Source organism: Phaseolus vulgaris, chromosome 10 (assembly GCF_051622355.1).
Source record: "Phaseolus vulgaris cultivar YP4 chromosome 10, ASM5162235v1, whole genome shotgun sequence".
NCBI classification, from domain to species: domain Eukaryota; kingdom Viridiplantae; phylum Streptophyta; class Magnoliopsida; order Fabales; family Fabaceae; genus Phaseolus; species Phaseolus vulgaris.
In genome coordinates, this window is record NC_143507.1 from 44,820,759 (window position 1) to 44,946,941 (window position 126,183).

Sequence of the window (126,183 nt, forward strand, 5' to 3'; positions counted from 1 at the left end):
TCTAATTAGATTGTAATTTGGAGATAAAAACATTTATTCCTCTCGTACAAGACTTTAGTGCTGATCAAATTCAGCAATTGACAAAGTCTATTTACTCACTCAACAATAACGGTAAAAGTGACACATTTGTTAGCTTTGCAGTCTGCTTGCCCATAACTCCTATTCTAATTCTACTTTTACGAAACCATGGATTTTGGATACTGGAGCAACCGATTACATTGCATCTGATTCACAATTTTTCATCATTTATTCTAAATGTTAATATACCCACCGATTTAACTGCGTCCATCTTATCTACGGGACACAATTAAATTCAATGACAAAACCACTCTTAAAGATGTCCTTTCTCTTAATTTAAATTTCATGTCTGTTAGTAAGATACCTAGTTAACTAAATTCTTGTGTCTTTTTACTCCACATAGTTGTGTTTTGCAGGATTTGGCTACAGGGAGGATGATTGGCTCGGGTAAAGAACACGCAGGTTTATACTACATGTCCCTCTTCCAAACTAAGCCCAAACATCTCAAATATCGAGATATATTTTCAATTTCATAATAAAACAAGTGGATAAGAGAAAGAGGAGAGAGACTAACTTCTTGCCAAATTCAATAGGTTTGGCAGAATCGGAAGCTTTCACATCTTATTCTTCGTAATCGAGGAGCTCTCGGTGTCCATCTTATTCCGTCGTTAGGGTTAGCTTTTCATATTCAGTTCGAGAGATTGAGACGTAAAAAATGGATAACTGACATCTTATTAACAACATAAAAAAAATGAAAGTTTATTTAAAAATTAGAAGTGTGGTGTGTAATTTAGAATGATTATAAAGAAGTTAATATTATCTTCTCTTTTTAGGATTAAATATAATTTCTATACATGTATTATTATAATATAAAATTGGTTTTTATTTTTAATTCAAACTTTAAATTTTATAGATAAAACAGTAACGCAATAGTAATAATTCGACATCAAATATTATAAATTTCATTAGTTTTTTTTTATAAAAGTATTTATGAGATCTAAAGTATGAACTATATACGAAAATCAATTTTAAATGAAAGTATATAAAAAAACATATTTAACAATATTAAAGAAATAATAATTATCAAATTATATGTAATTATTGTATGCAATATTGTACGATATTGTACCCAATTATATGCAATTAATTTTAATTTAATAATGATAGAAGTATCATATTTAATGATAGAATCCGGGCTCAAATCTCAGCCAAAACTCAACAAACGTCTCGTAAAAATTTCAGACCAAAATACTTAAGGAGTAAGGCGTGGTAAGTCCCAGACCGGGAGTGAAGAAAACTGGTTTTCCGAAAACAAAACGTCCTGGCTTTCCTTCCCGTATCTTCTTTTTGTGATTTGTTTGTGGACGTGACTTCTTACCTGGATGCAAACAACATATGAAAGTACTTGTGTGAATTTTTTAGCGCAATACGAACCCAAAATAAAATTGCAGGAAGTAGGGCAAAATTTCACAAGTTTTGGTAAAGGATAGTCTTGGTTAGCACAAAAATTCTTAAAAATTTTCCCGAAATAGTTTTTTCCTGAAAATCCACCTAAGAATCTCCACTGAATTTGGGACAAAACGCGACAAATTTCAGGTCAAACGGATGAGTGTTCACCCACGAAAAAATCAAACAGTTTCCCACACAAACAAACCTTTCTTTCAGCCTGGCAGTGATGAATAAAAAATTTATTGCCAATCCTGTGGGACGAATTCGGGGCTCAAATCTCAGCCAAAACTCAACAGACACAGTGACAAACGTCTGGTAAAATTTTCAGACCAAAATACCCAAGGAGTAAGGTGTGGTAAGTCCCAGACCGGAAGTGAAGAAAACTGGTTTTCCGAAAACAAAACATCCTGGCTTTCCTTCCCCGTATCTTCTTTTTGTTATTTGTTTGTGGACGTGACTCCTTACCTGGGTGCAAACAACATATGGAAGTACTTGTGTGAATTTTTTCAGCGCAATACGAACCCAGAATAAAATTGCAGGAAGTAGGGCGAAATTTCATAAGTTTTGGTAGAATTTAGGGTTTAGGGTTTAGGGTTTAGGGTTTAGGGCCTTGGTTAGCACAAAAATTCTTAAAAATTCTCCCAAAATAGTTTTTTCCTGAAAATCCACCTAAGAATCTCCACTAAATTTGGGACAAAACGCGACAAATTTCAGGTCAAACGGATGAGTATTCACCCACGAAAAAAATCAAACAGTTTCGCACACAAACGAACCTTCCTTTCAGCCCCTGGCAGTGATGAATAAAAAATTTATTGCCAATCCTGTGGGACGAATCCGGGGCTCAAATCTCACAAGACAAAATAACTCATCATTTACTACCCTTTTGATTGATGTGGATGATATTCTTTTCACAGGAAATGATTTGACAGAAATTCAACGTGTTAAAGATTGTCTATTACAACAATTTCGTATTAAAGATCTTAGATACCTAAAATATTTTCTAGGGATTGAATTTTTCCGTTCCAAAGCTGGTATTTACATCTCCCAAAGAAAATATGTTGATATTTGCAGGATAGGAAACTCATAGGTGCTTGTCCGGACAAATTTTTAATGGAACAATACCTAAAACTCTCACACATAAAGAGTTATTAAAGGATCCAGTCAAATACAGGCGACTCGTGGGACGATCGATATACCTCAGGTTACTCGGCTTGACATAACATTTTCGGTTCGGATCCTAAGTCAATACATACAGATTCACGGAAACCTCATTGGGATGCCGCAATTCAAGTTCTAATGTACATGATCACCAGGACAAAGATTGTTATTGCCATCTGAAAACAATCTGACATTGACAGCTTCTTGCGACTCATGCAGGGGAGGTTGTCAAACCGGAGATCAGTATCTAGGTATTGCATTTTTCTTGGTTCTTCTATTATCTCATGATCGTCAGCGGAAGCAGAATACCGCGCGATGACCAATACTTGTTTGGAGAGTTGCGATATGTGTTGTAGGATTTAAATGTGTCATGTAACTTGTCAGCTCAACTTTCTGTGGCAATCAATCGACATTACATATAGCAGCAAACTCAGTATTTCATGAACGCACAAAACAAAACACATTGAGATAGATTGTCACTAGAAAAATTACAAGCTGGGATAATCCGTCCTTCATATGTACCGACACAGTATCAGCTCGCAGATAATTTTAGGAAGACACGGGACAAGGAACGGTTTTTGACGCTACGACAGAAACTCCCTATATATTTCCTATACATGAAGTGATGTAATCATACACATAAGAAATATCTCTTCTTACCAATTTTTATCATTTTCTTATAATCAATTTTATTACTAATTATCTTAGTCTCGTGCCACTAGTTTTTCCATTTTAAAAAAAATATAGTCAAAAGTTTTGTTACATGTATTCAAAAATAATAAATATATATTATTTTTGAAGTAATTTTACTAAAGTAATCTTACTTTTTAATAAATATAATTGTTGATTTGCTATTATTGTTTTGAAACTCGTCTTTAGTTGGTTTAATCCACCTTTTAGTAGTTCTTCCTTTATTTTGGTTAACTTTTTCCTTTTTCTTTTGACATATTGATATTATTTTGGTTACTTTATTTTTAGTACTAACATTTTGGATTTTGTTTAAACAAATTATCTTTAATTATTATATATATTGTGATTATTTCATTGCGCAGAAACTAAAAGTTACACATTCCTTTTATTGGTTATTTAAGAAATCATTTTTTTAAATAACAAAAATGGTATACAGTAATTGTTTTTTTTTCTTTTAAAAAATACCTGAATCATTTTTTTTAAAAATAAGATTTTTTTAGTTATTTTTCAAGAAAGACCAGAACAAACAGAAAAGGTAACCTTTGTTCTTTCTCCATCAATGTGTGCATGGGATGTCTAAATGGAGAACAACGAGAAAATCAACTAAATATTTTTTATCAATCTTTCTTTTTGCATTAATTTATGAATTTAAAAATTGAATACTAATTAATATTTTTTCCCTAAACCAAATTTTTCATCTCTTAATATTGATTATTTGTGTTTTAAGATATATAAATAATCATTATATGTCCCTATAATTATAATTGATAAAACTTATTACTGTCCTATAAACCTATAACTAACATTGTTATTTTTAAGAAAAATATTTATAATATAATTTATTCTTTCTTTAAATATATATTTTATTAATAACTTGATATGTTAGTATTGATGTAATTAACATTTTAAAACGTGTCATTACAAATATGAATACATGCATAAAATTTGATACATGCGTATTTATTGCTATACATGCGTCTCCAAATAACTATAATTTTGTTTTTTCACACAAAATAACAATAATATGTTATTTATGTAAACAATTTTACTATTTCTTTCAAAACAAGCAAAGTATAATTTATTAGAGGATAAAATATTAAAACTGATAATTCATTAAAACTTAAGAATTTCAGTAAAGTTAGAATCTTTCTATTCAATTTAAAAATTTTAATCTTTGTATTTAGTCTCTCCTTTGAATGAGATGTGTCCCTTGAAAATATGTCCCATCTTTTACTACAATTGGATGAGAGGTTGGCAAATTCTTCATGCACCCCATGGCCTCTTGAAAATATCGTTCTACCCTTAATGAAAAAGAAAAGCATTCCCTTTTCATCTTCTTTATTCGCACCCCCCTTCGTAGTAACCACACCCATGCACGAAGATCGATCTATTTCATTTTTGTATTGTTGTCTTCGGATTGGAAGTTTTGGAAATTTTTCAAATTTTACAATCTAAATGTCTTTAAAATACACTTTGAATAGTACAATTCATAACTTATTTTCATATTTGAAAGTAACTTCTGAATCGTGCAATCCAAAGTGTGAAAGTAACTTATTAATCGTGCAATCCAAGATGTATTATAAATAAATAACATGTTTTGTATTGTGCAATCAAAAAGGATGCATGATTCAAAATTGTAGTTCACCCATATATAGTTCATTATACAAAGGAAGATCAACTGATTATACTACCACGTCGTCACACTCGTAATCCACAAGATGGAGACACAAACCCCACATTACTGCAAAATCATGCATGTCCGATAAGTTATTATATAATATATGTATAATTTATTATTTACGATAAGTTTTATTTTAACATAGTCATTAACAATGTCATTTCAATGAATGCATGGTATACATAGGAGGATCACCAACATCTTGTAGATAATGATTGATTTATGGAGTGATGGATAAAGGAGTTGTTTATGTTATAATGAAATGCAAGTACTTTAGCCAACATGAAAATCCCTCATTCCATAAAATGGAATCATGTGCCACACAGTAAACAATATTGCAAGGATAAATGAGGAGCAAAATAAGCAAATTATAGAAGGCAGAATTTGGGAATACTATAAAATACAAGTGCTAAAAATTGTGACACAAGAATTTTAAAATAGTCCTTGCAAAGTGCAGATATCCAACACAGTATTTGGTTGCTTGCCCATATCCACTTAGAAGATGCTACACTGAACACAGGACTCAGACCAGTCATTGAAGTATGACTGCCTCTGGACTTCTCATTCAAAACTCTGTAGGAGGCTTTAACCTTATCAGTCTTTTGATTCTATCCTTTTCTGTATTTTCCAAATATCCCTTCAAAACATACACACAGAAAATTGTCAAGAAAAGCATCAAGTAGAAAATTGCTCTTTGAAACAATTGAACAAGACAGTTAGATACATTTGGGTTAGTGTTTAGGGACAAAGGATCCAAGTGCCTACTGTGGTCAGTTTTTCCCTAATCAAGTTTATTAAGAAGTGGATTTTAAGCCTAACTCGACCTCATAAAACGGGCTTATAAAGTGAGGTTTGCACTCACTTATATACTATGAAATGCTATAATATCTAGTCGACATGAGATCTCCAACAAAGTTCAAATAAATTCTTATACTTTAATAAGACAGTATTATCAGGGCATCCATAACATGCACTGTAGAAGATAATATCTAACTAATGGGCCTAACAGAAAACAGATGACTCCATCATACAGATAATAAATAGATGAGCAATGCCTATGATTACATATGTCACATGGAATTTCTTAATAGATGAGTTCCAAAGACAGGCAGATAGAGTAAACTGACAAAATCTAAAAGCTCTGGTTTTGGTTATTTTGTACAAATGAAAGTCTGAAACTGTTCTGCATGCCTCCTTACCTTCCATACAATTTCATCCAAACAAAGGCAAATTCTTCCATACTTGTCAAGGAAGAGGCGCTCACTTGGGGGCTTCCCACATACATCCTTCACAGCTGAGGTTATCACAAAGATAACTTCTGACACTGAACAGAAAAAAACCGTAAATAGAAGCAGAGATGTGAATTGCAAAGTATTCCACAGCTCTTAAAATTTACATTTCCAGCTCCAGTGAAATTAAGCATAACGCTAAAAAGGCAGATGTCATCATGTCATTAATCATTTTCTTGATAAGCTAACCAAAACCATTTACTAAATGTAGAATCCAAGATCTGTCCTTTATCGGCAGTTTACCAACAACAATTCTAGAAAAATAATGTTTATCAGCAATAGTTATTATTTGCATTATCAAAATAAGAAAGTGAAGGGGAAGTTTTTCATCTTTACTTTTTGTCCCAAAAAACTACGATCTCTTCTTGTCTTGATGTCTGTTAGACAAATTAATATAGATTACAGGGTTTTATAGAAAAATATATAATTAAAATCCAGCTTTCAAAAATGACATCTAAATGATCTGATTCTTTCTGTCCACAATTCCTATTCTACTTACTCTTTTTTCTATTACTGAACTCTTAACTCCACTGTCTCACTTTTGATTGCAAAAATCTATTATATCTTTATCTTTGTATGCACATTTGTCTACGTACATCCTGCTTACTAGTAGCAACCTAAATAAAGATGCTCAGTCTCTAGTAGTGTAATCGGTTAAGTATATTTTCGCAAGACTCAAGACAAAAAAATATCTAGTAGCTCTATTCACATTTTTCAAATTTCTCAGTCAGCACTGCAATCTAAAACAAGTAAGCCTATAGCTGGAATGACTAATTTCCATGATTTTATATTACAACCAACAAATATAAAATATAGATTCCACGAATACATACAGGCAAGTTCGTCATACTGGTCCTTGCCCACAACATAGATGCTGACATCCCCAAGCACCGTGTATACTATATAAACTGACCTGATGCAATGAAAATGTATAAGTACTATAGCATCATAAAATAATAAGAAGCAATTTTCCACAAAAAAGAATATGAATGCACAAGAGTTGATGGTGAAAGATAATCTTGTTTCATGTCAAACTTCACATCGTGATAAATGATGATTCAAGTTTTCAAAAGCTGCTAAACATCATTGACCAAGTATGCATGCATGTTTTAGTCACGTAGAACACATGTACTGTTCTACAAATACAACTCTTTTCTGATATTCCTGATACCAACTACACCATCCGAAGATACTGTTTTGCCCAATACCAGGTCCATTCTTTTTAGCAACTAAAATTATTTAGTTTGTAATCTTTCTGCTCTTACACGAGGCAACTCATATAAGCACACACAGATACATGAAACGAAATTCAAGGTATAATATGAGAGAAAAGTATGCTATACTGACTTGTGGCAAGCAACAAGGAGCTCTTCGTTTTTGACACCCTTAAGATTATCAGCTCCTAGTTTGACTAAGAAAGAACGCCAATGTAGGCGCTCCTCAGCAGGTACTCCATGAAAACTGCAAAATTGAAAATCATTATGTATCAACAAAGGGGTTATGTTATTACAGTTAACAAAATGTAGTCCAAATGCTAAATAATATGCAAAGCAAGACTCCAATACAAGGTTACATAATTAATTAAGCTTAATCTTACAAGCACTTATGAAAGTTCGATGTTCAACATGTTTCAGAAAACAACTATGGCAACTAATACTCCACCCCATCAAAATCCAAGCCAAACCCATTTCAGATCCAATCTAAATAGCATGATTCGATCCGCAAAATCTAAAATTTAGATGCAGCATGAGAAAATTGAAGCGAATTGGAGAAGTTGAGGTAAAACTGAGAAGCAGAGCAAAAATAAGAATTGGGAATGGGAAGACAAGATGGATCTGAACGCACCGTTCGATGAGGATATTGCCCTCAGCGTTGGCAAAGAGCACTGCAAGGATCATATTCTCTCAACTCTCTCTTCTTCTTCTTCTTCTTGATTCAGCTCTCTTCCAATTCCCAATTCAAGCATCAAGGGTTCTTGTGCTTAATGACTTAAATACCCTTTCATGTTATAAACTTTATGCTTGTAGTTTAGGACTTCTCCAAATAAAAAAGTAAATGTTCATACACATACTCATTCTTCTGAATGCTGAGATTAGATTAAGAATTTTCATTTTCTTAAGAATTAACTTTAATATACAACTCAAATAAAAAATATATAACAAAATATTAATATAAATAAATTTGATCCTTTTATAAAATGTATTTAAATAAATTGTATGATAAAATATATGCTTTAGAAAAATATTTTTTTGAAAATAATTTCAATTTCATAAGTCTGAATAATGAAAAGTATAGACATATAAAATCAAATTATAAATAATTATTGAATAATTAATATTTATTTGAACCATAGTTTTATTTTAATAAATTATTATTTTAAATCAATTAAATAAAATGGCGGAGAGTGTTTGATATTTTCACACTCATATTATTTTTTAAGTGGTCAATTTCACTTATGGTATATATATATGATTCAATACAATAAGTATTGACATATTTTCATGAAAAAATTATGATCTTAGGACAACAACTTTAATTTTATTAGGTTTATTTAAGTCTATTTATTAATATAATACAAACTTAATCTTTAATAATATGCGCGTTTATTAAATGAGAAACTAATCTTAATATGTAACTAATTTAGAAGAAATCACTAAAGATTTTAAATTTATAAACAAAAAATAAAAATAAAAACCAAATACTATTCAGATACCTAAATTGTTAATGAAATTCAAACAAAATTAAAAAAAAAATCACTAACACTGTAATTTCTTTTCTTATTACACTTAGAAACAAAATATATCAATACACTAAAATATTTATTATTAAAATATTTATATTCATTATTAAGGTTATTTATATAGGATTTAAAATCCTAAAACTAAACAGATTTTGCCAGTGTCACCTCACGAATGTTTTTGCCGCCTTTAATCCAAACTAGGAATATTAATTAATGTAAAAACCAATTTATTAAAATCGTGTAAGTATTGAAGTGTTCACGATAGTATTATTTTTTTAAAAAGTCAATAAACAAAAGTTTTAAAAGAAATACAACTCAAATTTCAAAAAAATATAAAATAATTTTAATCATAAAATGCCTAGAATTTTATTAAATAAACAAAATTAAGTTAAGTAATTTACTCAAACAATCATATGCTACGAATGTTCCAAGGATGATCCTACGTGGAAATATTTATACGAGATTGTGATCAGTTTTGTTAATTTTTTTTTTAAAAATAAACTGTTTTTCATAGTTTGTGGGAATATCTACAAGTTTCTAACCTTTTTTTTTAATAAAAACAAAACACGAATATGTTTCACCCAATAGTTTTAATTTATATTTCTTTTAAGAGGAAAAAAATGAACCAAATTACTTTTCTAGAAGTCATCAATAAACTATTGAAAGTTATATGTATCCTTCTTTTCTCTATTTTTCTCTTGTCGGTATATAAATGATTAATTTATAACCATAAGTTATCTCCTTAACTGTTAAAAAAAATCCCAGTCTCAAATTTGTCAACAACTAAAATATATAATTTTTTAATTATAAAAAATAAAAGATAAACATAGAAATTAAAGAATAAAACTTAATTGAATTATGATCTAACCTACTTTATAACTAGTTAGCAAACAAATATTAATTAACATAACTAATTAACTAACATCCTTATCTTATTTATATTTGTATATATGAGTGATAATTTCTTTAGTTATATAAGTATTGTAGTTTTTTTAGTTGGGTTGGTGATACTCCAATAAAAAAATATTTTTACAAAGATGTTTAATTTGGGAATTTTTTTTTAATCATCTACAAAATTGTGAAATCTGAATTTATTTTTGTATGGGTTGAATCTTGTTCTTTTAGTTTTTTTTTTCAATTTCCGAGTTGAGTATTAAGATATATCTACAAAGGATTTTTTGACACTTAAATCAGTTTTCGCTACGTGGGTCGATGATGAAAAATGTTATTAAATATGTACCTTGATTTGAGGTTGATCAACTTATTTATAGAGTTGAGTTGAGTATGAAGTAATGGACTCAATTGACACGTATATCACTGTTAAGTTCTAATATTAATCTGACATGTTGATTAATTAAGTAAGTTAAACTTCATGATTAACTAGATGATTTTTTAATAAATCGAGATATAATTGTTCATATGATGGAAGTAGGTAAAATCGGACACATTTCATTTCATACAATACATAATTATCTTTTAGTGAATATTTTACTTATAAAATTATCTATATCATCTTATATTAGGAGGCTTCTAAATTAATCATATGATTATTGTTTGACACAATATAAAAAATGAAATAAAAGAATGAGGATCGGCAATATTTGATATGTTGGACCACCCCATTGAGCCCTAGGCTCTCTTAAATTGTGTACTTTGTGGCCATAAAGTATTAAGCTTAAAAATAAATGAGTAAGGTCTTGAGCATTGTGATATGGTAACAGCTCACACAATGAGACAAAGCAATTAGAAGGTGCATGATCTATATCTACCCTAGCTAGCCCTCACTTTGAGGTCAATTTAATCTTCAATGTTCTTGTTAGAGACACAAATGCCGTTACCTAAAGAACCTATAGATCAATACCACATGCCCTTGTTACGCCATAACTCATTAATTTCCATTCAATGATGGAATATGATGTTTCATTATCACACCTTTATAGAAAATCCATCAACTACTTTTCCTTTTTTCTTTCTCATATCTCCACATTTTCCCATAAATTCATAAGTAAAATCACTTTAACTAGCTCCACAAATCTGCATCCCATTCTTGCCACCTGTCTAAACAGAATCACCTCACTTTTCTTACTTAAACTATGTTTAACAAGTGACTTTTCTTATGTTTAACAAGTGACTTTTCTTACTTAAACTATGTTATTACTTAAACTATGTTTAACAAGTGATGGTAGGGTTTAGGGTTTAGAATTTAGGTAGCGCAGATACTGATACGATATGAAGACATAGATACGTATAATTTTCAAAATGTAGGACATAAGACATAAATTTATATATTTATATAATTGTGAATTATATAAATTAATAATAAAGATTTATGTGTACAAGTATGTTTTAATATTTTGTTAACAAAACGATGTTTCTCTTGGCTGGTTTAAAATGATTAATTTCTTACTTTTATAATCATAATAAAAATTTAATAAGTATGAGTTTTTAAAAAATTAATGTATTTTTCATTTTTAAAATTGTATTAGAAATATGCTAGAATGGTTAAAAATCCAACAAATATTTTTTTAAATTAGACACTTCATCAATATATGTTTTACAAATCTCAATTCCAACACAGACACACCACCATTTAAAAGGTGTGTCAGAGCGGCTGATAGTAAAACCAGACCTCCGACATTAACTTGTTCATGTTTTTATTTCCCGACAAAGTGTTTAAAATGCTTAAAAAAGAACGTTAATTATGGCTTGTGCACTAATTGTTAATTGATTATAATTGTCGGCAGGATTATATTGGTGAATGTTTGAGGTGTCGGTATCAAGTTAAATTGGTTGAATTATGTTGTAGAGAGAAGACAATGTCACAGTCTACGAAATTAGAATATGTGGTTTGCTATTTGTACTTTAATTAACAATGTTTCTATTATTATGACAAAGCATTTGCATAAATACCATCCCGTCCCTCAACCCCTCCTTTGATGTGATGGAAAGATATATATATATATATATATATATATATATATATATATTTATTTATTAAAAAAAGTTATAATGATTTATATATATATGGGCTGTGACCAGCATATACCCCAAAAATATACCAAAATAAATTATTTACTATTTTATGTACTTATTTCATACTTCTCAATGAAACACTAGAATTGAGAACACATATGTGTTATGCAGAAGGTTTAACGAAAGGCATGGTTAGTATAATTACTAGTTATTATCATACACTATATACAATAATAAGTTGTATTAACGGATAACAATATACATAAAACACATATATATATATATATATATATATATATATTAGTTTATTTTTTAAATTCAAAAACATTTATTTCATATGTCAATATCTATCTCTTCGAATGCAACGTAACACAATCATAACATGTTAAATAATCGACAAACTATGATCAATATATAATCGATTAAATGTATATTCATTCCACCATATATATTGAATAACAAGTAATCGAAACATCTTTCAAAAGACAATACTTTTATGCTTGAACTAAAAAAGTAACACATGTGGGTCATATTGTAATGAATCACTCTATTGATACCATTGATCAACCTGATTATGCTACCACAAGGTAAGACTACTTGACATGATAAAAACAAAAGGAAAGACGTGTTACACCACTCATTTGATGGTGAAGCTTGGAAGCACTTTGATTGAAAATATTTCATATTTTCTTTTGATCCCCGCAATGTACAACTTGATTTATGTTTAGATGGATTTAACATGTACATCCAGGCTTCATTTTCACCATATTCTTGTTGGCCTGTGATTGTTACTCCATACAATTTTCCTTTTAAAATGTATAGGTCAAGACTTAACCATATAATCCAAATGCATCTATTTATGCTTACTTAGATCCTTTAATTGATGATTTGAATAAGTTGTGGAATTATATTTGATGTATAATATTTCAAGAAAACACAATTTTATGAAGATGGTAGCTTTAATGTGGACTGTAAATAACTTCCCTGCTTATGGGATGTCATCTGGTTGGGGGACACATGGTAGATTAGCTTGTTCGCATTGTATGAAGCATAATAAGTCCTTCACATTAAATTATGGTCACAAAATTTGTTGGTTTGACTTGAATCACAAGTTCTTACCCAATGATCACTCGTTTATGAGAAACAATAAAGACTTTGGAAAAGAACAAATTGAAACAAATGGGCCACTTCCTATGCTGACACCATCACAAGTTTGAAGAAGAGTGAATGATTTCCTGAAAGTCACTAAATTTATGTAACAAAGATAGATGGATATGGAGAATGTCATAATTGGACAAAAAAATATTTTTTGGGGTCTTCCGTATTGGAAAAATAATTTGTTAAGCCATAATATTGATATGATGCATATAGAAAAAAAAAATCGACAACATGTTCAATAAGACAAAGGACAATGAGAAGGAAAGAAAAGATTTAACTTTGTATTGTAGGCAAAAAGACTTGGAGTTGAAGCCACAAGTTAATGGGAAAATGTTAAAGTGTAAAGCAAAGTACACTTTAACTACAGATGAAGCTAATTTAGTTTGAAGAAACTTAGGATGCGAGATGGTTATATTTTGAACTTGACCAAATGTTCTAATGTTGAAAAGGGAAAGATTCAAGGGATGAAAAGTCATGATTGTTATGTATTCATGGAGACATTACTTTCTTTTGCATTTGGCACATTACCTATGCATGATTTAGATTCTCTTATTGAAACCTATGCATGTTTTAAATCCTCTTGTTGAAATTAGTCATTTTTTTTAAATATTTGTGTTTTTCAACCTTACTTATCCAACTTCCATATGAAACATGACTTAGTGGACCAATGCAATATAGGTGGATGTATCCATTTGAAAAGTGACAAATGATTGTGTTATATTATCTAAATTTAATTTTTATTATACTTATATATGAATCATAATGTAGTTATATATTTGTATATATTTATGGGTGATCCAAAATGATAAGTGAAAACATAAAGTTAGTTGAAGGATCAATTAGTGCAACTTACTTACATCATGAGACTACATATTTTTGTTCCTATTATTTCAACAACTTCATGTTGACACCACATGATTCTAGGAATGAAATAGAATTTCAAAGTCAAACGCATGTGTCAATGTTACGAGTCTTTCAACAAGTTGGTCGTGGGGAGGGAGTTAAATAATTGGTTAATTGATGTTGAGTTTAACCATGTTCATGTTCATGTGTTAGTCAATTGCATTGAAGTTAAACTGTATATTGAGTAAGTTCTAATCACAATTGTTTATTGTTTAGAATTTTGTCTTGATTTCTTATAAAACTATTAAATTGACTGTTATAATAATGTATTTTAGATAGTTCATCCTTATGTCAGAGCAAATAGCTGAATCAAGTGCTTAAACTCATATACACTCATATTTTCCTACATGAATTAAGGAATATGTATGTATTTTACCATTAATTAAGGACATATATATTATCTAACATAATTCTTCATGCGACTTACATTTATAGGTTTATAACAAGCGATTTAGTGTGAAAAATCAAAACATAAGAGATTTGTTAAATTAGGTCATAAGATGCGTCAAAAAATTACATAAGTACTTTGTTAATGGTACAAGTTTTATACTAATAGACGAAACAAAAGAAGAAAGACTATAAATAACGTTTTTAATAGTCATATATTAAAATAAAAAGCTGATTATTTACACTTATGTTATAATATAATATTTGAAAGTAACAAATTCTTATAAAATGTGTAAAATATATGTGATTATCTATCCTTAAAAATATATTAGAAAAAGAATAAAATATATTAGAAAAAGAATAAGAAGTTATTTTTTTTTTTAAAAATGAAATATATAGACAATTGTTTTACAAGAATTAAAACTAAAACTCATATATTTTATAAGAAAAGATAATGATTTCAAACTAAAACTAGCTTTTCTTATCCTGACTAAAGCTATATTTAAAATTTATAAATTGTTTTTCTTTAAAAAAGTAAATATTAAATTCACGAGTTAGAATTTCTCTCTATATATATTATTTATTTATTTATTTATTTATCAAGATCTTTCATTTCATGGTTGAAGTAGAAAAAATAAACGAAAATTTACAGTTAATAGTTGCATTTTTTTAAAATACTCCCTCCTGTTTTTAACACGCGATATTTTTAACGTAATCACACATATATCACTAAAACTAGTTAATTCATTAGTTTTATTAAATTTTTTAAAGTTTCATTAACGAAAATTCAATAAAATTTATTTTAAAATCTTGTAAATAAAAATATCACATAAAAACAATATTTTATTTGTAAACAAATTTGTATAATTAATTATCTTTTTTTTCACGTTTTCAATTCCAAAATCAGTATGTAAAAGGTGAATTACATGTTTATAATGTGAAAAAAAAACACAAAACTTACACATTCTGACTTTTGCAACACCCTAAATCGATAAAGTTTTATTTAAAAAAAATTATGAATCCAAGTTCAATATCAGTGTAATTTATAAAAGACTTCATAAAAAATACTTTTAAATCACTAAGCATTCATATTTATGAACGGATAAAGATATTATATCTTAGATGATGATAGTTTAACATCCACCCATAAAAAACACCTCACACATACCTGAATAATAATATTCTAGCAATATTTACTTTATTTTTAATTTAAAATTTAAATTCTAATATATATTATTATATTATTAAAGTGGTTGTTAAATGAATGTAATTTTTTGAAATTGTGTAAAAGAAATACTTTTCTATATCTTAACACGTACAACACTAAACAAAATTATTAAATGGAAGAAAAATTATAATTAATTATTATATTAATTAAATTAAATATTTTTTTGAGATAAAAAAGTTAGTAATATTTAAATAACTATTAATAATAAAAATTATTTTAGATATGAATAATTTCTATAACTTTTAAAATAATATCTAATTTAATCCGTAACTAATTATTTATTATCTTTTAAATTATTTATTATTTTTAAAATTATTTTTTATTTAATAATTTTTTATAGTGTAGTAATCAGTAGGTAAATATTAAAATACATAAATAATGAAATATATATTTAATTATTACTTCATAAAACTTGTATTAGAATAATAAAATTAAAACGGTAAAAGGAATATGAAAACTAATATATTTTAATGTTCTTTATGCAGTATTTTCTTAACTATATAAATAAATACTTTTTATTTCTATAAAATTAGTTACTCTATATATTGATTAAGTGTAGTACATAAGGAACTTTAGGTTTCCTCCAAAAAAGTACTTTCTATTAAATGTATATTTTTTTATAAAAATATATTCAATTTTTAATATATATACACACTTTTCCTTAGTCATCAATGGTAGCAAATGAAATAAGAGTCCATTTATGGAAAATTATCAAATTACTTTCTTCAAGAGGCAATGAGGTAAAATTATTGTTTTTTTTTGGAGTTATTGTTCAAAACAGTGGGAATTCAAATAATCAAATGAGTTAGGCAACGACAATTTTAAGACACTTTACAAATTTTAGCTCTCCATTTTCTGTTTCTGTGATGTTTTTACTTTTATTTTTTGAAATATAATAACTTTTATTTCTTGTAAATATTTGTGTACCGATTGGAGTCGAATCAGCCAAGTCATTCGACATCTAGCATCCATGAATCCAGTAACCATGCGATAAATTAAGTAATACCGTTTTATTAAAGATATATATGAAATACGATCCATAAACGAAATAACTTACTACTAATACTACAAATAATCATTGTTACATAAGAGGAATATACACTTTTATTAGTTTTACATTGGATATTCTCAATACAAAATACTTACTTCAAATCTTTTGTAGGTTTACTCCAACCGAACGTTAAGGAGTTAAAAAATTGAAGACTTGAAATATTAAGAGAACTGAAAAACTGAAGAAAAAAGAGAAACAACCAAATAAAAGAAAGTGATTAAAAAAAAGGAGCGATCAATAATCTCAACTACTATCTGACTACAATTTACCTATAGACTTTGTAATAGTTGAACAATCAATTTAATTATTATTATTATTATTATTATATATATATATATATAGATAGATAGATAAATGGAGAGATGAGCTTGAATGTGTGTTTTATAAATATTTTAAACATCTGCTTTCACTTCAATATTTTTTTAATATAATGTAAACTGCCCCTCTTATTTTATTTAAAAATAATTTTATTGATTACAATATAATAAAGATTTATGGAACTGAAAATTTAAAATATAAAACGTAGAAAGAAAATATTTTTATAAATAAAATTAAATAATATAATTATGAAAGCATTTCATTAATTCACTCCTTGAAGTTTTTCTTTAAATCCCAGATTTTCTAGTTTTAAAATTATATTAATAAATTAAAATTTATATTCTTTATTTTATTTATATTTATAGTTTTATTTTTTTTACATCATATTTATATTGTATAATTAATTAATTATTTATATATTAACATATTTTTAATATATTTTTATATTTCTGTAAGATAATAATTAAATCATTCAATTTTTTTTATAATTTTTCTATATTAAAACTTCAGTTTTTAATTAATATATTGGTTTAAAATAAAACAAAGAAGTAAGTTTCACTTATTAAAACATAAGAAAAAAAATTCGTTAAGAAGATGAGAGTAATTAATGTATTTTAAAGATTAGAAGGATGTAAATGAGATTTTAAAGAAAATAATGTCTATTTTAAATAGAAAAGAAGTGTAGATGTGATTTAAGTTTGTGAAAGATAAAATATAGTTTTCTCTTGACTTTCAATGGAAACCAAATTTGTGTAGTCACAAATTTATAAGAGGAAAAATGGATTTTAAGTGTATCTTTTAAAAATATAAACTAAATTCATCAGTATTAAAATATGAGTATATTAACCAAGGAAATATAACATTGTTTTATGTAATATATATAGTTAAAATTACATTCATCTCACTGTGTATACTATCTAATATCACTACAAGAAAATCATTAATAGTAATTAAATTTAGAGATAAAAAATAATCAGTCACTATATTGACTAAATTAGATACTAATTTGAAGACTAAAAAATTATTAGTATCTAATGTGGTTTCTATTATTAATAAAATATTATAAAATAATTTCTAAATTATATCTAAATTAGTTACCAAAGTTTTAGCTACTAATATTTTAGATTATAAATTAGTCTCTAAAAAATTAATAGAGACAAATTTAGATCATAAGTAATTAATAGTTAAAACCTTAGTAACTAAGAGTTAGATACCAATTTAGAAACTACTTTATATACTAATAATTTAATAAAAAGCTAATTATTTTAGTTTGTAAAATTAGTTTTTATTTAATGATATTAATGTAGTTATTTCTCACAATTTTATACTAATAGTAGAAATAACATTTTTTATGTATAAAAAACATTTCAGTGATTCATATTAAGAGATATTATACAAAATATTTAAAGCAGGAAAATGATTTTTACAGGGGAAAGAAAATGAAGTTTAAACACAAGTAGGTAGTAGGTAGTTACACACACATCCCACATCGGAAACATTCACAGCGACAGACATTAAACTTAATATCCCCATTCCTCACAAAATTAATGTAGTACCACTCTCACTATCCTTTCCTATTTGGGACAAAGAAACTAATAAACTAAGGGAAAAAGGACCAGAGCAGTGACTTCAAATTCCTTGAATGCCCACTTCAACATAAAAGCGTGTTGGAATGAATGATGTTCATCCAACTCAATTCCTATTCAGAAGTTCCTCTATCATCTGCAGAGCCATTCTCTGCTCCTCATCTAAGCCATTTCCTTCCTCAGGCTTTATCTTCTCTGGGGCATGATGATCATGATGATCAACAACAACAACAGGAACTTCTGAGTCAGAAGAAGGACATTGATCTTGATCACCCTCGCTGTTCTTTTTTTCCAACTCAACCATCATGATCCAGTTTGAGTCAGAACGAGGGCCTGCTCTCTTCTGCCACACCCCTATGTGGGAATTCTCAGTGTCAAGCCTTAGGCAAGTGAGGGAAGGTGAAGGGGACTTGCAGCACTTCCTGAGCTTTGCACTCAGAACTTCAGACAATGTGGTGGTGGTGGATGAAGAAGAGGATGTTGAGTGATTCACCACTTGGTTTTCACCAACTGGGAAGTTTGTTTTAGCGTTTCTTCCACTCATCAAAATAGCTGCCTCATCATATGCTCTTGCTGCTTCCTCTGCTGTCTCAAATGTCCCAAGCCACACCCTCCTTTTCCTATTCAAACACCACAAATCTCAAAGTAAGACTCTCACATTCAATGCACATTGTTATGCATGGATAGTCATGCCACCCATTTTAATTAATTCAGATACTACAAAGCTTTTAAAATAGGTTTTGGAAATCTGTGCAGCCATGTAATGGCTACCGTTGAGACAATTTCTTGTATTAAGAAGTGGACTTTAAACTTAACTCAACCTCGTAAAATCGGCATGAGGTGAGGTTTACACCTATTTATATACTATGAAATGGTCGATGTGGATCTCAAACATCTTGCAATGTCAAGGATCTTGATGAAAACCATGATTGCAACATTGACTACAATTTAAAACCTCTCTCAACTCATTATCCATAAGGGGGCAAGGATCGAAGTAGTACAATACAAAGGATGATTAACAAAACAAAGAAGAGAAAAAGAAATGGTATACTTTTCTAAACTTTTTGCTGAGAAGTGGAAGAAATAAATAATTGAAAATCCTTAGTGAGATGAGTTTGATGAGAGTACAATAATGGGTGACGAATCTCAGAAACCCAGGAACCCCAATGGCGTTGCCTCACACCTCTGAATTTCCTTGATTGCACCATGTTGGCCAGAACTATCTAGTCTTACCAAAGGGGGGGAGAGAGAGAGTGAGAGAAGGATAAAGAAGGATATGGAATTTGTGACAAAGAATGTGAAAGTCATGGCGAGTTATAAAGCACAGGGTGATGATGCAGTAATTCAAGGCTACATCCACAAAAGGGACACGTGATTTTGGTTTGGTAGGATTTCCACACAGAAGGGATTAAACCAAAGGATCAAATTATTTTACCCCATTTTCATGCTGATGTTGGTAGTGTATGCAGTGTCCTTAATAGTGATAATACAACTTAGAGTAAGGGTTACAATTATAGGATATAAAAAGGTTAACAACACAAACTACTATCTTATTTGGTTAGCTCAAAAGTTAGCCATTTCAGTTTTCTTTACAATATAATATAATAAGATCAGACTGAACTTTCAGATGCTTCACTCCACTCTTATTACTCAAGTGGTCCGTGCAAGTAGATGCCATACGTTGGCGACTGTGACTGTTAGTGACCACTCACGACATATAATAACTTGAATACCATTAATTTTCAAACTATGAGATGCTTAGCTCATTGATTGTGATGTCACTACCAAATTATAACTTAAGCTTAACCTTCAAATCATATTATAGTACATGAAGTTGAGTATATAATATATATACACACACATGCATACATAAGCTAACATTGTAAAGTTTTTACGCTGGTCCAGTCATAATTTGTCACATAGGTTGTTAACTTTTACACTAACTTAAAAGCATAGCGTGCATGATTTTTATTGGTTGACATTATAATTTGTTTTACTATGTATGGTTGTCCTTCTGCAATGCTCTCAGTTCTGCAGCATATAATTTGGAAGTGACTCAGTTGCACGAAGGTGGCAGCCGTTTGTCCTTGCTCTGGAAGTTCCTTTATTCTATATACTACCAGGCTAGCAAAGGGACACTGAATAAATCTCATGAAAAATACAAAATCATTCAGTAATTTTGAATTCAAATAAGCAGCAGTTAGTTTATAAGTACAAATGGGAGCATTTCATCTTTTCAGGGTTAGAGAAAATTATTCTATGCTTAACGAAAAAGTTAGCATAATCATAAACCTTTTCAAGGATATGCATGATCTCCTAAAACACCATGGACAAAAGGGCACAAAATGATAATAAACATCCGAACTCATTGTCAATCTTTGACTACAAAATGTAAAAAACAGTGTTATCTGTTCACACGGTATATCTTTTAGTGCAATACTATATATTCTCATTCCACATCACTTTTGTGTATATGAAGATGTGTTCACAATTCAGGTATAAAAGTTTATGATTGTTCAACTAAGATTTATTTCGATCTAGTTAAATTTAGGTGGTTATAGATGTACAGGTATAATAAGTGTGTGGATTTTAAGCATGCTATCATTGCTATGCATATAGCACACTCCATCACTTTCTCATTTTTTTCAGATTTGTAATTTCATTTTCCATCTTCTGCCCAATATTAGATACCGTACATTATTGATTGATCCAATCTCACTTTTGCAGCTGTCAGAACAAAAGTTTCTTTTGAAGGAAAATGAAGTTGAGTCCAGAAAGCAAACAGAGGAGCAAAAGCATGCTTGTTTTTGTTGGGAAAAAGCTGCACAAATACAATAAACTAATAGACCATTAGAACAGCATATGAATATACCAAAAAAAAAAACTCTGATATACTGCTTATACAAATTTAAAACCAACCCTGCAGCTACAAGGAACAAGGTGCAGGAGTATGTAGAAGCTAGAGTTATAATTCCTTGAGCATTCTGCATTAATAATTTAAAAATTCATCAAACACAAAGAAATTCCTTCCAAATTAGGAAAGCTGCTGCTAAATGGAGTTAGCTAGCACTAACAATCACGTTTGAGGAATGCACGTGAGTTTATGTTGTATCCTAGCTCTAGAACTTATAATGCTGCATGCACATATGTTGACTTAAAATCACATAGAGCTACCAATAACATCTTTGTCAGACAAATAATCTTATTTTGAAGCACGTGATCAAAGATCAGTCTCAAGATTCTCTAACTATTTCAATAAACCAATCCTTAAGTTTGAGTCAGAAAGTACATTGGATTCATCTAAAGTTATTATACAAAGGGGTTGATATATTTCCATGAATGAAAAGGGTTGAACTGAAGTTGGGAGTATATGCAGATGAGTTAAATAGTTTGAGAAAGAAGTATGTGAGTGATCCTAAATTGCAGAAAATAGTGTAGTAAAAAGTTTTACACGTTCTATGGCTGTGATGAGTATTGTTACTTTTTGTCTTTTTATTATTATTCTGATTTTGCCTTATGAGAAGAGTGGTCCTCTTGCATAAAGTGGCATGTTGTATGAAGGGTGGTGTGACAAAAAGGGTAACTACCTAACTGGAAGGAGCACATAGCGTGCGTGTTTTCACTGTAATGGAAAAAGTTACAGCCCATGTGATGTAAACATCGAGTGACAGAGTACAAGTCCAATGCGTTGTAGTAGCATTATTTATGGCTTCATAAAGAAGCTAGCGGGGTTGAACCCCCCACGGTAACGTGCATGCTTCCTCATAGCTACCAAGGTATGTGCGTGCCCTTTATTACAAGTTGGGATTGCATCACCCATTTGCACATGCACACTCTTTGAGTTTAACCACTGTTTCTCTGCTAACAACTTTTCACATATACATGGTGTGCAAGTGCAAAGAGAGAACTACACTGTGATTTTACCTGCTAAACTCACCCCAGAGAGGAACTAACTACAGTGTTTAGGTCAATTGTTTAGGGTGATTGATTTGGTTGGACAATGTTGGCCTAACTCTTTGCCTTGTCAAAATTTGATGCATGACTCTGACAGCTATCCACTACCCACTTCTTAACGGAAAAATATCTTACCAAATTAACTATAGTGTTTGACAATTTGAAGAGTTAGCTTGTGTAACCTTGAGAAGTTAAGTTGAAGTTCTTATATAGGATCTCATACCTAATGCAGCTAACTTATAATTTCAACTCTTTCCTCTAATGCTTTTGCCTAGCTATGTAGCCCAACTCATGTCTTTTTCTATCAAACTGCATCAGATTTCCTCTTTTCAGTTTATTAAGCATGAGATAATCATGCCTTATAGCTTCCATCTAATAACATTCATTAATTAGTTATCATGATTCATAGACTACCATCGTATCATCATATCAGAACTAATTCTCCCTTATTGAAACTAATTCTCGATCATATCATCAGATCATAACTAATTCTTTCTTATTGGAACTAATTCTCTCTTATTGGTGTAGATACAAAATAAATACTTGTGAAGGTAATAGAGAATATAACAAAATAGAATAGTGATACCAAGAATTTTTAATATGAAGAAACCTTCTCAACTTGAGGAAATAAAAATTCACATGACCTAATTCAGAAAATGACTCCATAAAAATATGATTATAATTTTCAACTCAATTTACATAAATGAGTAGAATAGTTATCCAATTAACAAATCGCGATTGAAAAAAGACTTTAGAATGAAGAAGTTTAATTATGATTTTTATTATCTCACACACAAAAAAAAGTTGTGTTCATGCATGAGTTCTAATTTTGGTTTAAATTGTGGTGAAGTTGTACTGTCAACACATTTTTTTAGAAAGTTTTTAAAAATTTTTATAAAATTGTTCTTACTAGCATGTTTTTTAATTTTTTTAGTGAAGTATAGTTTGCTAGCTTGACTTCTAATTCTTTTTGTTATTGTTTATTTACTTTTTATATTTTTCATTTTTATAAATTTAGATAATGAAATTAATTATTTATTTATATGCAATGTATTTTGAATAATTTAAAATATTAATATAGTCAAAATATATTTAAAATAAGTTTTCTAAAAAATAGTTAAATATTTTGTTTATTTAATTAATTAATGAGATTAGTTATTTCAATTGAATTTTAAAACAATGATATTAAATTATATATTAGTGTTGAAATAAGATTAATTCAATGTCATACACATTCAAAATTAGATAATTGGTGATTTGATTTGTAGAGATTTTTACTTATTTCACTCTTTTTTTTCTCATATAATTATCGTTTTTTCTACTTGTCACTTGCGATTGTTAACATATATTGATTCAGTTTACACTCTAGATAATATCTACAAGACTCACGAAGTTTAATATCATCCGGTCTGAAGATCGATCTATATAAGTTTGAACTTCATTCATGATCCTCACATGCACTAAGAATACCAACAACTACTCAGATCTATAACAAAATGGATCAAACATATAAAAAAAATCCAAAAAAAATATTCTTGTTAAGGTTACAATAACAGAAATGGTGCATATAGAAAAATAATAAATAATTTCTTACAAATTTCTGCTAATTTCAATTAATCTTATTTCAATAATAACCTATATAATTTAGTGACACTGCTTTCATTCTTTTTGAAATTGCATTCAATTAAAATTGACTAAAAATTTAACTATATATATAACTTATTTTAAATATATTTGTCTACATTAATATTTTAAAGTATCCCTAAAATACATTCAATTAGCATATAAATAAATAAACACATTATCCAAATTTATAAAAATTAAAAGCATAGAAAACAAAATAAACAATAAAAAAAAATTAGAAGTAGCACTTTCACTAAAAAAATGTGCTTCCAAACAAGAACTAAAAAAAATACACAATTAAAAAAAAAATTATAAACATGTTTCATAGTACCACTTCATCACAATTAGAAAAAACATTATAAATCATGCATAAATGCACTACTTTATATCAGACAACAAAAACTCATAATAAAACTTTTTTATGTCTTCAATTTTTTCATTTTAAAATCATTTTTGAAACACCACCGACTAATTGTGTAATTTTTGTAAAATTGTACTGATGGATAATCTTTCCATTTAGCAAGGTTTAGTTTGAGATTTGATTTGATGTAACACAATGTTTAATTAAAAATTGTGTGCATTAATATTGAAAAAAAAAGATAATTAATATTGATTTGTACTGTGATACTTCAACTACAAACTGCCCCATAATCAATTAATTGAGAACTTTTTCTTGGAAAAGTAAATATTGTGAATTAAATTTGAATTTATTTTTTATTTTTTTTAATGAAAATATTGGTCTAATAATAAAAATAGGTATAAGATGTATGCATCCCAATGATGAGGGCCACTTTGTAGTCCCTTTAAAAATGTGTGGGGAAGGTTTAACATTTAAGTCTCTAAGTATTTATATATTGTACAATGTTCAAACCTGTTTCTTGTGCCACTTAACTCATTTTTTTTTATTGTTGTGTAATGTTATTTATGAATTAAATGTGAGAAAATATTTTTGTTAATATTATATATTTATCAATATAAATAGTTTAATATATAAAAAAAACATGGAAAATAACATTTTAAGAGATAGTATTTTTAAAATAATTCAATTCCATAACTCAACTCAATAATTGAGTTAAGTTAATTAAATTACTAACCACATAATTAATTTAATTGAGTTTGATTAAAACTTAAACTAAATTATAAGATTTACAATCCTATAAACTTACACAAGTGAGCCATTTTTAAAAGCTGCCTCAAAAAGCCATGAAAAATGTTTTCTATTAGGAATATTAAAATAAATAAACAATATATGTGATGTAAATAGCATTAAATCAGGTGGAAATAGCATTAAGTCAGGTGGAAATAGCATAGAGTGAAAGCCCAAAACCACAGTTGGGCTGTTTTTGCATTCAGGTACATAAAGTAGCAAAGAGTAATTTTATGTCTACACCTTCGAAGGTTAACTCGTTTGTTTTAGCTCACATGCCACACTATTTATTGGGCTCATCTTTTGGCATATCTATATTGATATTGATTTGTAACTAATTTTTTTTAAAAAAAATTAATTAATTAATTTTTAAATATTGTAATATGAATATTTTTATTTGAATTTCTACTAAAAAACTATGTTTTAATAAATATTTAAAGTATTTTTATTTTTGTCTAAGTATATGTTTTCTAATTTTCTCTTTAATTAATTAATGTTTTTCCTCTTCAATGACTTTTAACTTGTCAGTCAAAGTCAACTCATTCTAAGAGAAAAAACAAACAAATTATTTTGAGAAGGAAGAAACAAGTTCATTGAAATATAGAAGCAACTGTCACATCATATAGTTGACAATAAAAATAAATGACAATGTACCTATATAAAAATTGAAAATAATTTTCTTTATAAAAAATTCAATTTTTTAATATATTTGAAACATAATTAAGTTAATAATTTAATATGTGTTTAGAATAGATAATATAATATTGTAAATTATTTTTTAAGTCGTAAATGGATATTGATATAAATTATTTAAAATAAAAACATTAAACATGTTTAAAACAAGTAAATGAAAAAATAAAAATTATGTTGTTTAGATTAAATAAAAATAAAAGAAAGAAGGTGTTCTTAAATTAAAGAAAAAATATTAGAAAAAAAAAAACAAAAAGTAAATGCAAACTTCCTTTTACCTTTTCATTTGCTTTTTTTAAAACTTTCACTTTCTTTTTCTATCTTTTCATTTTTCACTAGTTCAATCAAACCCTTCAACCATATATAATCCAAAATTATGTTCAAATTTATCAAAATTAGAGTTTTAAAAAGTCCGAAACTCATGGCTTAAAGAAACAAAGGGCGTTGAAAAAATAGACAGAATTTATTTCTTTTCCTACCGACATCGATATAGTACCCTGGTTTCGTGCAATTAACCAAACACGGTTTTCGCCTTCAAACAAAAACCCAATTTTTAATTTTTTTTTAATGTTATTAATAAATAAAAAGTTCCATGTATACTCCTCTCACTAAAAAAAACTAATTATTCTGTGTTTAGATTAAGTTTTCGAAATGGTTGAAATTAAAAGAATAATTTTTTTTCTTCTTGATCGGAACCTCTTTTCTTACGTATTACTCTTTGTCTCCGTGAACTTCAAATTTAAATAGTATTTGCAAAAGGCGTTTTGACACTGAAGTGAGATTTTGGTGTTCAGCATTCAATGCTATTAGTACTGAATGATAATAATAACATATCTGATTCTTAGAACTTGTGTTTATTTATATAATTATCACGAATCTTTTACTATTTAACTGGATTAGGATTTTATATAATAATTAAGAATGTATGACTAATGTTTGATCACTAATTAGTCTGGTTGATCTTCTGCTTTAACATGATGCATTTAGTTGTATTGTTCAGTCTTTATCGAATATTACATTTTCAGTATTGTACGGACTCGATCGGGTACACTAATACACTAAGTATTTTAAAATTAACTTTCAACAAAATTATTTAAGAAATTAAATTATGATAAAGTATTAAAAAAATCTAATTTTTCAACTATAATACGCGTCACCTTAAAAAAAATGTATTCTTGCGGTTAACGATACACGGCATTGCACTTTTATAGTTGAGATCTGAAAGAACCAATTTACGTATTTAAAACGATATTGTCTACTTGGACACGTGTACGGTATAAAAAAATATTAAATACTAATCTCTCTTATACTTCAAATATTTAAAAATATCGAATTACTTTTAATATAACACATATTTAAATGCTTATTAGTTTAAATAATCACTACAAACGGTACTGTAGATTTACACTTCCAAAAATAAATAAATATGATTTTAAATTTAATCTTATGCTATAAATTATGAAGGAAGAAGTAACAGATTTAATTTATAAAGTGTGACCATATTAAGCATTTAAAATTTTGATTAATGCATTAATTAATCATTTAAAAATTATAATTTTTCCTCATTGCAATTTAAAAATTCTTCTTTGATAAATTAGTTCTTCATTATCTAGAGGAATTGTAATAGTTTCTTTTCCTTCATACTTGAAATACCTTTTATGATACCGTTTAAATATATGTAAAAGATTATTTTTCTTATGATTTTTTAACACAATTAAATAAATTTATTAGATAAAATTATTTCATTTTTTTATAAATAAGCTAAATTGGTATAATTAAATTAATTAGATTCTAAAGTTGATAGTTAAACCCTAAACCCTAATTATATATCAATCTAAAAACTATTTAATAATAATAAAAAATATTTTATATATTAATAATTAATAATTTTTTATTTTTAAAAATTGTTTTTATTTAATGATATATATTATTTATATTTATAAATAAGTTTAGGGTTTATAATTTATGATTTAGGGTTTAGGATAATATTTATATTTATATGTTTATATTGGTATTTGTGTTTGAATAAATGTGGTAGTAACTTTTATCTTTTACCAATGGATACTCATAACTTTACTAATTTAAGATTTACCATTTACAACTAAAATTTTGAATTTAACCATACTAGTTTTCTGCACTTAAATTTTTTCTTGTAAGCTAAGAACACAACAAGAGAAGAAGAAGATGATAAACACCAAAAGAATTCCTTCATTTCTTAAGTATCCTAACCCTAATAATTAATAACTCCAAAATCTAGTTCAAATCCAAGATCCTAATTATAGAGGAAGATGTAGAAGAATAACTTATTCAATTTGATGTTCCACATTCTCTTTTAGCTAGATTATAGATCAACTTTCACTAATGAAGAAGAAAAAAATTGAATGATGAAGGTAATAATGGTTGGACAAGGAGGAAGAATAGAGTCAAAACTTTCATATTAATGTTGCCACTTTTTTCATTCATGAATTGAAACCATATGTTTTCTTCATTGTTTTCAACCCAACATTAAAAGCTCAATTGGTTTATTATAATCACCACCCAATTTTTCTATTCCTATCCCTTGTTTTCAATACAATCACTACACTCCTAATAAATATAAAACTATATCATGTACATATCATACATACCTTAAAAAACATAAGTACATAAATTAAAATTTAGACATGATTTAAATTCAATTATAATTTTTCAATTTATTTCAACCAAATATAAAAGTAAGTCGTTACAAATTTATTATGTTTCATAAATATTATTGTAAGAATCGAAAGGTCTTGTCTTTAGTTTTCATTGTTATTCATACGTTTCAGATTTTTTGGTGTTAACTCCTAATGGATCTCAATTCTTGATTTTCGGTCAGAATGTGAAGGATAACTGCAAAAGGTCATCTGACACCCAAATCAATATGCAATATTCAGTGATTGAGAATAATAAATGTGTACTTTGACTTAACATTGATTAATTTATTTATAGAAATATACTAGGTCCTCATATTGATGAATCTATATTAACATGAATATCACAATTATTTCCTACATTAGTATGACATCACATAGGAATTCTCTTAAAAACCAAGTTTAGAAAATCTTTACTTTAAGATATCGATATGTTATTGACTATCAAAGTCGAGAAATTAATTAGTTGTATATCCTATAGTATTTCAGTTAAATATAGTATTAAATACTGTTTCAGCTATATTACAATTAAAAATTATTTGTTCAATTGAATTATTTAAAAAAAAAACTAAATTTGCACACATTTATAGTGTAATTTGTATTTTCACCAGTAATAAGTAACATCTTTTTTTCATTTTTTCTTACATTTTACTGACATTTACAAATAATCTGTAAACGAAAAATTGACTGATTTTTCAAATGAGATTCTAAAATCCAATTTTTATTAGGTCTGGTTATGGATATTTTTATACAAGGGCAATATAGTTTTCAAGAAAAGCAATGTTGTCTAAAACTATGAATTTACTACAAATATAATAATTGCTGCAGAATCATTTCAGAAAAGAAAAGGGGAAATATATATATTTTATTAGTATACTGTGAGATATTGAAAACAGTTTCTCATAAAGATTTTCCACTTTTCACACAAACCAACAAAAAAATAGAATGCATCAACAATGGTGGTCCAATATTTACCAGTTTTAGTTAATTTGATTCTTTATATTTGTCCTCTCCTCTTTAATATTTATAGTCATATAACATTTATTAATTTACTGATTATAATATTCACAGAAAACTCGATTATTTACATTTAACTATTATTATTATTATCATTTTCATATATAAAATTTTAATTCATTATTTTATTTTTCAATTGAACATGGAAAGAAAGACATAAATGATTGTAAATAGATTAGAAAGAAAAAAAAACAGAACACATCTAGAAGAAGTCAAGTGAAGAGACGATTGTGCTTTCCCACGAACACGACGCGATTAGAATGCAACATTGTGCAATAATATGAAAAGTTGAAAGATGCATGTTTCAACTTCATCCCTTGTTATAAGGGCACACTCACTCACTCATCTCCATTTTCACTTCTCCTTTCTCGGATCTCTCTCACACCCTTTCTCTCTTTTCTCCTTCTCATTCGCTTTCCCTTCACAAGGTACTGTTTTTCGCTCTTCCTACACTTTCCACACGCTCTGTTTCATTTTCTGCCATTTTTGTTCTGAAGCATTGTTTCCCATTTTTAAGCCGTTTTAATCCACCCCGGGATCTGATCTGGCTCTTTTATCTCTCAAATTAGTATCTTTTGTGTGTTATGCACTTCAGCTCCGCTAGATTTTACATGGGTGCTTTTGCAAGCGTGTTTTTCACGTTTGTGTGATCTAATGCCAAGTGGGGTTGTGTGGATTTCCATTGCAGGTGGGAGATGGCGCAAATTCTGCTTCATGGGACTCTCCACGCCACCATCTACGAGGTTGACAAGCTCCACGCTGGTGGGGGCGGCAATTTCTTCACCAAGGTGTGTGTTTTAGGCCTACTTGGATCTTGTTGAATCTGGTGGTTTACTTGTTGATTTTGGGTTGTAGTTTGTTGGATTTGAAATTGGAGCTGGTATCTGTTTCCGTTTTTGTTGAAAATTCTTAAATCGAAGCGGACCCTGCTTCCTTTGAAGGATCCGGGATTTGTTTGACTTTGATCATTTTAGAAAGTATCATGTACCAATAAATTCATAACGAAAGGAACGTTACCTGATATTGTATTGTTTGATTGTGTGAACCTCGGCTTGCAAATGATTAAATTTGTTATCTGGTTTCAACTTTTGTGACAATGATCTAGTAGTGCAAACTGTTTACAAACCTGTCTGTGTTTCTGTGACAATGATCTAGTTATGCTGGCATTTAAGAGTTTTTGTTGTTAAAGAATGAGAATGTTAATCCATGTTAGTGTTCGTAGTCAAGGTTTCTGGAAACGGATCTTAATTTAAATTTTGATATGACTGTTTGCTCAACGTGAATCAAATTGTTGACTTTAGCTAGAATTACCTCATTCATTCATCTGGTGTTTTACTTCAGTGGCCATTAATTTTATCTTATGTAACCTTCATTACACATATGTTTTATTTAATTTTAAAATTGACTATGCTAGAGCCTTAGTTTGGATTTTACACAGTGTAGTGACTTAACAGATTTTATACTTCCGAAAGCTGGATTGAGTCTTTTTAAGTGTGAACAAAAATATGTTGTGTTGTCTATTTAATTTTTGGCAAACCACATTGATTCAATTATGGACCTTTTCCCTTGCTCCTTCCCTTTCATTGCTTTATCACTGCAGGCATGTTATTATCATTTACTGTTCATGAGTATTTCAATTGATTTAGTTTTGCTCCTTTTATTTCCTAATCACTGTTATTGACTCTTTTAATGTTTATTCTGCTACAGCTCAAGCAAAACATTGAGGAGACTGTAGGTATTGGAAAGGGAGTTACTAAACTCTATGCAACCATTGATCTGGAGAAGGCAAGAGTAGGAAGGACTAGAATTATAGAAAATGAACATACTAATCCCAAATGGGAGGAGTCTTTTCACATTTATTGTGCCCATGTGGCTTCAGATATTATATTCACTGTGAAAGATGATAATCCCATCGGGGCAACTTTAATTGGAAGAGCATATGTTCCTGTTTCTGAGGTCTTGGATGGCCACGAAATAGATAGGTGGGTTGAAATCTTGGACACAGAGAAAAAGCCAATACAAGAGGGTTCAAAGATCCATGTGAAGCTGCAATATTTTGATGTCTCAAAAGACCGCAACTGGGCTCGAGGAATTAGAAGTCCAAAATACCCTGGAGTTCCCTATACTTTCTTCTCACAGAGGCAAGGATGTAAGGTATTTCTGTACCAAGATGCTCATGTACCTGATAACTTTGTACCTAAAATACCTCTTTCTGGAGGCAAGAATTATGAGGCTCATAGGTGTTGGGAGGATATATTTGATGCGATCACTAATGCAAAACACTTGATATACATTACTGGTTGGTCTGTTTATACGGAAATTTCCTTGGTAAGGGATTCTAGGAGGCCAAAGCCTGGGGGAGACCAAACACTCGGTGAGCTTCTCAAGAAAAAGGCAAGTGAAGGTGTTAAGGTATTGATGCTTGTTTGGGATGATAGAACATCAGTTGGTTTGTTGAAAAAGGATGGATTGATGGCTACTCATGATGAAGAAACCCAGCAGTTCTTCAGTGGCACTGATGTGCACTGTGTTTTATGCCCTCGCAATCCTGATGATGGTGGGAGCATTGTTCAAGATTTACAAATTTCTACCATGTTTACTCATCACCAGAAGATTGTGGTGGTTGACAGTGCATTGCCTGGAGGTGGAGGATCTGAGAAGCGAAGAATTGTGAGTTTTGTTGGGGGTATCGACCTCTGTGATGGAAGATATGACACTGCCTTTCACTCACTTTTCAGAACCCTAGACACAGCACACCATGATGATTTTCATCAGCCTAACTTTACTGGTGCTGCAATCACAAAAGGTGGTCCCAGGGAACCATGGCATGATATCCACTCCCGGGTCGAAGGACCCATTGCGTGGGATGTTTTGTTCAACTTTGAGCAGAGATGGAGAAAGCAAGGTGGGAAGGATTTACTTGCTCCTCTGAGAGAGCTTGAAGATGTCATTATTCCCCCATCCCCAGTAACGTTTCCTGAAGATCATGAGACCTGGAATGTTCAGCTATTTAGATCTATTGATGGTGGTGCTGCTTTTGGGTTCCCAGATACTCCTGAAGATGCTGCCAAAGCCGGACTCATTAGTGGGAAAGATAACATCATTGATCGTAGCATTCAAGATGCTTATATTCACGCTATTCGTCGTGCTAAGAATTTCATCTATATCGAAAATCAGTATTTCCTTGGAAGCTCATTTGCCTGGAGCAATACCGATATTAAGCGTGAAGACATTGGTGCATTGCATCTAATCCCAAAGGAACTTTCCCTTAAGATTGTTAGTAAGATTGAAGCTGGGGAAAGGTTCACCGTGTATGTCGTAGTCCCTATGTGGCCAGAGGGTGTCCCAGAAAGTGCATCAGTTCAGGCAATATTGGACTGGCAAAGGAGAACAATGGAGATGATGTACAAGGACATTATTCAGGCACTCAGAGCTAAGGGAAGCGAGGAAGATCCCCGAAACTACTTGACATTCTTCTGCCTTGGAAATCGAGAGGTGAAGAAGTCAGGAGAATTTGAGCCCTCCGAAAAACCAGATCCTGATTCAGATTATCAGAGAGCTCAAGAAGCCAGGCGTTTCATGATTTATGTTCATACCAAGATGATGATTGGTAAGTATGAATATCGTACTGTTATAGTTTGTGAAAAAAATCTTACAAAAGTTTCATGATATATTTTCATTCCAAGATGATGATTGGTAAGTATGAACATTGTACTGCTATAGTTTGTGAAAAAAATCTTACAAATAATGTACATTGTACATGCTTCTATCTTTTCTCACAATTATACATTTTGCCCTTTGCAGTTGATGATGAATACATAATCATTGGATCTGCCAACATCAACCAGAGGTCAATGGATGGATCCAGAGACTCTGAGATTGCCATGGGTGCTTATCAGCCATATCATTTGGCTACCCAACAGCCGGCACGTGGCCAAGTCCACGGTTTCCGCTTGTCATTGTGGTATGAGCACCTTGGCATGCTTCATGACTCCTTCCTCAAGCCAGAAAGTGAAGAATGCATTACTAAGGTGAACCAGGTTGCTGACAAATATTGGGATCTGTATTCTAGTGAGTCACTTGAGCGTGACCTTCCCGGTCACCTTCTCCGCTACCCCATTGGGGTGGCCAGTGAAGGAGATGTCACTCAGCTGCCAGGATTTGAGTTCTTCCCTGACACCAAGGCTCGCATTCTTGGTGCCAAAGCTGACTACCTCCCCCCTATCCTCACTACCTAGTCTGGTCTTGTAGTTTCTTACAAATTTGTGATTGCTTACATCCTAATGTGTGTTTTCATTACTACTTAGTAATAATCTTGTTAGTCTGTGATGTCTTGTGGAGATGTTTTTTCTCTGTTTTTCTGAAGATGTCAATGACAGATGTTAGTTATCTGGCTGGTATGGCTTTGACTGCTTTCTAATCAATGTTTCATTTCTCTCACAATGTCATTGTTGTTTTTGTACCTGCTTTTCTGGAACATTTTGTCAGTGAAAGCAAGCCATGCAAATTCAAACTACAAATATTTTAGAAGTCTTAGATACGCAATGAATCTGTTATTAGGTGGTAGTGGGAACATATTTCTCAAACTGTGGAAACAAGAAAAAAAATGTCTGGGGTAAGCCTGCCAAAGTAGGTCCAAAACTGTGTGGTCTATCATTACACCGTATCAATTCAAATTTACAAAACACAAACACACTGATGTGAAATGTCTGTTTACTCTTAATGATTTTAAAAATTTTGTCTTTCAAATATTCGTATCTGTAAGTCAAATTACAAAATTTTGAATATACAAGTTTGGAACTAATATGTCATTTTTGAATTTTGTCATCCGGAAGCTTATTTGGATAGTATAAATGACTTTCTGAGATGCCAAGATTTGTAAGGAAATATAAATGAGTTTCAGATCTCAATCCTTAACACCATTTACAACATATCATTCTGGATATGAAAATCCAAAACTCATAAATATGATCATATGGAAACTTAAATAAAATATGAAAATGACCTTTTAGATATCAAAATTTGACATATATAAAAAATCACTTTTAGATTTTTGTATTCGTAAGTAAAAATAAATCAAGACAATGTTGAATTTTAAATATTATGTTGATTGCATGTCTTAAATGATATGGTTAGGATGTCATGAGTGTCTCATCTTAGTAACCATGAGAATCTTCACTGCTGAATATCATGCATGCTTCAACAAGAGGATGGCTTGTATATTGTTTATCTACAAAATTATTTGGACATTTAAGAAAAACAGACAAGTTGTTACTAGGAAATTGTCTATGTCATGTGCCAGGTTATCATACTATTTTGGTTTAAATAAGCTATGCTATATACTTTGAATGAAAGTTTGAAAGGTGTTTGTTGTTTCTCTTTAACTTATAATATTGCCAACAACAAGCTTTCAGTAAGTGATTTTTATACACTTTGGTAAATAAAATAGTGTTTCGAAGACTATAATCATTAACTTTAGAATTTTTAGTTTTACTCAGTCTTCGTTTCATCTTTCAAAGTCTCAAGTTAATAATAAATTTAAATTAGTTGTTGAGCACGAAAAAATAGAAAAAAAATACTGTAAGAAGCTTCTTTACATTGATATGTATTAAATCATAAGTACCTTATAAGTTTTGTATTAAATTAATATTGTATACCACATTTTTTTAATCTTACCCTTTTCTCTATCTAAAAAACACATAATAATAATAATATATTTATAGGAAAAAAAAGAGAGTCTTTGTATCTCTCTATATGTTTTTAAAATAAATAAACAATAATTAATGGGTAGTGGTTAAATACTCAATATTAAAAGGTTTATGGTGTGTTTTGAAAAATGTAAGTGATTTAAAGAATGTAATTATTAAAATAGTATAATAAATTTTAATTGAAACATATTATTATTACTATTATATTCTTAAAGAAACTGATGTATGTCATTTCTGAAGTGAAATTTCCCACAGTGATATTTATGAAATAAACAGAGTAAATAATTGATTTATTTCTTAAAGTTGGAGTTCACTTTTGTATTAATCTTTGAAATTAAAAATATTAGAAGAATTTAAAAAAAATTAAAAAATAAAAATTATTTAAGTTTTTCCTAGTTTCACATTGATAAATTAATATAATTGTTAGATGCATCTTTTGTTGGTCAACTTGGTCAATTCTGTGGGGCTGTGGAAACGTTTCATTCAATTCAACAAAGACTGAGTAATATATAGGATTCATTGTTCTGAAATTACTTCAATAATTGTACGTTCAAAAATTATTGCATTCATTGTTAATAATAAATAACATCTCTGCTTCAAATTTTGTAGAAGAAAAAATATAATTAAAAAAAATAAATTTAGTGAAAAATTGAAAATCATAAATTTGATAAATTGAAAAGTTTGCAATAACCACAAGAATATTTCAGATTCATTTTCTTCTTCACAAAAACAACCTTTTTCCACAAAAACAGTTATGAAGCAGAGTGAACATTTATTCATTTTCAACACTAAATGTTATGTATAACTATGAAATGCATTACAGGTTAATTAAATGGTTTAAATCTATAACATATGATAAAAAAAATACACTGATTAAGCTTATTTATAAATATTCACAAATTTAATATATGCCACGTTTTATCAACAAATGATCTTTAATGAAATGGAAAACACTGAAGAAGAAAAAACAGAGAGAAAAGGAAAAATAATGAAAAAACTTGCCATGAAAAATGTCACCCCTGTTTCGACTTGAAATACAGAATCAGAATCTACATGAAGAAACACAGGGTGATTTCTTCAGTGACAGCACGCCATTCTCTGTCCCCGATCCCTCAAAATCCCATTATACAGAGCAACTCTGTTCGCTGGAATTTCACCGTTTCTCGGATTTTCTCTTTTGCATTCGCTTGCCGATACTCTGTTTTGCCTCCCCTGTTCTTCTCTGTTTTCTTCCTTACTATCTCTTTCCACTTCCTTCACCGTCACATTTTTAGCAAATTTCACTCTCTTCTTGTTCTTCTTCCTTTCCCTTTTCTTCTCCTCTGTCAAAACAAAAAACGAAGTAAATACCCCACCTCACAAAATTCCCTTGACACGTTTTTTGTTTTGAGCATTCAACATAAAGGGTCATCCAAAACTTGAAAATCAGAACAATGTTTGAAAAGAATAAGATTTTATTTACCTGAGTATATGCAAGAGCGTAGAATTTGTTTGTTGGAATCTGAGGGAATTTGAAATTGTGGGGAAGATTTGTGCTTGGAAAATGCAAGGTAGAGGAGAGTGGTGGAGAAGAGCATGGCTGAGGTGAAGACGAGACCTTGAGAAATGGAAGCCATGCTTGGGAACAGAGGAAAAGGTCAGAAGTTTGGTTGTCTTTTGAGGAGAACGAGGAGCAGAGGACTTGCGTTGACCATAAAAGGAAGAGACGTATAAAACACTAAGAAAATGGTGTCTCTATTCACGAAGCTTCATTGCTGGTGCTTAATGTTAAAATAAAGAAAAGGAAAAGAAAAAAAAATCAACATCAAAAGATTTAATATATTTTTAATAATAGCATTGGTTGAATTAATCATTATATTTGAGGTATTGTCTGTTTTAGATGTTTCTGATTCATAGTATTTTTATCTTTAAAAAACGTCTGAAAGTAAAGAAAATAAAACGTATTTAAGAGGTCTATGCTCCATCGTGTTTTTGTTCTTAAAAGACGTCTGAGAATAAAAAAAATAAGACGTATTTAAATTATCTTTAACTGCAAAATTTCGACTCTTAAATAACGTATGAAACTATATATTAACCAAAACGAAACACTTCATATATAATATAAAGATTAATTAAGTTAAAATAATTGGTTAAACGAATATAAATATGTTCTTAATTTTATTTAAATAATAAGATTGAAAATAAATGTGAAATTTATTATATATGATTATTATTAATTTTAATTTTTAATTCTGGGAAATTATGTGTATATAGAATATAGTTTTATTTACATAAATATCTACTTAATTACTTTACAATTTATTTATTAAATAATAAATGTTGTCAATTAATAAAAAGAGATGATAATTTTTAATAACTTCTCTCTTCACGTATAAGTTAATTACGTAGAAAAAAGATTAAATTATGACTCTCGTGGATAATTTGACAAAAATCGTATAAATTTTAACAAATAAGAATTTCACGTAATTTAGTAAAAATGGTCTGGTACTAAGGATACGATAGTATCATTAAATTTTTGCACAATAAAAATGAATTCCTTTATACAAATTTATATATTATTTTCAAATTATTATCACTGTTGTTATATAGTCAATTGGTTTAGATTAAACAAGATAATATACGTTTTAAAACTTAAGTGAAGATTTAATTACCATTTTTTAAAAATTCTTATAAAATTAGACTTAACTAAATTTTAAGCATCTTATCACTTTAAATAATTTTAATTAAACAAAATTCGATCATGTTTGTTGTATTGAGTGTCCATATTTTTTATAATTTTGAATTGAGATTAATAATAATTTGTTTTTGGTATTAGCTAATTAGCCATGACTCTTGAATGCTTAGATGTCTTGACGACATGAAAAAAAAAATTACATAATTAAATTTTAATATTTTAAATTAAATGTCTAAATATTTAATTTATGTTTGATTTTTAAAAAATTTTACCAAGTTATATTGTTTCATGATATTTGATTTCTGTGTATTTAATTTTAAAAAATTAAACAATGTCAGCTTTTAATAAAGATAATGAATGAAGATTTTAAAAAATTGTTCTTATTATTGTCCAAATTTTTAGTATTTTGTTTGAATCAAACTTTCACGTCAATTCACGACAAAATCAAACGACTTAACTAGTAATATAAACATTTTATATAATTGATAGGACAAATTTTTAAAATAAAAAATTAATTGAAAATATCCAAATTAAAACTTAATTATATGATTTATTTTTATTTTTTTTAGGTAGAGACACGTAAAACAATCACAATGCAAAATAACATTCATATAATTATGAGAGCAAAACTAAAGTTGTAAAAATTCAATTTAAAGATATGAAATTTTAGAATACTTTACAGGAATTTTTTAATAGAAATTAAATTAAAAGTATCCAAATTTATGATAGACACAAAATTTAATTAATCCTCAATTATATCTTCACACCTTTTTATTTATAATTAAAAACCATTATATTTATTAAAAAATAAACACATCTTATTAACGTCTTTTTAATTAATAAGTTTAATAACTTAAAAACAAAGAATACAGTATATACTATTTATAATTTATATTTCATCAATATTTTTCCTTAGTAGTAGATAGAATAAATAAATTAGCATTGGTTTATTTGTATATAATAATTATATTTATTAATAAATACTCACAATATAAGATATTAATAATATGTATTGTTTTTATACTGATTATATTAACTAATACGTATATATATATTAATAATTAATAATTTGTATATATTGTATTTTTTATTTTATATTATGTATATAATTATTAATCTTAATTTGTATATTAAAATAATTAATAATAAATATGCATTCGTTTATTAATAAGTATCAATTTTAAGTAAACTTGAATAATAGATTTGACATGCATGAAAATATTTAATCTATCTGAAAATTATGAATATAAATACTTCTTTTTGATATTGTATTTCTTAAAATAAAATTTCCAAGTTTTGGTAATATTTGTGAATAAAAAGTAAAAAGAAAAAGAAAAAAAAAATAGATGAGAAAAGTATAAATTAAGCACTTGAATTTCGTGTTTCAGTAATTGAATTCCACTAAAGTGAATAACAAAAAAGAAGAATTCTAAAAGGTTATTTTCATTGAAGCAATGAGAATAACGTTTCACCAATGAGGATCTCAATCAAAAGCCATACAATTCCAAAGCAACACAAAGTTAACGTGTTAAGTTTTCAATTGAGTTGTACTTTTCAATTGACAATGAGACCATAACTTAGTTTAAAGATGTGTTACCAAGTTAATAAGAAAACAAATATAATTTATGGTACAGTACAACGAACAAGGTTTTGGTTTTATCAATTATCTTTGTTGGTGTCGTTCGAACTTTGGTCCTCGATCTTGGATGATGTATTTGAAAAAGATACTTTATACTGAAGTAACTATTATGAAAATAGTAATTAAGTGTAATAAATATAATGGAATGTGTAATTTTACATTAATTAGTTCATATTTATAAGATCGTAGCAGACATTCGATGTTGAACCGATATTAGCATGAACTATTAGACTAATATCGATGCTAGAATAGTATTTCATATCATGATTAAGTTAATCATGTTGCATTAAGAAAATTATTTTATTTTCTTCCAATTTTACAGACCAATGTGAGAAAGGTCAATACAATGCAGACCAACCCACATTATCACTCCTAACCCCATTTATATTATCTATATAAAATATAATATATATATATATATCATGTTTCCAATATTAAAAATTATAACATATTTATGCAGAAGTTAAAATATGTGACATTATTTTCATAAATTATACAATTATTTATGATTATATGCATATAACTAAAAAAAAAATATCCTAGAGAATGAATGAGAATAATTAAAGTTGTCTCAATTTTACCGTATACTAACATTTTTATAATTTATAACATAAAAATAATTATTTGGTATATATTATGCTAGACAATTTTTGTGTTGTTGGGACTGGATTAGTCAAAGGTCAACTAAAATAGTTTCTTCTAGATGAAGTTTCAATGTTGGGGTGACAACTACGACTTCCACAGTTCATGCCCACACCGTTCTATGTATGTATATATATATATATATATATATATATATATATATATTATCATAGTAGTATATAGTATTATACATAAATTAGGTTTGAGGTAAGGGTTCAACTACTTTATTTTATTAATATCTTCCTAAGTTATACTCAAAACATATATTTTATACAAATTAAATAAAATATATTATACAATATTGTTACATGATCTTAGAAACAATAATTTTTTTTTCTTCTTCATCTTTTAAGCTCTCATTGATGTTTTAGGCTTTCGAGTATTGAATTGGGCTCAGTTATATGGCTTAGGCTGGTTATTGATTACTGGATGTGGTATATCGCTGAATTGCTTGGTCATGTTCAACTCTTGACTTTTAATTTTAGGATTATTTTTGAATGGAAGTATATACTTGGTGCTCCAATGATAAAATCAAGAACCGTTTGTTTATAGTGCTCTACTTACATATTAAGCAAATCATCAATTTACGGTGTTAAGTTATTGAACTTTGACTTTTTACTTTTCACACCTTACCATTACTAAATATACTTTAAACACAGTTTAAACCTATTAGACTGTACAATATTTATTTATTTATTTATTTTAATTTAACTTTTATCATACTGACAATCTCCCAACCATTCGACCTTGTCAGTACAAATACCATTTAGCAAAAAAGTATATAACACAATTTATTCATTTTACACATTAAAGGTTTAAAAATACTTATCATTTAAAACATACAAAATTGTTTCTTGTTTATTTTTAAAATATTTAAATCCTTATCAGACATTATATTATTTTTTCTTTACTTCTCATTTTTATTTTTTTTAATAATTATTTAACTTTTATTATTATTTTTTTAATTTGATATTTATACCATTATAATTTATTTCTTAATATTTGATTTTTTTTAATTTCTAATATATCGATTTTTTCAATTTTGTCATGTTTATATTCAAATACAAAGTAAGTAAATTTATAGATCAAAGTGCAGTATTTAGTAAGAAATATAAATTATTTACTCATCCACTTTTTTCTTATGCTACTTATTACATTATTTTTATAAACACAAAAAACTTTTATTTTGTGTTGGATGATTAATTACTATAAATAATTAACAATTAATTATTATAATTAGTGATATATTTTCATAGTTTATAATGATTGCATCCAAATCGAATATCATTTATTTACGTGAGCAAGTATAACATGTTATCGTAACGGGGATGCAAATACTCGTATTCAGAACATGTACGTAGAACAAGCACACTATACGTGATTATTATACTCCTGGAATTAGAACGTGAACACCTAAAATTGTTGTACAAATTAGAATAGTATTGTATACTAAACAGTTAAGTAAAAAACTAATATCTTAATAGTCAAACATAAAGACTATGATTCCTTTTTTTTTTTTTTTTTGGAAATATGGTCACGTTATCAAACATAAAAATTAATAATATTTTTAATTTATTATACTAAACATCAATTATTAAATACTTTTACAAAATAAAATTAATATTAAGTAAACATTTGGTGAAACTTATTTATATTATATTTAAGTAGGAAAGTTTCCTCAATTGAATATTTGATAATCTAATAAACACACAGTAAAAATACACAAAAAAAATAAAAAGTGTTATTTAAATGATTTTATTAAAGCTAAAAAATGTATTAAAAATGTTGTTACCTTGATAATGAGCTTCATAAAAACTAAATACAAATTAATTGTTTATAATAGTATATGAGTGCAGGGTAAGGATACCTAACACTTCTACCTAATATATTGAATGTTGTAATGTAGTCAATTAGATCACTAATTTAAATCACTAATCAGATTATTTAATTATAATTAGAGAGTTAGATAAGACTTTTAAGAAAAAGTAGATAAAGTTTACTATTTTTGAAACGTATCTTCTTCAATAGTCTCCTTGACCAAACAAACTATTAATTAATAAACATCTAACATCCATTAATTATTATTTCTCTTAATTATAATTATAATAATACCTAGGCAGTTATGTTACTTTGAGAGAAAATATATTTAATTTAATAAAAAATCAATTATATATATATATATAATTTTTTTTTTCTTTCTTTTATAGTTTGTCATTTTTATTTGTATAAATCCATTGTTGATGTAAATTTGACAAAAATCAATTTGCCCTTATTACAACCAGTTTTATATTTTGTAATAATATTATATATTTTTATTATATTTAATCACTTTATTATTGTAATCATTAAATTCACCAAAAATTGTTAATTCCCTACTTTTTTTCTGGGTCCAATCTCACCTAATGAAAATATCATCACTTTTTATTTAGCAATATAATAATATAAGATCTCATACTTACTAAATCGGTCTTAAAATTTATATTGAGAATTTATCACTTATGAAAATAAGGAATAATAATATAAAAGAGATAGTAGATTTTTTTTTTCTTAATGATTTATAATCTGTCAATAGAATATATATTTATATATAAGCATTAATAGTAAAAAAAAGCAAAAAAAAAAAAAATCTTGAAATTTGGTGAATACACAATATTGTAGTGTAGTTGAAAATGTAAAACTAATAATAATAATAATAATAAATAAATAATATAATGGAAGTTGCCTTGATTAAGAAATTGAATCATTAACCATTGATCTATTATGCTTAAAGAACCAGAAATGTATTTTTTTTTTTTACTTTTTAAACTACACTTAGAATTATAATTTTTTTAAAACTGGACTATTATAAAGGAAAATTAAATTATTAATTTTTTGTTGCTTAAAATATTCCATTCTTGTATATTAATCTTTTTGTTTATTCAATTGTGAGAGAAGAGAAGAGGACGAAGAAAAGAAGAAGAAGAAGAACAAGGAAGAAGAAGAATCCAAAAGCAATCCCATCTGAGTGTTTGCACATCAGAAGGGAGGGCTATCGAATTCAAAGGTTTATATTTTTCATTTCTTTTATGCATTTTCTTTCTCTTTCTTTATTTAATCTTCTTTGCTTTCTGATTGAATTCTTAGGATTGTTCTGGAATCGGTTTCGTCTTCTTCGTTTTTCTTCGAATTCCTCGTCACAGATCTAATCTAAAAAGGCTTGTGGGGTGTTTCAGACATTGCATGCATATGGGGTATGTTTTTTTGAATCCAACCATATCTGAAATAAAGTTGACTCCTTTTTCCCCTTTTCCCTGCAATCAACTTTATACTTGTATTAGGTATTAAATTTTTTTCCCCTATATTGATTCATAATCATGTGCTAGGATGATGGGGCTGAAAGTTATTTCTTTATCTCTCTTGATTTACAAGGTTGTCTAGAAAATTGATGAAAAAGTTTTAAGATAGGTAACAGATTTTAATGCCTGCATTTCTGTTTTGGTAGTAGAGGATGTATATGTATAGGAGTTGGATTTGTCAATAAATTACCTTTTAGGTTTTTTAATTTTCTGAATTGCAGTGTGTGTTGATAGATTTGCATTTTGTGACTACTCAAACAAGATTGGTTCTTGTGGAGGATACATGTAAATATTGCATATTTGTTGCCATTAAATTGAAGTGACTGAATTGTGATGGTTATCTCAGCCAATCATATGATTATAAAGTGGTGCATAACCGAAATTAATGTTATTGTAACAGAGCAGTGGTTGTGTTGGATGCTATAAAAGGCCTACACTGAGCTCTACAGTGGATGTGCCAGCAAAAGGAGTTGCAACAAAAGGTAGCTCGGTGAGGAAACTTAGTTCATCAGAGGATTTCTGGACCACCAGCACGCATGATATGGACAACAGTGCCGTCCAGTCACAGGGGAGCATCTCTTCAGCCAGTCTGACAAACCAAGCTGTGGTTCCTCATGCTAGTTCTTCCAAAAACAGCACCAACCCCACTGAATTTGTAAATCATGGTATGATATTTTTCGTTGCTTTTTTTGTGCAGATATTTTACTAAATTAGATTTCTTGTTTTGACATGGATTTTTTTTGGTAATTTAATTGAAATGAGAAAAAAAATTGGTATGGCCTTTCACAGTGCAAGCTGAAATCATCCCCTGCCTATTGGTGGGATGAACAATGTCAAACTCTATTTTAAACAAAGTGTAAAGCTGAGACACGGTGTGTGTTTATATCTGATGCATGTTGTTGCTCAATTAAGAAATGCAGTTTGACTAGCACTGTCCTCATACACCTTTCTCTTGGGCCTCACATTTATGAAAGACTATTAATTTACCTCTTTTCCTATTGATATGTTTTTTACCCGCTGAACCTTCCAATCTATAGTAGATTAATGAGATTTTGTTAGATATGAATCATGTTTTAATTTGCAAGTGAATTTATGAGTATACTTTTGGTTGCAGGTCTAATTCTTTGGAACCAGACTCGGCAACGCTGGGTTGGAAATAAAAAGTCTGAAAACCGAACACAGCAATTACGAGAACCTAAATTGAGGTATCTTACATTTTTTGATTAATCTATTAGCACATTTTTTTTATTTTCTTGCAAATTTGTTTGTGTTGGGTTTCTTGGAAATTCATTGATCTACAAGTTATTTTCATTGCTTCCTTTTTCTTCTTTGAGTTTCATATACAAGTTGCCTTGTGTTATACTGATAAACATTTGCTCTGGATGATAACATTGGAAGGAGTCTGCTTAGCCACTCTGCTACTGATGGGGAAAAAATAATTTACCCTATATTATCATAGCTAAATAATTGGAAAGCCTGTTGTAGCCTTGATGAAGAAATGTGTGAATGAGGCGTTTAAGTTGAATCCATGATGCATAGCCATTATGTCCTTGGTGCTACATTATAACAAGTGCATCATAAGGAGCTTAGCTTATATTTCAATTGTTGTCTTGATCAGTTCTGCGTGCTAATTTCTTTCATGTTGGTATGGTGCATAACAAAACTTTTTCTCATTGCTGATGAACTTCTTTTCTCTCGGTAATTATGAATTTCTTTCTCTTTTTTTCCCTATCTTGTCAGAACTTATTGTCTGTGCCTTGCCAAAATTTTTTGGCTTTGCAGTTGGAATGCAACCTATGAAAGTTTACTTGGGAGCAACAAGCCTTTCCGTCAGCCTATCCCTCTTGCAGTAAGCATCTACTTTCAAGTTTCAACACAACCATGATGCAGTAGTTTATGTAAAAAGTGATTATATAATGATCTTGTCATATGAATACTGATAGGAAATGGTAGATTTTCTTGTGGACATCTGGGAGCAGGATGGCCTATACGACTGAGTTGTTGAAGCTTTAGGAAGTGCCGCTGAAAATAATTATAGTTCTTGCTTGTAGGACTATTGAGCATATACTTCAGTTTGTATATCAGTTGTCACATGCCTATGAATATGATGAGGAAAATTTCTCTCTTGGGAACATGAGATAACTGTACCATACTTGATTTAATTGATTGCCTTGGCTGTCTCTACCATCTCATGAGCCAAGTTTTGGAGAACTCTTGGCAAACACCATGCTGCATGAGTAGTTGCTACTTCCATTCTCTGTCTTTCTGTCCAAGTTCACTGAAATTTTGCATAATGGTCAATTTATGGATAATGCAGTTTCTGATTTGGTTTCATACCAGTTAAACCTGAAGTTTTAAAGTCTCTGGTTCTTGTTGGAATTTGTACCTATATCTTAACAAAACTTAAAAAAGTGTTAGGTACAAGGTATAGTAGATTTGACTAAGGTAAAAGATATTTAATTAGTGTTTAATTAAAGTAATAGATAAAACTTGGATTAAAGTGTCTAATTGATAAAATAAAATTCTTGAACATTCAAAGCAAGAATCTGTTACATAAGGGTACTTAAAATACTTTTGTATAGTGAGTTAAGAATGGTCAATGATTTGATTTATGACTGCATATTTTGGTCAAAACATTGATTGTTTTTTCTAATGAAGTGGTTTGGTTCCACGTTCACGGGTTATTCTCAACTTCAAATAAAATTTTATCTAGATCACACTCATTGTCCATTTCTTCCATGGTTCTTCAATTTTCAATGTTGTATATTCTGAGATTTTCTTTAATTTTTCTGAAAATATATGTTTTCTAATGAATTCTCCTATAAATTATTCTTTTACTTTAGAGATAAAAATATTTAATAAAAAGGCAAATAAATATAATAATTCTTAAATATGTAAAACTTGGTAATGACAGGATAGACTTATTTTGGCACAAATTATTATAGTACCAATCAAATCCTTCCCTGGCACAAATTATTATTAGAACAATATGTTTTTCCTTTCTAATTTTTTGGCTTAATTACACATTTTACTACTAAAGTATTTTATAAATCTTATCTTTAAGTTTATTTTTTTTACATATTTTAGTTTTGAAAATTTTCTGGTCTATTAAATTCCTATTAGAATAATTATTTATCATGTCAAACATTGTAAAAAGAGACTGTAAGTAAAAATAAATAAATTCGTTTAAAAGATACTGATCAAATGATATTATTTTAGGTTCTTTTAATTATTTTTTAAAATATCTTATCATTGTAGTATGAATACTTTATTATTTAAATTAAAAAAGCTTATAAATAGAAAATTTTATCCATTCAAATTTCATTTCACAAAAATCATCATTTCTTTAAATTTTTTCTATCTTTTCTATAAAATTCTAAAATTCTGAAATATCTATTCATCTTTTTTATATCTAGTCATTTCTGTCCGATTATAAATTGTTTTTGAATAAATTTATCTTTATATTTTTCTTTTAGTTTTATGAAAATCTTTACATGTGCTTCTTTTCGGGTAAAGATGAATATATACTTATATCCTCCCCATATAAGTATATATATATATATATATATATATATATATATATATATATATATTATAATTTTACATAAGCAAGACAATTTATTTTACTTTTTTAAAGTATAGTGTAATTATTATCTAAACATTTATCTCTCTGTATTAATGTAATGGTTAGTGGGACGAGAACATGTACATGTAAACCTCAAAATTGAAAATTTTGAAAATAAGTATGAAAAAAATAAGTTTCAACGGTAAAATTTGTAAGAAAGATAATAATAGTTTAATAATAAAATGTGAGATTAAGTGTAAATTGTCATATGAATTTGGGCCGGACCAATCAGAGTAATATTTGTGGACTGTATCTTAATTCGTGAAGGCCCAATTTCTTCCTGCACCTCCATAGAATGTCTAAACACCCCCCGTGTACAGTTATTCTCTCTGGAACACTCTTGCGAATCTATGTAATGTCTGAGAAAGAACCAGAACTCTCCATTAATATCACTGTCTAAACATCCTTAACATCCTAGAATCTCATGGACACTTCTCTAAGCATCCAAAGCCAAAAAAAAGTAAATAACCAGCATCAACCTAGTGTTATATATTTATGTTGTCTCAGTTCCTTCAACTATCAGCAGAAACAAACACAACAGATAAAGATAAAAAAACAGCAGTTCAACATCAAGGTCATCATATGGCTTTGTCACGTTTGACTTTGAAAGATTTGCCACAAAGGTTGTTTGCTTCATCTTCCTTAACTGGCCATGGTTGTGGTGGTGTGCACAGGCAGAGGAGGAACAATGAATTGCTCAAAAGGTTTGCCACTGCAGCAGGGGATAAAGGGAAATCTGAAGCCTCTGAAGTTGCTGTTACTGAAGGGAAAAAGTCCAATAAGTTGTTCCCCAGGAGGAGGGGCAGAAGATGGACTTGGAGAAACCATGATCGTGATTTCTCTCCTGCTCTCTATGGTACTCTCTCTTCCTCTACATTTTTCATGCTCTCTAACACAAAAAAATCTTTACTTTTGTAGCTGCACATTCAAAATGAGGTTTAACTTCAAGTGCAAAACCAAAGGAATCAACTTCATAACATTTTTAAAAACCCAATAAAACTAGACAGTAGGTATTGACCAATCTTAGTAGATACAGTACACTTTTCTATTGCTGATAGATAGAACATGGATAAAATTCTATAAATACTATGTTTTTCATTGAAGTATGAGTAACTAACTGAATCAGATATTTGGATTTGAATCTAGTAAAAAATTTACATTAAGATGCTGGTGATGGTATTAAATGTTAAGGCTTTTGTGATGAAGAGTGAATGAAATGAAACAGAAGTTTACACTTACACTTTGTGTTTGGTTGTCAGAGTTCTTTCCTTCGGGGCTTGGGAATGCACTCATGCAGGCAAGTGAGAACATCAACAGGGTGTTTGAGAACATGAATCTGACACCTTGGTCTCTGAGTGGGCGTGTGAAAGAGAGAGATGATCATTACAAGCTGAGGTATGAGATGCCAGGAATGGCAAAAGAGGAGGTGAAGATCACCATTGATGATGGTGTGTTGACAATAAAGGGAGAGCACAAGGAAGAGAAAGAAGAAGGGGAGGAGGATGAGTATTGGTCATCAAGCAGCTATGGATACTATAACACAAGCCTGGTTTTGCCTGATGATGCCAAAGCTGATGACATTAAGGCAGAGCTGAAGGATGGTGTCTTAACTGTTACCATTCCTAGGACTAAGAACCCCAAAAAGGATGTGCAACAAGTCACAATAGAATGATGTTAAGGTTGTACTAATAGAGGTGTGGTTATTGAACTAGTCTTTGTGAAGATGTGAGCCTATGATTTTGTGACTTGTGTTTGGTATTTTGTACCTAATGTAAAATCATCAAATAAAACCTCAGACCTGTGAAAAATTTATTTGTATTTCTTCCATATTTTTCTTGTTAAAGAAAGCACTATTGTTTTCATTCTCTATGCTTTTATTTCCTTGTCTTTGTAGTTTCTTTCTCAAAACAACCAAACCAAAGTATACAACTTTACTGTGTAAGGAACAGAGAAACATTGTAGATTGTAGAAATGGGCCCTTGCAAGCTGGGCTTCCACTGATAATGATTACACTTGGACTCTAAACATATTTGTCCAAGCTGTTTTATGTCCATTTCTTCAATTCAGAGTTTTCACTGCAACTCATATAAAGTGTGAAAGTTCAAAAGAATGCTTCAGAATGAGAAATTGTTTTCTTAAAAAAACAATAGAAACTGTTATTCACAAATATTATAACTCAGATTCTGAGAATTATTTTTTCTGACAGCACAGAAGATGTAACTGGTGAGGGCCCTGCCTGGTAGTAATTGGAGGTTACGTCTCAGGTTTCCTAAAGCTACTTTTGTAGACAAATAACTTTTACATAAGATACTAAGATTTTCTTTTTCTGAGAAATATTGTATATGAATGAGTTAAGTGATAGTATACTAAGATTTCTATCACTATCATGTTATACACAAATATATATATTTTACCTATACTTTTTAAAATGTTAAATAGTATTTGATGTTTAATAATATTTTGCAGATGTGTTTTTGTTCTGGGACCACATCTGATTTGTTTTTTTCTGGTCAAATTATGTTGAAAGTCTCTTTTCATCTACCAAAAGTAAATAATCTTTTTTTCACAAACTTTGTGAAGAATGGAGCAGCCCAATTAGAGTGCAGCCTCGAAATCTGGAATGTGTTCTATTGGGCAAGTGAGCCACTTTATGCAGTGTCTCTTAAATAATGCCCTACAATACCAGGACAAGGATGAACAATAATAAAAGAGAAACCTAACCTATGAATGAAGAAGAAGAAGGTACATTAGGTGAAGTGGTGTAGAATGAAAAGACTGAACAGAGAAAAGAGGAAGAGAAAGAAGAAAATGAGATGTGTATGTGATGTGATGAGGTCATTGTGTTCATCTCAACAGTTACCTGCAGTTCAGCCCTGTGCAGTGCAAGCATGAGACTGTATGGAACAACTGTTTATGACTTTGGTTTCTTTATCAGTACACAATCACCTTTGTAGGTCCAGAAAGTGTGAACAGTCAGATCTGATAACAAGTGATAGAGGTCTTCCATCCTAGCCGTTGGATTCATTCCACCTTGTGATTGGAGACCTTTTGTGGGTGTACTTGCTCCCATCTTTTGGGAGATTGTGCATAATAAGTCTTCAAAACAATTTTATATCTAAAATTCTTCATAAATATCATTTACTTTAATTTAAAAACAAATATATCACTATTAAATGTTTTGAAGACTTTAAGCCTATCCTAATATGATACAGTATTCTGATAAACCAATTTGAGAATAAATTCAACTCAGAAATATCACTGTAGTTATTGGTAGGAGCTTTTTATTTTTCTCTAGAAAAATCAATTCAAACTACAATAAAGCATTCAATTTTGGAACATTGTTACATGTGCATAAAATTTTTAAATATGATATTAACCTCTGGTTTGAATATTTGTAATTCAAAACTGTGAACATTAATGAACTATACTTGAATTCAAAATCAGTTATTATACCAAAATATCTTGTGTCCTTGGATAATGCATTCTCTTATGTTTACTTTTGTACAACATAAGCACATTGTTTTGTTTGTTTGCTTTGGTTTTACTGCACCAATGGGTTGGTATATGAGTTACAGCTCAGTAAAGTGTATTTCAAATAATGTAAGTGAGATCATGAGGCAATTGAATAAAATAATTCATGAAATAGCCATGTCTCAAACCCCTTTACTTGTCTACTACCAACTATACTTGTGTCAGAAGTGAAACAAAAGGCAAAAATTTATCCTGAGACATCATAATATTTGTAATATTGCAGAAATTGTTCTGAATATTTTTGAAACACAATATCAAATAAATGTATAGTACTAGTAGACACATGAAACAATAAAAGAAAGTAATTAAAAAGCTGTGTTGGTCAGTGTTGGACATAGTCAACAGTATATAGGAGTGTGGAAGTCAAATTTAGGAAGCAAATAAATTGGTTTATGAATGTGTCTTGGAAGGAAAAGACAAGAGTGAGAGTCCACCGTTAGCATGCATCACTATTGAGCAATAGTCATAGCAGTTTCTTTCTTCGGGAAAGGGAGGTTGCTGTTTTCAAAAGTTGAATTTTCTTTGGTTTGTTCAAGACACTGAAAAAGTTGGTTCTTGAGGAAGGTGTGGGGTTAAAACTGAAAATGGATTCTACCCCTTATCTCATATTAAGCAAAAGTTTAGGCCTCCAATGCAAAGCTTTTCATGTCAGTAGAAACAGTGAATCTTAACACCCTGTGTCAGATCTAGAAGGAGATAGTGTATACACCAGTGAGTTTCTGTGACAAGTTTTTTTAAACTTAGGAATGTGTTTTACACACAATATTAAGGTTTTAATGGATAACAGTCAAAATTAAGATAACTATGAAAAATAAGATATTTTTAACTGTTGAAAAAATTTAAGAAACACAATTGATGAGGAATTAATTTGGGGACAGGTAGGTAATTTAATGGATAACAGTAGAAGGTGTGATGAACTGAGTGCTGGAGAAGAGGAAGGGGTCATATCATATTCGTTTTTGTTCACCTCACTCAGTCAATAATATTCATTGTGAATCCAAAATCTGTTCCCCAAATTCCCAAAAAGACCAAAGCAAGTCACTCCCTCCCACGATTTTGATTGTCATTGGTGAACAAGCCATGGAATCAGACCATTGTCTCTCCCACAGGAAACATCCCTCAACTTTGTTCAACACATTTATATCTCTTCTTTTCATCTGTTCCAATACTAATATAATCTCATACACCACCTCACTAGTCACTTTCACTGCTTCTTCCCCTCCTCATTCTTTCCTCAAACACTTCTCCACTGTGACTAATTGCATCAAAATCCAACACAGCACACACCACACGTCAAAGCTCTCTCCTAGACCCTGGCTGATGGCTCCACCTGCTAGATCCTACCCTTCACATGGACTCAAACTTCCAATCACTGTGCTTTTCATCTTTTTCTTCTCCCTTCTACCTTCCAAATCAGGTAAAAACCCTCCACCACCCTCATACCCTATTTAACTGAACAACTGTTTCAACTTTCTGTTGGGTAGGGTAGTTACTTGCAACACACAACATCTTGATATAAAACAGAGTTTCCCCTGTTTTGGGTCTGTGTCAAAATTTAAAATTTATTATCTTTTATTCCTTTTCTGTGTTTGCATCTCTTTCTCTATGCTCTAGCCCTCTATAATAGGGGCACCCTTTGAGGTTTAATGAACCCTACTTCTGGCTATGCAGGTGGGTCACTGATGTTGGACACAAAGAAGGGTTTGGAGCAAAGTAAAACGGTGATAGGGTCAAAGCCTCCTGCTTGTATGAACAAGTGCAAGAGTTGTAGACCTTGCATGGCTACTCTGGTCGTTCCAAATCACCAAAAGAGGAAGAAAGGTTTCAAAGTGTTTTCTCGTGGAGATGATGATACTTACTATCTTCTTTCATGGAAATGCAAATGTGGTGACAAGCTGTTTCAACCATAATTCATCTTAGTTTTTTACCATTAAATTCTGTATATGTAACAAAAAAAAGACAAAAAAAGAAGAAGAAGAAGAAGAAGAAGAAGAAGAAGAAGAAAGAGAGAATCCAACTTCTGCTAGAGTTCTTCTGCTATCTGTCATGAACTTGTTTTCATATCACTCATTCTAATATAATCCAATTATATATTAATTATTAGTCTTCACTTTGAGCCCATTGTTTTAAATACTTTATTTAATTTATAACCAAAATTTAACATCTACTAAATAAATAAAAAAATAATGTTTGTGCAAAAGACAAAACTTATACCTATTAAATTAAACTATTAAAAGATAAAATTGATAATAAAGCTTATTGCTTTGGTTAAGTATTATTTTATGTGTGTATATATTTATTAACTAATGGTTTTATTTTTCACTTCATGGGTAAATATTCCTATTAATTTATTTTTTATTAATAATAAAAAATACTGTTTTTCTATATTTTTTTTATTTGAAGTTTATTTTTAATATTGGTTGGAGATTTCACATAATTAGTGTTAAAAATATTTTTAAGTTAATTTAAAGTTAAGTTATGGAGATTTATATTAAAGTCCATTTTCTATTAATACTAGGATTGTTTATTATTTGTGTTCTACTCCATTATTAATATATCTAATATTAATTTGTTTTACATTTTATTTTTTACTTGTTTTTAGAAAATCATATCACAATCGAACTGTTCTACTTACTAATACTAGTTCTATGGTAAGGATGAAACCACTACTTCTTGAGAAAGGGTATCAACTTATTAAAAAAATAATACTTTGAGATTCCTTAAAAATCATATTATTTCATGACTCATTTTAATACTATAATAACATATATTAAAATTTCAAATTAAGAAATAAAATAAATATATTTTGATACCCGATAAATAAAAAACACTCATGTCAAAGTATTATTGTTATTTTTTAAACCCGAGTTTTCAACTTTCTTTGTCTGAGTTGAGACAGTTTCATTTGTTTATTCTAGTCTCTGAAGTTTCTAATCCCTAATCTAAACAGAGTATTAGTTTGTCTGATATTGTAACTAGAAACAGAAGAAAAAGGTAAAAAACATGAAAAGAATAGAACTGGTACAAGGTCATATCACGCTGTCTCATGTCCACACAGTTGAGGACCATAATGCACTCTACTTAGGATATGTCGAGAATAAATTTATGATCGGCTTCAACATTTTTTTATTTAATTTAATTAATAAATAAGTTAAAAATTAATATAAAATGGACTTTTTTTTTTAACATGTTGGAATAAACCCTAAACCCTAAACGATTACTTTCTTTCTCGATTAGTCGATCTATCTTTTTTTTCTGGTACTCAAATGATCTCCCCGTACTTATCCTTTTTATCTACTTCTCGTTTTTATGAACTCTGGATTTCCTCGTACTTATCCCTTTTCTCTATTTCTAGTTTTTATGAACTCTGGATTTTGAAAGTACCTACAAAAGATAGTTCAAGTAAAATGTTGCTACTCAACACTCGATGTAATTAGTACTGGATGATGACGTACCTATTCTTAAAATCTGTGTCTATTTATATAATTATCATAGACTTTTGTTATTGGATTGATTTAAGGATTTGAATTGTAATTAATAATGAATTCCCTAAGGTTTGATCATTTATTAGTATCGTTAATCTTTTGTTTTAGTATAATAGCTTTAGTCATGTCGGTTGGTGATGATATGATCTAAGTATCATATGGTCTCGACTGGTATACAATTTATAATATTATTATTTTTTTTATATCATTTAATTACAAATTTATATATTATATTTTTTAAAAACTATGACATCAGATATTATTATATATGAGCAAGAGTTTGTGAAAGTATATTTTTTATATAAAATTATGTATATTAACGTATTTATAAATTAATTTAATATTATAAATGTATTTTTTTATACTATTTTAGATGACCCGGCTTCGTAAGAAAGAAACGTCCACACATAAAAAAAAGGAAATTTTGTATACAAGAGTTAATTTTATTGCACTAATTTCCCTTTGCAATATAAATATATTTTTTAAAATATTTTTCATTGTGCATAATAACAATCATTAAATAGAAATCGTATTATATATACTTATTAACTTCTTATTTTGTAAATGTTATTAAAAGGTAAGTAGTAACAATTAAAATAAGATATATTTTTATTTATTTTAGTATCAGGCCTTATCTTAGGAGTTGTTTTTTTTTTTAAATATGTATAATAAGATTAATTTGTTTTAAATTAAAAAATACTACCTCCATATAAATTGTATATAAATTATGAAAAGTCAATTTTAACTTTTTAAAAAAATTTAAATAATACGATGTATAATATTATCTTTATAAATAACATGTATCTTGGTATCTTTATGTTTTTCCTCTAGTTGGAACACTTTTATTTGTCTCCAACCACAATGTTTGAGATAATAGTTTCATCATTTAAGCGTAAAGAGATTGACGAAAAGATTCGTTGTATTTGATGTTTCCAATGCAAAAATAATATTTTTTTAGTTTTGAATTTAATTTTTATACCTTATTGATTTATTGTTTTTTTTTAGTTTTGTGGTTTTTAAAAAAATATAAAAATATAAATAAACGAAAAGATAATCACCATCACTAAAAACATTACAAAATTTATCTCAACTACCACAAATAACCACCACTAAAAAAATTATTGAAATTAAAAAATATATGAAGATAAGAAGGGAAAAGTAGGGAGATGCTGCACCAATTTCAGTGTGAAATACGAAAATGCCCTTAAATAAAATAGAAGTACATATAGAAATACATTTCAAATCCCCTTTTCAGGAATATGTTTCTAGATTTTTTTTTTAAAATGAATTTTTTTTGCAGATTTTTTTTTCATAATGAAATTTTTTAATTTTGAATTCTATTCACGATTTTTTATTTTCAATCTGATTTTTTATTTCCGAAATGAATCACATTTTCGGAAATTTAAAACTATGTAGGTTACATGTCCAAAAAGATTGGGTGTAGAAAGAATATGGCATTAGGTAATAGTAGTTAATCGAAGCCCAATTGGTGACGTAAATGAAGCCCAATATTTGATCAAGTGGGTTGGGAAGTGAGCCCAATAATCCACCGTATAAGAGAAGACTTAAATAAAAGGTGGATCATTCATTTTGGTTAAACTTGAAATGAAATGCCTCCAAATGAGTGTTGTATCAGTCACCACCGCAAGTTCCTCCGAGCTTCTTCTCTTCACCACTCTCTATCCTTCTCACGCTTTCTCCTTCCCTCTGCAACGTCAATTTCAACCACTCTCCTTCTCCTCCGCCTTACTCCGTCGTCTTCCTCCCTGCCGTGCTGCCTCCCCCGGTCCTCCGCTCCCACCTTCCGATAAAGATTCAAGCCACCTTAAAGGTTCCATCCATCGATTTTTTTCGTGTTTAATTATACGAGTTAGGTTTTCGTGCTTATGTTTATATTTATTTATTATACATCAAGTGTATTACGGCTGTTCCATCGCTGGAATTTTCTTTCCCGTTACGTTCCGTGTTCGAGTAGTTACTCTAGTAATTGACCTGTTTTTTGGTTCGATTTGAGAGGGCTAAACATTAATATGAAGTTTAAGCAAGAGTTTAGTTAGGTCGGTGAAATAATTTTTTCTGTTCTGTTTTTAGGAGCTAGTTTTGATTTTTAATGGAAGATGGACGGTGTTCAGTCACGTGGTCTTTCACAGCTAGACGAACTTAGCTATTCATGAATTGTTCAAGCTCAACCTGTTCATTGATTCGAAGCATTTTCTTTTTTCTAGTTCAACAAACAAGATCAGAAGGCCTGACAGTGACAATAATGTTCTGCAAAATATAAAGTTTTCTATTGAGGATCTTCTGAAGGTGTTTGTTGTTTTCTTGGGGGCGGGGGTGGGCAGGTTTAAGAAAATCCGAGTAGTATTTGTTCTTTTTACGAATAAATATCTGTCTTTGACCTCATCACCTCATCAAGTTATCGTCAAATTCATCCCAGGTAATGATTTGGAGTTTTGAAAGTGCACAATTAACCATCTAAATCGTTAGGGGCAAGAAACAAAAGTAGATAAGATATGCAAATTTGAAATCATCTGTTGTCTGTTGTATAAGTAGACGGTTAGTTTGTCATGTTTCTATTATAAAAGCCACTTTATAATTGACAACTGTACTTGTATTGTGTTTATCTTTGGTGCACAGCATTTTTGTAGTCTTGACTACTCTTGCACATTTACTCAATGTTATACTTGCCTGAGTTTTAATTAGATAAGAATGCTATATTTCTTTGGTTTAAACTTTATCACATGCTTAATGTTTGCAAGGTGCAGGTTTCTGTATTGACAATAACTTTTTTTTTTCTTCAGGAACAGATGTTGGTGCATCTTTATCCAAAATTCAAGATAGGATACAGATATTCTTTGCTGTTCTTTTCTGGTTGTCTCTATTCTTTTGGGCTTCTGCCTGGGATGGGAGGAATAGACCAAACAAGGGATCGAGATTTAGAAGATAAAATAGTAAGCATTTAATTTGTATATATGGAAGATATATCTCAGTGGGACAGAATTATACAGCAAAAGAAAAAAAATCATGCGACTGTGTCGAATAAGTATTTTTCTCCATAAAGTTTTCCTGTGCTAAGATTACTCCTGTGTCAGAATTAGTTTATGAGTAATCACTCTGTTTTCTTTTTCCTTCCAAATGCTATGAGGTAACTAAAATTGAAATATCTTAAAATTTTGAATGTCTTTAATCACCACTGAAGTTTTGAGTTTATTTTAGATAGAGGTAGTAGACGAAATTTAGTAATTTATTTGCAGTCTTTGCATTAAAAATTGTTCATGTATAATTGGTTGAATTAGATCATAATTTGCTATTGGATAGATAATGATCTATTCAATGTAGTCCAAGGTTCAGTAACATATATGTCTTCTAAGAGACGGTCCTAAACTCTGCGCCGTTTGGGTATAACAATCTGTATAAATACTGGAATTTATTTTATTATTTTTTAAATGGATGGGTTGGATATCCATCTATTAAAATTGAGTAAAGGATATGTTGAATTTTTTTATTAAATCATTTCAAGATGAATCAATATTTTTTTTTATACATTTTTAATGGAATATAAATGGATTAGAAATCTATTTCGAACTCATTCAATCCATTTCTCTGACACCGTTAGTTATATGCTTTCAGGTTCCGTTAGTCCCAAGTTAAGTTCTATTTTGTAGAAGCAGTTTCCCTTTATTGTAGATGTCAATGTAAACTCTGTTCAGTTTGACCTTGTGTAATTATGATGTTTGTGTAATTATGATGTTGGTGATTGCATAAATAATTATTTTGATGCTATTTTTATGCCAACTAGAAAGTTGAAGGCGAGTCAAATTAAAATATTTATATCCATTTCAGTTGAGACAAGAATCTTCAAGATGTTTAATTTAATTACTGTCTCTGCTCTTTATTGGAAGGACAAGTGTTTCCCTTCCACAGTGCATGATGTCGCACCATTTGGCCTAAACCATGGTGCATGAAACCCAGAAAGAACAATACTATAATTTTGAAACTTGAGATTTGTTTCAAGTTTTCTTGTTTTGCCTGAGCCAGCTGATATGGTCTGTGGAAAAGGAAGGGTCATTTTTAAATTGAACATTATTCATTTATGGATGGATTAATCATGAGTTTGATGTGTTCCAAGGAATTGATATTTTTGCAGAGACAGTTGCTGCGTGTGATATGGTTTGCATTCTTTTACTTTATGGGTTTACTTCTCAGGAGCAATTCACGAATACCACATATTTTGCTCTTTTTCTTTCTAGACCATACACTGTACTTAAATGGAGACGATATTTGTTCTCGTCACCTAATCAAATCAATTACTTTAAAAATATCAATTTCCATTTTCATAAAAAGCCTCAAGATATTTTTTCATGCTTGACATGTTGTACTTTTGGCAAAATATCCGTGAAGTTTCTAAACTTCTAAATATGTTTCTTAAAAATTATATGGTACTTGTCCATTAACCTTTTTGACACATATTTTACGAATTTTTGAAAATGTAAACGTATTCTTCAGATTTTAAATAATAGCGACCGATGAAAAATTTACATTAATTCTTGTCTTAACATAATTATATACCTAAATAAAAAAAATATATTAAAAAATTTACAGGATGGTAAGTGTTTAACCCATTTTAGTTGTCACCATTTTGATTCCTGTGAATTGTTTCTCAGAGTTTGAGGAAATGATCTCACATCTTGACAGTGGATCTCACATATTTCTTGGTAGAAGAGCATGAATGAAAAGTCTATAAAATTGAACATTCTGCTTTGTATTCAAAGTTTTTGCCTTCTCTTGTTCATGAAACTGATATAGAAATCTTAATTGTGGTAGCTTTGTGATGGCTTCATATGCTAAATTCCTTTGGGATGCTGAAGAAGAGGAGGAAGATAAAAAGTGCCAAAGTAAATCAGATCACAACCATTCATATCCAACTGATCTCTTCCATGGAACTAACCATCACCTTCATCTAACTGCAACCTCAAAGGCCTTACCACTGTTTCTTAAGTGAAGATGATCATGTGGGTTAACTTGCATGACAAATAAGTTATAGTCTCAAAGAGTAACTCAAGCACCTTTTGGAAGTGGTTGGTGGTGTAATAGAAATGCCTATTGTGAATAGCTTTAGACCATAACAAGAGAAAACAGCTTTTGGTGTCTCTTGTGCTTGTAAGAAGGCTTTCATCAAATGTATGTTTTGAGAATGTAATGTTTTTCTTTTTTTCATGCTGACACTAAGGATTAAAGTGGTATAATGAGACTCGAACACTTTTCTTAAATGACGTGTTTGTGTAGAAAATCGACACTCATAGAACATTGGTAGGACATGTATCAGTTAAATGTTCAATTTAAAAAATATTTGTTGATTTCTGACAATTCTAACACGGTTCTACTGCAATTTTAAAAAAGAGAAATACAGTAAAAATAAGGAACAAATCATTTTGAACCAGTCATGGAAAAATATATTTTTACTTAAAAAAAATCTGAAATATACTTGTGCACACAAATCTTTATTATCAATTTATATAATTCATAACTATCCTCATGTCCTAAATTTTAAAAATTATACATATCTTCGTATCCATGTTCGAATCAATATCGTCTTAATGTTCGTATTAGTATACTGTCTGTCATACATAGGTGCAACATATATATAATTATATACCTCTAATATAGTATCATTCTAACCGTGAAATTCATAGCATCAAAAACCTTCAAAGAGAGACATTGCAACATTAAAATTACCCTTAAAAAATCATGGCTGTGAAAGTGTTCTTCTTTTAACACCAAAGAAAAAGACTAGAGCATCTCTGCATGGAGCCATAGACAAGAACATGAGCAATAGTAGCTGCATAGTATATTCCAACAGATGAGAGTGGGGTTTGAATTACAGAAACCAATGGCTAAAAATGTAGTACTAAATGGGTGTTTTGTCAGGTATAGTATGAATGAGTTCCTTGTCTTTTTCACATGTCAGAGTCTATGATAAGGTGGTAAGTGTTTGAGAGTTCGTCTTTTTCAAAGTGTTTGGCATTGTTCGTGATGCAGTTTATGGCAAATAGGGTTGCTATAATTTAGCCCCAACTTGTTTAATTCTCTATGAACGGCGTTGCTTAAATAGGAAATCTCTGCATTCTTTGAGTGCACTAATCATTCATTCCTTATTCTGTCTTATGCTTTAAAAAGGATCTTCTTTCATAATCATACATTGCTTTTTTTAAGATAAATTACAGAATGAATATTTGATTTAAAAGGAATAAAAGTGAGATTAGAAAGTAGCTTATAAAGTTTTCTTAGTTGCATGGAATTTTTATGAACACATTCATGGTTACAAGATTGTCAACTTATTGATATCTTGATACCATTTTTAGAATCATGATATATTGGGTTGGAGATTCCACATCGACTAAAATTAAAGACAATTCATTATATATAAGTGGGTGCAAACATCAATTGTATGAGTTGATTTTATGGGGTTGAGTTAGACTTAAAGTTCATTCTGTAATATATTGATAATCTATTTTATTTTATATTTATCCTACAATTTTCAATATTATTATTTTAATAATTATTTTATATCATTTAATTACAATTTTATTATTTATTATATTTTTTATTAAAACTATTGTATATAATTATAATTTTTTATTAATTTTAATGTAATATTTTATTTTAAAAAATGGTTGTAGAATGATTAATATTTATTTAAAAAATAGTTGTTGAGTAGTTGTTTTTTTAGTGTTAGAGTGTAAATTTAAAGTGTCATGAAGTATGTGTTTAAATAATGAATACACTATGAGAGATTACAATAAGAAAAATGAAATTATGTATAATAAGAAAAATATGTATTTAGGGAGATTTCTCAACCCTCCCAATTATTAAAATTCAATATTTTTCGTATATTTTAAAAATAACACAAAAATGTCACTTTTCAAAATAAATTTTGTAAAACGGTTTTATTTTTTTATGAACATATTAATTTGATTAAAATAAAATAATTAATTAATTGTAATAAAAAGATTTTTTTTTAAATTCTCATATTAGATATTACTATTAAATTAGATATTACTATTAAATTTGATATCTCAGCTAAATTCCCACCTCATAAACAAATAAAAGCAAAGAAGATTTTAAAATATAAAGATTTGTATGTTATTATTAGCAAATTTCACTTTTTATTATAATACCAATAACTACAATTACTTATAAGAAGTTAAACAATCTTAAAAGATCATTTAAATTTTATTTATTTTTAATTTATTTTCTATCAAACAATTTCTATCTTTATTTTAATTTTTTACTTTTAAAGATCTCATTATCTTCATTAAAATAAAATAAAATATAGTTATAAATATTATTAGTTACAGCGCACGTAGTATAAATTATTACCAACAATTTAAAGAGATATAAGTGTACTTTTATATTTGTTCAAAAGAATATACTTTCATTTATCATGTCTTATTAAATGATCAAATAAATAAAATAAACCAATTTATTAAAACATTTCGTATTAAATAATTGTAATCAAATATATTTATTATTGTTTTTTATAGCTTGAGAGTCATTTAGATATCTAAGAGAAAAATTACTACATCAAAACTTAATTTTGATATTTTTTTTTTATCGTTTCAGGGATCAATTCAATACTAGAGCTATACTAGAACTACAATCCAAAAATTCAACTCTAAGTTATTTTCATATCAATTTTACTCCACATCAAAATACCAAGTTCTTAAATTTGTTTAAAGCATATTTAAATTAATTTTTATAAACCCAAAATGCAAGTTAAATACAATAGTTTTTTTAACATCCATCATCGTAACAACATTCAATCCAAATTATAAAATAAAACTAATATTAATTCAAAACAATATAATCATTCAACTCCAAATCCAATTTGCAATCTAATCAATTCAATATAAACGATTCAAGCAAATTGAGAATTATTAATGATCTGAGAATAAATGATCTTCAGATGGATCTTTTAAAGACAATTCACAAAAGTGATTCAATAATAATAAAACTTGAGTAAAACTTATTTAAGGGATTGACATGAGTTCCAACGTAAAGCCTTATTTGAAACCTCAGGTTTCTTTTTGTGTTGAAGGTGGTGTAAGTCCTTATGTGAAATTCTCTCGTGTCTCATTATTGTTGATTTTGCTTTAAGATGGTACAAGTAAAGGTCAACTTTGAGAGGGAGTGTATCAATATGGAAGGGACTTACACTTGAAGGGAAGATTGTTAAAAATTTAAGTGTGAGTCTGAGTCTCATATTAGAAATAAATGATATTATTGAGTAATATATAAAGAATAAGACTCACAAACTTATTTTTTTAAGTTTTTAGGTAAGAAGTGATGTTAGTTATTAAGAATCTAAGTGCGAGTCTGAGTTTCATATTAAGTATAAATGATAATGTTGAACATTATATAAGAAATAAAATCCACAAACCCATTATGGTTTTGGATACATAGGAAGTAATGTCACATCTCTTATATAGATTATCTCACATCTCATTATCATTGATGTTAGATATTCTCGGTGAATCTCCAAAAGATCTAACATCTTTAAACTTAAAAGATAAAATTATCACTACAAAAAAATCATTAAATAGAAATCAATTTTAAAGACAAAAAATAATTAGTTGCTATAGTGACTAAATTAGAGACCATTTTAAAAACTAAAAAAATTATTGGTTTTTAAATTAGTTTCTATTATTGATAAATAATTTATCTAATTAGCTATCAAGGTTTTTGCTATCAAATTTAGAATATAAATAATTGGTAGTTAAAACCTTGGTAGCTAATTAAATACCAATTTAGAAACTATTTATCACTAATAGAAACTAATTTAGAAACTAATATTTTTTTAGTCTTTAAAATTATCTCTAATTTAGTCAGTATAACAACTAATTATTTTTTATCTCTAAAATTGGTTTCTATTTAATTATTTTTCTGTGTAACTTTTTTTTCAACTTTAAAGCCTCTTGTTTAATATTAAAATTGAAGTTCATACACTTTTTGAGATTTTTCTTTTCCTATGTATATTTCCTTTGTAAAAAAGTAATATTCTAAAACTATAACATCCAATATTTAAAAATCTCTTAAACAAAAATCAGATAATATAATATATCTTGTACAAAATTTACTCATGAAGAAAAGAAAGTTAGTTTGTAATGCATATAGATTAACAACCTACCTACTTGTAAAATTGAATACAAAGTGTGTTTTTGACAAAATCTTTATAAAAACCTTGATTTGTATAAACAATTAGAATGTTATTCTAAGTGTATAGTTAAATGTGAAACAAAATCTTTGAGAAAAATATTGATTTGTGTGTCTACTTGAAAATTTAATTTGCCTTAAAATTTGAATAATCTAGTTTAACATTAAACTCATTTATGATGACATCGATAAATCTTAAAGAAATTACAAATCCTTAACTTCCAGTTATTATTGTTATTACCTAATTCATAGTCGTTGAAAGATACATAATATCTACTACATCTTCAAGTTACATCTTAAAGTAACTTTAGTGTTACGTTAATGACCAATGATGTTTTTTAATGATTTAAACTAGGTCAAATACTATATTTTAAAATAATATTTTTTTTATCAAACATGGATAATTCCACTGAAGCTGTGAACTATGCGTTGGAGAGTGCAAACTGGGTAGATGATAATTTAGAATGCAAAGTTTGAGGGACGAATTTTGAGGATTTTAACCACTTTGTTCTTGGCTTTACTAAAAAAATGTGCTAATTGTAAACTTTATAATTCTTAGTGTGATGGAAATATGTTTTTTTTTTCCCGGATTTTACGTTGATTAGTCTTTGTCAATAAAAAAAAAACAAAAAAAAATATGTTGATTAGTCTTTGTTGGTAAATTTTTTGTTCATAATGATTGATTTTTATTTTAAAGAATTATTAGATAGACTCTTTTAGGTTTAAGTAAACTCTTTTATGTTGAAGTCAAAATAGTGCATAATAACTCACGATATTGTTTTTGTACCGAAGATAAATGAGGTTATGCGATTTGTTGAAGCTGTGAGATGTCAAATTGAATTTGTAAGGAAGCGTTTCGTCTTAGAGGAAATGACCACTACAAGAAAATCATGAAATAAAAAGTAATTTTTAGTGATAAAAAATAATTAGTTGTTATAGGAACTAAATTAGAGACCATTTTAAAGACTACAAATTCTTGAGTTTCTAAATTAGTTTTTATTATTGTTAAATGGTTTCTAATTGGTAGTTAAAACCTTAGTTGCTAATTAGATACCAACTTAGAAACCATTTAGCAATAATAGAAACTAATTTAAAAACCATTTTTTTTTAATTTCTAAAATTGTCTCTAATTTAGTTACTATAACAACTAATTATTTCTGATTTCTAAAATTGGTTTCTATTTCATGTTTTTCTTGTAATGAACTTCCAAGAGTAATGTTGGATGAAGCAAAAACAAGAGCGGTAGTGAAAATCCAATGCCTCAAATAACAATTGAATATTAAGTTAAAAGATGAGTCCAAAACTTTTTTGTGATTGTATTTATAGTTTTAGATTTAAGAGGATGATAACGTATGTTTGTTTTTGTCATAAAAACCGATATAGAATTTATAACTATATTAAAATAATTATAACCATATTAAAATGGTATTAAGGTGATTACAAACTATATGTATAATTACATGTGAATAATATTCATATTATTAATGGATATTAATTATTTCACTTGTTCACGACTTATTTTATGTATACTATTTTTAACAATTTGTAGAATTTAAAAATATTGATATATATGTCAAGTTCAAGTTCCTTTCTTGATACAAATTCAGGTTAATATATCAATTTATTGCTTTGATTTCTTATTCGTTTGATGTTGACATGCACAATTTTCAAATTTTATTATAACAGATGTTTTTATGATCTAACAAATATATATACCTACCATATATATAAGTGATTATGTTATATTTATATTTATCTATATAAGTACTAGATAATAATTATTTTATTTATTAATTTGTAGTTCAAGAAAACTCCTCAAAAACCTTTAATATTTATCTATTATTTTATGCCACCATAAGTGCTTTCAAGATAAATCAATATATTAGTAGCATGTTTTCGTGATAACATTTTTTTACACCTTCTGGATATTTTTAGAAGAAAATAATACTTACAGAACAATTTAAAACAATATTATTATGTATCAAGTTCTTTTGTTTTTTCCGTTGTTCTCTATGTAAAAAATAATAATTATTAATTTTCTCAACTTTTCACCTAATCGTGAAAGTTTAAACCTGAATGATTTAAAGACAATGCTAATATACACATACACTTTTTTTTTATCAGCATACACACACTATGTTTATAAAAAAAAATACAGTATATGTATAAAACATAGTCTATGTGTTTTTTTAGTAAAACATAGTTTATTTATTACTATTAGAAACACATGAATTCATCATATGTGTGTTTTCCTTTTCTTAAATAAAAAAAACATTTATTATTACAATAAATACTAAAATACAAATATTATTAAATTATAAAAAATTCATAAAAATAATTAAAAAATAAATAACCTTTATAATATTATTACAAATAAATTTTTATTAGGTATGTAATTTTTTTGAGTAAATAAATAATTTAAAAGAACAATTACTTAAATGTTAAAATGATACAAATTATAGATTATAGATTGATATTATATTCACTAGCGGAAAAAACAGTCGTGGTTGCGTATGTGTATCTACATTTTCCTTTTCTATTCAACAATTTCAAAGTAACATATACACAGAGTCGAAATTGAAAAGTAGAGAATAACATGTAAAAAAAAAATGATGAATTGATTAGTCAATCTCTTTATACTTCTTCTTTGATTTGAGTTTCTCTTCTTCAAGTTTTTTTCTCTTCCTTCACTGATAGTTTTGAGATCGGAGGGTGTGAGGATATTCACATTAAGGTTAAGATTGACTTGATGGTAGATATAAAGAATAATGACTTTACCAAATAATAAAGTTGCCTAAAATGGATGGAGAAAGTGATTGCAAATGGAGGATTTTATTTAATATGTAAGATTTGGTGTGGGAACCAAATGAGGGTGAGAGTATGTTATTTCTTTCTGTTATTGTTTTTGCCTTAGAATAAGTAATTAAGGGAAGAGTTAGGAAGGTAGTTTGCATATAAAAATTGTCCATTAATATTAATCTATGTAGCATAGACACTGACACGGACACTGATACGATATGTACACATAGATACGTATAATATCTAAAATGTAGGATACGGAGACACACATCTATATATTATATAATGATGAATTATATAAATTGACAATTAATATTTATGTGTACTAAATATGTTTCAGTTCTTTTTAGCAGAAAAATGTTTTTTATGGTTCAAAATGATTTGTTTCTCATTTTTATAATCATAATAAAAATTTATCCAATAAGTTTGAATTTTTAGAAAATTAAAGTATTTTTCTTTTTAAAATTGTATTAGACTTGTGCTAAAACTGTTATAAATTCAACAAATATTTTTTGAATTAGACATTTTACCGATATTCGTCCTACGAGTGTCGTACAATTATCAGTGTCAGATACGTGTGTTCGACACGGACACGTTATTTAAGAGGAATGTCTGAGCTTCATACTAATTTAAAAATTAAACAATAATTTTATTTTTTAAATAATTCATATAAATTGACAAAATACTACCTTATACTAATAAAATGAGATATATTAAATAAGGGTAAAATCAGAAAATATTTATGTAATATATATATTAAAATAATATCATATTAAGTTTTTATTTTATTACAATAATAAAAAAATATAAATATTAATGAAAAATTAATAATATAATTAATAATAATATAATTCATAATGTAATTCATAATGTAATTAATAATATAATTAATAATATAATTAATAATATAATTCATAAAGTAATTCATAATGTAATTAATAATATAATTAATAATATAATTAATAATATAATTCATAAAGTAATTCATAATGTCATTCATAATGTAATTAATAATATAATTCATAATGTCATTCATAATGTAATTACTAATATAATTAATAATATAATTAATGTATTGGTAGGTGGGTCTTGGACTCGAAATAAACATTTGATTTTGGTTAAAGGTTAAGAAGTGGGAGCAGAACGTGATCCAGAATTATTATTATTTTATTATTTAAGTAAAAAAGAAGAAATGCATGAAAGAAATAAAGTGTTAGAAGAATTTGAATTTGAATTTGAAGGTAATGTCGGTGAGTTTCGGACTCCAACCACACATTTAAATCTGGTTAAAACAAAAGACAAGACAAGGTTATCCATTAACCCTAACTTTTCACCTGTGACGACACCTACCACTCTCCACATGTTCAAAGTTCAATTTTTTTTTTAACTTTTTAACTTTTTTACCACACCCTTTTTTCAATATTATTTTACTTTGAAAAATAAGAAACAATTTTTTTAATTCACGCGTAAAAATGTGTGCTTTAATTTGAAATGGGTAGATGTAATGGTTTAGGAAGTGAGGGATTTGATGAGTTGAAGTTTGCGCTGGAACAAGTTAGTTGACGGGCACGTGTCGTTTGTGTGAAGGTGAAGATGATGGAATGTGCGAATGGATAAGGATGTTAATTGAGAGGGAAGTGTGTTTGGGGAGATTTGATTGGAGGGTGAGGGAGGAGGTTTGAGAGGGGTGGGTGAGTTTAGGAAAGCCCTATCTGGAATTGAATTTGATGACAGTTTGAGAGAGAAAGGGGAACAGAGAGAACCATATCCTAATTCGACGCTTTATGTACTCTTTTTTTTTTGTAAATTTTTGTTTGGTTGCAGTTGGGATTGCAGAGAATAGCAGGTAGTTGGCAAAGAGAGTGTGAGAAGCTGAATGGAGAGCGAACCGCAAAGTGCAGGCAAAGATGAGGTTCTATCAGTTGAGCTTTCAGCTCCTTCTGCTTGGAAGAAACTGGTCTCTTCTCATTCCTTTCTCTTTCTCTCTCTCTCTCTGTCTCTGATTTATTTTAATTTATTTTCCACTCTGTGTTTTGATTTATTCTCTATTTTTCTTATTTGAAACAGATATATGTAAGCTTCCAATTTCCATGGCTTTTGGTTGTTACCGATGTTATAGTCTTATTACATGTTTTTGTTACATGTTATGTTTTTGTTATTTTCTTTCAGTTTGAATGGTTCAAAGAATTCGGTGCTGATTTTTGTTTTGTGGGTTTTTCAGAAAGGAATGACCTTGGGGGGAAAATGGTTTTAATGTTTTTGTGTTGGTGTAAACAGTTGGAAGAATTCAGTGTGAATTTTTGTTTCTAGGGTTTTCTGGAGAGGGGTGACCTTCTGATGATGGTGCCTTTACCAGAAAGTCTGGTGTTTTTTTTTCTCTAGTGAGAATTTGGTGCTGAGTTTTGTTTCTAGGGTTTCCCGAAGGGATTAAAATGGTACCTTTGTTGCTGAGAAAAAACCTGGTGTTTTAATTTTTTGTGTGGAATTGTTTGGATTTGGAAGAATTCGGTGCTGAATTTTGTTTCTAGAGTTTTCAGGAAATGGGTTGTGATTATGGTCAATTTTGTTCAATTCAAATTCTGCTGTTAATTTTTTTTTGCAGTGTCAATGTTTTGAAGAATTCTGTGCTTAATTGGGTTTTTAGGGTTTTCCCCAAAGGGCTAACCTTGTTACAACAGTTTTTTTGTTTTTCTAATTTCATTGTGGTAACACTGAGTTCAGATCCTGTTTCTTTGTTCAATTTTTCTTTCTTCTTTTTAGTTTTAATGCCTTTGCAATCTGCTGCTTTCTTTCATTGTGATCCCTGCCCAAATTTCCTGAGATACTAGAAGATTCTGGGCATCTCATGTAAAAGTAGAAGACCATGTCTCTTTTTATCTGGTATCATGTCATGTTTCCATGGATTTGTGGTTGTCTTTAAATCTGTGCTTTTGCTAACATTATTTGTGGCTTTTGGGTTTTTCGGTATGTTATGTGATTCATAAAATTTTGGTGTTGATTCTATTCCATTGCTGCACCATTCCTTCCTTATTAAATGCATAGATATGTCTGTCTTTCCGGATTCTGAAGTGCAATTTTCCCTATCTGAAATATTTCAAACAACATGCTATGGAAACTCTTGAACTCTTTAGGAACAATATTGATTGATTCATTTTAGATCCTTATGTGAACTGAAGCTACTAATAAAAAGTGAATTTTTGAGGTAAATATATGCCTGTTTTTGTGAAATCTCGTGTTTTCATATCGATCCATTAAAAGATGTGGTAGCTGCATGGAGTTGCTTTCACCAGAGATGCAATTTTCCTTTCTCAAACCTTTTACCAGACACGCACTAACTGACCTATTCTAGAACGAGCATTTTTTTGTGAACGAGTCTTAGTCATTTATTGGTCATCAGAACCTTCTGCTTTTTTTATAAGTGTTCTAGCCAGGAGGGATGTCTCTCAACCAGAACATGCAGTTAAGCCAGAACCAGTGGTTTCTAGTCCTAGAGTGTTGTGTGTTGCCGATCGGCCTCCTATGCCCTTTATGCAAGGGTTTTCTTTCCGTTTCCTCATCACATAAAATTGTAGTAACTCTAATCCTGCGTATCTGTCAATTATCATGAATTCTTCACCTCCCATAAATGTCGTGATCAGGAATGATATGCCCATAAGTTCTGATGGACTCAGCCCATAATCCTACAATAAGCTATTATTATACAATGATCTATGCAGTGTACATGTTTCTTGAACCCCATTATATCCTTTCTGCTTTTTGTTTTATAAGCTATTATTATGCAAAGATCTATATAATGCAGATGTTTCTCTGTGGAACTCTGACCTTATTGGTATAGAGGGGTTGCTTGTAATATCTGTACTGTATGGAAGTTGCATTGTGATGCTTACTTTGGTTCCACTCTGCAGTTCTTCCCTAAGAAAGTAGGAACACCAAGGAAAAGTGAGATTGTGTTCATAGCTCCTACTGGGGAAGAGATCACTTCCAAGAAGCAGTTGGAGCAGTACCTTAAGGCACATCCTGGGAATCCTGCCATCTCGGAGTTTGACTGGGGAACCGGTGAGACCCCTAGGCGGTCAGCAAGGATTAGTGAGAAGGTGAAATCGAGCCCAACGGCAGAGACTGAGCCTCCAAGGAAAAGATCCCGAAAATCATTCGGTTCAAGGAAGGACAACAAAGAAAACGAACCCGCTGCTGAAGAATCCAAACCAGATCCGGATGAAACTGATAACAACAAGCAAGAAAAGACTGATGCAGAGGAGATCAAGAAGAGTAATGCTGAAGTGCAAAAGGCAACAGCTGAAAAGCCTGAGGGAGGAGAAGAAGCATTGTTGGCTGAGTCAGAGGAGAAAATAGCTTTGAATACTGAGGAGATCACTGAAAAACCCCAAGAGGAGGAGGAGAAGGTCACTGAAAAGCCTGAGGAGCAGGAGGAGGTCATTGAAACACCCCAAGAGGGAATTGCACCAGGAAAAGCAAATGGGACAGTGGATGACAGTAAGCAAGAGATAGAAGATGCTGTGATTCCTGATGCAAATGGAGGAGCTGAGAAAGTGAACCTGAACCCAAATGTGGAGGAGACGAACAATAGCAGAGAAATCCCAGTAAGTGATGGAAAGAACAGCATTCAAGCAGAGGAGCAAGTAAATAAAATGGTGGACAATGGACAGGTTATTTGGAGCTGTGCTCAGTGAAAGTGTATCTGCATTGATCTTCTTCATCTTGTAGTTTAAGGTGCTTAAACATAGGTGGTGACTTTTGTAATGGTATTTAAGTTGGTGTAGCTGTTTTATGAGCTCCTGGATTATTATTGTAGTTTTGTACTGTTTCTTCAGATTTGGTTGTAATTAGGATGAACACAAACGCGTCCTAGACTAGATCTTTTGGGTTTCCATAACCAAGTTATGAACGATCCTTGTAGGCTTTTGCACACATTTGTGTTAGGAATTAAATGTTTTTGACTTTTACATTTCTTGGCCTCTTTTCAATAATCTTTTTCAGCTACTGATTGAAAGGGTAGAAACGAATTTGAGTATGTTAGAGATGTTTTTTTAGTAGGAGAAAAATGTTTTCTTTTTATGACTGATTTAAAAATATTTTATTTTTATTTTTATCCTATAATTTTAAATTTTTAGAAAATTAATATATATTTTTTTATATTGTGTTAGAATAAGAAGTTTTACAAATATTTTTTAAATTAGAAGAATTATTATTAAAATAAACACGTGCTTCGCGTGGGTAAAATGATAAACTTTTGAGCACTAAAAAAACCTGATTTCTAGACGCCTATAATTGCTTGTCTTATTCATTTCAAAATTTGTCAGAAGAGAGCATTGATTTCATAATAATAGTGTTAGATATTTTCAATGCTTAATAATTTTTTACATGAAATAGGTGACGCATTATAATAAATAATGCTTTATTATATGTTTTAGGTCATTTTCGATACAAGGTTTATTATTATAATAAATTATAAATTTTCTTACGTGTAGTAAAAAAAGAAGTTTTAAAAGGTTAGGTTTCAAACGTATAAAAATATGAATTTTCATAAACAAATCCTAAATGACCTGTTGTACCATATTGATGTCAGAGGGTTATCCACATCTGAACCTCCAAGGAGTTTGGGAATGTAATTTCTGTGCTTTTTCTGCACAACCAATGGCCCAGGTAGTTGGGGGTTGGTTCCTTAAAATAAATGAAAAAAATAAACTATATTCCAATGGATAAAATTTCTGACAGTTCAGGCCACTCCTTAAATTTATTTTATGAACTCTAATTCTAATTGAGGGTTAGATTAATTTAAGTAAGTAATTAATTTATTTTATTTATATTAAAAAGTGAACTTTAAATATAATTTAATCTTATAAATCTAGATAAGATGAGGTTCGTCAGCTCGTGCATAAACTATATATTTAATGGTGGTTCAATAGCGACTCTATAACGGATGACCTAATAAGATAAATTCTAAATGACTTTAATAACATATTAAGAAGTAAACTTTAGATTTAACTCAATTTTTTAAAACCGTCTTATAAAGTGAAGTTTGCACGCACTTATATAATATATGAAATATTTAGTAGATATGAAATGTTTTGAGTCTATTATGAAGTGTAATTTAAACCTACCTCAACTTTATAATTTGTTTATGAATAATCTGGTAATAGAAGATCTTATTAGTTCAACAAACTTTCACTCAAATAAACTTTAAATAACTTTAATATCATATTAAAAAATAGACTTCAAACCTATCTCTTTATGTAAAACTTGAATCAAACGAATGAACATTGATTTAATTAATGGATTAATGATTTTCCAAATAGGATCAAACATTGAGATGTTGTGCATGGGCAGTGTTGTGAAGTGTGACCCCAAGCATGAGGGCACGAAAGGTATTGATGACCAATTTACACATCCTTGGTGTGTAGCAACGCTGCAGACACATTGAGTTGATCAAAATTGTGAAAAAGGTATACTTTAAGGAGAGTTAAAGGGTGGTGAAAGGAAGAATATATTCTAAGTCCCTGAAAACATATTCTTGTTTTATATTTCAGTCATCTTTTGTTTAAGGCTAAGAATCTTGTTCAGATATTTTTGTGATCATCTTTTGTCAAAAAGCTAGGAATCTTTAGTTTATGAGGAAAAGTTTTGCATCACCCCAAGGATTGCCTATCAATTCTTCACCGTTATTCACTTACATAATATAGGGAACTCACATCATTTCCATGAGTGGAATGCTCTATCATTCTTAACATCCTCACACTACAGACCATGTTCTCTTACTCAACTTCCTTCTTTCTTTCCCTTCTCTTCTTCTCTGTAACACTTTCTCATGGTGTGTTTTCCTCAACTCATTTTCTCTTTTCCCACTTCATTTTGGATAGTTAATAACAGTTTGCAATGACACTTTCATTACAATTTAATTTCCATGCATGACCAGTAACTGAACCAATTACAAAATCATGAAAAAAATACTACTTTTAGAGTAGTTATTTCTGCATAGATTATTTCCTCTTTTATACCATGCACAAAGTTTTGTTCAGCATGTAGTTACTAGATATAAAACCGGTTTATGAAATGATGTTTCAACAATACCCTTTGGCTTGGAAACAAAGTTCATGTTACTTTTATGCATGAATTGTTTTTTAATGACATGGATTTCAAATTTTAACCATGTTTTGATATTCTTGTGTGGTGCAGTTGTGGGGGATAAAATATTTACTGGTACATATGGAGTAAACTATGGTAGGATTGCAGACAATCTACCTTCTCCTGAGAGTGTGGTCACCCTTCTGAAAGCTTCCAAGATCAGGAACATCAGAATATATGATGCTGATCATCAAGTGCTGAGTGCCTTCAAAGGGTCAGGGATTGGAATCATTATTGGGCTACCAAATGAGTTTCTGAGAGACATAAGTCAGGGGGAGGATCGTGCCATGAATTGGATCAAAGAAAATGTTCAGCAGTTTCTTCCAGGAACCAGAATCCGTGGCATTGCTGTGGGGAATGAAATTCTAGGAGGAGGAGATATGGGGCTGTGGCAAGTTTTGCTGCCAGCAGCAAAAAATGTGTACACTGCTCTGTCTAGGCTCAATCTGGCACACCAAATTCAAGTTTCAAGTCCTCATTCTGAGGCTGTTTTTGCAAATTCCTACCCTCCATCTGCATGCACTTTTAGGGATGATGTGCTCCCTTTCATGAAGCCCCTTTTGCAATTCTTCTCACAAATTGGCACTCCTTTCTACATAAATGCATACCCCTTTTTGGCCTATAAAAATGACCCCCAACACATTGACATAAACTATGCTCTCTTCAAGAAAAATGCAGGGATTTATGATGCCAAGACAAAGCTGCACTATGACAACATGTTCATGGCTCAAATTGATGCAGCTTATGCAGCCTTGGAGAAGGTTGGGTTTGAGAAGATGGAGGTGATTGTTTCTGAGACTGGTTGGGCCTCTCGTGGGGATGACAATGAAGCTGGTGCAACAGTGAAAAATGCAAAGACTTACAATAAGAACTTGAAAAAGCTCTTGCTCAAGAAAAAGGGCACCCCTTATAGGCCTAAGATGGTTGTGAGGGCTTATATTTTTGCTCTCTTCAACGAGAATTTGAAGCCTGGTCCAACTTCTGAGAGAAACTTTGGATTGTTCAAACCAGATGGCAGCATTGCATATGATATTGGCTTCACTGGACTCACTTCTTCTGCAACCTCCACCTTTCTTTCCTTCAAGGTATGCTTCCTCTTACACTTTCTATTACTGAGTATGAACATAATTGGTGGAAAGTGAATGCTGATGATGCAGCAATTATGCATTTGCAGGGTATTGGATCTTTATGTTTCATGGTTTCTACTAGTTGTGCAGCTTTTCTTCTTCTTGTTGCATTGTAAGCAATCAAAAGATTGAATGTACAAGTGAATTCAATGATTAATTCTTTGGATGTAACAATTTTCATAACTCAAAAGCAATTCAAATTGTGGAAATTCCCATGTATCTGATTTCCTTGTCTAGCTCATTAACCTTTTTTATATATATATATATTCATCTTTAATATTATTTACACTCACCAACCAAGTATTAATATTGTTTTCTCCCACTATTATAGTGATTTTAACATGTTTTTATACAATTATTTCTTTTAAAAATAATTTTGTCCCCTACTATTATTTATACTTCTTAAAAAAAATAACTCTGTACAAAATTTAGATTGGATAATAAAAAGGGCAAATAAATATCAATTTTTAACTTTTATTTATTACTATATTATATTCATGCAGAACAATTATTTTCTAAATATATTATATTATTGTAATGACTTATGTTAATCCTTTAGAATTACATCATGATGAGATTATAATCACTGAATTAATATATTACATATAACTATAACTATTTTGAAGTCTATAGATTCAAAGTTATTATACTTGACGAAATTCATTAAAAATGTATTATCATAAAAAAACTACAGTTATTATTAAAAGACAATCTTAAAATTTGAAACATTTTCTTAATGTTATTAATTATGTGAAAGCATATTTTCATTTTCAATTAAATGCAAAAGGGAGAAAAATGAGAAAAATAAATAAATGTTTGTGGTTGGTATGTGAAGACTTTGAAAGTATGGCGTAACGACTAAGGCCGAAGAGTGGCGTTTCCATCGGTGCGGCCACACCAACCACACGTTAAAGATATAATTCTAATTTTTCATGTTTCAATTTTTTTAATGAAAAGAAAAATTATTTTTGTAAAAAATTTATTATAAAAATAAAATTAAAAATTAAAAATAATAGAATCCAATTACATGAAAAACGTTTTATAAATTATTTCATTAAGGAAAGTAAAATCAATTGAAATATAATTATAAGAAGCGTGAGATTATATATCATGTTTATTAAATGGCGGATGTTATAATAAATTCAGCAAATTTTTGTTAAGATAGTATTCTTATCAAACGCAGTTTATATATTTCCTCTTCCCTCAACTTACCAAGATAAATTTTAAAGACAAAATCATAATGGAACATCGACCTCCAAAATAAACGGAGGGATTCTTATTTGTACAAATGATACTTTAAACTTGAAACGAGTATGAAGAAATTAACTATACTTCTTTACCTTTTGAGTTGTGATAACTTAATTTTATAAAATTAGGATTTAGGGTTTGGTGATTAAGAAAATAAATATCAATACCTAAAATATTTTTCCTTTTTTTACATTCCATGAAAGTCAAGTTTATCTTTGACTTGCCACTTTGATTTCTCCCTTTATTTATAGCTTGGCTCTCCATTCAAAACACTCCAACCAAAAAAGACAAACACAACCACCTTTGCCACTCTTCTCTTCACTTCCATTTACACAACAAAACATATCTTGCAAGAAATATGAACATGATGATCAACAACATGTTTAGTTGTCTCTGTCTTAGTGCAGTGGTGCCATTTTTAATGTCTGTGCAGAACACAGAGGCACAGAGCGTGTTCGTGGTTGGAGATGCCACCGGTTGGACAACTCCACAAGATTCCTCCACATACCAATCTTGGGCTTCTGACAACACTTTTGCAGTTGGAGATATTCTGAGTAAGTCTTCTATTTACACCACCATTTTTTACCTTAATTATCCATGCTAAAAAGACAATGAAAAACTACAATCAAAATAATTTTTTGTTTTCTTTAAGTCTTCAATTTTCAGACAACACAACATAACGTTGTTCAAGTGTCGGAAGAATCATACACATCGTGCACTTCGAGTAATCCTATAGGTACAGTTTATAACACGGGTCCGGTCAACGTTACTCTTAACAGAACTGGTCAACATTACTACATCTGTAGCATTGGTCAACACTGTACACGTGGACAGAAGTTAGCCATTAACGTTCTAGCCTCTGCTGTGCCACCTTCCACCGCCACTCCACCGCCGCCTCCACCACCGCCGATGTCTCTTGCATCCACTTTTTCTCCTTCTCCCATTCCCTTCATCTTCATATGTTCATTAGTTTTTGTGTTTTTTTACGCACACTATTAAAAAATTATTAAATAAAATTTAATTTTAAAAACTAAAAGTAATTAGTTATTATATTAATTAAATTATATATTATTTTAGAGATTAAAAAATTATTAATTTTAAATTAGTTTCTATTATTAATAAATAACATTTAAATTGGTATCTAATTAACTATCAAGATTTTAATGATAAATTATCTAGATTCTAAATTTAATAGAAAAATCTCGATAGCTAATTAAATATCAATTTAAATACTATTTATCAATAATAAAAATTAATTTATAAATTAATATTTTTTTTAATTTTTGAAATAGTATCTAATTTACTTAATATAACAATTAATTATTTTTTTTTTAAAAATTGATTATATTTAATAATATTTAGTGTTAATGCATCGAGCATAGGAGGTTTAATACTATTTATGTGTGTGACCTACTAATAAATATTTGTTTACTATGTTGGAGTTGTAGTATTATTCATTATAGTTTCATCAATAAAAACTTTTATGTTTTCTAAATTTAGCTCAAAAGTAATGGTTGATGTAATTTGCAATAAACTATATTCTCAATTAGTCAAAAGTTTAATTTAATTTGGGTAGTTGAGAAATGCTTAGTTAAGCCATTTAATCTTATTGAATATTTATTTTTCTCGTAAAGTATTATGAGAATTGAATGATGATTTTGCTAACTTTAGTTGTAAATTATTTTGAAAAATTATTGGAATAGATTTTATATAGCTTGTTGATAATTTCTCAGTCATTTAAAGTATAAAATCACTTCTGTAACATAAAAGTAAAAAGGGCATGGAAGAAGAAAATCTTCATCTACATGGTTTAGGAAGAAAAAATGTAACTACATTAAATGCGTCTTTTTTTGCAGACTAAGGACATTAAATGTTAAAAAAAATCAGTAGATAATAAGTCCTTTCATCACTTCATTTTACATTTATTTAAGTGAAATTTATAACAATTGATGTGACTGATTCTTAAATTTAAGACCAAAATTTATTTTTTTTAAAAAAAGAAAAATAAATCAACTCAAAGTAACACTTGACTGTATGTTTGGGCACCAAGCCCAAAATGAGCACTTTTATTTTATGGCCCAATAAAAATCGGTTGTTTCTTCCACAGTTCCATAATTTCTTCTGACACCCCATATTTCTTAAATATTAAAAATATCCTTTATTCTATTCTATTAAAAAATCTGAAAGGTATTTTGAATTTGGAAATACCTTAATTTTATAATATAGAATGTGTTTCTTTTAAAAAAATACATCTGAATTATGAATTATAAAATCCGTCAGCAATTTTTGAATTTAGAAATATCTTTCAAATTTTACAATTGAGAATGTGTAAATTAAAAAAATACATTGATTATAGAAAATACCTTTCAAATTCTATAATCCAAATAGTTTTGCTAACTCTACACCATAAACAATTTTAGAGTTAAAGTCATATTTTATAATACGATTTTAAATTTTTTTAAAAAAATTCACATAAAAAGTCATATTCTATGAGTACGACTTTGTCAATTTCATTAAAAAAAATCATGACACTTTTGACAATTTTGATTAAACTTAAAATTAATTTTAAATAAAGTCATACAAGACTTAAATGAGGAATTCAATTATTTTACCTTGAAATCATACTTCTACTCTAAAATAAAACATACCCATATTTATAAATTTTTTTTAACTTAAAATTGTAATTTTTTTTAAAAAGAAAAGCAACTATGCATGGATTTGTATTATACTTGGGATGTGGTTTCTAATATCATGTGCTTTTATCTTTTGCTTTAGTATGAATACGTGTCTTTATTACAAACCTATTGCAAAACATGGTCATCACAAGAATATGATTCTTCAAATTAAAACTTAATTTTCAAGAAAGAGGAGTTCATATGATCCTCACATAAAATGGTTCCAAGTTCTATTTAAAAGTTAATGACTCCAATGATACCAAATCAATTCATTGATAATGTTTATTAAGTTTTTTTTTATTCTTTTCTATAATTTTAATATATTTTGTCTTCTTTGTTCACTAATAACTCATAATTTTATAACTTTTAATAATTTTCTAATAAGATATCTGTTTGATTTTTTTTTTCAAGTCCACATGTATCTCTCGTAGGGCCTTTTTTGTTGGAGTGCAAAACAATTTTTATAGTGTATAATTAATACATGAACGATATAATTTGTTGAATAAAAGTATCATAGATTCGGAATCAAAATATAAGATATAATAAGTTAATTTAGATTGAATTTAACTTAAAATTTACTTTCTTAATAGAACAACCACTTAAATAAAAACAAATACTATAATTAAACTTATAATAAAGAACAAAAGTAAAGTAAAAATCAATTTTATATAAAAAAATATGATTCTGGTAGTTTCTCTTCTTATTTAAGCTCATTCATGCTATCCAAAATATACATATGAGTAATACATTTTTAAATAATTTAGAAATGTAATTAAATTATATACATATATAAAAGATGCAAATTTTATTTTACTAAGGAAAAACTGTAAAATTTGAACTTCATCAAATAGTATCAACTACACATCTCCTTTGAAAGTTTAACATACATTATTTTAATTGAGAGAATAATATAATATTACAGTTCTATTATTTAAGATTACTTTTTAGAAAGGTGATACTTTATTTAAAAGGTAGTCAAACATCAAGATATAAAAACATCACAAGAAATTAGTTCAACCTTATTAATATATAATACACATTCTTAATTCTATATATTTATTTTTATTTAAAATTTGATTCGATTTTTATTTGTTTTTGTATTGCATCTCTACATGTGTATGATTGAGACAATTTATTTTATTTTTTTAGTTATGAGTCAAATAAGTCATTGTTACATGATCTTGTTTGACTCACAAACTAATTTTTATTGTTTAAATCAACTTAATACAAAAAATGAGAAACATAAAAAAATAACTTACAGTTATCAAACTAGCCCAAGGTTTAATATCACTTTTCATTGTGTTGTAAGTTGTGAAACTCGGGCACTCCTCTTAAATGGTGTGTCGGTGTCCGATATCTGTAAGATACGTATCCGTGAAGTGTCCAATTCAAAAAATATTTGTTAGATTTTTAACAATTGTAGTACGGTTTTAACACAATTTTAAAAAAGAAAACTACATTAATTTTCTAAAAATTCAAGCTTTATTGTATAAATTGTTATTATGATTATAAAAATAAGAAACAAATCAATGTGAATAGTAATGAAAAACATCTTTCTGCTCAACAAAATAATTTGAAACATATTTGTGCACATAAATTTTTATTGTCAATTTATATAATTCATAATTATATAATATATAGATTCGTGTCCCGTGTCCTACATTTTAGAGATTTTATGTATCGTATGAGTGTATGTGCTACATATGTTATAAGTTTAAAAAAATTAAATATTAATAAATTAGATTTTATTTTTCTTAGCTCAATCTATATAGGTAATCTTACATTTTTTTTTTAAAATGATAATAAAATGCAAAAAAAAAGGAAAAAAGAGTTTTATTAAATTGAAGCTTGACTTTTTACAAGATTAACCATTGAACAAAGCATCAAAGGGGAATTAGTTTGTATTCTTTGCATGTAAAAATTTACAAGATCCACAACATCATCATTATTATTTTTTTTTATTTAAAAAAAAAACAGAGAAAACTCTTTTCAGAGGTAAACACTCCAACAAACAAACAATGAGATGAGTGAGTAAAACGTCAGCATCACCGAACACGCAATTCCCTCAGACGGGAAGCGCCGCCGTGACTGGTCGCGGATCCACTGCGCCGGAGTGCACCACAGCCTCCTCTATTCTACCGTCAAAGTAATCTTCACCGTTCATCTCATCAAGCACCATCACCAATCCCATGGCAAAGGCCGCATCAAAACCACTCTTTACGCAAAGCAGAAACACTTCCTTCCCCAGCATAACGCTCGTGGTGGGGTCCACCTTGCGACGAATCTCAGCCACTGTTTCCTTCGCCGCATTCACTACCTTGCACCGCCGCTGCGGGAAACACCCTTCGATCAGGTACTCCACACCCGCCCTATCGTACACCTCCACCGCCACGCTCGTCCTCGACCGTCCGATGATCGACGATCTCTTCACGCTGAAAACAGCTCTATCTCCTTCCCTTCTCTCCCCTCTGAACCCTTCCCACCGTTGATGAAGACTCGGTTTCTGTGAAATCAATTAAAAAACTTTCTCAGTTGTGAAATAATAGGAAACAAACAAACCCTAGTTTTCCATTAACAATTTCGAATTTGTTTGTTATACTTATCAAATCACCCATTATCATATTATTATCGGACCATCTATAATATATAGTCTCATACACGAATTAGTAGTTTTGTGTCTTAGAATCGACTAATCATAATCTCTCATCGATCAGACTATCTATAATATATATAGTTCGACACACGAGTTAGTAGCTTCATGCATTGGAATCCACTAGAGATCTCACATCGACTAATCTCTCTATTGATTAGACCATCTATAATATATAGTCTCACACACAAGATTATAATCAACTAAAGATTTTACATCAACTAGAAATTATGAAATTTCTTAATATATAAATGAGTGAAAATCTCACCTTATAAATCAGTTTTATGAAGTTAAACCGAGAAAGAAAAAAATGTGTACCTTCCGGCGTAGAGTGAGAAGAGAACGGCCGCCGGGATCCATGAGAACAAGCTCGTCTTTGTCGCGTGAGCGTGGACCATAGGAGTCGAATCGGAAAACGAGTTGACCCTTGGAATCGTAGACGGCGAAGCCATCGCCGTTGAAGAAGAGAGAGGTTTTGAGCACTGTGAGGTGCCTCTCTTCGTTGGTAACGTACCCTTCTTGCACCACCAACTCCTCTCTCATTTTTGTTCCTGTTCCTTCAACCTTTCACATCTCGTGTTTCTATATATACTGCCAAACCACAATTGAACTGCAATGGAATAAGGAAAGGTATCAATGTATCATACATATGCTTTTGTTTTTTTCTTTTAGTATTCACTGCTGCTACTATTAACGTGGTATTTTATATGTGTGGACAACAACAAAAGTATCATGCTTTCATTTGCTTCCGTGTTTCTGTTGTTCCTGTTCAACCGTCTACATCATTCTTCTATTTGTTTTCTACTTTCTAATCATAACCTCTCACCCACCTAATTAATCGAATCTCAAACACACTGATTAAGATATAGAAACAAAAAGTTATTAATGGTGGACACCACTATGTACTAGAGACAAGGATAATACATTTTATGATATAGAAGTGCATGCAAATCTCATTGGATAAATTAATTATATAAGATTGAGTTAAGTTTCAAGTCAACTTCTTAATATGGTATCGGAACACCTTCCACACACTCTCGGCAACTTCTTACAAGACTCATGGGTCTAAATCTCACCTTATAAGTCGATTTTATCAAGATATTTCGTAGTATATAAGAATCTTACACTTATAATCGAATATCACTCGGATGACATATTCGAAATGGTTACAAAGTACCATTTAAGCATCCTTTCATACATATTATTAGTGTAATTATGATACAAATTGTAACCTTAAGGATGAAATTATCTCAATTACTCACCCTAATCCATACTCAATATCATAGGTCTACTATAACCCTATAAATTCGTACCCAATATCGGAAGTCTACTATAACCTTGTAAATATACATTCCAATCAAGATAACGAAGCTAAAATTGAAGAGTAGTATTTATCATTTTTTTTACCATATATCGATTACTAACTTAAACATCAGAGTATTTTTTTCAAATATGATCACCATGATATCAATAAAGAAAAATATTTTACAAAACAAGAAGAGCACTTCCAATGCAAGAACATAATCATTATAAAATTAATACTTAAATAAAATATGATCACGTGTGTCATTTTCTTATTGTCGATCGAGAAATCATAATAGCTATATATATCATACTGATATTATTTACGTGTATTATACCCACGTTTATTTATATAATTGGATACCTTTTATTATTCAGTTGTATTATATACATATGCTTCAATTTTTCTGTCTGGTATAAAGGTGTTAAGATCCTATCTCCATTGCTTTTGACTTAAGGCCTTTAAAGAAACTTTTTTTGGAAAAAAAAAATGTGTTGTCGGTATACACTGATTAACCTCATTTTAATTATACTACTCTGAAAATGAAATAAAAGAAATATTAGTTAAAATGTTCAAGTGATTGATGAGAAAGATAAATAAAAAGACACGTTAATTAATTAAGAAGTTACACAAATTTGAACGTTAGTTTCAGTAATTTAGGAGAAATAGTCTGATGAATTTATTAGACAAAGAGAGATGGCACAAGTTTTTTTTTTTTTTTTTATTACAAAATATTTATGATATTGGAACTGTGTAATTTTAGGAGAAATAAGAAGATTGATGAACATCCAAAAATTGTAGTTAATAACTGTATTTTAATTGCTCTCAGAAGTATATTTTAATTTTTGAAAAACAAATTGATTTACTTTTTTTAATTTTCTTATTCTATAAGTATATATTGAAGAAAAAGTTTGTTCCAATCGTATTATTATAATGCATTATTAAAATATCATAAATCAATAATATTTTCCCAATAGAACAAAAGTGTTAATAATTCAACAACCACTAAACATCACACAGAGAAAAAGATATATGCGTAGAATGCCTTTGTACAATAATTCAACAACATCAGAAGGAAAAAGAATCATTCAACACTGAGTGAAAGATCAGACATATTTTATATATATATATATATAAATAAAATATAATATAATATAATATGTGAGGTTTTGTAAGGTTTCTGGGATTTTATTTTGTTCGATTAATTATTTTTCACGGAAGCTTCAAAGAAATTCGACATCAACTTTACTAATTCTAAATGTTATGTATTTGATTATTTACAAATGTTAATAATATACACTTTAATATGTCATTTTAATAGACGTAGTTATTAATTTAAATTCATTACAATTTACATATTTCACTTTTTCTTAATAGTCTCACAGATATGATTTTAGGAATCTTCGTAAATTCTAGTTGATAAAGTTGTGTTGAAAAATATGTCAGTGGAGCTAATTTATCTTTTAAACGACTTCGAAAACTCATTAAAAATTAAAATGAATATTTGCATTTTTTTATAATATTTCGCATTTGTCTTGACATTAGGATTTTAGTTGGTACCAGTTGAGTTAGTTTTAATCAGCAAATCACCGTATGAAAAAAATAGAATAATTATGTGGGATTTCTAAGTACACAAATATATTTCAAACATTTGTCGTAAAAATCTTATAAAATTTTTGGAGATATATTATTTATTTATATATATTAAAAAATGAATTTTAAGTTTAACTCAACTTTATAAAATCAGTTCATAAATGGTTGGTCAGTGAGTGAGTGATCTGAAACCCAACAAACTCTCATTATAGTAGAGCCTACATTATTCTGATACATGTTAAGAAGTGAACTTTAAATCTAACTCAACCTTTTAACGTTGACTCATAATACTATACTAGATTTACATTCACTTATGTCATGAGTACCATCGAATGTACATTTAACATGTTTTTCTTATTCAGATTGGTGTCTCGGGTCGATGATATGCATAAGATCTGTTAAAAAGTCGTAGGCGAGTGGCAATTAGGTGGTAGCATGAATCTTAATTTAGTTTTGTAGCTTAGTTTTAAAGCATGTATTTAGCAAGAAGTTTTATCTATACTTTATTGTATAAGGGTTGAGGTATCTTGAAATATTTTTTTTTTTACTGATAAAAAAAACTATAAAATATCTTTATTTTTAATAATTGTGAGATTTCCAATAATATAAAAATATATTTCACAAGGAAATACCATTTGGTTTGATTTGAAGAGGAGTTAGAAGAAGTTATGATTCATCACAATATTTATTAGTCTTATCTATATATGAATGGTTGTGACGTTTCAATTTAGATTTTGATCAATTTTAAGAAAACTCCAAAATGACATGCATCAAAGGAACTTGAGAAGCACAATCACTATCTACATGTTTTTTCTATCTAAGAAACTGTTATGCTCTTTTCAATATGATCCATATTTAACTTAGAGAGAAAAATGTCAAAAATATAGTAAGTGTATACGTTTACTCAATAAAGTTAGTCCACCCAAATGGATATATAATAATATCTTTTTGGTAAGTTTGGTAAACTTAAATAATTTCCCAACTTCACCAAAACTGATTAATTATCATGCATCTTAACCTTAAGTTTTTGATAAAAGCTTTATTTTATGATGCCATACAAAAATTTCACTAGAGAAAACAGCTGTTTTATGGAGGAGAAAATAATGTTAACCTAAAAATTATTTATTAATAAGAGAAACCAATTTAAATATTATTTATTTATTGTTTTTTAATAATGAAATAGACAGTGACAGAAGTGACAATAACATAGTTTGTTTCAGTGAATGTATGAAGTCAAAATTCTAAGCTAAGTAAAGAAAAGTATATAGCATATGATCTGATGTAATGCAACACTATGATTCCATTTTCCATAGTCAAAACACGCTCCACCGTCCTCACTCCCTCGCCCACACAAATTCTCTTCATTTCTTTCTTTAAATTATTTAATAAAAGTAATATTTTTGTACTTTGTTTTATTTTATTTTAAATCTAGTATGAATATGTTCTAAAAGTTTGTTTCTTAATGCTCCAAATTTTTCATTTCAGGAATTTATATCCCAAGAGAATATATAAAAAAATCTCCCTATAAATAGAAGACAAATAAAATATGACCTCAAAAGTACACTTAAATGCTCTAATTTAACATCTCCTTGAATCATAACTTTTACAAATTTATTCCACCACTATAATAAATGAATGGTTTATTGACTATGATGGGTTATTTTTTTTTGTTTTTATCAAAATGGTGTTCGTTTTAGGCAAGTCGTGCCTAATTGGGACGACTTCATATACAGAAGTCGTATCAATTAGGCACGACTTCTGCCATGTCATACTAAAGTCGTGCCAACTTGACACGACTTCTGTCACGTCATAATTTTTTTTTTAATTTTATTGTTTATATATTGGGTAGTAAGTTTATTGTTTAGGGTTTAGTTTACTACCCAATATATAAACAATAAAATTAAAAAAAAATTATGACGTGGCAGAAGTCGTGCCAAGTTGGCACGACTTTAGTATGACATGGCAGAAGTCGTGCCAAGTTGGCACGACTTCAGTATGACGGGGCAGAAGTTGTGCCAAGTTGGCACGACTTCTGTATGACGGGGCAAAAGTCGTGCCTAATTGGGACGACTAAATTTATAATTTTTTTTAAACGGACACCATTTTGGTAAAAAAAAAAAAAAAAACTCCATCATGGTCAATAAACCATAATAAATATACTACCATCATTAATTTTTTTTATAACTATATATATATATATATTAAATTTCATTACCTTATAACTGTGCATTCATAATGTGAATTTTCTATATTATTATTTCCATAAATATAATATATTATTTCACCCCTACTATCCAGAATTTGAAGTTGTTTCGTGTTTGTAGATCACTTTAATACACATATTTTGATCTCTTACAGTATCAAATGGAATTTGAATTTGTTTAAAAATATTTATCTTTTAAAAAATAAGAAATAATTTTACTTTTTTTGCATGAAATAATTAATAGTTTCACATATTGGTAATTTCATCTAAAAACGGATTCATAGTTGTTTTTTTTTATAATTAGTTTATGGTCTTATTAAATATTAATATGTGAATGTAAAAGAAGTGTCTAAACTACCAAAAAATAAGGATTTATATTTTCACTTATTTTTTCACCAGCAAGAGTTGTTTAGATACTAATACATTTTTCTGTGGCAAAATCTAGACCATGACGTGATTATTTTATCCTTGTTATATTACTTACAAAATTTTAATTTATGTATCATTATTTTTTTTAAAATCTGATCCTATCTTATATTTAAATATGAATACATAAATGAGTAATTACTATATAAAATTAACTGAAAATTATTACTAAAATTTAAATTGAAGTTATATATATAAAAATGCATGTGTACTTAAGAAATTATAAAATTGATTTTTGTATTTTTAAAATGTTAAATTATGTAAAAGGGGAGATTATAATTTTCCATTAAAATAAAAATTAAAGTATAATGTGTATGTGTATAATAGTTATAAATATTTTAATTTTTATGAATTATATAATACAAATATTTTTAATCTGGATAATCCCTTTCAATATGAAAATTAAAAACGGGTTAACCAATATAAAGATACTCATGAAAGTGTGTAATGAGTTACAAAGTTTTATTTCTAATTTTAATTTATTATAAATTAATTTTGTTCTTGGGATTATGAAGTTGTTCTTTGTTCTTAAAAGGTATTTTTTATGAGTTAAAAAATAATGTGTATTTAAATTGCTTTAATCTTAACTTTGAACAGGTATAAAACTATATTTTAACCTCCTTAGATTTATTAATATCATTATAAATGTACAAGAATAACACCACCTTTCACATTCTGTTTGGCAATTGTTTGTTAACAATTCCATAATAACCCAGGTTCGAATCCTGGTTTGTGGTTTGTGGTGGTGTGATGAGAAACAAACCCTCGTGATGATGAATGAATGCATCATGATGCATACACAAATATGAGGTATTATACAATACCTCTCTTTTTTATTTATGACACTATTTCAGATAATACAATTTTTATATTAATTTTGGAATATTTATTATATTGGTTATTAGATTAATTTTGAGTAGAAAACTGATGTAATGAGAGACATACTACTTCAGTTACAGGTAATAACCGATGTAATACAAGATTAGTATCGATTTCAGTTGAATCGAATATTAGTCTCAGCATGACTAAGACTAGTATCAACCCCGACTCAACAACATACTAACTTTAACATAACTAAGGTTATTACTCTCATGATAAAGCAAACAAGGTAAAATTTAATTAGGGATCAAGATTTAATACCTTATAACATATACAATCAATAATCCAACCATTTTGTTAACAACTTTTGTCTTAAAATTCAAAACAAGTGATTAAGTTGTCCCATAACTAAATTGTTAATTTCTTAAAACTCAACCTATATGGATCTATAAATGAATTCACATAAATTATATAAAGATATTCAGTTATACAAAAAATTAAAAGTTTAACATAATTAAAAAATGATTTGTTTTTTAATATTCCAAGTCAAAAAATTAAGAGTTTGTTTCCTAGTAATTCAATTTTTTTACTTTAAGAATTTATTTGTTTTTCAATACATAATTTTTTTATCCAAGAGATATTAAGAAAAATCTCCTCATAAATACAAATCTCCCTAATAGAAGGTAAATCTGGCCTAAAAAGAACATTTACATCCTCTAATTTGATACTACTTAAACTTCCAACCATAATTTTTACAAATTTATTCCAACACTATAATAAATTGAAATAACATATAATGCTAACATAGTATCACTATTAGATTTTTTTTAAAACCATATATTTCTCTTTAAAATCTGATCTCATCTTATATTTAAATATGAAGTCATAAAAAAAGTATTACTAAAATTTAAATTGAAGTGATAAAACTATTTATTTTTATTTTTATAATGTTAAATTATGTAAAAGGAGACATTATATTTTTCTATTAAAATAAAAATTAAAAGTATAACGTGTGCATATACAATAGATAAAATATGTTAATTTGTATTAATTATATAATACAATTATTTTTAGTCTGGATAATCTTTTTCAATACAAAGATACTAATGGTTAATGGTGTAAAAAATATGTAATGAATTATAAAGTTTTATTTCTATTTTTAATTTATTATAAATTAATTATTGCTCTTGGGTTTATGACCTTGTTCTTTGTATCAATATAATCCTTTCTAGAGATAGATGAAAAAAGGGTATGATCCCTCTTGGTATTAAACATAGCAACAATTGTAGATCCCTAGATTTGTTAATTTAAAAATAAATGTACAAGAACAACACCAACATTTCACATTCTCTATGGCAGTTGTTTATTGACAATTTCCAAAGAACCCAGGTTCGAATCCTGGGTGATGTGATGATGAATGGTGCAGGAAGAATTTGCCTAGAAACATGAGGTATTTCATAATACCTCTCTTTTTTTTTACAAAACAATAATAAAGTAGGTATAGGTTTTTTAAAAAACTTAAACTAGACATGCCAATTTAGGGTTTTTAAACATTGCAATATAGGTTACATTTAATAATTTTTTGTAATTATAATATCACTTATGAATGTTTTAATTAATTAAAAAAATTAAAAAGATGTATGAAAATTGAATGGATTTTGGATCTTTCTCTATTTTCTCTTTTTTTAAAATGGTTTCACAACTCTCCTTTTGTTATTCTCCTTTTTCTAGTTGTAAATTTTAAGTTTGAATAATACCTGCAAAAGAGACTCTGATGTTCAAATAAAATCTCGATATTCAATGGTCAGTATAAGTAATGTGTGATGATGACATACTTTTTTTTTCAAAATGTATGACTATTTATATAATTATCATTAATCTTTTGTTATTAAATTAAATTAGAATTTTAAATTATAATTAAGAGTATATTACTTAATGTTTAATAATAATTTGATTCTGTTAATCTTTTGTAAACCTTGATGATTTTGATTGTGTAAGTCGAATTAGTCGGATACTGGAATCTCTATCCGTAGAGAGAGTAAGTATATGTAAAATGCAAAAGAGAAAGTAGTAGGTTTTGTTGAGAAATGGAAATAGATATTGGAAGAAGACAACACGCGGTGTCCTGTTTGAATGCAGATGGACAGAAGCAGAAGGGAAGAAAATAGTCTCTGCTTTGTTTCTGCTTTCTTTTCTGCTTTCTTTCTGCTTTCTGCTTTGGGTCAACAATTTGACTCACACCATCCATGTCCATCAAACTTCAATTCACTGACTCCACTGAATACTTGGTAATAACTTCAACTCAAAACCACAACACTCACGTCTTTTCTCACAAGAGGATCATACATATATATCTCTAGCCTTTTAGCTAACCTACCTACTCCATCTTTTCTTTAAGCTTTCTTCAGTTTTTTTGACCCATCTTCATGCATGCATACAACATAAATTAGATTCTCTTGCACAGGGACATTGTTTCCTCATTGCTTTAACCTCTACCTAGATAGAGAGAGAAACTACACAACTTCTACCTTCATGTTATGTTATGCTCACAAAAAATTAAATAATCAAAAAACATAATTATAAGAAAATCATTAAATAAAAACTAATTTTAAAAATTAAAAATAATTAGTTTACGTACTTACTAAATTAGAAACCATTTTAAAAATTAAAAATATTATTGGTTTTTAAATTAATTTTTATTATTAATAAATAGTTTTTAAAGGTTTTTACTATCAAATTTAGAATTTAAATAATTGGTAGTTAAAACTTTGTTAGTTAATTAAATATCAATTTTAAAAATGATATCTAATTTAGTTATTATAATAACTAATTATTTTTATCTCTAAAATTAGTTTTTTTTAATGATTTGTTTTTATATAATTCTTGAATGATGGTTGAAAAGAAACTTATATTGAAAATGTGATTTATTGTGCTAATTTTTTAACCTAATGAAAAATTGGAACTTTTTACATTGATTGTATCTATGTTGGTTGTTTAATTGGTATAAAATGTCTAAAAGAACCAACATAAAAAAAAAAAAAAAAAAACTTTGTTATGGTAGTGGTTCGCTTTAGGAGCAGTGACTGCATAAAAGCAATTTCGTAAAAAGACGTCTCAGCATGTTAATGAAAAAGGAATTTATACGCATTTCCTTTGACCTTAACTCTTACCTGAGTTCTTATTTTTAGTGTAAAGAACCAAACTCTCCAACCAAATTTATTGGAACGACCTTCGCTGGAAATGTTTTGAATGTTATTAAAGTAATGACATAGTTATTATTTTTACAATGAAGTTGAAATAAAGAGAATGATTATTTTTCTATTTAGTTAGTCGGTTTTTTTTTTCTTCTTGAAACGATATTCACACTCTTCTTTCATTCATCTACTTCTCGTTCTTGTGAACTTCAAACTCAGATGGTACTTGTAAGAAACACTCCGCTTAAGTGAAATCTCGGTGTTTGGTGCTATTAATACTGAATGATGACGTATCTTATTCTCGAAATTTATACTTATTTATATGATTATCATGTACCATTTATTATTTGGCCGGATTAAAAGTTTGGATCATGATTAAGAATATATTACCTAATGATTGACCACTGAGTTAGTTTTTTTAATCTTCTGTTTAGGCATAATAAATTTGGTTGTGTCGGTTGGTCCTGATCAAGTACTAGACTTTCAGTTGTCGTACGAATTCGACCAGTACAGTTCTTATTCTTAAAAAAAATCACTAAATTAAGTAATATATATAAACTACCATTAAACTCATATTATAATATATATGTTATTGAATTTGGAATACATGTATTATCTATTATGTCTTACAAATAATGTGTATACTTTTAAATTTGAATGTATACTTTTTGAGTCAATTTTTTCAAACATACAAAGGGAAACTATACTCGAAAGTAGGCTTTATTTGGTAAACCATTTTGCACGAACTTCGTTTATTCATTGCTTGTCCTTCAATTCGTACCACTCTTACTCTTTATGTAATTTCTATAAAATAAAACCTAACATAACTTAAAAACAAGAGAAATATTTTTTTTATTTCAAGATTTTGAACAAGAAAAAGTCATGATTCTTTCTACTTCTGCTTTCTTTTCTCTTTTCTCTTCTGTTTGGGTTTCATTCAATTTCCTCACCAAAATGGTAAAAAGTACTAAAGCACTTTGAAAAGTAACACATTTTAAATTATTTCTTTCCATTTTTGTACTCTTGAATAATTTTGGTTATATTCCGTTTTCTGAACAGGTGGTGAAATAAAATGTCGTAAAAAAAAGTGTTCGTTTATTATGGTATGATATGATGGAAAAAAAAAATAAAGATAGTGTTTATTGAAAAGTAGTGAGTTGATTGTAGGTTGAGTTTTAAATATGATAGTTAATGAGTACATAAAATCATATTTCTTCTTTCTCTAATACTCTTATGGGTTTTGATGAAATGTTATCTATTTCTACCGGAAGATTGTTGATATTTTCACCATGAAAAACAAACTTGTTATCTTTAAGATTTTCTTGGATTGTTTCACCATGAAAAACAAACTTCTTATTTTTAAGATTTTTTTGGATTGTTATTTTTATCTTGTTTTCTAGGTATTTGTTATGTTGTTTGGGGATAGGATAATTTCTTAAGTAATATTATAATGTGTGTTATTTCTATGCTTGTGAAATTTAGTTTAAAAGGTAGATATTTTTTTTGGATTTTTTTTTCTTTTAGAGATGTAACACGAACATTCTAGGAGGTCATTTATCCTATTACTATTCTCATTAAGATACGTTTAACTGTAAAGTTCTGATTAAATCTAGAATTAAGACACGTTTAATTGCGGAGTTCTGATTAAATCTAGAATTAAGACACGTTTAATTGCGGAGTTTTGATTGGATTAGAACACTATTTGTTTGTGAATCACAAAGTTTCTGAGATTGTTTTTTTTCTCTTGATAGCTATTATGTTGTTGGGAAAGTGTAAGATTTTGGTAGCAATACTTTATTTGGTGTTAGTTTCATGATTAAGCTTCTTAATGCGATAAGATTATAGAGATGTTACACTATCTGATAATTGAGACTGAGGTTGTTGTACAAGGTTTGGGTTATATTTTTTGATTGTTTATAAAAAAAAAGTAGCATCATTATTTTCTGCAATAGAATGTTTTTGGTGGTGAGGGTTTGATGGTATTTTGTTTGGTTCCAAGCAGTTTCCTATTGAAACCTTTTCATTCCATTCCATTTCTCTCTACTATGAACTACTATGAGCTAAAATCCAAAGAGAAAGTTTCTAGGAATAGTAAATATCGAAGCAGCACCAACTTTCAATAGATTTGATCCACTTTAGCCAAAAAAGTGAACAGGGTTACAGCGAAGCATGGTGTAAGGAAGAGCATGATGGCACTACGTACACTAGAGAATCCAAACAACAGACTCAGTGACCCCTTTTTTCTATTCCCTACACTCCCAAGTACAAAACCTCTGCATCCTTTGGTTTCGCTAAAACCAGAAACACCTGCTCTTAGCCTCACCAAACCACAAACCAAGCAACACAAAACCAAAATACCAACAAAAATAACCCACAAACTATTTTTTATCATCACCCTTTGCTAATTCTGCACTGGGTACCTAACTCCTGCAGCCAAAGCACGTTGCTGCTCAATCTGTTCATTACCAAACATTAAACAAGTTACTTCAAGTTTTTCTCAAATCTAGTTCAAAATACTAGTCTTCTTTTACTCAGTATCTTATGTTACAATCATAAATTGATACAAGTTTTAGACAGAAAAATGAGATTATAGACTGGTGCAAGTTGTAAATATATTTCTATAGTGTAGCAAAATGATTGTGAATTTAATAAAGCTCAAATGGTAGAGTGCAACGTTACTTGGAACAGTTCGTGCAATTTGTTCTTGAGATAGCAGTACTCATGCTCCAGCATCTCCAAAGCTCGCAAGCAACTGCAACCGGGTGAAAAGAATGGAAAATAGTTGTTTGTTAGAATTGGCAGTGACTAATATATTATGAACACAACAATATAATTTTTTGTGGTACATGGTTGAAAAGTGACTAGAAATATGGCACAGTTGTGGCAGCATTATTATATTCCAAAGTGTTGGAACGTGGGAAGATGAAGATTTGCGAAAGGGAATATTGCAATAAATGGATAAAGTGTGAGATGATTAGAAGAAATGGAAAAAGGGTAGTGAAAAAAGATGCAGGAAATGAGAGGGAACAGTGATAGTTTGGCAATTGGCACCCACCCAGCACGGTTATTCTGGTCAGTAGCAGCACGAAAGGCCACGCAAACGTTTCTAACTCTCTTGGCGCCAATGCTGGAGCTACTTCCCATGAACTGATTCAAATGATTCCCCATTTTCTTATAGTCCCAAAACTCTCTCTCCATTCTGCAACCATTCACAGTAACATTCATTATTCTATCATCACTCAAACCTATCCCATCATCATTAATCACTTCCTCATAATAATAACTACTGCAAAATTCACTACCTAACAAAATAAAGTCAAAATAATGTGAGAAACTTCTGAAATTATTCTCTAACCAGCTCGGAATCCTAGAGAACACATCAATCACATTAACCTATTCTATAACAAGATAACACATTCTAAACACAAAACACAAAATTCCAACAACTAAACTCAAACAAAAATAAGTGAAACACCTAAATGCCAAACCTGTTAAACCGAACTTGCAATGAGTCTACTACACTTTAGCTATAACTGATATAATAATATTCATACGAAGAAGCTGAGAACTGAAAACTGTGACTGATGAAGAACTGTATAGGAAGAGAAGAAGATTTATTACAGCAAAGCTCTGAGATTGGTGAGAAGCTTTTCGGATTCATGGAAGTAGATGTTGACAACCTCGGATACGAAGTTTGGGGAGGACTCATCCTGCAGCTGCTGAAGCTGCAAGAATTGCTCATCCAACACTCCCTGCTCAAACAAACAAAAAACAGCATGCATTATTAATGATGCATGTTTTGCCAATTACTATATCTACATGTGAGAATTGCTACATATGTACATGTGAGTGCATAGGATGAGAAATCAAGAAGAAGAAATGAAGAGGGTTGGATTGGATTGTCTGAAAGTGGTACCTGGTGGAAGAGGAAGGCAAGGAGACGGTTCATGTCGGCCCACAAGAGGTCGGCACCCAAACCAAGCATCCACAGTGGCAGACCCGTTTTGGCTGACTCTATCAGTTCACTCAATTTATCAAAAGTGTTTTCGAGAGTGGCCCTTAATGGAGAATTGTTGTGAGTATGGAAGATATATATAATATTTGCAGAATCAAACTCAAAAACCTCAACTTTCTTTGTTCTTTTCTTGTGCTTTATGTTCTTCTACATCTGTTTAAACCCACTCTTGGACCACAGTAACTATTCTTCTGCTGCACCCTCTTCCTTCAATCCTGAGTTAACAAAATATAAAAAAAATGAGTAAATGAAACTGATAAGATGAAAGTTAATGAATTTAATATTTTAAACATATAAAACGAATAACAGTGACATTTAAACTCTTTGGGTTCTGTGATCTCAACCCAATTGAATGCACCATTAATAATTTTCATGTGAAGGTAATGAAAACCATAAAGACTCAACCTTTCTTAAAAAAGAATATCTTTGACAACGTTATTATTCTGGAAAACAAAGCATGAAATTAAAATGCAGAGGAAATGGGAAATGGGTAGGGGCGTGCAGGTGTTTTAGGTTATCGAGGTGAGTGTGTGTTATCTCCCGGACCATCCTACATACCCTCCCTGCAAGTTTTGTGTTGGAGGTATGGGTGTGGTACCGACCTGCTGCCCCGGTAACCGGTCACTTGGCATGCGCCTGTCTTCTGCTAAATGCTGCGTCTTTGCAGCCTCTCTTCCCACCCGACACCACCTGCTGCCGGTAACCTGTCAGTCACCACCTTCCTGCCACCATATTCCACTAGCTAAACACATCTCAAATCCATTGTAATTAATTACCTTTGCATCATGTTTTATCATATGTGTATGTGTGCATGCAGAATCGACATGACATGATATATAGAGGCAGAGTTGAATGCATGGAGTGAGTCTGATAAAAAATGGTGATTTGGGTGGACCGTGGCTTCTTTTTGTTTGTGGAAAATAAGAGGTTATTGAGAAGTATACTTTAATCCTAACTCAACTTCATAAAATCGATTTATGAGACTGGTGTTTGTATTCACGTCGAGAGTAACAGCTCGTGGAATAACATATTATGAATATTCAGCGGTAACATGATAGACCCAACAAACACTTGTTATGATAAATTTTAAATGACTCTGATATCATATTACTATTACGAAGTGAATTTAAACCTAACTTAACCCCGTAAAACTGAATACAGTTGAAGTTTACACTCACTTATATACAATAAAATATCATCAATCACATACTAACACTAATATAAACACAAATACGATACTACATGTATACGAATAGGAAAATATACCTGTAGTGACACGAGTATATATTATATAAATTAAGAATATAAGTCTAAATACTGAAACATAATTTAAGATGAGTGTACGCTCATAATAGGTGGTGACAAGACAAATGCTTATGAAGATGGTTCCACCTTTCTGATGAGGTTTGAAACCTTTTTCCACTTTCCCGAGGCAAATGAAAAGGAAAAGGAAAAGAAAGAAAAGCCTTGTAGGTAGGGAGAGTGAGGGTGATGGTACATCGAAATCAGGGCATAGAGAAAAAGAAGAGAAGTTTGAAGTTTGAAGATAATAACGCCCGTTGAACAAGGCTGTCATGGCTCATACGTGTACACTGTGCAATGCAGGTAAGGGTCTTGCAAAGTTTAGACCATGCTGGACACGTGGTGCATTATGGGTAACTTGAGTTTTTTTGTCTGTAGAACAAGCAATTTTAATGGATGATCAGAACAACACTTTTCAATTCTATGTTCATTCACGGTGATGGACCACCCTAAGAAACCAGTTAACATTTGCACCTATTAATAAACTGTTTCTGCCACCATTTTAGATATGCAGTTTTTTTATACATAAAAAACACTTGCTTAGATTAGGAATGTAAGTGGGGTTCACATTATCTATCTAGCTCATGAATTTTCTATTTATTTTTTTTTATACTTCATTAAGTTTTACTTACTGAACCAATTTATATAATTAGCCTAGATAATATTATAGTGTATGGATTTTAAATGTGATAATTAAATTCAACCCCATCTTATAACATAATATATATTATTTATTTAATTATTTTTTTGTATAAATAAAATTATGTGAATATTTTTTAGATTGAGTTTGATGAGTTGTGAGAAAATTCTGATTCTTTTTTAATATTTTAGTATTTTATGTCTTTACAGTATATTTTAATCACTTAATTATGTGACCCAACTCAATCTTGTTATAGTTGGGTTGTTAAATAAATAAAAAAGGCTAATTCAACTCATTCCAATACAATTTAATTAGATCGAGCTTAAAATTATATTGAACACACCACTTACACTCCTATAGTTGAAAGGATAGGATTTGATAAAAAAAAGTATAGTTTATTATAATTTTTTTACAGTTATTTTTTTTAATATTAATCTATATAAATATTTTAGCTGATAATTTTTTGTGAAATTTTATTTAATTTTTATTATTTTTCAATTGAATATCGATAAGAATAAGAAAAAAAAACACAATTGAAGAAGAATATTAAATTGTCCAACCGTAATAATAGTGTCTAAGCCCCATTAAAATAGACAATAACATATAAGTCAAAAGCTGAAATGATGTTATTTTATCCTCTTCCTTTTCATATAATTGGCACAACAATGCTGATTATGTTATAAAGGTAATCATCAAATTTGGTTCTTCATTTTTATAAGATAATCATTATTTGATTATAACACAATAGATTATAATAAGTTATGAAAATCATCATTACAATAAATTTATAATGATATTTCATATTATTATTTAATATAAGTCTAAGAATAATTCAAAACCAAAAATAACTACCCTGATAATAATTTATTTTGTGCTTCTTGAGTTTGGAATAAACTTAGAGAAGTACTACTGGCATATACTCAATGTTTTTTACAATGCTAATCATTGTTTTAAACAAAAAATAATTAGTGGTAAAATTATCTAGAAGTTGAAACGAATTAAATTTTCTCAATTATATCGAAAAATTCTTCATACATAATTTCATAATTTGATTATTTGTGAAATGGTCGATAAGAATATTAATTGTATTTGAAGTTCTTTTGTACTCCTTTGTTGCATCTCGTTTGTTTTTTTTTATGTGTTTTGTGACTTTCAAAAATATGGAAAAAAATAAGTGAACAAAAACACAACTATCACCCGTAAAAGTATCAAAAAACTTACTACAATCACTAATATTCATCACTAGTTACTATTAACCACTACCACTTAAAAATAAGAAGAAAACACCACACTTTATACTATACTCATAAGAAGGATATTATTAAAATTTCAGAATCATTTTTACACATCCATCAAGTATATATATCTCGAAAAGCCCGATCTCATAAACAAGTCTAAATAATTTTTCACCAGCTTAATTTTTCGACCTAGAAGCTTAATAATAAGAGAAACATTAACATATTTGTAAAATGTATTCTTTTATTTATTGAGTAAAGTTTATACAATTATTAATATTTATGTAAAAAAATTGGAATAACATTATTGGAATAATAATCTAAATAATATTATTTTGTTTTGGCATAGCCCGTCTAGCTCAGTTGGTAGAGCGCAAGGCTCTTAACCTTGTGGTCGTGGGTTCGAGCCCCACGGTGGGCGATTTCTCTTATTTTTTTAATTTTTTTAATTTTTTATTTACATTTGTTAAGTATTTATTTTCTCTTAATCTAACTAAAATTTGTAGCATGACCCACATTTAGAATTTATGCATTAATTTGGTCCGAGATCAAGTTCTATTGTGAATAACTACAAATTACCACATGAGATGAGACAAAGCTACTAAAATCTGGAAGAATCTCAAAGCATATCATACATACTATTAGGATACATTTCTATGGCAACCAAAATCTCTATAAACTTAAAAATAAAAAATCTTGAAAAATAATTAGTTCATTCAGATACTAGGAGAACTTAAATTTGTGCATTGTACAGCTAGTGAGTTCAAACTCCAGAGTAAAACAAAAAATAAGAGTACTTAGATATGTTATGTACTTATATCCTAATCACATCAATAAACAATATTCACAAAGAAAATTATAAGAAATGATACATAAATAGAAATAATCAATTCTTTTTAGACCATAATTATAATAGCCTAGCCTGGTCCGGCCCGTTGGACACTAGATCAGCCCGTTGGGCTGGAATATTTTTTACAGATCCAGCAAGTATATATATCCCAAAAGCCCGATCTCATAAACAAGTGCCAATGATTTTTCTTGAGCTTAGTTTTTCGGCCCATTAAAGATAAACCATTGTTAAGCTTAATAAGAGAGAGGGAAAACTAACAAATTTTCATTTATTAACTGGTGTAAGTGAAGTGCTTGATAGAGTGGTTGATGGATAAAATAGTCTTAAAAAATGTGTAAATATAATTAAAAATAAGTTAAATATAAGTTATAGATAATTAGATAAATTGTGATTGATTAAATTAAACGATCCTATTTAAAAAATGTAAAATGACCTATATTTAGATTGATGTAGAAGTCAAATCAGAAGATAGTAATTTTGACCAAAAAAAATAATGTTACTAAAATAATTTAATTATAAGGCACAAGTTATATTTAAGTTGATTCAATTATTTAAATATTTCTAATTTATTATCTTGTTGGAAAACATTGTTAGTTGAGAGAAGTGTTCATAGAAACAAGTTTGAGTAATTCATGCTCTAACTAGTTTAAGTTTAAATTAAAAAGCAAGACATATAAATATAATATCCAAGCTGGTTTTGTTTTACATTGAAATAAAGAGAAAAATTAACGTATTTGTAAAATGTATTCTTTTATTTATTAAGTAAATTTTATACAATTATTTATATTTATGCAATTTTTTTGAAAAATTGTAATCTTTATTTAGTTTATTTTGTTTAGTTTTTATATAGCCCGTCTAGCTCAGTTGGTAGAGCGCAAGGCTCTTAACCTTGTGGTCGTGGGTTCGAGCCCCACGGTGGGCGTTTTCTATAACTTTCTTTTATTTTTTTTAAACTTTTTTTTGTCTATGTCAACAATGAAACTGGACGGTGAAAGTATGCATTTTTCATGCCATGATTATTGGACAATCTTCAGCACATAATGAACATGTTAAACCTTACTTTAGCAAAGAATAATAACATGTGATTGTAGTGCACAAAGTTTGGTTGACAATTCCAATGCCACTTCCTTCAAATGTGGTGGGGGCCAATACCATACAAATCTTGCATTTGTGTTTGGATATGCGTTGAGATAGTGCACTATTGCTTCTCTGTTTACATGCTAACACAAAAGCTACACACTTGGTCTGTAATCAAATTATGACTGAATGAGTTTGGCTTCAGAGCCACTCAGTTTGTATTATTATGCAATGAAGAGTACTGTGCAGCCATTGGGTTGGTATGAACAGGGAAGCATTACAAATAAATTGTTCCAAAGTGATGATGATTAAGGAGGATGAGGAAGGTGACAAGGATAGTCATAGAATATTCTACTGTATCAGTTAATAGTGAATTTTTTTTACTAGATGGTCAAATCCAGCATTCATGTCCATGATGGCTGAAAGTAAGACCCAAGAAGATAATTTCCCTACCAAAACCAAAACCTTTGTGCCATCAACATGTACCTATCAAACTCTTTTCCTTCATTTTACTACTATTTCCAACACTCTTTTTGTTAAAGGACAAAAAATGTGTTTCATGTGGTTATTGTATCACTATTGAATGCCATTCTCTGCTTCTGACTCTCTGTGGGTAACTTGACTTCAGTGGCCAACCCAACAGCTTGGAGAAATCTCACAACGTACCAAGTCATGTCTAGTTGCCACCACTCTAGTCCATGTCGAGCTGAATACTCAAAAGCATGGTGGTTATTGTGCCAACCTTCACCAAATGCAAGCAATGCCACCCACCTGTCAAAATTTTCATTTTTTTAGATCAGCATGTGAACTAGAACCAATTATCAAACTATGAAAAGTTTATGATAAGAAAAATTACCAATTATTTCTGGACAAGTCCCTGGTGTTCCAGGCCTGATTCCCCCATACATGGCAAGCTGAGTTTACAAACCAGGTTATGTGATAAACCCAAACAATCCTCACTCCCTGCGTTTATCAAAGAAAGGTGTAATTGAAATAGTCTAGTCTACCAAATTGGTTCTCACTTTTCTTTTTTCTGATATGAGTTGTGTTTAAAGAACAAATATTCTTTTTAAAGTGAAAGTAAAATGAGAGAAACTTTTAGTACCATTCCCCAAACTAGGAAAGGAAATCCTCCTGCTGCATATAGAAGGGTTCCCAAAGCAAAAGGGTGGACAAGGTAAGTGCTTCGGAGAAGTCTATAAAAAGGTTGTTTCTCTAAATCAACAACATTATTTGGCTCTCCACACTGCACATACATAAAATATCCCATGATAAATTTGCAAAAATTAAGGTTGTTTGCTTATGCAGAAGAGAGGTAGAGATAAACATTCATATGGTGTCTATTACACATACCCTTTCAATGATAGAATTAGTATCAAAGAGCCAGCTCATATGGCTGAACCAGAACCCTTCAGTGGGGCTATGAGGGTCTCTCTCAGAATCACAAAACTGGTGATGGTATCTATGTGTGCTTACCCAATCTATTGGGTTTCCCTGCATCACCACAACAAAACAAAAACAAAAGCATGAAGAAAGATACGGAGAAAGAAGAATGGAAAGGTTTTGAAGAAACAAAATCCACCTGAAGTGCCAGAGCCCCACAATAGGCAAAGAAATATTCAAGCCATTTGGGAAGCTTGAAACTCCTATGAGAAAGGTTCCTGTGGAAAGAAAGAGTGATGCCAAAAAGGCCAGTGACAACGTAGAGAGCCACAGCCACCCAAAAAGCTGGCCAATTGAAGTGGAATGGAGCAAAGAGGCAAAGCACATGCATGACCAACACCATTCCAGCAGTGCCAACATCTAAAGAGTTCCATTTCCTCCCAAAGAAAACACTCCTCTCTCTCTTCACCTCAACTTCAGACAACAAAATCCTTCTGTGTTTCAGTGACCCCTCTGCCTCCAAACCCCCTCCAAATGCTGCATTGGCCGTGGCTTTGGCCGTCACTGCCAAATTATAGCAAAAGGGGTTGTTTTTAAGGGAGATTTTGCTTTGTTTTTGGTCAAAGCTGAAGTTTTTAATGGACCCAAGACCAAGAACAGTAGTACTATTATCCCGCCGTGGAATTGAGCGGTGAAGGGTGGTGCAGCGGTGGAAAATGGGGTTTTTAGGTTGGGTGGTGATGAGAGCCATGGAATGGAAGCAAGGGAATTGAATGATTTTTGTGGAAGGTGGTGTTGTGGGGATAATTGGTTTGGGTTTTAACGTGGTGAGGTTGATTGTGACGTGCAAGTGCAAGTGACCAAACAAAACCATTAACAAACATGTGGTGTGGCCGGTGTAAGGAAAATGGATTTTGAAGAGAAAGGAAAATTGTGGTGAAGTTAAAGCAAGTGGAGACAGAGAGAAACAGAGGATAACTCAAGCTGTTGGCCTGTGAATCACATTGGTTCAAGGGGATTCGAATCCAACAACCTTCTCATCTTTTCATTTCTCATATAAAAAACACACTTCTGTCTTTTTTTTTTTTTTCTTTTTTTTTCTGTCAGGTATTCTAAGTTGAAAAGAAAACAAGATATTGGTCCTAGTTCCTAAATATATATTTTTTTAAAATTATTTGTGATACGACTATTGATGAGGTCGAGCCCAATAATAAAGTGTGAGAAATACATGATATTTATAACTGAATTTAATTAAAAAGATTTTTTTTTATTTTTTATAAAGAAGATAGAACTTTAGTTATAGAGATTGATTGTAATTGCTTCGAGAATATAACTCAAGTGGAAGTGGAGAGAACACTATCCTATACAAAGAAAAGAAGATAACCTGATAGAAAATACTCGAACTCAGATAACACACGAGGACATCAGCTTAAAAGAAGTAATTTCAACCTATGTAGCATAGACACTGACACGAATACGATACGATATGAATACCGTACAAATACACACGGAGATATGTATAATCTCTAAAATTAGAACACGGGAACATATATCTATATATTATATAATTATGAATTATATAAATTAAAAATAAAGATTTATGTGCATTAAGTATGTTTTAGTTTTTTTGGAGAAAAAGATTTTTTCATGACTGATTCAAAAGAATTTGTTCTTTATTTTTATAATCATTGTAATAAGCTTTAGTTTTTTAAAAAATAATGTATTTCTTATTTTAAAAATTGTGTTAGATCCGTGTTAGAATTATCATAAATCTAACAAATATTTTTTGAATTAGACATTTCACCGATAGGTGTCCGTCCTACCCGTGTCTTACGAGTATCGGTATCCGATACGTGTATCTGAAACGGACACGCCATTTAAAAGAAGTGTCCGAACTTCATAAATTTCAACTCATGTTTTACACTATTTTCACTATATACACCTAAATTCTATCCAATGGTTAAATTAATAATACTATAAAATTAAATTTTACTCCAAAAATATATAAAATTATATACTATAAAATTTACCAATGTATAAATATAAAATTGTAAATATTTATTCAATCAAACCTAGAATTTGCAATTACTTTTGCAACCGCATTCACCTTATTATTAACGCAAAATATCAAACTGTATTTTGTAGTTTTTAAATAAAAATGAGGAATCCGGGTCAAAATGTATTTTTGATATTTCGAGATTTAGGTTTTTGAAATACTTTTTCAGATTTTAGAATTTTTTTAATATTTTTTTTATTCTGGAATTGTTTTTTAGAATGTGATTTTAGTTTTCTAATTCTATTTTATAATTTTATTTCAAAAGCATAAAAGATCTATTCCAATTTTTTGTTTTTAGAATGTATTTTTAAATTACAGATTTTTAATTCCAGAATGAAGGGCAATTTTGGAATTTTGAATTTTTTATTGGCTCATTGGGTGCATGAAGCAATTACTGTTAAAATTTTATTAGGGTAGATTTATTTATTTTTTAATTGGTAAAATTGTAAAAGAAAAAATTAATACTCTTTTATTGGTTACAATGCATGCAATTCATTTTATTTATATTATTATATATTTTAGTTTACTACTTATAATACAAATTATTTGTTTTTACTTAATACTAATAAAAACCTATTTCATTAACCTATTATGCATAAAAAAATAAATTTATATATTAAAAACTGATTTAACCAACTAATCTTTTAACCTTGAACACACTAAAAGTTGGATTAGAAAAAAATGGGTTGATCAATGATGAACTAACCTTAATGTTTTGGGTTAGTCAGAATTGGCATGGCATTATTCAAAACAAAAATCTCAAATGAATATAATTTGTATATTATTTCTATATTACTAAACACTTTCGTTTCTATAAAAAAAAGTTTTGTTATGAGTATTGTAAAGACATTATATGATGAGTTTTTTTTTTCTAAAATATGATATATGGATAATCATGCACTAGATTATAACTAGAAAAATAAATAATTTTTTGTTTATTAAAATAAAATAATTTAAAAATTATATTAATAAATCATAATGGTAAACTGGTATATTTTAATTTGGAGAGTTATCAAAGTAACATTTTTCTTTTTCTTTAGTATATTGTGTTAAAAAATATCTGAAAAATTTGACTAATATTGTCTTCTTAGAAAAAATCTTTGGTTAGAGCTGTTATTTCTCTGTCATACCCTTTGCCACTTGCCACTTTCTACACACACTGAAAAATATCATCTATCTCTTGTTATCTCTTGGCTATTATAAATTTGGACATGTTCAACTCTTAGATATCACTTTGCTTCTTCTCTTCACTACCTTACCTTGTTCCAACCAGACATGGCTGCAACCAATGCCTCTATCTTTGCTTCTCCCACACAACCATGCTTGCCTGTGCCTCCTACCATTTCAAACACCCTTTGTCAGTCCCTCTAACATGCCTTTATTTCATTTTCTGCCATATTTTGTCAACAATAATATGTTATATATTGTATCAACATTTAAGATTTTGCTGCAAAGGACCATGTGATTTGAATATGCATAATTTTTATTATGGGTGCTCTTATGTGTTTATATCTTTCTTGACTGCTGCTAAAAGTCCTAGAACAAAGTTTCTCCACCTTGGTGGGAATCAAAAGAAACCATAATTGCATCAGAACTTTACTAAAGCTAAAACCTGTTGTGTTCTTATCTGATCTGACCCTTTTGACAATTTCCTTCCTTTAATCATTTCTCACTTTGGTGGAACAGGAGTAGCTGTTGGGTTGTTATAATCATTTTAATTTCATAAGATGGTTCATTAATACTGAATCTTTTGATAGATTTATAGCCACTCAGACTATAATATTTTTGTTCAATTAGATTTCTTATCCCTTTTTTCTACTGTGGATTTTTCATCTTAATAGGAGTGTGAACTATGTTGCATATTTCAATCAAATGTAACACTTGTCATTTCTCATGCAGCTAGCCCTTTTCTCAATGTGTCCTTACCAAAAAGTTACCCTGTGAAGCAAAAGCATATGAAAGTTAGCAAAAAGATCAGTGCTGCTGCTGTTGCAACACCAACAACAACAACTGAGAAAATTCAGGAGTATGAATTCCCCTTCTTGATGATACCATTTACTATTTTTGCTTTTTTTTTCACATCACTATTTTAGTATTATACATATTGGAAACTAAATAGTGAAAGGGTGGTGGGGATGGTGCTCAAGTTATGCAAATAAAAGTTAGTTTTGGATAAACTTACTACAAAAGCATCATCTATTATTAATGTTTTACAGGTACAAGCTTCCTTCATGGGCTCAGTTTGAAATTGGGAGGGCTCCTGTCTATTGGAAAACAATGAATGGCCTCCCTCCCACTTCAGTAAGTGTAATGTTTTGAGTTCACTGATTGCAAGATACTTAATCCATTACCTTTTAGATATGAGCCTCGGATACACTTATCGGACACATACCACACTTGTAAGATATTGATGAAGTGTCTAATTCAAAAAATATTTGTTAGATTTATGATAATTTTAGCACGGTTCTAACACAATTTTAAAAAAAATAAATATATTAATTTTCTAAAAACTCAAACTTACTGTATAAATTTTTATTATGATTATAAAAATAAGGAACAAAATTCCTTTTGAACTAGCTATGAAAAACATTTTTCTGCTTCGAAAAAAAAAACCGAAACCTACTTGTACACATAAATCTTTATTGTTAATTTATATAATTCATAATTATATAATATATAAATTTGTGTTTCTGTATCCTACATTTTAGATTATACACGTATTTTCATGTCCGTATTCGTGTTGTCAGTGTCTATGCTACGTAGTCTTTTAGTAATTTTTTTACAAATTTTGGCAGGGAGAAAAGGTAAAGCTTTTGTATAATCCAGCAGCAACTCAACTTGTCCCTAGTGAAGAATTTGGAATTGCTTTTAATGGTAATGTTTGTGATGATTGGCATGATCAGCAATATGTTTGAGAAAGTAATTTTGCTTAATACTTGTTCGTTTTTCTAGTTCTTTTCCAACTGAGTAGTAACATTTCATTCATTCAGGAGGTTTTAATCAGCCAATTATGTGTGGTGGTGAGCCAAGGGCTATGCTTAGAAAAAATAGAGGCAAAGCTGATGCCCCAATATACACCATTCAGATATGCATTCCAAAGCATGGTAATATGGTACTCTTGCTTCTAACTATACTTTGCATGCAGACAAAAACATTCAATGTTATCTTGTTTTTACATCTCTTTTTTGTGCAGCTCTGAACTTGATCTTCTCCTTTACAAATGGAGTAGACTGGGATGGCCCTTATAGACTGCAATTTGAAGTTCCCAAGGCTTTGAAGAACAAGCCAATTGAGTTTTTTAATAGGGTAAGGGCACAACTTTCTCTGAATCAACTTCCTCTGGTTTCATACTCCACTCATGTTAGCTTTATGATCAGACTCCCAATATATCTTTGGAAGAAGTAAGACATAATGGAAGGTCCATATATGTCTGATAATCTCAGATTTGATTTAAAATTACAAAACCTTTCATGCTAAAAAGAAGTTGGTGCCAATACTAGAGTTATGTGCATGACAAAATCAAAATACTAGAGAAGTATATTTGGGGTTGTGAGAATTTAGTACATTTATTTTGACACTAAGGAGTTGTTAAAGAAACGAAAAATGTTATTTTGACAACAACACTGGTAACAACTGATTTATAACTGTAGTTTGTTCAATACAATTTCAAAATTTCAAAATTGTTCCTTTTCAGCAAAATGTATTTATCTTTCTATGTTATAACCTGATACATGGTTTTCATGGTTTTCATAGTTTGTTCAATACAATTTCAAAATTGTTCCATTTCAGCAAAAATAATGTATTTATCTTTCTATGTTATTACCTGATACATGGTTTTCAATTTATCAGCACTTCTTTAGTTAACTTTTCTTTAGTTAACTAGACTTTGAATTGGGTGTACTGTTATTATGTGATAGGGATTGGCAGATGAACTGAGTAAAGAAGGAGCATGTGAGAAGGCAATATTTCCAGACACAAACACAGTTGTATCCAGATGTGCTATGATTGGCAATTTATCAAAAGAAGGGGTGAGAACATTCTTCCATTTTTTCATTGTCTTCACTCTTTAAAATGGTTCTTTTGCTTGGAACACTTTCAGTTTCTTAATGATGAATGAAAACATTCATGCAGGGAGATCGCTGCGATCTGAATCTTGTTTTAGGATGCACAGATCCTAGTTCTCACCTCTACAATCCTCTAGCCAATGTAGATGATGGAACATGTCCAATTGATTTGGATTCTGAGTCTGAGGATTAGCACTATACTTTTCATAAATATTCATTTGGATCATACTTTATGTTAGTTTTAAGTACATAGATAGTGCATATTGTATATAAATTTCACTCTTGAAAAAACTATGGTTTTATCAAAACATCTTCACTCTCTCTCTCTTAGTCAAGCTGAAAGTTTAATTTGTGTGAGAAAAGTATACATAATATTAACAAACTACAGTTTCCATACTTGATAATAAATATTCATTCAATTTCATAATCACTGTATAAGAGTTTTGAAGTTTGGATTTGTTGTTAGAATGATTAATCTTACAGTGACGTGTGCATGTCATATCTATTTTTTTTTTTACCTTAAGATATAAATTATCTTGATATAGCTTAACTTTGTTAGCCTTTTGAGATTTAAAATTATTCATTAGAGTTTTATAATGAAATAATTCTAACATCTCATACTCAATAGATAACATAATCAATCCATTAAATTTATCTGATAGCATAATTGATTTTAAATATGATTTAATCAATTTAAATTATGAAAAATTTATTTTAGCGATCACAATAATTACAGTTAATGTTAAACAATATTATATGTGATTAAATATATTTTTCGTCTCTCTACATTTGTTTTCGTCTTGATACTATAACACGAATTTGATTTTCATTCCTATCCAATTAATTATAATATGAAAATGATTAAAATAAATTCTTATGTATAATGGATATCAATTTGCAATAAAAAAACAACAAGCTTTTTAAAACAAACTAACAACCATTTCACATTAAAAAAATCATTTTAATCAATTCAATATAGCAAGTTTATGGATGTTATAAAGTTTGAACAATAAGAAGAAAACTAATTTCGTATTATAATACAAGGATAAAAAAAACTAATTTCGTATTATAATACAAGGATAAAAAATATATTTAACCTTATAACTAAGTATAGATTTGAAAAACTTATTCTTTGTATATAAAGTTTAATATTTTAAACTCTAATGTGGAATTGATAGGAATACTCAAATTAAAAAAAAATCAAAATATGCCAGATGAAGACAAACTAAAATGTAAAATATTAAAGTCAGAGTCTTTTAATTCCTTTCATGCTTCCATCACTCCATGGAATTATTCAAAAGCAGCCTTATATGATTCTTCTGACTTTGCTGGCCAAACCAATCAAAAGAAAACTTGCATATACAAATAACCACTACATTCAAATTCAAATCAAACTTTAACACAACCAAAGTACACAATCTTAAATCTGATGTAATAATCAAAACTTAATTCCTTTAATCATTGAATCATGGCAAGAGAATTCCAACTTACACAGCAATAAGAAAAAGAGACTCAGTACACTGTAATTAAGACTACTCCTACTGTGATACTCCCTCCTACAGTATCATTCTTTCATCTTTTCTTTTCTTTTCTACAATCCAAACTCTCACCCTTTTGTGTACTTTCCCATGACCCTTTTGTTAAACTCCTTTTTAGCAAATTATGCACACTGTTCAGGAAATCAAATCGTGCTTTGTGGTGAGAGCAGTTTTCCTTTTGCTGTCTTCGTACTTGGCAGCTAAAGAATCAAAAAGAAGTCCAGCACCAACCCCTACGGCCAAATCAATAGTGTAATGGCCTCTGGTACCCAGCAACCTCACAGCTTGCAAAACATTCAGCACATCAAAAGTCCATGCCAGTTCCCTCCTCTGCATCCTTCTCATGTCCAATGAAGCAATCACAGACCCTGCAACGTGCCCCGAGAAAAACAAGAAAAAAGACACGTTTCCAACAGGGAAGTCCGCACCAGAACCCAGAAATTCCTATTCACCATCAAAATTACATAAAACAACCAATTAAAACAAGTTTCAATGATCAAAAGCAAAATATTCTTCATGTGTTTTCTTTTTTTGCTGAATCTCCTCTTGTTCTGACAAGTGTTTAATCACCACCTGTTATTTCTCAAACCAAAGAAATTTCTGAAATTATAAATTTCATCTAGATTTCTAAACTTAAACACCAACTGTTATTTCAATCTTTATACATACATTAATATTACTCTTCTAAGTTTCGACCTGCATAATTACCAGACTGCAGTTATTATGAAAACCTTCTTTTTCTCTGGTTTTTTCAAAGACTTGAATGAAATAACAATGTCTAACACTTTTAGGACAAGATAGATAATATAGTAATGAACCCTTTTGGTGACATCCTCCTAAGTTAGAATCAAGATAAAACGTTGATTCTAATGACAAAAACAACACCAAATTATTTGAATTGAGAAAACTTGATACCATTTTTTAGTGATGTTCTCTGATCAAGCTTAGAATTAGTCACACAAACATTCATTAATTAGGCAAAATATCAAGTAAAAACTTAGATTCGAAATCAGAGAAAACTATAACAAAAAAAAATGTGTCTAAGCTTTGTTTTTGTAGAAACTGAATGATCGATCACCTGAGGCAACGGGAGCTGGGTGGAATACCCCAAAATCCCACGAAACGTGAACATGAACAGTGTTGAAATGGTGGCTCTGGGGCGTCCTTCAATCAGCCACGTCCACAAGATATAAGTCGTTTGCATTCCGACAAACACCTACGCATCTCAAAAGCCATCAATGCAAAGCATAGAAAAATTAAACAAAAAAACGCCGCAAGATCAGATTTTGAGACCAACCCATTTGCATTTCCTTCAAACAATTCGATTCCGCAACTACCCACAAGAAAAATCCGAAACAAAAAAGAAAGAACCCCGTCGATTCAGATCTGGGAAAGCGTGAACGACGTACCGTGTTGAGCGCGGCGAAGAGCGTGTTGAGGTGCGGCGACGCCTCGAGGATCGCGTGGAGGTGGCGCGTGGCGATGAAGCCCAAGTCGAAGGGCGGCGACGACGGCGGAACCATGAGGAGCGTGTACTCCACGCCCATGAAGAAAAGGAGTCCCAATGCAAACAAACACGGCATCCAATGGTGGGTGGCCACGTGGACCGCATCGGCCACGGTCCATTTCATGAAGGAAGCGTCGGAATAGTGCGTAGAAGCGGCTTTGGCCACCATGGCGCCGTTTGCCACCTTAACGCCGTTAGCTGGAAGCGTGTGGTTTTTGCCCCTGCGCTTGACGGAGGAGTTACCGGCGCCGTTCATGACCGTTGGAGATAGCTTTTTGGAGTGCGAAAGTCATAACGAGGGAATGATATAAAAACCACAGAATACGGAGTGGTGACGGAGTTTCCTAGGTTTGGCTAAGGTTAGATTTTCTTTCTCACCTTCCACTTCCAAAGTTTTCTTTTTTGCTATTTTTCTTTTTAAAAAATTAAAACTTCATGGTAGTGATTGGTGCTGCATGTGATTTTTTATGCCTTTTTGGTTTTTGTGGTCACAAGTTGCTTCCTTCCTTGCACCAATTGGTCTGAGGAACACGTTGAAGGTTTGTTCTGTTTTTTTGACATAGTTTTATTTTGTGCTCTGTTCTTAATTTAGTCAAATAATCTTATTTCTGAGGAATGTGATTATCTAATTCAGTTATACATGGCAGAAGCTGTCAACTGCTATAACTAACTGCAATTTTCTATTAATTTTATTTTACAAAACGAAGGCAACAAGTCCAAATATGAAGACAAAGAAAATTTGTCCTGTTCTTCGTTTTAAGGATGCGGATTGGGCTCAAGCACATGACTCAGAGGTAGTTTCTTTTGGCTTACAATCGTACGACACGATTAAAATTATTATGTTTAAATTGAGGATTAACGAGAGTAATCGGTGATCAAGCACTAGATAATATATTCTTAATCACGACTCAAATTTTTAATCTGACCCAATAACAAATGGTTCGTGATAATCATATAAATAATCATAAATTTCAATAATCAGGTATGTCATTCTTCAGTATTAATAACACCGATTGCCAAACACCGAAGTTTTACTTTAACGTTTGAGTGTCTTTTACCTATACCATCCAAACTTATAGTTCACAAAGACAGAGTAGAGAAGTAAGAAAAGTATGTTCTTTTGGTTCCGACCCTATTCGAGAAGTGATTAGGTTTCATCGTTTCATTATCACGCAACTAACTAACTTTGTTGTTCTGGAAGGAAAATAAATGTGTTTTTAACTATGAGTATGTTATATAATATACCTATATTTTGTTAAGATATCAAGGTTTTTGTGAATAGTGGTTAATTTGGTATTAATAAAACAATATCTATAATTAAAATATAGAGAAATATAATTATAATTTAATATTAAAGATTAAAAATAATATATTTTATAAGTTTTCAACATTCTAAATACATATAAAAGTCATGTGTCGTCTTATTTAGGTTTATGGTTTAACCATACATAATAATAATTATAATGTTGCTTCATTATTTACTTTTTTACTTTCAAGGAGAGAAAAAAAATAAAAGAAACATCTAAATAATAGTTTTGAAAAAATCGTTGAACCATTACATGATAAACTTTTACATACTTGTTATTTATACTAGTATGTTTGTTTTAACTAACGCCAACATGGTTTTCCTTAAAAAAATTAATATAAGATAGTTTACACAAAATTTGAGAGTGTCCTTTTTTATTTTTCTTATCTTTTGTTTATATTTATTATTATTTTTTTAGTAAGTTTTATAAAATTTAAGAAAAGGGGTCAAAGCCCAATAACTAAAGGCCCAACAACCCAATGACGAGTTAAATTTTTTAGGCAGTTTCTTCCTGCACCCTTGCATTTTTCTTCCTGCACCCCCACAATGTAATGCAAAGACAAAAATATCCCTACTAATTTTTAGAAACCCCAAAATACACATAAGACCCACACTACTCTTTCTTCTTCCGGACAATGCAATTCGGTAATTTTACGGAATGAGAAATTCGCATTTATTTTTTTGCATTCTGGATTGAAAAATCCATAAATATTCTGGATTGGTGAATACGGTAATCTTCCAGATCCATCAATCCGTAACAAAAATTAGACTTCTGGATTCAGCAATCCGAAAATCAATAAGTTGCTTTCAAAACACCCCTTTATTTGAAAAAGAACACGAATCACTTCTAGATTGATGAATCCGTAGCACACTCCCAGATCTCAATATCTGGTAACCTGAAAAACTCTAGTTTTTCCAAATAAAAGGTGAAGGTCAGTTTTGGAATTTACAAAATTGTGGGGTGCAGGAAGAAAAATGTAGGGTGCAGGAAGAAGAAGCCAATTTTTTTAGTAAGTATTACTAGTGTGAAATTTGACATAGTCAATGACATGTTTTCATTTTTTTTTGTTTGAGTTGTGTATTAAATATCTGTGTATATTGATAATTAATAATGATAGTTTTAGTTTTTTATTTTATATATTTCTCTTTTTCTCACATTTTTTTCTTTTGTATTATCTAATTTAGGAGAATATTTCATTATTAATAATAAATTTTTGTGAATTTTTATATATCAAGATTCTTTTATGAACGACACTTCAAAAAGCTCAATAAGTGATTATTGTTAATAATTTTTTTGTTAAAAGCTCACTTTCAGTATAACTTTAATAATTTTTGTTTGAAAAAGAAACCACAACATCAAATCCACTTTAAAATCAAAAATTCATTTATGGTATCTAGTTAGAAAAGAATAAAAGAATATATATATATATATATATATATATATAAATAAAATAAGGTAGAAAGAGGAAATAAATATTAAATTTTGTAAAATTTTGAAGGACTCAAATACAAATTTTCATCCAACATTTATAAATATATATTCTTATATTTTTATTGATGGTGATCTATATTTAGGATGAAATAAATTCATCCCTAGAGGTATTGTTTAAACTTGTTCTGATTTTGACGGATAATCTTTGTATTGATTGGGTACAAGTATGTGTATCGACAATATTTGATTTTTAAAATTAGACATGATAACCCGGATGAATATGTACATATTTGTCTGTCTACATACTCTCCCGTGGTCATATCTGTCCCATTTTAAATTAGTAAAATATCTTTAATTTGTCATATAATTAATCTAAAAAACTTACATTAATTTTTATTTGGTCTTTAGTTTCGCAACTTATTATAATAGGTCGAGACTTTTAACTCATGCGTGAAATACATATTTATGGGTCTGACAAACTATTGCTATAATAGATTCTAATACCATATTAGAAAATAGTTTAAGTCTAAAATCCACTTGTAAGATAAAATTTGCATTTACTTATATACTATGAACTGAACTTATATTTAATCGATACGAGATCTTCAACCCATATATTTCTTTATTGCTATTCTAATCTTTTGCAAAAGTTTATTTAATTATATACTAATTTTCTAACAAAAATTTCATGAGAAAAAAAGATGAACATAAATTTTTACTTCAAAGATACTCAAATTTGTCTAACCAGCTGCGTTGATGTCCTTGGTGCCCTTGTGCAGTGTACCTACAAATCCAAACTCACTTAAAAACTCACATGAATTTGGTTAGTTTCTTAATGTATCCTCGTAGGAATCTTTAAGAACAACAACTCCATTTTTACACTAATTTCCTAAAATGATGAAAAATGTTACAATCTCTACCCTAATTGCCAATTTTTGTGACAAAAAATTACATCAAAAGGGATTCTCTTGGATAAAAAAAATATTTCAAAGACGAAAAAGGAAGCTCAAAAGTGTAATTTCACAAAATTTATTTATACGCAATATAAACTACTTTTAAATAATTATTAATTAGCCTGTTTGAATATAAACTATTTTTAAAAAATAACATGAGGAAAATATTAGATCAAAACAAGTCTCATAAAACCAACTCAGACTCTTCTATTTAAAACTTGTATTTGTCTTTAATAACTACCCCTCTCTACCCATCATAACTAAACCATTTAAGTGTTTCACCTATATTGAGTAATAAGATATAAATGCTATAATCTTTTTTAGCATAAATTTGATAAGTAAGATAAAGGAATCTGCATGGTCGATACCAAATTCAGAAAAAAAAATGCATTCATATATTTGGATACATTAAGTTCTAATTAGAAAGTTTTTTTAAACAAAAATTCGAACTCAAGTCGATTTAGATAACATCATTTTGTTCGTGATTTTAACAGACGACGTTAATGTTCTGACTTCAAGTTCGTTAAGATAATATCATTAGAATCAATCATTGCATCTAAGATATTGTCTGCTTTGAAGTTTTAGAATCAATCACCGCATCTAAGATATTGTCTGCTTTGGAGTTTTTGAGTTCCGTTATCCTTAAAAAAACGTTTCGATAAATTAAGTGAGAAAGGTGTATTTAAACTGCATTTACATTTACTCCTATCAAATTATATTTTGACAGTAAAAAAAACAAAATTAATGTATGACACTATATGTGATAAGAAAAAATTTATTCCATAACGTTTTCGGTGTTTTTTTCTTTTAAATACGGTAATTTTAATTTGATATTTTTTGAAATAGACAAAAATAATTTTGCTTTAAAGTTGGAAAAGTTGTAGATGTTGAGCACAATTTTAGTAAAATTTAATATAACTTAAGTCAAATAAAATTACATTATTTATGAGAAAAAAATCGTTTTCATAGAAAGAAAATAATGTATTATGTGTTCTAACATATCCTCTCTTATATTATATTTTATGTTGGATGCCAAAATTACAAAATAATGAGAAAAAAATCTTCACTTATGATCGAGTATAAATAACTAATCCTAATTAAATTAATTAATTTTGTAATTAACTGCACTAATACAAGTCTCTCCATGATCAATATTGACACTTCAGTGATTTTAAACATTTTTTTTTCGTATGTATCATTCCGTAAAAGTTTTTTCATTTTTCATTTTTGTTTTTGTTTTTGTGGAAGGTAATTTGATATTTTATAAACTAATAATATTAAATAATTACAAATTCACAAGCCAAGGAATTAAAAAAAATAGTAAGATGGGTTTGGATTAAATAATTATTGATAAAGCAACATAGAAAAATTAAATTACATTATTTAATCAATAAATAATTTAAACTACATTATTTAGAAATGAATATCATATTTGATAAAAATAACTATTTATTTCATTAAATAATTTAACAGCAGAAACGTGATACATTTCTTTTGTTCCAAAACAACTTACAGAAGTTAAATTCTTTCATGAAAACAATTTCGAGAGAAAATTAGTTAAAAAATATATCGAAAAATATAGTTTTATGAAAATGTTATTTTTAAAACACAAACTAGATAAGAGAACTATAACTTTCCCAACTCCGAAATTATTATAATAGATCAAAATTAAATGCATTTCTGATAAGATGAAATTTTAATTATTGTAAGATCTTTTTATACCATTTTAATTTTCTCTTTTACATATAAAAAAAGAAATAATATAAATATATATTATTGTTTGTCTATTTATTTGGTATATAATTATTTTTGTCTATTTAAACAACAGATCCTTTTTTCATTTATTTCTATTTCTGTTTCTTTTACTTTTTTTTTGGTCACAACCTTCTTTTTTGGGTTTTGTAGGTTAAGATTGTCATTTATTTTTAAATTAATTTTTTTTAAAAACATAATACAACCTACTATAAATTCTAATATTATTATTTTTTTAAAAATTATAACTTCTAATATATTATTTTATATTATATAATAAGTCATCATCATTTTTCCAAAAGACAATTAAAATAATGTTAAAGAGAAATGTGGGTCCCACACATATTTTGTTTTGTTTAATAATTAAAAAACAATAACTTTTCCAACAGCTGGAGTTCAGTGTGACAAGGTCTGAGAGGAGTAACTGCCCTTAACTTCCCTTAAACAGAAGAAGCTCTGTTCTTTTCTGTTACCACTTTCTTTTGAGTTTCTCTGAACATCACCTTTTGCATTGCTTCTTCCTCCTCCTCTTTCTCTTTTCTTCTCTTTGTTTCATGCAACACATGTTTGTTCATCTACCTTCACTCTGAGAACTGAATATCCATCCTAAGAAACAAAGTCCGAGGTTAAAGGAACACAAGGACAACATCAACACACCTTTTGGGTTGGTGGGTCGGTTTCAAGTTTTTATTTTGTTCACATTTTCTGGGTTTGTTTTGCAAAACAGAGAGAAGGGAGAAGGTGGGTAGGTCTCATTGGTGAAAAGGTTATGGCTTTTTGGTTTTGTTGCGGAAAAGTTTCGAACCGGTATGAGAGTAATTCATGAATCTTGTTTAACTCTTTTTCTTGCTCTGTTGTTGTTTTTTTGGATCAAATTAGATGTTTGTTTGATTTCAGTTCTTGTGTTTAATTTTGAAGAAAATAATGAATGTTAGATATTTTTCATTGTGCAATCTTGACTCTTGTTGAGTAAGAAGAATCAATTAAGTTTGTTAGGTAGAACTCTAGAGGCAAAATTAGTAGAGAAGATTTTAAGTGCTCTGAGCATACAAGGTGTATGTTTCATTGATCCTACACTGGCACAGTTCTTTAAGTGCATCTTTTATCTTCTGGTCTCAGTTATGCCTTTTCATTTTATTTTCTACCCAATAGATGTTTGATACTGGAGTCTTGTTCATGCAGGGCAAGGCGAGGGAAAGAACAACCCACATGGCGGGTGTTTTCTTTGAAGGAATTACACTCTGCTACGAACAATTTCAACTATGACAACAAGCTTGGAGAAGGATGCTTTGGCAGTGTGTACTGGGGCCAACTTTGGGATGGATCGCAAGTATGACTATGCTTTGAATTTTATTCATTTACTTATTGCTGTTGTTATTGATGCTGTTGTATCAAATCTGCTGCATTCTGTGCCTTCTATGATTGTTCTTGCGCATTTTAGCCACGAATAGGGTGATGATCTTGTGTTAGAGTGTACCACTCGAAAAGTTATTCGTATCTGGAAGACTTGTACAATATACTGCATTCATGCACTGGAAAACCATAATGTTCTCTATAGTTAGTGAATGAGCCCAAGTAGTATGATACCTTGATGTTGATAAGAATTTTAATATTCAGTTATTCATTCTTATTCTTAGCAATAGCATTGAACTAGAATGGAAAAAGGTTGTATATTAATCAAGAGAGTGAAATTGTTTTACCTTCCTTAATGGATTTGTATTTAGACTAGTGGGATTTGGTTTTATCTAGTGACGTGATTTCTAAAGAATATATGATCAGAAGTTTCAGGGGTTAATGCTGCATAAACCTCTATTCAAAACCTTTTATCTAGCGCTTGAGAATTGAAGCTACTGTAATATGCTGATGACAAGCAAATACCACGGATGTATATTATATAAACACTTTATTGTTTGAAAAATCTTGTCATTTCAGATCGTGGTGAAAAGATTGAAAGTTTGGAGCAACATAGATGAGACAGAATTTACAGTTGAACTTGAAATCTTGGCAAGAATACGACACAAGAATCTTCTCAGTTTTCGTGGCTTCTGTGCTGAAGGACAGGAACGGTTAATTGTGTATGAATATATGCATAATCTGAGTCTCCACTCTCATCTTCATGGACACCATTCATTCGAAAGCCCTCTCGATTGGAATCGTCGGATGAAAATAGCAATTGGTTCTGCTGAAGGAATTGTGTGAGTACTAACCTTACTTTTCTTATGAACTTCTTCTACCAATAAGGCTCGCACACTAATCTTAAATGACGTGTCCATGTCAGACATATGTATCGAACACTGACACTCGTACGGCATTCGTAAAACACGTATCGGTGAAATGTCAAATTCAACAAATATTTGTTAGATTTCTATCACGGTTCTAACACAATTTTAAAAAAGATAAATACATCAATTTTCTAAAAACTCAAATTATGATTATAAAAATAAGGAACAAATCTTTTTGAACCAGTTACGAAAAACATCTTTCTGCTAAAAAAAAATCTGAAACATACTTGTTCACATAAAGTTTCAATTTATATAATTTATAATTATATAATATATAGATCTGTATACTCGTATGCTACATTTTAGATATTGTACGTATTTCTGTGTTCGTATCAATGTCCTCAGTGTATGTGCTACGTAGTCTTCCATAACCGTTTATTATCCATAAATCTTATTACTTTCAGGTACCTTCACCACCAAGCAACACCACGTATCATCCACAGGGATATTAAATCAAGCAATGTGTTGCTGGATTCTGATTTCCGGGCCAAGGTTGCTGATTTTGGGTTTGCCAGGTTGATCCCTGATGGGGCAACACATGTGATGACTACAAAAGTTAAGGGAACTCTTGGCTACCTTGCACCAGAATATGCTATGTTAGGTAAAGCATATGAGAGTTGTGATGTCTACAGTTTTGGTGTTCTCCTTCTAGAACTCGCCAGTGGCAGAAGACCAACAGAAAAGCTTAGTTCCACAGTGAGGCAATCAATAGTTGATTGGGCATTGCCATTGGTTTGTGAGAAGAAATTTGGTGAAATTGCTGATCCAAGACTGAATGGTAACTATGTGGAGGCAGAGCTTAAAAGGGTTGTTTTAGTTGCACTTATGTCTGCTCAGGATCTTCCTGAGAAGAGACCAACCATGCTTGATGTGGTAGAGCTACTCAAGGGAGAGTCTAAGGACAAATTTTCTCATATAGAGAACAGTGAAATGTTCAGAAACCCTCTAGATGCAGAAACCAATGATGGAACATCAGAGACTGAAGACAGTTTCGACTATATCTCAGAAGAAAAAGAGTTAGAACGTCCATTGAGAGAGAATGCTGAACTATGAACTATGGCTGTGATTCTGTGAAGGCTTTTATGTTGTTTTGGTATTGTTGCAATTTTGCAAGTCAACACTCAGAGCCCTTTTTTAGCTTAGCTTGGGTGTGTTTGCTGCATGAGTGTGGTTGTGTGAATGCTGGGGGTTTATCCGTTTGTGTAGTGTTTATCTGATATCACCATCGTGTTTCATTCACCATTGTTACCATGCAATATTGCTTTTATATTTTGGTGAACAGTGCCATATTAGAAATTGTCAAATATTTTCTTCTAAAACATTCAGCTTCACTCTTTTCACAACTGTGATGACTGACATCATATTGAAAAGTATAAAAGAATAGTTTTTGACAAAATACATACAAACTACAATGCATTCAAAATTAGAGTTTGTCCTAACTGAGTGATGGAGCATTATCTATCTTCTAAGATATTACAAGTGAAATTATTCCAAATATGATGCCTATTACAATCTAATACAATCATTAGAGATAATTGTATAGTACGGTTAAGTGTATCAGTTAAGATCGTTGATTGAATACTCCTATGAGATAGTTTCGACAAACATCTTTTATCATAAGATTAATGTAATCAAGATACGAAAATTCATCTAAAATTTGAAGGTTGACTCGAAAATCTACCTTAACCTTGACTCATGCGTTAGAGGTTCATCAGAATTTTATAAATAAACACACTAATCATTACAATAATATTTTATTATTTATTCAGCATATTTTATTTCAAAAGGACTCTATATTTCTTATATAATGATTAGATTGTTTTCTTGAAAATGTTCTTATCTTGTGCTTGTTAGTGAAATGTCTATTATCATTTCACTCCTCATATTATAATAAAGATTTATATATATATATATATATATATTAGTTGTCTTTAAAAAATTAAAATATTACATGTTATTATTAATAATGTAATATTTAAATTTAAAAATATAAATAATATCAATGATTTTAATTAAAAAGGTTGCATTCATAAAAATTAAAATTAAAACCACGATCTAAATTTATATTTGGAGAAATTTGATCAAGTTGAATCTAAAACATTTAAATGTGATGAAGTTATTTGGATCAAATTTAATTTGAAAACAATATTTAGGATGAATTCTAATGCTTTATTTGAATTAGATGATGTAAAGTGAAAGTATTAATAAAGAGAAAAAAAAAACAAAATAAATCATAAAGAATAAAGTTATTTGAATTAAAAAACAAACAAAATATATTTGTTTATTACTAAAATTAATATTATTAATTTTAGTTATAATAAAAAATATATTAATTACATTCTCTCGTCAATATAAATATTTATTAATAAATGAGATTCTCTTTTAATACTTTTTTGAAATGTAAAAAATCTTATTTAACTGTTCTTTTAAACTCAAATAACGATTTACAATAAAAAAAATCACCTATATAACAAAAAAAGCTATCTACAGTATATTTTTAATTTTTAATAATTTAATAATACTTCTTATTTTAATAATTATTATAATAAATTTTTTATCTTTTGGGAGAAATAAATAAAGCGCAAGTGTAAGGATTCTATTGGTGCGTATTAAAGTGTTATAATACACGAGTTAGTTAAGGATTTTATACTATTAGTAATTATAAGAACTTTTCTCTTAAAGATATGAAATTATTTTTAATTTTTATACAATATTAAAAAAGTAGCAAAATATTTTTAAAGAAGTTACACGTTAATTTTTTTTTCCGGAAAAGGAAATCGAATCAAGTGAGGTAAAGCTTTTAATACTCATAAAATAATAGCAATACGAACTGTTAGATAGATAGTAAAAATTTAAAAAGTAAATTTAATGCTCCACACAACATTCATGATAATAATTAAAAACTAATTTAAAATATCAGTTTCTGTGATTTAAATAAATTTATTCTTTATTTTTATACTTATAATAAAAATTTAAACAATAAATTTAAATTTTTAAAAAATAATATATTTTTTATTTTTAAAATTGTGTTAGAACTATAGTAGTGTCATACCCGATATAACAAACATACCATTTAAAATACTCGATACAGACACACCATTTAAAATACTCGATACAACAGACACATCATTTAAGAGATGTGTCGAAATTTTATATATATATATATATATATATATTTTAATAAAATGACATCATCTTAAATTTTTCTAAGTTAAACACATTTGAATTTTATATACAATTTTGAAGGTTTTGGTTTTATAGGGAGAATTTCCGACAAAGGAAAAGCTGGTACCCGACGCGCTGGTAAGCACGTGGAAGTTCCGTCTCCTCTGTGGCATAGCACTATAAATAGTTCTCTCAATTTCCACACTTTTCCTCTTCCAGGAACAGCGCAGAACCTAACCCTCACGAAAACCCTTCGATTCTGATAACTCTCGTTCTTCCCAAACCCTAACCCCAATTCGTTCGGATTGAATTGGAGGCGATCGTCAAAGGATTGTTTGAAATTGGTAGCGTTTGCGTTGAAGAACGATGTCTGCTGCTGTGTGCGGAACCAAGAGATCCTTCTTCGAAGACCTTCCTCCGTCTCCGCCACTCTCCAAGAGGCTCCGCTGTTCCTCTTCGCCGATTCGCTTCCCTCCCCTCTCTCTCATCGACCAACTTCGCCCGCTCTTTCCCCACATGGACGACCTGGTATCTGTTGATTTCTTTCTCGCTTTTGCTTTTTCGTGTGTTTGAATCCGCTCACGGTTACACTTTACTGTTTCGCGAATTTCTTAAACCCTGTGGTTTATGGTTTTGTTGCTAGGTTAGAATTGTAGCTTATCTTCTTGGGCTTATTGTTGTTATCTGTTACCGTGTTTGGTTTTCCTTTCGTTTTTCTTGTGCTGCAAAATAATTAAAGAATGTAATTTTGGCTTGAATCGAGATAGGGAATTTCCGCCTTTGGTTTTGCGTTCACACTTGAACTCAGTAGCTGTACTGACCTGGATTGGTCATACGCATTTAACGAACATGTTAATCAATATCCGATTTACTGGTTTGTGGTTATCGACAAAAAGATTTGTGCAAGTCGCTTTGTTTCTTTTTGTCGAAACGCCCCTCATTTTTTCTTATGAGTTTTGGGGTTATCCCTATTCATTTACCATGTTTCCCATTTTCTGGGGTGTTATGAATGCTGTCACGTGCGAGGGAGAGGAAGAGGTAATGCCAGCTGTGCACCAATTAGGTGCCATGGGCGGTCTAGAATATCATAATTAGGTCTGGAATATCGTAATTGGGGCTAGAAGTATCATAGTTGGGCCTAGAGTGTCATAATGGAGCCTGAAGGCCCAACGCTGACTGACTATCTGAGGTCTTAGTGCCTCTCAATTGTTAGTGTTACTGGGGGAGTGGTCATAGTAAATGGTCGCAAGCTGGCATTTGACTTTTGGCTAGCCGGTCCAATTTATGATGTTTAAGGTTGGTGTTAGTTAAAAGGTGTATGATTGATATGGATGATTCTCTTCCTCATGTATATCTTATCGGTTGTTATTTTACCTTTCAGGTTCTTGAGAGGGTTCTTCAGGAGTGTGGGAATGATATAGATGCTGCTATCAAGAGGCTGAACGAGCTTTGCTTGGGAAATGCAGATGGAAATAGAAATGCTGAAGGATCGGATGTTATTGTTAATTTGGATGCAGGTATGGTTGGATTCCATGTGCAATTGAGTGCTTTGTAGACTAAACTTTTACGACAAAATTATGTTTCTGCATGCTCTATGATAGGATCGTTAACAGTTAGTTAATTGCATTTTGGTATTGTACCAGTGGACTTCTGTGCTAACCTTACAGGGGCTGTGGAAAGATAATGATATGAGTTGAATAAATTACGAACAAGTTTTGGTAACAAAACTAATTGAGAAATTTACTTTTTTTTTTTGCGAAACTCTGTAGGTAAATTGGAAGATAATGGAAATGCTTCTGTTCCTGAGGACCAGCCTACTTTGAACAACCACCACCTTCCTGTAGATGGAGCAGAGTGGATTGACTTTTTTGTTAGGGAAATGATGGTTGCTACTAGTGTTGATGATGCTAGAGCCCGTGCTGCGAGAATGCTGGAAGTTCTAGAGAAATCAATCAGTGAAAGAGCAAGGGCTGAGGCAACTGATGCACTTCAGAAGGTATTCATTGTAAAACCATTCAAGATTCATGTTGTCAACCAAACTCTGATGTCTTGCATGTCTGAGTGAATGTGTGTTTAGAGGAACAGATCAATTGTGTGATGTATGCTATTGACCATGAAGTAGCAGTTGGGTGATGTTGAGTGATTTGAGATTGTTTGTTTGTGGATGAACTCTATTGTTAACTTAAGCTGAGGATGGTTCATTCTAATTCTTTCATTGTAATATTTTTACTTTGTTGTTTTGCGTAATGATTCTGTGTATATTGTTTTAGTTTCACTAGCCTGTATACGAGGTTAAACAAGAAAATAAACATAATGGGGAACTAAGTGCTGGGTGGCAAGAAGTCAACAAGAAGATAACCTCACTGTATCAAAGAAGAGAATTCTGTGTTAGATGTATGGACTTACTTGACAAATTTAAAGGATGTTGAGGTTATGTACCTGTAGTAGAAAAAATAGTAGAATTTTGGCCCAGTGGTGTTTGGGTGTATGTGGAGAAGATATGTAGAAGCTCCAGGAAGGAGATTAGATCAAATATAGGTTAGTCTTGTTGTTAATAGAGGTAGACGGAGGTCAAGAAAAGTTATTGGCAAAACCATTAAGAAGGATTTAAAGGTCGTTTGTTTACAGAATTGTTTATGATAAGAGTAATATGACATTATTTCATTCATGTAGCCAAACATAGTAGGAAAAGGCTTGGTTTTTTGTTGCTTGTATGAGAAGATAAGTCTGGAGAGAGGCTGAAACTTACTGTGCTTAGACAATCTGGTCTATATGGATCTTCTTTGAATAAACATGCAAAGTATGTTGTGGCTGATTTTCTACAATACTCTGTAGTTTGTTTTCATATAGAAATATTGTGTAATTTTTTTAAAAAAGAACTAGGAGCTAGAAATATAATGCTTAGACTGCACCTTTGCTGATAGCTTTTCTGATATTCTATATTTTAGTATCTGGCGATTTAGGAATAAATCTATAGTGTTTCTTTCTGGTTCAGCTTGTATCTTAGTTGTTGTAAAAATGTTCTCATTTTCAGGAAAATTTGATGCTGAAAGAACAAATTGAAGCATTGATTAAGGAGAAAAATTCTTTCAAAAATGCTTTTAGAATCCAGCATGAACGATTTGCTGATTACGAGGTTAAGAACCAGGAGTTGCAGCATTTGAAGCAATTGGTGTCTCAATACCAGGAGCAGATTAGAACTCTCGAGGTTTGAATCAACTTTCCATCTTAATTGTTCACAGTCACAGCTGATCATTGAGCTAAGGATTTAATCAGTGTTATCTCATGATTTGGCCTTATTTTTTCACACTCTTTTGTTTTGACACCGATAGTTAGAAATGCATAGTTACCTTGTCATGTACTTCTCATTTGGGGTTGAGAGTCATTCTAGCAATCTGCTATTTATATATAGGTTTACAAGTGTTCTATTAAAATTGGTCCATTTTTAAATTCAGACAAACCGATTGGTGACAAAGTGGTGGATGAAAAATCTGAAGTCATAAATAAATTGTTACGTCCCATTAATAATTGTTTTTGTGCATACTGATGATTACTATGTCCATTGATTTGTTGACAGGTGAATAACTATGCTTTGGCAATGCATTTGAAGCAGGCTCAACAGAGCAACCCCTTTACAGGGAACTTCCCACCTGATATCTTCTAACGTGGTGAATGTCTATAACGTAATAATAGAGGCAGCAAATAGCTGCTTCAGGTTGACTAATTATGTCTTGCTATTTGTTTTCTTTCATATAAAGGTTAATGGTGCTGTAATCTGCTTTTACAGCTTCTGTTTGTGGTAGCATTTTCTGCTTTTATAGTATCCTATCAACACAGTATAGAATCCACCACTATATTAATATTTTCAGTCAATCCTATCAGTATTATCGTTTCGAATTTATCTTTTTCCAGTTTTTGTCAGTAGGATTGAGACAATGTCCATTATATTAGACTGGAACAGTTGCATTATCATTTTCTTTTCCAAAATAAGTTTACTTATATTATCTACATAGACACGAACACTAATACGACATGAATATGTATAATCTTTAAAATATAAGACATGAAGATACAAATCTATATATTATATAATTATAAATTATATAAATTAATAATAAAGATTAAATCCAGTTTTTTTAAGTAGCTTTTTAGTACAAAGATGTTTCAGCATTTTTATTATCATATTAAAAATTTATATAACAAATTTAAGCTTTTAAAAAATTAATGTATTTTTTTAAAATTATGTTAAAATTGTACAAAAATTATTAAAAGTTTAATAAATATTTTTTGAATTTAATATTTTAGTTATACGTGTCCATACTTGATATAGACACATTATTTATTTAAGAAAGGAGTCTTTCTCGTACTAATCGGAATTAAAATTTATATACTTCGTACCAACCGAAAACTAAACTGCATGACCTTCTTAAACTAAACCATCTATCTATTGTTGAATTGTATAATTAATTGAAAAAGAAATGTTTTTCAGAAAGTTATGCGATTTAAAGCAGAAAAATCTATGTTAAAAAAATATTATATAATTAAGAGGTTACATTATTTCAAATAACTGGAAGACAATGGAGTAATGTTTCTAAAACTAAATATAATATTTCAATTTCCAAAAAATTATATAGGATTTTTTTATTAGTATTTTTAATTAGTACACTTTATAGCTTGTTTCATTAACAATAATATATCATTATATGTTTGAACATAGTGATATCAACATTTTTTTTAAACCAATTCAATGCCATTAACAATTTTATTCAGTTTCCTTACCCTTTTTTTTATTTCATTTATATATTATTTCTTCAATAAATGAATTTGCAATAGACACGATACCTATTTAAAAAAAAAAGCTAGAA

At 29.5% G+C, this 126,183-nt stretch overlaps 18 protein-coding genes and 2 non-coding genes across 31 annotated transcripts; 13 read left to right on the top strand and 7 right to left on the bottom strand.

The window, feature by feature from the left end:
* Window positions 1-5,265: 5,265 nt before the first annotated feature.
* On the bottom strand, window positions 5,266-8,327 carry LOC137818121 (SNARE-like superfamily protein). Its single transcript, XM_068621354.2, has 5 exons — window positions 8,128-8,327; window positions 7,630-7,743; window positions 7,116-7,195; window positions 6,193-6,317; window positions 5,266-5,630 (listed from the first exon to the last, which is right to left on the bottom strand). The coding sequence occupies exons 1-5, from the start codon at window positions 8,178-8,180 to the stop codon at window positions 5,559-5,561; spliced, it is 444 nt and encodes a 147-aa protein (XP_068477455.1). The 5' UTR covers window positions 8,181-8,327; the 3' UTR covers window positions 5,266-5,558.
* Window positions 8,328-18,442: 10,115 nt separating this feature from the next.
* Window positions 18,443-19,930, bottom strand: SHN1 (Integrase-type DNA-binding superfamily protein). Its single transcript, XM_068622245.2, has 2 exons — window positions 19,755-19,930; window positions 18,443-19,246 (listed from the first exon to the last, which is right to left on the bottom strand). Exons 1-2 carry the CDS (start codon window positions 19,832-19,834, stop codon window positions 18,733-18,735), a joined length of 594 nt encoding a protein of 197 aa, XP_068478346.1. The 5' UTR covers window positions 19,835-19,930; the 3' UTR covers window positions 18,443-18,732.
* Window positions 19,931-29,798: 9,868 nt separating this feature from the next.
* LOC137818122 (phospholipase D alpha 1) lies at window positions 29,799-34,172 on the top strand. The gene is made up of 4 exons (XM_068621355.1): window positions 29,799-30,157; window positions 30,418-30,517; window positions 31,437-33,339; window positions 33,534-34,172. Exons 2-4 carry the CDS (start codon window positions 30,425-30,427, stop codon window positions 33,965-33,967), a joined length of 2,430 nt encoding a protein of 809 aa, XP_068477456.1. The 5' UTR covers window positions 29,799-30,157; window positions 30,418-30,424; the 3' UTR covers window positions 33,968-34,172.
* A 2,123-nt stretch (window positions 34,173-36,295) lies between these two features.
* On the bottom strand, window positions 36,296-37,190 carry LOC137818123 (uncharacterized). The gene is made up of 2 exons (XM_068621357.2): window positions 36,900-37,190; window positions 36,296-36,759 (listed from the first exon to the last, which is right to left on the bottom strand). Exons 1-2 carry the CDS (start codon window positions 37,051-37,053, stop codon window positions 36,515-36,517), a joined length of 399 nt encoding a protein of 132 aa, XP_068477458.1. The 5' UTR covers window positions 37,054-37,190; the 3' UTR covers window positions 36,296-36,514.
* Window positions 37,191-43,129: 5,939 nt separating this feature from the next.
* On the top strand, window positions 43,130-45,938 carry LOC137818124 (uncharacterized). 8 transcript variants are annotated; one of them, XM_068621360.2, is made up of 6 exons: window positions 43,130-43,435; window positions 43,516-43,622; window positions 44,128-44,392; window positions 44,842-44,932; window positions 45,510-45,576; window positions 45,671-45,938. In XM_068621360.2, the coding sequence occupies exons 3-6, from the start codon at window positions 44,269-44,271 to the stop codon at window positions 45,722-45,724; spliced, it is 336 nt and encodes a 111-aa protein (XP_068477461.1). In that variant the 5' UTR covers window positions 43,130-43,435; window positions 43,516-43,622; window positions 44,128-44,268; the 3' UTR covers window positions 45,725-45,938. The 8 variants fall into 8 exon arrangements, with proteins under 8 accessions (XP_068477461.1, XP_068477460.1, XP_068477459.1 ...); XM_068621359.2 differs by having other exon boundaries at window positions 44,133-44,392; XM_068621358.1 differs by having other exon boundaries at window positions 43,269-43,435; window positions 44,133-44,392; window positions 45,468-45,576.
* A 1,801-nt stretch (window positions 45,939-47,739) lies between these two features.
* On the top strand, window positions 47,740-49,164 carry LOC137819596 (HSP20-like chaperones superfamily protein). Its single transcript, XM_068623493.2, has 2 exons — window positions 47,740-48,208; window positions 48,612-49,164. The coding sequence occupies exons 1-2, from the start codon at window positions 47,848-47,850 to the stop codon at window positions 49,022-49,024; spliced, it is 774 nt and encodes a 257-aa protein (XP_068479594.1). The 5' UTR covers window positions 47,740-47,847; the 3' UTR covers window positions 49,025-49,164.
* A 2,724-nt stretch (window positions 49,165-51,888) lies between these two features.
* LOC137819597 (uncharacterized) lies at window positions 51,889-52,956 on the top strand. The gene is made up of 2 exons (XM_068623494.2): window positions 51,889-52,300; window positions 52,555-52,956. The coding sequence occupies exons 1-2, from the start codon at window positions 51,964-51,966 to the stop codon at window positions 52,791-52,793; spliced, it is 576 nt and encodes a 191-aa protein (XP_068479595.1). The 5' UTR covers window positions 51,889-51,963; the 3' UTR covers window positions 52,794-52,956.
* Window positions 52,957-55,952: 2,996 nt separating this feature from the next.
* Window positions 55,953-58,520, top strand: LOC137818126 (uncharacterized). Of its 3 annotated transcripts, none has more exons than XM_090295989.1 (3): window positions 55,953-56,199; window positions 57,170-57,319; window positions 57,999-58,233. In XM_090295989.1, exons 1-2 carry the CDS (start codon window positions 55,974-55,976, stop codon window positions 57,313-57,315), a joined length of 372 nt encoding a protein of 123 aa, XP_090152115.1. In that variant the 5' UTR covers window positions 55,953-55,973; the 3' UTR covers window positions 57,316-57,319; window positions 57,999-58,233. The 3 variants fall into 3 exon arrangements, with proteins under 3 accessions (XP_090152115.1, XP_090152116.1, XP_090152117.1); XM_090295990.1 differs by having other exon boundaries at window positions 55,958-56,199; window positions 58,212-58,520; XM_090295991.1 differs by lacking the exon at window positions 57,999-58,233 and adding an exon at window positions 58,271-58,520 and having other exon boundaries at window positions 55,958-56,199.
* Window positions 58,521-67,702: 9,182 nt separating this feature from the next.
* On the top strand, window positions 67,703-71,346 carry MBD11 (methyl-CPG-binding domain 11). Its single transcript, XM_068621363.2, has 2 exons — window positions 67,703-68,337; window positions 70,286-71,346. The coding sequence occupies exons 1-2, from the start codon at window positions 68,257-68,259 to the stop codon at window positions 71,069-71,071; spliced, it is 867 nt and encodes a 288-aa protein (XP_068477464.1). The 5' UTR covers window positions 67,703-68,256; the 3' UTR covers window positions 71,072-71,346.
* Window positions 71,347-73,053: 1,707 nt separating this feature from the next.
* On the top strand, window positions 73,054-74,928 carry LOC137819518 (Glycosyl hydrolase superfamily protein). Its single transcript, XM_068623397.2, has 3 exons — window positions 73,054-73,209; window positions 73,575-74,608; window positions 74,698-74,928. The coding sequence occupies exons 1-3, from the start codon at window positions 73,146-73,148 to the stop codon at window positions 74,764-74,766; spliced, it is 1,167 nt and encodes a 388-aa protein (XP_068479498.1). The 5' UTR covers window positions 73,054-73,145; the 3' UTR covers window positions 74,767-74,928.
* A 1,249-nt stretch (window positions 74,929-76,177) lies between these two features.
* On the top strand, window positions 76,178-77,454 carry LOC137818604 (mavicyanin). Its single transcript, XM_068622126.2, has 2 exons — window positions 76,178-76,452; window positions 76,551-77,454. The coding sequence occupies exons 1-2, from the start codon at window positions 76,257-76,259 to the stop codon at window positions 76,895-76,897; spliced, it is 543 nt and encodes a 180-aa protein (XP_068478227.1). The 5' UTR covers window positions 76,178-76,256; the 3' UTR covers window positions 76,898-77,454.
* A 2,934-nt stretch (window positions 77,455-80,388) lies between these two features.
* On the bottom strand, window positions 80,389-81,895 carry LOC137818128 (protein LURP-one-related 12). Its single transcript, XM_068621364.1, has 2 exons — window positions 81,542-81,895; window positions 80,389-81,076 (listed from the first exon to the last, which is right to left on the bottom strand). The coding sequence occupies exons 1-2, from the start codon at window positions 81,764-81,766 to the stop codon at window positions 80,639-80,641; spliced, it is 663 nt and encodes a 220-aa protein (XP_068477465.1). The 5' UTR covers window positions 81,767-81,895; the 3' UTR covers window positions 80,389-80,638.
* A 10,958-nt stretch (window positions 81,896-92,853) lies between these two features.
* Window positions 92,854-95,696, bottom strand: LOC137818698 (pseudo histidine-containing phosphotransfer protein 6). Of its 3 annotated transcripts, none has more exons than XM_068622263.2 (6): window positions 95,335-95,696; window positions 94,678-94,991; window positions 94,383-94,513; window positions 93,817-93,960; window positions 93,441-93,513; window positions 92,854-93,216 (listed from the first exon to the last, which is right to left on the bottom strand). In XM_068622263.2, the coding sequence occupies exons 2-6, from the start codon at window positions 94,744-94,746 to the stop codon at window positions 93,163-93,165; spliced, it is 471 nt and encodes a 156-aa protein (XP_068478364.1). In that variant the 5' UTR covers window positions 94,747-94,991; window positions 95,335-95,696; the 3' UTR covers window positions 92,854-93,162. The 3 variants fall into 3 exon arrangements, with proteins under 3 accessions (XP_068478364.1, XP_090152750.1, XP_090152751.1); XM_090296624.1 differs by having other exon boundaries at window positions 95,379-95,690; XM_090296625.1 differs by lacking the exon at window positions 95,335-95,696 and adding an exon at window positions 95,182-95,320.
* Window positions 95,697-98,301: 2,605 nt separating this feature from the next.
* Window positions 98,302-98,374, top strand: TRNAK-CUU (transfer RNA lysine (anticodon CUU)). The gene has a single exon. It is a non-coding gene; the product is annotated as a tRNA-Lys (tRNA).
* Window positions 98,375-99,652: 1,278 nt separating this feature from the next.
* TRNAK-CUU (transfer RNA lysine (anticodon CUU)) lies at window positions 99,653-99,725 on the top strand. The gene has a single exon. It is a non-coding gene; the product is annotated as a tRNA-Lys (tRNA).
* A 491-nt stretch (window positions 99,726-100,216) lies between these two features.
* Window positions 100,217-102,336, bottom strand: FAD5 (fatty acid desaturase 5). Its single transcript, XM_068621368.2, has 5 exons — window positions 101,463-102,336; window positions 101,234-101,374; window positions 100,986-101,126; window positions 100,737-100,843; window positions 100,217-100,651 (listed from the first exon to the last, which is right to left on the bottom strand). The coding sequence occupies exons 1-5, from the start codon at window positions 102,135-102,137 to the stop codon at window positions 100,438-100,440; spliced, it is 1,278 nt and encodes a 425-aa protein (XP_068477469.1). The 5' UTR covers window positions 102,138-102,336; the 3' UTR covers window positions 100,217-100,437.
* Window positions 102,337-104,476: 2,140 nt separating this feature from the next.
* On the top strand, window positions 104,477-107,691 carry PIFI (post-illumination chlorophyll fluorescence increase). The gene is made up of 8 exons (XM_068621371.1): window positions 104,477-104,676; window positions 105,219-105,345; window positions 105,536-105,620; window positions 106,115-106,193; window positions 106,310-106,423; window positions 106,513-106,625; window positions 107,237-107,347; window positions 107,451-107,691. Exons 1-8 carry the CDS (start codon window positions 104,595-104,597, stop codon window positions 107,574-107,576), a joined length of 837 nt encoding a protein of 278 aa, XP_068477472.1. The 5' UTR covers window positions 104,477-104,594; the 3' UTR covers window positions 107,577-107,691.
* Window positions 107,692-108,815: 1,124 nt separating this feature from the next.
* On the bottom strand, window positions 108,816-111,032 carry LOC137818133 (phosphatidylcholine:diacylglycerol cholinephosphotransferase 1-like). Its single transcript, XM_068621370.2, has 3 exons — window positions 110,331-111,032; window positions 110,000-110,137; window positions 108,816-109,365 (listed from the first exon to the last, which is right to left on the bottom strand). The coding sequence occupies exons 1-3, from the start codon at window positions 110,682-110,684 to the stop codon at window positions 109,057-109,059; spliced, it is 801 nt and encodes a 266-aa protein (XP_068477471.2). The 5' UTR covers window positions 110,685-111,032; the 3' UTR covers window positions 108,816-109,056.
* A 5,297-nt stretch (window positions 111,033-116,329) lies between these two features.
* LOC137819628 (PTI1-like tyrosine-protein kinase At3g15890) lies at window positions 116,330-119,393 on the top strand. Its single transcript, XM_068623530.2, has 4 exons — window positions 116,330-116,678; window positions 117,054-117,201; window positions 117,804-118,066; window positions 118,558-119,393. The coding sequence occupies exons 1-4, from the start codon at window positions 116,641-116,643 to the stop codon at window positions 119,204-119,206; spliced, it is 1,098 nt and encodes a 365-aa protein (XP_068479631.1). The 5' UTR covers window positions 116,330-116,640; the 3' UTR covers window positions 119,207-119,393.
* A 1,990-nt stretch (window positions 119,394-121,383) lies between these two features.
* Window positions 121,384-125,219, top strand: LOC137818135 (uncharacterized). Its single transcript, XM_068621372.2, has 5 exons — window positions 121,384-121,846; window positions 122,700-122,835; window positions 123,088-123,314; window positions 124,353-124,526; window positions 124,896-125,219. Exons 1-5 carry the CDS (start codon window positions 121,685-121,687, stop codon window positions 124,980-124,982), a joined length of 786 nt encoding a protein of 261 aa, XP_068477473.1. The 5' UTR covers window positions 121,384-121,684; the 3' UTR covers window positions 124,983-125,219.
* The last annotated feature ends 964 nt before the right edge of the window (window positions 125,220-126,183 follow it).

Coding starts and splice junctions, on each gene's coding strand:
- LOC137818133 (XM_068621370.2), bottom strand. CDS start 110,684: ATGAACGGCGCCGGTAACTCCTCCGTCAAGCGCAGGGGCAAAAACCAC. Junction 110,138..110,330: donor TCTTCGCCGCGCTCAACACG/GTACGTCGTTCA, acceptor TGAGATGCGTAG/GTGTTTGTCGGAATGCAAAC. Junction 109,366..109,999: donor CCCAGCTCCCGTTGCCTCAG/GTGATCGATCAT, acceptor GATGGTGAATAG/GAATTTCTGGGTTCTGGTGC.
- LOC137818122 (XM_068621355.1), top strand. CDS start 30,425: ATGGCGCAAATTCTGCTTCATGGGACTCTCCACGCCACCATCTACGAG. Junction 30,518..31,436: donor GCGGCAATTTCTTCACCAAG/GTGTGTGTTTTA, acceptor ATTCTGCTACAG/CTCAAGCAAAACATTGAGGA. Junction 33,340..33,533: donor TCATACCAAGATGATGATTG/GTAAGTATGAAT, acceptor TGCCCTTTGCAG/TTGATGATGAATACATAATC.
- LOC137818135 (XM_068621372.2), top strand. CDS start 121,685: ATGTCTGCTGCTGTGTGCGGAACCAAGAGATCCTTCTTCGAAGACCTT. Junction 122,836..123,087: donor TATTGTTAATTTGGATGCAG/GTATGGTTGGAT, acceptor GAAACTCTGTAG/GTAAATTGGAAGATAATGGA. Junction 123,315..124,352: donor CAACTGATGCACTTCAGAAG/GTATTCATTGTA, acceptor TCTCATTTTCAG/GAAAATTTGATGCTGAAAGA.
- FAD5 (XM_068621368.2), bottom strand. CDS start 102,137: ATGGTTTTGTTTGGTCACTTGCACTTGCACGTCACAATCAACCTCACC. Junction 101,375..101,462: donor GTGGGGCTCTGGCACTTCAG/GTGGATTTTGTT, acceptor GTGGTGATGCAG/GGAAACCCAATAGATTGGGT. Junction 100,652..100,736: donor GACTTGTCCAGAAATAATTG/GTAATTTTTCTT, acceptor AAATTTTGACAG/GTGGGTGGCATTGCTTGCAT.
- LOC137819518 (XM_068623397.2), top strand. CDS start 73,146: ATGTTCTCTTACTCAACTTCCTTCTTTCTTTCCCTTCTCTTCTTCTCT. Junction 73,210..73,574: donor CTCTGTAACACTTTCTCATG/GTGTGTTTTCCT, acceptor TGTGTGGTGCAG/TTGTGGGGGATAAAATATTT. Junction 74,609..74,697: donor CCACCTTTCTTTCCTTCAAG/GTATGCTTCCTC, acceptor ATGCATTTGCAG/GGTATTGGATCTTTATGTTT.
- LOC137819628 (XM_068623530.2), top strand. CDS start 116,641: ATGGCTTTTTGGTTTTGTTGCGGAAAAGTTTCGAACCG. Junction 116,679..117,053: donor TGCGGAAAAGTTTCGAACCG/GTATGAGAGTAA, acceptor TTGTTCATGCAG/GGCAAGGCGAGGGAAAGAAC. Junction 118,067..118,557: donor GGTTCTGCTGAAGGAATTGT/GTGAGTACTAAC, acceptor TATTACTTTCAG/GTACCTTCACCACCAAGCAA.
- LOC137818604 (XM_068622126.2), top strand. CDS start 76,257: ATGAACATGATGATCAACAACATGTTTAGTTGTCTCTGTCTTAGTGCA. Junction 76,453..76,550: donor TGCAGTTGGAGATATTCTGA/GTAAGTCTTCTA, acceptor GTTTTCTTTAAG/TCTTCAATTTTCAGACAACA.
- LOC137819596 (XM_068623493.2), top strand. CDS start 47,848: ATGTTGTCTCAGTTCCTTCAACTATCAGCAGAAACAAACACAACAGAT. Junction 48,209..48,611: donor TTTCTCTCCTGCTCTCTATG/GTACTCTCTCTT, acceptor TTTGGTTGTCAG/AGTTCTTTCCTTCGGGGCTT.
- LOC137818123 (XM_068621357.2), bottom strand. CDS start 37,053: ATGGCTTCCATTTCTCAAGGTCTCGTCTTCACCTCAGCCATGCTCTTC. Junction 36,760..36,899: donor ACGCTCTTGCATATACTCAG/GTAAATAAAATC, acceptor TTGTTTTGACAG/AGGAGAAGAAAAGGGAAAGG.
- LOC137818128 (XM_068621364.1), bottom strand. CDS start 81,766: ATGAGAGAGGAGTTGGTGGTGCAAGAAGGGTACGTTACCAACGAAGAG. Junction 81,077..81,541: donor TTCTCACTCTACGCCGGAAG/GTACACATTTTT, acceptor TTGATTTCACAG/AAACCGAGTCTTCATCAACG.
- LOC137818698 (XM_068622263.2), bottom strand. CDS start 94,746: ATGCTTGGTTTGGGTGCCGACCTCTTGTGGGCCGACATGAACCGTCTC. Junction 93,514..93,816: donor GACCAGAATAACCGTGCTGG/GTGGGTGCCAAT, acceptor ACCCGGTTGCAG/TTGCTTGCGAGCTTTGGAGA. Junction 93,217..93,440: donor AATTGCACGAACTGTTCCAA/GTAACGTTGCAC, acceptor GGTAATGAACAG/ATTGAGCAGCAACGTGCTTT.
- LOC137818126 (XM_090295989.1), top strand. CDS start 55,974: ATGAAATGCCTCCAAATGAGTGTTGTATCAGTCACCACCGCAAGTTCC. Junction 56,200..57,169: donor AGATTCAAGCCACCTTAAAG/GTTCCATCCATC, acceptor TTTTTTCTTCAG/GAACAGATGTTGGTGCATCT.
- LOC137818121 (XM_068621354.2), bottom strand. CDS start 8,180: ATGATCCTTGCAGTGCTCTTTGCCAACGCTGAGGGCAATATCCTCATC. Junction 7,744..8,127: donor GGCAATATCCTCATCGAACG/GTGCGTTCAGAT, acceptor TCAATTTTGCAG/TTTTCATGGAGTACCTGCTG. Junction 6,318..7,115: donor CCAGTATGACGAACTTGCCT/GTATGTATTCGT, acceptor TTTTCTGTTCAG/TGTCAGAAGTTATCTTTGTG.
- LOC137819597 (XM_068623494.2), top strand. CDS start 51,964: ATGGAATCAGACCATTGTCTCTCCCACAGGAAACATCCCTCAACTTTG. Junction 52,301..52,554: donor CCTTCTACCTTCCAAATCAG/GTAAAAACCCTC, acceptor CTGGCTATGCAG/GTGGGTCACTGATGTTGGAC.
- SHN1 (XM_068622245.2), bottom strand. CDS start 19,834: ATGGTGCAATCAAGGAAATTCAGAGGTGTGAGGCAACGCCATTGGGGT. Junction 19,247..19,754: donor GAGATTCGTCACCCATTATT/GTACTCTCATCA, acceptor GTGTTTGAATAG/GAAAAGGAGGGTGTGGCTTG.
- LOC137818124 (XM_068621358.1), top strand. Junction 44,393..44,841: donor CACTGAATTTGTAAATCATG/GTATGATATTTT, acceptor TTTTGGTTGCAG/GTCTAATTCTTTGGAACCAG. Junction 45,577..45,670: donor GTCAGCCTATCCCTCTTGCA/GTAAGCATCTAC, acceptor GAATACTGATAG/GAAATGGTAGATTTTCTTGT.
- MBD11 (XM_068621363.2), top strand. CDS start 68,257: ATGGAGAGCGAACCGCAAAGTGCAGGCAAAGATGAGGTTCTATCAGTT. Junction 68,338..70,285: donor CTTCTGCTTGGAAGAAACTG/GTCTCTTCTCAT, acceptor TCCACTCTGCAG/TTCTTCCCTAAGAAAGTAGG.
- PIFI (XM_068621371.1), top strand. CDS start 104,595: ATGGCTGCAACCAATGCCTCTATCTTTGCTTCTCCCACACAACCATGC. Junction 104,677..105,218: donor TACCATTTCAAACACCCTTT/GTCAGTCCCTCT, acceptor TTTCTCATGCAG/CTAGCCCTTTTCTCAATGTG. Junction 106,626..107,236: donor CAATTGAGTTTTTTAATAGG/GTAAGGGCACAA, acceptor ATTATGTGATAG/GGATTGGCAGATGAACTGAG.